Source organism: Bubalus kerabau, chromosome 12, assembly GCF_029407905.1.
Source record: "Bubalus kerabau isolate K-KA32 ecotype Philippines breed swamp buffalo chromosome 12, PCC_UOA_SB_1v2, whole genome shotgun sequence".
In the NCBI taxonomy this organism is placed as follows: domain Eukaryota; kingdom Metazoa; phylum Chordata; class Mammalia; order Artiodactyla; family Bovidae; genus Bubalus; species Bubalus kerabau.
Window position 1 is genome coordinate 36,586,206 of NC_073635.1, and position 121,896 is coordinate 36,708,101.

Here is a 121,896-nt window from a genome sequence, read left to right on the forward strand (position 1 = left end):
GGGGAACAATGAACCCTGTAATCCGAGATCAGGCTTCCGGGAGAGGAGCCGGCTCCCCAGGATCGTCTCCTGAAACCCCAGCCGCGCTCCCCTTCCCGGCGAGTGTGCAGGGCAGGGGTTTGGGGACTTCATTCGTGGCGGCCCCCCAACCCCGAGTTGGGTAACGTCCTCGCGATTTCTCGGCCGTGGGAGGCGGAGAACACCGGCAGGGCCCCGAGCACCCTCGCTGGGGCGTAGGCCTGGATGCGCCCGCAGGGTCTCCCCACCACCGCCAGCCCCGGCCTTCGGCGCATAGTTGAGGGATCGAGTCACACAGGAAACTCAAGGAGACGTTTGTTAAGTCTGCCTGTGAGGTTTGGGGGAGAAACAAGCAGGCACTCGGCCAAGCGCAGCGCTGCCCCTCCTCGCCCACCGCGAACCCACATTCCCAGGAGGGAAGCGGCCCGGGCGCCCGCGCGCCGGCAGAGCCTCGGAGGTAACGGCCCTCCGCGCCTGAACTCTCTCTTCAACTATTTTGCAGTAATTAATTAATTAAATCCGAGTTTTGACCACCACAGCACTCTAGGACCCGTCCAGGCAGAAACCACAGTAACAGCAACGGCACCAAACCTTCACACACACTTCACTTCACACACACACACCCCCAACCCCGCGCCCGAGACGCTGGGAACCCCAGCCTCACGGCGCTCGGGCGGGGGAAAGCGCCGCGGACCCCCGGCGGCGCGCCCCGCCCCTCGGCGCTGGGGGCGGCCGGACGCCGAGGAGCCGCCCCCTCCGGACTTTCTCAACACCTCTCGGGAGGAGGCGGGGTGCGGGGCGCGGTTAAAAGGCGCCGCCGGTCCAACAGGTGTCGAAGGCCCGAGCGCCCCGCGCGCCGCGCTCTCAGGACTCAGGCACCCCCGCGATCCCCGCAACTCCCTCGCAGCCGCCGCGCGTTCCGCCCGTGCGCCCCGCTCCCACTGGTAAGGCCGGCGCCCACTCTCGGCTGCCCCCAAAGGCAGGGGGCTGTGGGACCCCTCGGGGAGAGGGACCTCGGAGAGGGAGCCTGGGACCACCAGGGACTGTGGAGCCCCTCGGAGAGGGACCCCGGGACCGCCAGGGGCTCTGGAACCCTGCGAGGAGGGACTCGGGTCCCCAGGCTGCACCCGGCGCGCACCGAGGCCCCGCGCCCGGGCCAGTGGCCACAGCGGCTCTGGGCTCCGGGCGGGAGGCGATCGCGAACCTGTGGCCGGAGCTCCTCGGGCCGAGTCTGGTGCGCAGCGCGCGGTCGAGCGGGAGCAGGGCCGGGAGCGGACAGGTGCGCGGACTCGCCCGGGGTGTTCGCTGCTCCTCCGGCAAGGCTGGCGCGGCCGCCGGGCTCTTCACCCGGAGCCTCCGGTCGCCGGAGGTTTCGCTCAGAAAGAAAACGCGGTCTCGGGCTTGAAGCGGAAGCTCAACCTGCAGGAAGCTGACCTTCCGCGGCCGAGCGGGAGCCCAGCGGCCGGCGTGGCCTCTTTCCCTCGCCGAGCTCGAGTTCCGAGCTGGGCTTCCAAGCGCAGTCGTGGGGGCGGCTTTCGGGGCGCCGGTTACACACGGGGAGCCTGCTTCGGGGCTCCCCCGCCTGCCGGGGCCCAGGCCTCACCGTCCTCCCACATCCTGAGAGCTGACCCCACGCCCCCCGTCTCTAGATGCGGTGACAGCCGCGTCCCCATCCCCTCTTTGAGTCGGGGGCGGGGTCTGTGGAGACAAGGGCCACCACCCAAAAAGTGAGGGTTGAGGAATTAACGGGTGAAGGACTCCTGGTGACCTTTCTACAACCTGTGCCTCACCCAGCAGCGCCCCCCACCCCCTCACAAGGTCGCCCCTCCGCCCACCGGGCAGGTGGTGTGGACAGGTCAGGAAGGGCAGGGGTCAGTGCCGGGATGAATGTTGAGTATGCTTTTGTCCAGCCTGGTCACCAGGCCAGCCCTCCTCTCCTGTCACCCTGTCCCATGGGGTCAAACTTTAATTAGCTCCTCTGCCTCAGGGATTTTTGGACAGGAAGCTGCCGCCCAACCAAGAGCTTTTACAAAAGGACAAGGATGGAGAGTTTACTTTCCACTTTATTTTCTGAACATCAGCCGCTGGTTGACTGGTTAGAGGAATGCGGGTCCTGGGCTGGCACCCACCCCACACCGAATCTTTAGCCAGATGCACTGATACAAGTCACACGGGCTGTTTCAGAGAGTGTCCTGTTGGCCCTTAGTAAATGAGGCCGAGAAGTGGAGGGTCTGATTTCACAGGGACAGTGGTCACGCTGCCAGCCAGGACGGGCCAGCTCAGAGGAACCCAAGGCCTCCAGGCCATCTGTGTTCAGGGTCAGGGCTGAGCCTTTTCCAGGTGACATTTCCCTCTTTCAAGCCAAGCTGCCCAAGTGTCTCAGTGCTCATAGCTCTCCTGTCCTGACTTTCTCGAGTCTGGGCTGCCTCCTCTGAAGGAGTGACCATGGATGGTTTCAGCCAGGCCTGGGTGCCCCAAGCAGTGCCCCATAGGCGGCTGGGTGATCAGACTGCCCCCCCCCAACCCTGGCTACTCGGGAAGTCCAGCGGGAAACAGGACCCGACTTGCTCAGAATAAGGAGAACACTAAGCTTTTAAGCAAGAAGAAGCACTGAGAACCAGTTCGGAAGGTGTAGACACAGATTACTCATCAGATTGTGGAGGGTGGAGCCTTGTTATAAGAGGCTTGATTGAGACAGACGGGTGTGACTGCACGTAAATGAAGACAGTTCATACCCTGCGATGAGAAGGCCACCAGCTCCTGGAGGCGAATGCCCGGGCTCCCCAGGTCCTCTCCAGCGAGCAGCATGTCACCTGGCAGCGTCCACATTGACCCTCAATACCGTGAGGGTGCCCGCGACGGCCAGTCCCTGGGGACTCACTGAGTTAAGCTTTCATTTATTTTCTTATGATGCATCTCTTTAGAAGCACGTCTAAATTAAAACCATAGCCACAATAAAAACGCACCATCTGAACAGTTTTCAAACCTGAGTACTGGCTGACTGGTCAGTCCCAGCAGGACAACGAGAACCCCAGCCCTCACACAGAGCGCACACAGAAACCCAGGCACACACTGGCTCTTCCCTAAGGAAGGACCGTTTCTAACTGGCTCCCTTTTGTACAGGGAAAGGACGTGAAACCCATTGGGAAATGTTAAACATGAATTTTACCCTTGGGGACAGTCATTTCGCCACTGCATCCCATGTCCAGAAAACTGAAATAACTTAAGGAAGGAGGTGCTATGGGGAGACATGGCCTCTTGGCCTTGAAGGTGACGTCGGCCCCAGCAGGCACGAGCCCAGAGTACCATCCAGAGCTGGAGGCCAGCAAACACTTGGGGGTGCTGAATGCCGCTGGAGGGTCAGGGAGACCCGAACAGGGGGTGTCTGCTGAGGGTTTGGTCAGCACACCCAGGGCCCTGGGTCAGTGGGCACATTTGCTGGGGTGCTCCCTCCCCACCCCATGAGTTGATTGTGCTGAAGACTGGGTGCGTTACTGGGGTGAGTACACCCCTCTTTACTAGAGAACAGAGAATGCATCCACGGTCGACTGCCTGCTGCACAGCAAACCCCATGGCAAGCCTGGTTGCTCTTGTTTCCCCTTGTTGAGGGAGGCTATGTAAGAACTGGCCCTTTGAGATGGCTGGAGCTCATGGGCCAGCCCCCCTGAGCCTCCCCAAGCCGGTCCCACATGCTTACCCCATGTTGCTCTGTGTCACTCTCTTTTCCAGCACAAGCCGCCCAAACGAGACGATGGACTGGGGCGCACTGCACACGATCCTGGGGGGTGTGAACAAGCACTCCACCAGCATCGGCAAGATCTGGCTGACCGTCCTCTTCGTCTTCCGAGTCATGATCTTGGTGGTGGCCGCCAAGGAGGTGTGGGGGGATGAGCAGGCCGACTTCGTGTGCAACACCCTGCAGCCCGGGTGCAAGAACGTGTGCTATGACCACTACTTCCCCATCTCGCACATCCGGCTCTGGGCGCTGCAGCTCATCTTTGTGTCCACGCCCGCCCTGCTGGTGGCCATGCATGTGGCCTACTACAGGCACGAGAAGAAGCGCAAGTTCATCAGGGGAGAGATAAAGACCGAGTTCAAGGACATTGAAGAGATCAAGAAGCAAAAGGTCCGGATCGAGGGTTCTCTGTGGTGGACCTACACGGGCAGCATCTTCTTCCGCGTCATCTTCGAGGCTGCCTTCATGTATGTCTTCTACGTGATGTATGATGGCTTCGCCATGCAGCGCCTGGTGAAGTGCAATGCCTGGCCCTGCCCCAACACGGTGGACTGCTTCGTGTCCAGGCCCACAGAGAAGACCGTCTTCACGGTCTTCATGATTGCAGTGTCTGGAATTTGCATCCTGCTCAATGTCACTGAGCTGTGTTACTTGCTGATTCGATTTTGTTCCGGAAAGTCCAAAAAACCAGTGTAACCATAGTGGTCACCATGTTTAGATAAAAGAGGAGTGCGATCTGTGCTTGGCCGTGGGGCACAGTCAGCCGGCAGTACCCCCCCCCACCCCGCCCCGGGTACAGCTCGGCTTCAGGGCCACCTTTGACCCCCTCCCCAGTAGATCGCACATGCAACCCCAAATGCCTCCAGAGTCTGTGCCCCCCACCCCACCCCTGAAAGTGTCACATTGAAGGCAGACTCAGAGCCTCTGCCGCTTTTCTCTAAAACCAGTCCTCTTGGGGCAAAGCTGGCCCGGGTGGCCATGCCTATTTAGGCAAAGGACATGGCGTTTGTCTCCGTTTCTTTGAGGAAAGGAGAGAAACGCCAGGGCCTGAAGAGCACAGGGTCTGGTTGATCCACTTAGGGCTCTCTTTGCCATTTCCCCTGCATTAAAGGTGAACACAGAGAATCTTGGTTCTTTTATTTGCTTTGACGTTTCAGTCCTCCCATTAGGGAGTGGACGCTCTCCCTAATGCTTCAAACTCTGTTACACGTTTTTTAAGTGAAAATTTAAAATATGACGTGTTCTTTTGATCTGCAAGGAACCATTCATTATAGGTTCCTCTTATTTCAAAGGCTCAGATTATGATATGTAAACGGGGTATAATTAGATGCTCTTGTTGAATTTAACTATGGCCTTTCAGGTGTGAGTGGTTTGCACTGCCCCCAAGAGGCTGTCCATTGTGTGACGTGTGGTGTGTGCTACAGGAACGCATTTCAGCTTCCCTCATTGAAACAGACTAGGGCTTCTAATAGTTGGCGATGGCTTCTGATAGCAAACAGCCTCGTTTCAAAAGCTTAGATGTGATTTTGCATGAGGAATGAAGACTTTATATACCACGAGTTACTACCAACGGTGGGGTGGTTCAAGACACCCTGAGCTTCCTTACGATGGTGCTTTTCCACTCCCACGGGTAGAACGCTGATTACAGAGATTGCTTGGGACTATTTTATTGCCACAGTATGATTTAATGGTGCAGAAAAAAATGGAAAATTGAGGGGGAAGGGGCAGTAACTGTTTCTAAAAAAGAGGTGTAAAAACTAGACTCTAAATTCTGATAATTAAAAATGAGTTTCATCTACTTCAAAGGTTTGTTCACTTCCCTTTTCAGCATCCAGGCTTTTAAAGTGAAAATAGATTTAATAGACATTTTTTTAAAGGTAGAAACTAGGGTTTAGATAACTATTTAGCAGTTCTATAAGACAGACAGAATCCTAATATTTTCATGATGCTTGACATGGTTTCAAAAAAATGGTACTCAGTATACTTCAATGAGAGTAAATACTTTCCTGTTGCCAAGAATAGTTTATAAAAACATTTTGTAATAATACATAATAGTTTAAATTACATACTTGTAATTAAAATAATTTTGTAACATCTCATATATCATTTAAATATTAAAATATAATTGATTCATATAATGGTTATTTAAAATCTATTACAGAATGTGTGCTAAGTAGCTTCAGTCACGTCCAACTCTTTGCAACCCCATGGACTGTAGCCCTCCAAGATCCTCTGTCCATGGGATTCTCTAGGCAAGAACAGTGGAGGGTTGCCACTCCTCCAGGGATCTTTCCAACCCAGGGATGTGCTGCTTGAATCTCATGTCTCCTGTATTTGCCAGCAGGTTCTTTACCACTAGCACCACCTGGGAAGCCCTTTGAATAGAATAGAATAGTAGCTTCTAATTTCATCTATAGCTGGTTTTGTAAAAGTATATGAAAAATTTCATAACACTAAATGGGTAAGTTACCACTGTGTCTATCTGAGACTCTGGGATCCTTCCTCCCCAGTTACGGAAAAGCCTGTGTCACCAGAAAGACAGTTGGAGAAGGAGAAAAAAGGATTATTCCTGCCCCATGCTCACCACTAGCGGGTTCCTGAGAAACACGCACAGTGTGGGTGTGGACAGGCTTTGCTGCTTGGAGGACGCTGAGCTGGGGTCACGTGACCAGGCTGGCTCCTAGAAGAATCATTTAAAGATGTTAAAATGTTATTCACAGTCAAGGTTGGCTGAGGCATGAGAAAAATTCCATCAGGTGTCTTTTCTATGGGGTTTTCTATGGGGTTTCATGTCCATTTGTGTGCAACCAAATTGGTCTTATCACCTGCCTTCTGTTCCGTGTGTGTGGCCTGCTGCCCAGCGCATTCCTGGGATGCCAGAAACACCCAAGGTGGTCGGAGACCTCATCCAGGGACCTGAAAGCACTTTACACATTGGTAATTACAAGTGTGTTTATGAGGAACCATACGCTCCTTTGTTGTTGTTTAGCCTCTGAGTCATGTCCAGCTCTTTGTGACCCCCTGGAATGTAGCCTGCCAGGCTCCTCTGTCCGTGAGGTTCTCCAGGCAAAAATACTGGAGCAGGTGGCCATTTCCTTCTCCTGGGGATCTTCCCGACCCAGGGATTGAACCCACATCTCCTGCCCGTTAGCAGGCAGATTCTTTACCACTGAGCCACCTGGGAAGCCCATATCGTTTGTAGATGGGTTTAGAAGGACAGAAAGCAGTCACTTTTCCTCCAGATGATAGAGAAGGGATAAGAAATGGTCCCCGGCCACCTTCCAGGCTGCCCTCCACACAGCCTGTTATAGGAACACGTGACTTTTTAAATAGATGCACTCACAAGCTATGAAGATTATGACTCTTGGGTATTAAAAGACTGGGTCAAAATAATTACAGACGACTACTGACCGCTTTTAAGAATTTATAGACAGGTTTGGCCTCATGCCTGAAAATTAGAGCTTGAACTCTAAAAACGATCATCCTAATATATATCTCAAGCCACTCATTTCTAATTTGTTGTAGGTGAAAAAAAGCTCTACTTTTGTGTTATTTGTGAAGAGTCCACCCAAGTTCCCTGTGTCAGGTTGGCCACAGCAAGCCCGTAAGAGGCAGTGGGAACAGCCCAGCTGCTAAGGCTTTCTTGTTCAGGGTTTATTAGGACACCTCAACCCGTCCATGCATGGGCAGCTGTGGGCAGGTAAATCTGGGTTGAATCAGGAAGACGAAGGTGGGAATCTGGGGGTGGCCAGGGCCTGAGCAGTCCCTCATGCTGTCCCTGACCTCAGGGAAGAGCCTGAGGAGAGGCAGGGTGCTGAGGGGGAGCTCACTCACTTGTCAGACCTGGTTCCTCATCTTAAAGCACCAGCTGAACAGTACCTGAGGGTCACAGAAACCCAATAAGATAATTACATCAAAGTGTCCATGCAGCAAAGTACTAAGTGATTACACTTGTCTCTGTTTTCCACCAGGTGGATCCCAGGCTGGGGGGTGGATGGATGGGGTTCTAGAAGGAATGACCCTCCCAAAGCTTGGGGAAATCGTCCATTTACTCAAAGCCTGAAATAAGTACAATTTGGGGGGGCAGGGGGTGGAGTGGCTGAGACCACCAAGAAGGGGAGGAGAGGCTCTGTTACCCTGCACCTGGAGAAAGATCTCGAAAGAAAAAAGCTTTGATTCACATTGTTAGGGTCACTTCACACCTCCTTCTGAGTTACCAAGTGCTCCTGAGCTGGGGTGGCCACGCCTCCTCCGTGTGGGGGGCGCAGCTCAGGGCAGGAGCACAGCGGGGGCGGTGGAGGGGGCGCAATTCTGGAGCTGGGGAGTTACTTCCAGAAGCTGGCAGCCCTTTCACCCCGCACCGGCAGGGCTGAGGGGCCCGCTCTGGTGACACTGCCTTCCATTCCTGCCTGTCGCTAATTATTTATCTACTCAGCCAAGATTTACAGAGCGCCCACTGAGCACCAGGAACTGTTGGGCAACAGAACCGGGAGCAAACAAAATACCAACAAATACCTGAAGATGAGTGCAGTGGAGAGAAATAAGCGGGAAAGAAGTGGTGCCAGGGGCCAGGCGGTACAGCGTGGCCAAGGGGAGGCCTCTGGGCTGGGGTGACGCCTCCTCCAGGACACCTGCTTCCAGCATCTATCCTGCCCTCTGCTGGACCCAGAGGAGTCTGTCTGCCTCTCAGGAACCTCCCATCACCAAGAACATGTCCAAATTCAACCCTAACTTCATTCTCCAGCCACATGGGGCTGCGTTCCCGTTAGCAGACTCTGACTCATTTATTCATCACGATGCAGGAGCTCCCGTGTCCGGATCCACCAGGTCCAGGAAGAGAAGGAACAAGACAGGCCTCGCCCTGACCTCTGCCGTGGAGCCCCGGTTAGTCCCCGCCCAGATTCAGCAGCAGGGGCTCTTCCAGTCCTCTGAGCACAGATAGCCCGGCCACAGATGGACGCAGCCTGTGGCTAAAGCAGTGGGATCTTGAGTTTGCTTTTTAACAGCCGCCCCATCTTTCCTCATGATCAATCAAAAAGGCCAGTGATGTGATGTATGAGATTGTGGAATTAATATAGAAGTACATTGACTTTGAGATTAAATACGGAAGCAAGTCCAGGTGCAGGTCTCCTCTGCAGCCTTACTCGATGTCCGTATTAACCCGTGGATGCAAACCTGCCCCAAAGGTCCTGCACTGCAGATATTCACACACAAACCCGCACAGACGCACACGGCCATGTCGGTCTGCTTTTCTTAGGTCATTTTTTCTATGATGGTGTCTCACTCAGTAATACGCCCCGGAACTCTCTCCAGGTCTGTGTGTAGCTCTAACGTGGTCTTTTTCCATCACCTCCACTAGCTTTGTTCATAGTGATGCTTTCTAAGGCCCACTTGACTTCACATTCCAGGATGTCTGGCTCTAGGTCAGTGATCACACCATCGTGATTATCTGGGTCGTGAAGATCTTTTTTGTACAGTTCTTCTGTGTATTCTTGCCACCTCTTCTTAATATCTTCCGCTTCTGTTAGGTCCATACCATTTCTGTCCTTTATCGAGCCCATCTTTGCATGAAATGTTCCCTTGGTGTCTCTAATTTTCTTGAAGAGATCTCTAGTCTTTCCCATTCTGTTGTTTTCCTTTATTTCTTTGCATTGATTGCTGAGGAAGGCTTTCTTATCTCTTCTTGCTATTCTTTGGAACTCTGCATTCAGATGCTTATATCTTTCCTTTTCTCCTTTGCTTTTTGCTTCTCTTCTTTTCACAGCTATTTGCAAGGCCTCCCCAGACAGCCATTTTGCTTTTTTGCATTTCTTTTCCATGGGGATGGTCTTGATCCCTGTCTCCTGTACAATGTCACGAACCTCCGTCCATAGTTCATCAGGCACTCTATCTGTCAGATCTAGTCCCTTAAATCTATTTCTCACTTCCACTGTATAATCATAAGGGATTTGATTTAGGTCATACCTGAATGGTCTAGTGGTTTTCCCTACTTTCTTCAATTTAAGCCTGAATTTGGCAATAAGGAGTTCATGGTCTGAGTCACAGTCAGCTCCTGGTCTTGTTTTTGTTGACTATATAGAGCTTCTCCATCTTTGGCTGCAAAGAACATAATCAATCTGATTTCAGTGTTGACCATCTGGTGATGTCCATGTATAGAGTCTTCTCTTGTGTTGTTGGAAGAGGGTGTTTGCTATGACCAGTGCATTTTCTTGGCAAAACTCTATTAGTTTTTGCCCTGCTTCATTCCGTATTCCAAGGCCAAATTTGCCTGTTACTCTAGGTGTTTCTTGACTTCCTACTTTTGCATTTCAGTCCCCTATAATGAAAAGGACATCTTTTTTGGGTGTTAGTTCTAAGAGGTCTTGTAGGTCTTCATAGAACCATTCAACTTCAGCTTCTTCAGCATTACTGATTGGGGCATAGACTTGGATGACTATGATATTGAATGGTTTGCCTTGAAAACGAACAGAGATCATTCTGTCATTTTTAAGATTGCATCCAAGTACTGCATTTTGGACTCTTTTGTTGACCATGATGGCTACTCCATTTCTTCTGAGGGATTCCTGCCTGCAGTAGTAGATATAATGGTCATCTGAGTTAAATAGAAAGCATCACTACGAACAAAGCTAGTGGAGGTGATGGAATTCCAGTTGAGCTATTTCAAATCCTGGAAGATGATGCTGTAAAAGTGCTGCACTCAGTATGCCAGCAAATTTGGAAAACTCAGCAGTGGCCACAGAACTGGAAAAGGTCAGTTTTCATTCCAATCCCAAAGAAAGGCAATGCCAAAGAATGCTCAAACTACCGCACAATTGCACTCATCTCACACGTTAGTAAAGTAATGCTCAAAATTCTCCAAGCCAGGCTTCAGCAATATGTGAACCATGAATTTCCTGATGTTCAAGCTGGTTTTAGAAAAGGCAGAGGAACCAGAGATCAAATTGCCAACATCTGCTGGATTATGGAAAAAGCAAGAGAGTTCCAGAAAAACATCTATTTCTGCTTTATTGACTATGCCAAAGCCTTTGACTGTGTGGATCACAATAAACTGTGGAAAATTCTTCAAGATATGGGAATACCAGACCACCTTACCGGCCTCTTGAGAAATCTGTATGCAGGTCAGGAAGCAACAGTTAGAACTGGACATGGAACAACAGACTGGTTCCAAATAGGAAAAGGAGTACGTCAAGGCTGTATATTGTCACCCTGCTTATTTAACTTTTATGCAGAGTACATCATGAGAAACGCTGGGCTGGAAGAAACACAAGCTGGAATCAAGATTGCGGGGAGAAATATCAATAACCTCAGATATGCAGATGACACCACCCTTATGGCAGAAAGTGAAGAGGAACTAAAAAGCCTCTTGATGAAAGTGAAAGTGGAGAGTGAAAAAGGTGGCTTAAAGCTCAACATTCAGAAAACAAACATCATGGCATCCGGTCCCATCTCTTCATGGGAAATAGATGGGGAAACAGTGGAAACAGTGTCAGACTTTATTTTGGGGGGCTCCAAAATCACTGCAGATGGTGACTGCAGCCATGAAATTAAAAGACACTTACTCCTTGGAAGAAAAGTTATGACCAACCTAGATAGCATATTGAAAAGCAGAGACATTACTTTGCCAACAAAGGTTCGTCTAGTCAAGGCTATGGTTTTTCCAGTGGTCATGTATGGATGCGAGAGTTGGACTGTGAAGAAGGCTGAGCGCCGAAGAATTGATGCTTTTGAACTGTGGTGTTGGAGAAGACTCTTGAGAGTCCCTTGGACTGCAAGGAGATCCAACCAGTCCATTCTAAAGGAGATCAGCCCTGGGTGTGCTTTGGAAGAAATGATGCTGAAGCTGAAACTCCAGTACTTTGGCCACCTCATGCGAAGAGTTGACTCATTGGAAAAGACTCTGATGCTGGGAGGGATTGGGGGCAGGAGGAGAAGAGAGGATGAGATGGCTGGCTGGCATCACTGACTCGATGGACGTGAGTCTGGGTGAACTCCGGGAGTTGGTGATGGACAGGGAGGCCTGGCGTGCTGCGATTCATGGGGTCGTAAAGAGTTGGACATGACTGAGCGACTGAACTGAACTGAACTGAATGTTCAGAGTGGCAATTATGCCTTGTTAGTGCCTAGCTGTCACACTGTTAACAGTTTTTCACAAACAGCAACCCCCTTTCCCTGCTCCCTGGCACCTCCATCTCCTTGAAAACTACACTTCCCTTTGTAGCAAGGGCCGTGTGGATTTTCAAGCCTAACTCAGGGCTTTGCGTTTTCCCAAGTGGATTCCAACCTGCTGACCTTGGCCTATCCCTCGGCTCCATTAGACCCTCCATGGAGAAGGCAATGGCACCCCACTCCAGTACTCTTGCCTGGAAAATCCCATGGACGGAGGAGCCTGGAAGGCTGCAGTCCATGGGGTTGCTAAGAGTCGGGCACGACAGAGCCACTTCACTTTCACTTTTCACTTTCATGCATTGGAGAAAGAAATGGCAACCCACTCCAGTGTTCTTGCCTAGAGAATCCCAGGGACGGGGGAGCCTCGTGGGCTGCCGTCTATGGGGTCGCACAGAGTCGGACACAACTGAAGCAACTTAGCAGCAGCAGGCCACATATTCAGTTTATATGAATATGTTGGAAGCAATTCCTTCCAACTTCATGTCACCTGTCAGTTTAACTCGCCTAAGGCCATTTCAGCCAGTAAAAGTGTTGACCGTGGAATGCCTCCAGACTCTTCCTTTGTGCTCCACACAGTTCATTTACCAGCAGGATTTGAGTTTGGAGTTTTCCAGGTAAATGTATTTAGCTGTCTCTGGTTCTCACGTTTTCTTCTTAAGAGTAAGGATATTATGACAGACTGGGCGAACAGCCTGAGTACGTTTACAAATCTGGTATCCTCTCCAAGGACACACTCACCGAGGTCCCCACTGGTGGGGGGTACTGATAAGCACAGATGATTCCAGAAGCAGTCATGGTGTGGAGGGCAGGTGTGTCCAAACAGAACAGAAACATGCTGGGGGTGATGGGCACGCCAAGCACCACAGGAGAGAACTGGGCCAGAAATGGTTTCTTTGGGGCCGAAAGGAGCACAGAGTAAACCGAGGAAGATGCAGCCTTTGGCCAGGAAGGGAGACAGTGTTCAGCCTGGCATTCTTCCTTTTCTTTGAGATGCTGCATGACTTATCAAGGCCTCTTTCTACCACTTGGTGATACGACTGGCTGGCCAGTTTCTGGGGAGCCCAGTATTTTGAAATCTTACCATCCAGGGCCGTAAATGCTCTGCTGAGATTATTTCTTATTCAGGACTCATCTATGGGGCAGGGAAGTCTCGTATTTAAAATGTTTTTTAAACCATCATCTAATATTAACACAGCAGCTCTAAATATTCAGTGTTATTTGGTCTTAATTCTGTTATAGATGGGAAAATCACCTAATAACATTCCACTCAAAATTTTCAGGCACTTTATTAATTGTGATATTTACACAATTAATATTTACAAGACATTAAAAATGGTTTTGGGCAATTGTGACTCACAAGAACTCAATAAAGCATAAATTTTTCTCATTTGCCCTACCTTTTCCAAAAGAAACAGATCTCAGTGTTAACAGATATGTGTTTGCCTGTGTTCATAGCAGCTTTATTCACATTTGCCAAAAACTAGAAGCACTACAGGTGTCCATCGACAGATGAACAGATTTTTTTTAATGTGGCTCGCATACACAACAAAATATTATTCAGCCTGAAAAAAAAAAAGGAAATTATGACACAGGCTACCATATGGGTGAAACCTGACATTATGCTCAGTGAAATAAATCAAACACAAAAGGACAAAGACTGTAAGATTCCACTTCCTTAGGGTCCCCAGATTAGTCACATTCATGGAGATAGAAGGATGGCTTCCACGGTCTCGGGCCGGGGGACGGGGCATAACTAATGGTCTCAGCTTGGGAGGATGAGAAGCTTCTGGAGCTGGTGCTGGGGATGGTCTCACAGTGATGTGAGTGTGCTTCAAAGTGCACACACAAAATAGCTAATACGGTGAATTTTATGTCATGTATATTTTACTGTAATTTTTTAAGATGTCTTTTCTCAACACAAGAGACAATGGATTGTCTTCACACAAGACACTGCTGGTGACCATAAGCACTAAGAAGAGTTCTGGGCTCAGACATACCTCAAACACTACGAATGTCTCCAAACCAGTTTATTAGTGCTATAACGCCCCCAATAACTCCCTAAGCCCGTAGATTAACTGTAAACATGACGCAAACACAAGTCTGAGCATGGAGCCTTCCTGCCCCACAGAGAACACTCCTTTTCAAGTGCGGTCAGGTCATCCAGAGAAGAAGCCCATGTTCAGACACAGGAGGGACTTTTCCTCACCTCGGAAGTGCTCACCGTGGTCTCCGCCGCCTGTGTCAGGAGAACATTGCAAACAGAGCTACTCTCAGGATAGAGATGAAAGGCAGAGGAAGTGCCCGTGGCCAGGTCGTGAGAGCTCACGCACATCCCGGGCCCCGGGAGGTGGAGCACTGCAGCGCTGCGTCCCTGCCGTGACGGCCTGGGCTTCACCTCTGCCCCAGGCAGACGCAGCAGCGCCTGTGACACCCACACAAGTCCAGAAACTTGTAGGGGAAGAGTTTGCTCCTGACGGTCAGCACAGCTTTTACTCACAAAAAGCATTTTGATGGGCTTTTTGTTCTCAAGCATCATGACTACCTTTGCATTTCTGAAAACGTACACAAAGCTCCCAGAACAACAGAGCCATCGTCTTTACAAGAAGCAGAAAATGGACACCTCTGTGGTTGTCATCCTTTTTTGAAAAGTGATTTATCTCTGTTTTGTCAGGACAGGAAAGTCCTTCTGTTTATTGCCTAGGAGGTGGTGAGGCAGAGCTGAGCTGCTGTGTGTTTGCTGCCTCAGCGCCATTCTGAGCGGTCAGGAGACTGGGGGCGTGGGAGGTGGTGGCGTAGGGGGACCCTAGCCCCTCATGCACCCAGACCCTGGACAGCAGGGGCAGAGCCCCCGTGATCTTTCTGTCCTGACCCGCCTGAGCCTCCCGTGTGCCCTGAGATGAGACCCTAAGGAACTGAACAAAATCCCAGTCTTTTGTTTGAATTGACCAGCCCCGCCTTACCCCCAGACCCTAATAAAGGGCACCCAGGTCCTGCCTCCCCTCCCCACTCTTCTATCTGCACCTACGTCAACCCATCCTCCCAGTTTGTCCTCCAGGACCCTCAAGTCCTCAGCTTCTCTGTCCCAACTCCCGGGTCACTGTTCAGACTGCGTGCACTGCTCCACCGGGGCTCAGAGCAGAGGGTGGACACGTGGTCCCGTTGGAAGGAGAAGAGACCTGAACTGGCGGATGTTCAGCACTTGGACTTTCATGCGCAGGAAAGCCCAGAGGCCGGCGAGGAAACACAGCTGACCCCAGGGATGAAGAGGGAACAGTTCTAGACTTGTCCAGGCTGGCCCCACACGGCTCTCCTTGCAGGAGAGAGGACTGCTCACCTCCTCACAGCCAGGGACAGCGCCGGAGGGAGCAGGTAAGCAGTGCCCCCAGGACAGAGGCAGCAGTGGGCTGGCCAGGCCTCGGAGCCCTTCAGTCAGAGAGGACGGTGCTGGAGAGGGAATGGCGCTCACTTGCAGATTCTAAGACAAACAGTTTCTTGGTTCTTTCGCATTTGACCATCCCTGAAGCAGAGAGCTGTGTCCTACCACTGACGACATCTCAGCATCATGACCGAGCCTTTATTCTAGTGGAACAAAGCAGAGGGATCCCGGCCTCTCAAAACTTCACTTTACGTGGCTTTGCTTTTACCAAAGACCTGCCTTCGTGCCCATTTACCATTGGCTGTGCTTTGGAGTCGACGGAGGTCAGCGTGTGTGCTGGGGAGGTGACTGTTCGGTGGCCATCGCGTTGGACCGCGAGTTTCCAGGACGCAGTGACCGGCTCAGCCCGCGGCCGCACCCCCGGCCTGGTGGATGCCTTGCCGGGCCCCTGGCAGATGGGTGGTGGATCCTTCACACGGAGCAGACAGTCCTTGCCGCTTCCAGCAGAGCTCAGATTCCCTGCGACGGCGTTGCCTGCACTAGGCACTTGCCGAGTTAACGGCGTTCAAGCTGGATGGAGAGCGTCTACCCCCGACAGGTCTGTGCTCATTGAGACAAAGGAAAGGATTAAACATGCCTCATTCTTCTCGAGGGACAAGTGCTGGCAAGAGTGCACACGGCCTGTGTGTTCTCTTCTTTGGCCAAAGGCCAGCCCAGCCTCTGGAAAGAGAGTGCTGCTTCCTGAAACCTGCACACATGATCTTTCCTATCATCCTTGTGGCAACACTCTCTGCCTCGGGGACATTACACGGGAATCACTTGAAAGCAGTGTCAGTTTTTTTTTTCTTCTCTAGAGGGTCGGCGATGTGAAGACAATGACACATCTGTATACTCCCAGCAGCGGCAAGCCATGTATGAACACGTTCCCATGCATCAAGTGAAATGAATCTGGAACACGCAGAAAAGTAAGTCTGTCCCCGTGTGTGGGGACACGGGGCTCCTGGTCTGGGCGCCTCGGTGTGCATGCACAGGGCAGGGGCTCAGGCCAGGTGCCCAGCATCCCTTCTGCCTCTGCCCTGCTGGCCCCCAGGGGGCCGTGGAGGAACAGAAAGGAGAAAGAGGATGTAATAGGGTGTCCTGTGTCTGCCTGTTCACTCAGAACTAACCTGTGACACTTAGTTCCCAGTTGCTTCTTTCAGCAATTTTCTGAGGACTTCACTAATTATAGATGCACCTCTGGCCACTCTAAAGAACTTTCTCCGAGAACAGGAATCATGACATGCAGACCAGTGTTTCTCAGACTGTCTGCAGTGAAAGATTGTTTTTCCCCCTCATCTCTTGGGGACCGATACTCTTTTAAGTTACAATATAAATGTCACAGCATTGATGATAAATTGCTGGAAAAGTTTCCAAGTACCAGTAATAAGAGCCATTTGGGGGCGGCAGCTGTGTACTGTATTAGACTATTTCATACCCGGGCCACCTGGATTCATCTTCAAAACCATCCCACGGGGATTTCCCTGGTGACACAGAGAATCCGCCTACCAGTGCAGGGGACACGGGTTCAATCCCTTGTCTGGGAAGGCTCCACATGCCATGGGACAACAAGCCTGTGCACCACGACTACTGAGCCCATGCTGCAACTAAGATGCAAGGCAGCCAAATAAATACATTAATTAAGGGAAAAAAATCTGACCTCTTAAAGAAAACTACAGTCTACGTAGATGCTCTCTATTTCGTGCTGTTTTGGGCAAGCGAACCTTAACGAATGGGGAGACAATGAGGGTCAGGTCTACGATTTGAGCTTAGACATCCTCTCAGTTATCTGAAGAACATACTTAGCTCTTGTCTGATCATCGCTGCTGAGGGCAGGGACTCTGTCAGCAGGAGTTATCGGGGGGAGGGGGGCTTGCCCACCCACCTCTGCTCATTCCCATCACAGGTGTAGGTGTGGGGTGCAGAGGGGGAGCCGTCCACCCCGAGGAGTCAGGGGAGGAAAACAAGAATGACACATTAGGCAAAAGTAAAATTAAAATGAGAAGGTGATGAAGAAGAAAATGTATCCAGTAGAAGTCAAGAAGGAAACAAGCAGAAAGCAGTTGAAACAGGTGATCAGTGAAAAAAGTCCGGTTAATCAAAAGCCAGGCTGCGGTGGAGCCGAGCCTCAGATGCGGCTGTCCCCTCTATGCACCCCAGGGCAGAGGCTGCATCAGGAGCCATCTCAGGGGGCCCAGGGCGGCCAGTGCTCTTCTGGCCCCTCTCGCTCTGTGCCCTGGACGCTTGGTCTCAGAGGACCCCAGGCTCCCAGCGGATGAGGAAGCCCCCCACCTCCTGCCCTTACACAAGATGGCCCAGATGTCCTTCTGACAAATGTCCAAAGTCAGCCAGGGCACCTAGTAGGTTTTATTTAACGCACTGACACACCGAGCTGGTATCCAGCCTTGATGGGATCTGAACTCATTCCTCCCTTGTGGAAGGCTATCCTCCTCACCTCTCCACAGGTGCAGTCCCGGCACCTTTCACTGCGTCCTTCCTGCCCCCCAACCTGACCCTGTAGGGCTTCCAGCAGCGGGAACCACCCCCTTCTAGAGGACTCCAGGCACTTGTGATGGATTGAAGCAAAAGCCATTCTCTTTCCTTGGTGGCTCAGACGGTAAAGAATCTGCCTGCAATGCAGAAGACATAGGAGACCAGGTTCAATCCCTGGGTTAGGAAGATCCCCTGGAGGATGGCATGGCAACCCACTCCAGTAGTCTTTTTTTTTTTTTTTAAATTGAAGAATAATTGCTTTACAGAATTTTGTCAAACCTCAACATGAATCAGCCATAGGTATATATATACCTGCTCCTTTTTGAACCCCCCCATCTCCCTTCCCATCCCACCTCTCTAGGTTGATACAGAGTCCCTGTTTGAGTTTCCTGAGTCATAACAGCAAATTCCTGTTGGCTATCTATTTTACGATTCCAAGTAGAAAAAGGAGTATGTCAAGGCTGTATATTGTCACCCTGCTTATACAACTTATATGCAGAGTACATCTTGAGAAACGCTGGGCTGGAAGAAGCACAAGCTAGAACCAAGATTGCTGGGAGAAATATCAATAACCTCAGATATGCCAATGACACCACTCTTATGGCAGAAAGTGAAGAAGAACTAAAGAGCCTCTTGATTAAGGTGAAAAAGGAAAGTGAAAAAGTTAGCTTAAAGCTCAACATTCAGAAAACTAAGATCATGGCATCTGGTCCCATCACTTCATGGCAAATAGATGGGGAAACATGGGAAACAGTGGCTGACTTTATTTTTCTGGGCTCCAAAATCACTGCAGATGGTGATTGCAGCCATGAAATTAAAAGATGCTTACTCCTTGGAAGGAAAGTTATGGCTAACCTAGACAGCATATTAAAAAGCAGAGACATTACTTTGTCAACAAAGGTCCGTCTAGTCAAGGCTATGGTTTTTCCAGTGGTCATGTATGGATGTGAGAGTTGGACTATAAAGAAAGCTGAGCACTGAAGAATTGATGCTTTTGAACTGTGGTGTTGGAGAAGACTCTTGAGGGTCCTTTGGACTGCAAGGAGATCCAACCAGTCCATTCTGAAGGAGATCAGCCCTGGGATTTCTTTAGAAGGAATGATGCTGAAGCTGAAACTCCAGTACTTTGGCCACCTCATGCGAAGAGCTGACTCATTGGAAAAGACTCTGATGCTGGGAGGGATTGGGGGCAGGAGGAGAAGAGAGGATGAGATGGCTGGATGGCATTACTGACTCGATGGACGTGAGTCTGGGTGAACTCCAGGAGTTGGTGATGGACAGGGAGGCCTGGCGTGCTATGGTTCATGGGGTCACAAAGAGTTGGACACGACTGAGCTACTGAACTGAACTGAACTGAATGTAAGTTTCCATGTTACTCTTTCCATACATCTCACACTCTCCTCCCCTCTCCCCGTGTCTGTAAGTCTATTCTCTGTGCCTGTTTCTCCATAGCTGCCCTATAAATAAATTCTTCAAAACCATTTTTCTAGATTCCATATACGTGCATTAGAATACCATATTTATCTTTCTCATTCTGACTCACTTCACTCTGTATAATAGGTTCTAGGTTCATCCACATCATCAGAACTGACTCAAATACGTTTCTTTTTATGGCTGAGTAATATTCCATTGTGTATATGTACCACAACTTCTTTATCTGTTCATCTGTCGATGGGTATCTAGGTTGATTCCATGTTCTAGCTATTGTGAATAATGCTGCAATGAACAATGAGATACATGTGTCTTTTTCAACCCTGGTTTCCTCGGGATATATGCCTAGGAGTGGGATTGCTGAGTCATATGGTGGTTTTATTCCTAGTTTTTAAAGGAATCTCCATACCATCTTCTGTAGTGGCTGTATCAGTTTACACTCCCACCAACAGTGCAAGAGCATTTCCATTTCTCCACACCCTCTCCAGCATTTATTGTTTTTATACTTTTTGATGATGGGCATTCTGACTGATGTGAGGTGATATCTCATTGTGATTTTGATTTGCATTTCTTGAGCGACAGAGAAGGCAATGGCACCCCACTCCAGTACTCTTGCCTGGAAAATCCCATGGACGGAGGAGCCTGGTGGGCTGCAGTCCATGGGGTCGCGAAGAGTTGGACACAACTGAGTGACTTCACTTTCACTTTTCACTTTCAAGCATTGGAGAAGGAAATGGCAACCAAATTCAGTGTTCTTGCCTGGAGAATCCCAGGGACAGGGGAGCCTGGTGGGCTGCCATCTGTGGGGTTGCACAGAGTCGGACACAACTGAAGCGACTTAGCAGCAGCAGCAGCAGCAATAATGAGTGATGTTGAGCATCTTTTCATGTGTTTGTTAGCCATCTGTATGTCTTCTTTGGAGAGATGTCTGTTTAGGTCTTTTTCCCCGCTTTTTGATTAGGTTGTTTGTTTTTCTGGTATTGAGTTGTATGAGCTGCTTGTATATTTTAGAAATTAATCCTTTGTCAGTTGTTTCATTTGCTATTAGTTTCTCCCATTCCGAGGGTTGTCTTTTCACCTTGCTTAAAGTTTCCTTCGGAGAAGGCAATGGCAACCCACTCCAGAACTCTTGCTTGGAAAATCCCATGGACGGAGGAGCCTGGTAGGCTGCAGTCCATGGGGTCGCTAAGAGTCGGACACAACTGAGCGACTTCACTTTCACTTTTCACTTTCATGCATTGGAGAAGGAAATGGCAACCCACTCCAGTGTTCTTGCCTGGAGAATCCCAGGGATGGGGGAGCCTGGTGGGCCGCCGTCTCTGGGGTTGCACAGAGTTGGACACGACTGAAGCGACTTAGCAGCAGCAGAGTTTCCTTTGCTGTGCAAAAGCTTTTAAGTTTAATCAGGTCTCACTTTACTTTTGTTTTTATTTCTATTACTTTAGGAGGTAGGTCATGGAGGATCTTGCTTTGATTTATGTCATCAAGTGTTCTGCCTATGTTTTCCTCTAAGAGTTTTATAGTTTCTGGTCTTACATTTAGGTCTTTAATCCATTTTGAGTTTATCTTTGTGTATGGTGTTAGAGGTATTCTCATTTCATTCTTTTACATGTAGCTGTCCAGTTTTCCCAGCACCATTTACTGAAGAGGCTGTCTTTGCCCCTTTGTATGTTCTCTCCTCCTTTGTCAAAAATAAGGTACCCAGAGGTGCATGGGTTTATCTCTGGACTCTCTATCTTGTTCCATTGGTGTATATTTCTGTTTTTGTGCCGGTACCATACTGTCTTGGTGACTGTAGCGTTGTAGTATAATCTGAAGTCAGGAAGCTTGATTCCTCCAGCTCCACTCTTCTTTCTCAAGACTGCTTTGGCTATTCAGGGCTTTTTGTGCTTTCATATGAATTGTGAAATTTTTTGTTGTAGTTCTGTGAAAAATGCCATTGGTAATTTGATAGGGATCACATTGAATCTGTAGATTGCATTTGGAAGTATAGTCGTTTTACTCCTTGGAAGAAAAGTTATGACTAACCTAGATAGCATATTCAAAAGCAGAGACATTACTTTGCCAACAAAGGTCCGTCTAGCCAAGGCTATGGTTTTTCCAGTGGTCATGTATGGATGTGAGAGTTGGACTGTGAAAAAGGCTGAGCGCCGAAGAATTGATGCTTTTGAACTGTGATGTTGGAGAAGACTCTTGAGAGTCCCTTGGACTGCAAGGAGACCCAACCAGTCCATTCTGAAGGAGATCAGCCCTGGGATTTCTTTGGAAGGAATGATGCTGAAGCTGAATGCTATGCTATGCTAAGTCACTTCAGTCGTGTCGGACTCTGTGCAACCCCATAGACAGCAGCCCACCAGGCTCCCCCATCCCTGGGATTCTCCAGGCAAGAACACTGGAGTGGGTTGCCATTTCCTTCTCCAATGCATGAAATTGAAAAGTGAAAGTGAAGTCGCTCAGTCGTGTCCGACTCTTAGCAACCCCATGGATTGCAGCCTAGTAGGCTCCTCCGTCCATGGGATTTTCCAAGCAAGAGTTCTGGAGTGGGGTGCCATTGCCTTCTCTGGCTGAAGCTGAAACTCCAGTACTTTGGCCACCTCATGCGAAGAGTTGACTCATTGGAAAAGACTCTGATGCTGGGAGGGATTGAGGGCAGGAGGAGAAGGGGACGACAGAGGATGAGATGGCTGGATGGCATCACTGACTCAATGGACGTGAGTCTGAGTGAACTCTGGGAGTTGGTGATGGACAGGGAGGCCTGGCGTGCTGCGATTCATGGGGTCACAAAAAGTCGGACACGACTGAGTGACTGAACTGAACTGAACTCACAATATTGATTCTTCCTACCCAGAAACATGGAATATCTCTCCATCTGTTTATGTCATCTTTGATTTCTGTCATCAGTGTCTCATAATTTTCTGTGTACAGTTCTTTTGTCTCCTTAGATAAGTTTATTCCTAGATATTTAATTCTTTTTGTTGCAATGGTAAATGGGATTGATTCCTTAATTTTTCTTTCTGATTTTTCATTGTTAGTATATAGAAATGCAAGTGATTTTTGTGTATTGACTTTGTATCCTGCAACTTTGCAAAATTCACTGGTTAGCTCTAGTAATTTTCTGATACTATCTTTGGGGTTTTCTATGTACAATATCATATCATCTGCAAACAGTGAAAGTTTTACTTCTTTTCTGATCTGAATTCCTTTTATTTCTTTTTCTTCTCTGATTGCTGTAGCTAGGACTTCCAGAACTATGTTGAATAATAGTGGTAAGAGTGGACACCCTTGTCTTGCTCCTAGAGAGAATGCTTTTAGTTTCTCATCATTGAGAATAATGTTTGCTATAGGTTTATCATATATGGCCTTTACTATGTTGAGGTAGGTTCCTTCTATGCCCATTTTTAGAAAAGTTTTAATCATAGATGGGTGCTGAAAAAGTCAAAGGCTTTTTCTGCATCTATTGAGATTATCATATGGCTTTTATCTTTCAATTTGTTAATATGGTATATCACATTGATTGATTTGCATATATTGAAGAATCCTTGCATTCGTGGAATAAACCCAACTTGATCATGGTATATGAGCTTTTTGATGTGTTGCTGAATTCTGTTTGCTAAAATTTTGTTGAGGATTTTGCATCTATGTTCATTGGCCTGTAGTTTTCCTTTTTTGTGTTGTCTTTGTCTGGTTTTGATATCAGGGTGATGGTGGCCTCATAGAATGAGTTTGGAAGTGTTCCTTCCTCTGCAATTTTTTGACAGAGTTTTAGAAGGATAGGTATTAGCTCTTCTCTAAATGTTTGATAGAATTCTCCTGTGAAGCCATCTGGTCCTGGGCTTTTGTTTTTTGGGAGATTTTTGATCATAGCTTTGATTTCAGTGCTTGTAATTGGGTTGTTCATAATTTCTATTTCTTCCTGGTTCCATCTTGGAAGATTGAACCTTTCTAAGAATCTGTCTGTTTCTTCCAGGTTATCCATTTTATTGCCATTTAGTTGTTCATAATAGTCTCTTACAGTCCTTTGTATTTCTGCATTGTCTGTTGTAACCTCTCCTTTTTCATTTCTAGTTTTGTTGATTAGAAAAAAAAATTAGTAGAAGGAAAGAAATAATAAAGATCCGAGCAGAAATAAATGAAAGAGAAATGAAAGAAACAATAGTAAAGATCAATAAAAGCTGGTTCTTTGAGAAGATAAACAAAATTGACAAGCCTTTAGCCAGACTCATCAAGATAAAAATAGAGAAGAATCAAATCACTCAATATTCTTGCCTGGAGAACCCCATGGACAGAGGAGCCTGGCAGGCTACAGTGCTTAGGGTCTCAAAGAGTTGGACACAACTGAAGTGACTTAGTACACATGTACTGTCTTTGTTGTTCAGTTACTAAGTCATGTCCAACTCTTTGCTACCCCATGTACTGTAGCACACCAAGCTTGCCTGTCCTTCATTATCTCCCAGAGTTTGCTCAAACTCATGTCCATTGACTCCATGATGCCATCCAACCATCTCATCCTCTGTCATCCCCCTCTCCTCCTGCCCTCAATCTTTCCCAGCATCAGGGTCTTTTCCAATGAGTCAGCTCTTCCCATCACGTGGCCCAAGTATTGGAGTGTTTCAGCTTCAGCATCAGTTCTTCTAATGAATATTCAGGACTGATTTCCTTTAGGATAGACTGGTGTGATCTTCATGCAGTCCAAGTAACTCTCAAGAGTCTTCTCCAACACCACAGTTCAAAAGCATCAATTCTTCAGTGCTCAGCTTTCTGTATAGTCCAACTCTCATATCCATACACGACTACTGGAAAAACCATAGCTTTGACTAGATGGACCTTTGTTGGCAAAGTAATGTCTCTGCTTTTTAATATGCTGTCTAGGTTTGTCATAGCTTTCCTTCCAAGGAGCAAGCATCTTTTCATTTCACGGCACTGTCTTAGTTTCCCCAGTTCTCAAATAGACAAAATAACATAACATCTCCCCAGGCGATGACAGGGGATAAAGCTTCTGCAGACAGTGAGAGAAGGAAGTGCGTGAGGACCCCAGAAACACCAGCCCAGCATCACAACCCGCGGCCTGACCCTTCCCTGGTGTTACAGGACTTTCCTCATTCATAAACGACGAAGTTCTTCTCCTCATCGGCCTCACAAGTCTTGAGGTTTTACACAAAAAGTACTATGAATAGATTCATAGTCCAAAGTGTTAGCTGCTGAGCTGTTTACCAGCAGTGGTAAAAGTCGCTTCCCTGCAACTCGGCTTCTTTCTCCAGAACACGGGGAAGTGCCCCTGCCCTCACACCTGTGCTGTGAGGCTCAGGTCTGATCAAGCAGCTTGAAAACTAAAAGTTAAAAACCACCAATTAGCTGTGGGCAGCTGCATTGTTATTGTCGGAGGGAAGACCATTTTCAACCCAAACGGTCTTTATTTCTGAAAAGCATGAAACGCCAGGAAGAGGCCTGTGCTCTGGGGTGATAACCCAGCAAGCAGGGCCTCCCACACGCTTGTTTTATCAGCTGTGTTCTACTTGCTTTAGAAATCACACTCTTCAATTTGAGGAGATGGAATTCAGCCTCCGGGATCACCTCCCTGTTAACCTCTCTGTTCACGTTTCTTTTAGGGTCATACAGTAAGTGTGAGGGCTTTTTTCACTTTTTTATTGTGGTAAAATACACATAACATAAAATGTACCATTGTAAACATTTCTAAGAGTGCAGTTAAATGGTTTTAATACGTTCAAAATGTTATGCAATTACCGCCACCATCTGTCCCCAGAATTCTGTCCATCATGCAAAACTGAAGCTCTGCCCCCCATTTCAGCACCAGCTCCCCACCTCCCTCCCTGCCCCCACCCATCCTACCTTCTGTCTCCTTGAATCTGACTAATCTAGGGGCCTCCTTTATGAGGAATCACTCAGTATTTGTCTTTTTGTGACTGGCTTATTTCACTTAGGGTAATGTTCTCAAAATTCATCCACGTGCCGCCTGCATCAGAACTTCCTCCCTTTTGAATTCTGAGTTATGCTCCACTGTATGCATGGACCACATTTTGAATTCTGAATTATGTTCCACTGTATGCATGGACCGCATTTTGCTAATCCATTCATCTGTCTATGGACACTGGGTTCCCTCTGCCTTAAAGCCACTGTGACTAATACTGCTGTGAACACCAGAGACCTTGCTTTCAATTTTTTTGGTAATTCCCAAAAGTGGGATTGCTGAATCGTATGGTAAGTCTATTTTTTTTTAAATTTTTTAAGAACTTCCATACTGTTTTCCATGGCTTCCCTGGTTCTTTCAGTGGTAAAGAATCCACCTGCCAATGCAGGAGACACGGCTTCAATCCCTGCGTCGGGAAGATCCCCTGGAGGAGGACGTGGCCAACCGCTCCAGTATTCTTACCTGGAGAATCCCATGGACAGAGGAGCCTGGAGGGCTACAGTCCATGAGGTCACAGAGTCAGACACGACTTAGCGACAAAACAACAACAGCAAGTCAGAATAAGCTGCAAATTCCTCCAGTGGGCAGGATAGGGCCCAGAGCTCAGCACGAGAAATTCTTTGAGTGGAGAAAGTGGGGATCATCACACCTCTTCCAGCACTCATCCACGGCCTTGAATGAGCAGATGATTTATAAAATAGTAGTTGAATTAATTTTCAAAAGTACAATAGAAGATATGTATACCTCACGAGTAACTAAAATACCATGCATCATCTATTAGTATAAGTATGTAATGAATTTTAAACTAAAAGGAAAAAACCAAGTAACAACTTTTTATGAACCTTAAATCTGGCTATTTAAAGAAAAGTGAAAGTGAAGTAAGTCGCTCAGTCGTGTCCGACTCTTTGCGACCCCATGGACTGACTGTAGCCTATCAGGCTCCTCCATCCATGGGATTTTCCAGGCAAGAGTGCTGGAGTGGATTGCCATTTCCTTCTCCAGGTGATTTTCCCGACCCAGGAATTGAACCCAGGTCTCCCGCATTGCGGGCAGACGCTTTATCGTCTGAGCCACACCATTAAATTCTACTGACCACAATTATGGCAGGGTCACTGTGTTTACTCTGGGCCATCATGTTCAGGAAGGGCATCTATATTGAACGAATATTTGAATATTTGTTGAACTTCTCTTTGTATACAAAGCGCAGATGCACCCAGATTCAACACAGGCCCTGAAGGTTAGTTCCGTCTTTGACCGCCAGAGGGCAGCAGAGGCGAGCGCATCTTCGCGGTCTCCGGGAAAGACCAGAGAGGGCGATGCCTTCGAGGGACCACGAGCTGGGGGGTCTCCGGGCTGTCTTCACTGCACGCTTTTTTCAGATACACATATTAATAGCATGTGGAAATGGGGGTCTATCGTTTGAGGATTCAGCTCTAATCAGGTTGGTATATGCGTATGTATTTGTATATATATGTATTTTCTCCTGAAACTATCCTAAACACAATCTCTCTTGAAACCAAATGGGCAGTCTTTACATCTAAAACCGAAACCATACGATTAACATCTTAGTTGTCTACCTAGAGAGTATACGTGCAAAGAAATCACTGTTTCCTGATTTTGGTAGTCTTTACACAATGTCCCTGAAATTTTTCATTGTAATAAGACCTACATAATATAAAATTTACCATTTTAGCCACTTTAATCGTTCAGTTCTCTGGGTTAGTACATTCAAACTGTTCTGCAACCACCATCGTAACTTCATCTTCTCAAACTGAAACTGTTCCCACTAAACACTAACTCCCATCCAGCCCTGCCACTGCACCCACCACCCTACTTTCTGACAACTTTAGATACTTCATAAGTGGAATTATACAGTATTTTGTGACTGTTGACTTCACTTAACATCATGTCCTCAAGAGTCATCTGTGTGGCAGCTTGTGTCAGAATCTCCTCCCCTTTTTAGGGTGGATATTTCATTCTACATAGAAGCACATTTTTTAAGCCATTCATGGAGTTGTCCCTACCTTTTGGCGATTGTGAATCAGGTTGCTATGACATGGTGTGCAAGTATTTGAGTGACACGACATCATTTTAAATCTGCATTTTTAATGAAAAGTTTTTAAATCATTGCAATGTTGTATGTACACGTTTTAGCCTTGGAATACCAATAAGTGTCCCGCAAAGAGACTATAAATATTAAGAAATTTTAGTTTTCTATGATCAAGAAAAAATAAAACTATTCTTGTTACTTCTCAGAGAGAATTAAAAAGTGAGAAAATACCTTAAGACCTATTATGTGTGTGTGTGTTGGTCACTCAATCGTGTCTGACTGTTTGTGACCCCATGGATTGTTGCCTGCCAGGCTCCTCTGTCCTTGGGATTCTCCAGGCAAGAATACTGGAGTGGGTTGCCATGCCCTCCTGCAGGGGATCTTTCTGGCCCAGAGATGGAACTCTGGTATTATGCATTGCAGGCAGATTCTTTACTGTATGAGCCACCAGGTAAGATTTCTATAGTAATATTTCTCAATTTAAAAACAAAACTTAAAAACCAAAAAAAAATAAACCCTAACAACCAAAAAAACCTAGGTCCAGGTAACCACCACCTACTAAACACACACACACACACACACACACACACACACGTCCGAGTTCTACAAGGGAAGGTGTTTTAGACGAGCCTTTAGCAGCTTAGCTTTCTTTCCCCTGGGTTGCCCTCAAGTTCAGATCCCACCTGAACAGGTAAACTCTGCGGGGTGCGCAGCTTGCTCGTCAGATCTGAGCGCTAATCAAGCAACCCTGGAAGCAACCAGAGACTCGGTTGTTCTTAAAAAAAAACCAACAGGAATCCCAGTGCCCTGGACTGAATTAAGTGTGTCTGACGCGAGCCAGGCTCGCTGCGCTATTTATAGACCCCGGCCAGGGCACCACTACCGCCCCCGTGACAGCGTGGGCCGCTGCGACCAGGCAACACGCACCCGGCGTGGAACCTGCACCCCGCATTCACGTCCCACACCCGCACCCCTACTGCCCTAAGCGAGCGGGCGGGAGGTGCGGGGTGGGGGGTGCGGGACGTGGAGCCACAGCTTGGCCGGGGAGAAGTGGGCGGATGCGGGTGTGGAATGCGGGAGTTCGGCGTGTGAACTAGTGGCGGGAAGCGGGATGCGGGTGTAGGATGCGGGGTGCCAGAGTGGGATGTGTGATGTGTAATGTGGGCGGGGCCGGGCGGGGCGGGGCGCGGGGCCCTGGCGCTGGGTGTAGGGTGGGGGGTGCGAGTGTGGGATGTGGGGTGTGGGCGGGGGATGGGGAGGGGCGCGGGGCGGGGCGCGGGGCCCGGGCGCGGGGCGCAGCTCGGGGCGCGGGGATGGCGCCGGGGCGGGGAGCCCGGGTGGCCGGGCGCACGCGTCGAGCCGAGCGCACGGAGACCTGGTGTCCAGCAGAGCGGCCCGAGCCCTGCCCGCGGGAGAAGCGACCGGGTCGGCGCGGCGGGTAAGCGCGGGCTGCGGGCTATCCCTCAGGGTCCGGGCAAGTTTGGGAGCAGCGGGCCGGTCGGCGCGACTTGGGCACTCCCTGGGGAACTCTGGAGCTTGGCGCGGCGATGGCTTTTTCGGGGTGTGGGGGGTGGCCGGCGATGGCTTCAGACCTTTCCCTGGGCTGCGCCCCTGTGGCGCCGGCACTCCCGCGGGGCGCGAGCCGCTCTTCCCCAAGGTCTTGGCTCGCCTGCGCTCCTTTAAGAAACTCTCTCAAAGTTTTTTAAAAGACAGACTGGCTCTGAGCGCCTCGGCCTCGTTTGTTGCCGCGTGTACACCTGGCGGCGGGTTTCAGTAGAATTTGCGGAGAGTGGGCTGGTCCCGCGTCTGCGCTCTTCGGGCCGCGCTCTGGGGCTGCGGACGCGGGCACGTGCTCGCTGTCGGGCCGGGTGAGACCCTTCCATCCCGGTGGGCAGACCTCTCGGTCCAGAGCAGCTGTGACATGGACTTCAGCGACCAGGGCAGTCCGCCAGGGTTTGCTTAATCAAGGTTTCGCCCAAATGTGCCATTTAAAAATGTTCATATGCCAACAGCAGGGGAGTGGATGGTGCTTTGGTTTTTAATCACCCAAGAATTCAAAATGATGGTTTATGACATGTGCTTCACTTCGCTGGCAGGCCCTCCGTGTGCTGGGAAATGTATTGCAAATCAGACATTAAAAGATTAGAGTGGAAAACGGACTTATTTCCCGAAGGTCAGTGTATTCAAAGTAAACCTCAGCTAATCTGGCGCCGATTCCACTGGTTCAGCAGTTTGGTTCTTGCCGAGATAAGCATCTGTTGAGGGCAGTGCACGTGTTTTGTAGTGAAAAGTAATTCACAGAAACTTTACAACTGTAACAGATTAGACAATGCTGTTCGTGTCAACCAGCAAATGCTAACTGGCTTAAAGCTGCCTTATAATAATGGCGTGTAACAGGATTTCATTGTTGGCCAACGATAAAGAGAATTTTGACATAATTTCTTTGAACGTTCTTACATTTTGTGTTCATTTTCTTAACTAAGGTAACTTTTACCCTGCACATTTGAAACTTTAAAATACTTATAGTCACAGCCATTTTACACAGTCTCACACGAGTCAAGAATTTAAATCTAATTTGCCCCTCACTTGTTACCATTACTTGAACACACATCTAACACAGAATAAATAGGACATACATGGCTTTAGGATTTTACCTCAGTACAGCACATAAATATATCAATAAGCACATAGTCTTTGTAATGTACTAAAATATTCCCAGAACATTCTAGACAGTGTGAAGGCCTTTGAGGTTGCCCAGGGTCTGTATGGGAAAAAATTCAGCCAAACTCAGTTGCCATCTTAATGTACCCCCTCTTCCTCCCTGTACTGTGTCAGGTCTCTCCACCCTCCAAGGCCATGCCCAGCGCTGTGTAACGCGTGTGGTGCTACCTTTTGAGCAGTGTGACAAGCCTGCCTCTCCTGCTGGATAAGAGGGTGGACTGGGTCTGGATTATTTTGGTCACTCCATGTGTAGCACAGTCCCACACACGTAATAAGCACTTGATAAATATTTACCAACTTAAAGAGGGCAAAAAATCCAATACCTGCGGCCCTAAATAGCATACCTACTATTACCTACTAAGTCGCTTCAGTCGTGTCTAACTCTGTGTGACCCCATAGACAGCAGCCCACCAGGCTCCCCCCGTCCCTGGGATTCTCCAGGCAAGAACACTGGAGTGGGTTGCCATTTCCTTCTCCATAAATAGCATACACATGTCTCTAAAAACACTATGTTTTTGCAATTTCAATGTAATTCTTAAAAGCAATAAAATAGCAATAGATTTTCATGTTACTTTTGATTCCTACACTGGTGGAAAATTTATCTTGAGGACTAGATTAGTACTATGATGCTTGCTTTTTCGAAGAAGGCAATGGCACCCCACTCCAGCACTCTTGCCTGGAAAATCCCATGGACAGAGGAGCCTGGTGGGCCACAGTCCATGGGGTTGCTAAGAGTCCGACATGGAGCGACTTCACTTTCACTTTTCACTTTCACGCATTGGAGAAGGAAATGGCAACCCACTCCAGTGGGCTGCCGTCTATGGGGTCGCACAGAGTCGGACACGACTGAATCGACTTAGCAGCAGCAGCAGCAGCAGCAGCTTGCTTTTTGGGATCTCTGTGTCTTCAAAAGTGTGACACTAATGGTTCATGTAAGGTTTCTGCATTCTTACCTTTTCTTTAATTTGAAGTTTGTGGCTTGCTTTAAGTTTCCTGTTAACAGACTATTGATAAATGATGCTTAATGTAAAAATCACTTAATTTTTTTCATTCAGATCACATGATTAGCTCCTGAATGTTCATCTGTTCATGAAACTCCATTTCCTCTTAGCTTTATAATGAATCTTTTATTCTAGAACAGAGAAGAGAGTTCTGCTTTGTACTAATAGAAATAGATTCGAATAAGAAAATTTAGATTCTATTTATACTATATAAATTATTATTTCTGCAGAACATAGAAAACATTTTGACAGATGTAATTTGTGTCTGTAATATAAATGGAACAATAAAATGCCATAATTATAAGGCTGTGCGGTTTTGTTCACTAAGCAAGAATAAAGATAATACCTGAATTTGCTTTAAAATGACAATTCCAATTTATATGATGAGGTAGCTGGCTGTTGTTAGCAATAAAAAATATTTGACAATTTTAGACATTCTGGACTGGAAGAAAAGAGCAAAGCCTAAAACATACTCTAACCCGTGTTTCTACACGTTTCTTTTAAAGTGTGGTAGAAACAGCTCAAAACGCACCTGTTGTCATCTGGACCATGTGCGTGGTGCTTAATCCCATGAGGTGACGTGGACGGGGACCCAGAGCAGAAAGTCAGGAGTTCTTATGCCAACTTCAGCCCTGCGTGCTGTGCAACCTCAGGGAAATCACAGAACCTCTCTGGGCATCCATTTTCTGATCTGTAAAGTGAGGATGACAGTAGGGCCACTTCTAAGGTCCTTCCAGCTCTAAGATGCTGCGATTCCATGTTCCTTTCATGGATTATGAATAAGATTCCTGAAAGGTGTCACTGGGATTTACATAGGGAAATTACCTTTTAACTGCATTCATGAGGTCACTGTCTGGTGTACTACTGAGACATCCTGACCTTGTGTTTCAGGCATGATGAGCTGCTCAGAACACAGGAAGCTGTCACACCCTATAGTTTCCTTGATTGTTATTTACTCTTGGCCCAAACCAGCCTTCAGAAGGTTGTGCACTGCCATGAGGGAGACAACTTTTTTTTCCCACTATTCAGTTATTAAAACCTTGAGGGCTAATGTTGAAGTACATTAAAAGTAACACATCATTGCTGCTGCTGCTGCTGCTGCTGCTAAGTCGCTTCAGTCATGTCCGACTCTGTGGGACCCCATAGACGGCAGCCCACTGGAGTGGGTTGCCATTTCCTTCTCCAATGCATGAAAGTGAAAAGTGAAAATGAAGTCGCTCAGTCATGTCCAACTCTTAGTGACCTCATGGACTGCAGCCTACCAGGCTCCTCCGTCCATGGGATTTTCTAGGCAAGAGTACTGGAGTGGGGTGCCATTGCCTCCTCCGAACACATCACTATAATGTCTAAATAAAATGTTTGAGTGAGTGAAAATTACTAATGGTGTTCTTAGGTCTTTCGCAGAATTCATTCTAGAAATGTGCAACATGGTTTAATAAAGGGCGGGAGGACCTGATGAGGCAGTGGGCAGGGAACTGTTTGAAGGGCTTGGAGAGGGTGCCCAGCGTGGCATGAATAGCCTTGGAAGACAGTCATGTTTCTAATTTCACTGCAGACTATCTACGTTTTCTGTCAACTGAACTGAAGCACGACCAGCTGGTAACTTTCTAGCTTAATATTAGAATTCTAATTGTGGAACTGTGATGTGATACTCCTATCTGGAGGGAATATTTACTTTATTCAAGTATTTTAAGAAAAAATACTGTGGCTAAAATCTTAAGTGTACTTTTAATTTTGCCATTCCTGAATATACAAGCTTGAAGACATTTGTTCTCTAACATAGTTGTTTAAATTGCTTTTGACTTAAAATTAGCTCTCACTAAGTTTGTATGTTACAGAAGGTCAAAAACAAAGACTAGTGAGTCCTTCCCTTTGACTAAAAATCAAAGTGTCACCCATATTTACCTTCACCAAATAAAGATTTAGGAGCATGATTTTTTGCATATTCATAAGTAATTAAATTCTGTGAAAGAGAAGATGTGAGAATAATAATAATACATGGATGGCAGGAACTATTATAAATGTTTTCATATATTCTTAATGAATAAATAAGATAATGAAATTAAAATATGAATTTAAAACAGTTTCATGTTTCTGGGATTTTTTCTTTGACAGTAAAATATACAATCCTAGAAATGCTTTAGAATTACTAATAAAGAAGCTGGAAAGTTAGTGTTTTATAATTCCACTAAATCAGTCAGTTCTGGATGAGAGTGATATTTCCTGCCAGAGCTTCAGATTATTGAAAAGTTAAATTTCCATTTAAAATTAGGAAGGGAAACCCCTGGATATAATAAGAAATAATTTTACACTAAGGTCAAGGATACTCTTAAATTGCATATGTGTCATTTACAAAGCCATCAGTAAACACTAAAATCTTCATTATCTATTTAAAAGATCCTTAGGAGTTTTTGGTAGATGTATTCTGTGTATTGTGAATACGGTATACATGATAAGACACTGGAAAAAATAACAAACTCTCACTCTTTTTCAAGCATATCAAAATTGATTCTTTATTAAAAGAAACACTTCTAGCAAGACTAATACTTTAACAGCCTCAAACAATATTTGGAACCAAACAAAGGAATCTAACTACAGATATCATGGAGTCTTTGCATCATAAGAAAATACCATGAATAATTTTATGCCAATAAATTTGAAACTTGGATGAAATGGAAAATTCTCTAAAAAATATAAATGATCAAAAATGACTTTAGCAAACCTACTTCTGTTAATAACAGATAATGAGATTGAATTTGTGATCTAGTCCTCCCAACCACTCAAAATAAACAAAAAGACTTTAAGCCCAAGAGCTTTCATGGGACATTCTTTTTTTTTTTTTTTTTTTTTAGATAAGAAGTAGATTTATTCAGATTCAGAGAGAAGCACACTCCAGAGACAGAGTGTGGGCCATCACAGAGGGTGAGTGCAGCCTATTGGACATTTTTATACAAGCTTTTTACACAAAGAATTTTAAAATAACTTTCTTTTCAAAATCCAAGACAGTACAAAAAACAATAAGATCAATCTCAAGTATGAACAAACACATAATCTAAAATAAAGTTGTAGCCAGTTTAATTTGATCATATATTAAAGTCATGACCCAAAAGATGCTTCACCATCTAAAAGTCACCATAGATGCAGAGAAAAAAGCATTCCACCAAATCCAATATTCATTCATGATTTAGAAAACAAATCAAAGACTGAACGAAAATTTCTCCACCTGATACAAGTTGAAACATCACACTCAATGATAAAACTTCAGAAGCATCATTTTCAGATTGAAACCAGGGAAAATGTCACCATTCAACATTTTACCAGAAGTCCAAGCCAATGCAAGAAGACAAGAAAAAGAAAAAACAGGGATTCAAATTAGAAGAGGAAGAGACACATCTCTCCTTAAGAGGATAGGATTCTGCATCTTTCACAGAAAATCCAAAGGACTCTCCCGACTGGTCCATCTAGGAGGGGTTTTCTGCCGGGTTGCTGAATACAAGATCAATATACAGAAATAAGGTTCCTGCTGCTGCTGCTGCTGCTGCTAAGTCGCTTCAGTCGTGTCTGACTCTGTGCAACCCCATAGATGGCAGCCCTCCAGGCTCCTCCGTCCCTGGGATTTTCCAAGCAAGAGTACTGGAGTGGGTTACCATTGCCTTCTCGGAATAAGGTTCCTAGGTACCGATAACAACTACTCAGAAATTATAATGAAAACAACTATTTAGAATGAAGAATTAGAACAACTACAAAGTTATCTCGGAATAAGTCTAACAAAAGGTGTGTAAGACCTTTTGGGACAGCATCCTAATGGCATAAAGATGCCCTTCATCTATGGAGCAGTAGTGCTCAGCAGTGGGAGCACTAGATTGTAGAGAGGTAAATTTGACTCATCTGTGAATTCCAGGCAATTCCAATCAAACCTGTGTCTCAGATTTTTGTGGAACTTGACAAGTTCTGCCTAAACTTCATATGCAAGAAATAAAAATAAATTGTTGTGACAAATATGAAGAATGAAGCTGGAGGACTTGTCCTTTGAAGCGTGAAGTGTGTCTGCAGCCACTGCCACTGGGTGTCCTGCCTCTTGCTGTGGTCAGTCCCTTTCTTCTGGAGAACAAGTGTCCCGTTAGTCAGTGTGAAACTTTGGAGGTTCGGCTTTTTCCTCTTTCATGCTTGTCTCTGTGGTTGATCTTTTCTATGCAGGCTCTTACAGGCCTGGCTTCCATCTTGCTCTTGGGATTCCAAAGCTATGTGTTGGGGTCATCTCCAAAGAGCAGAAGAAGAATGAATCTTTTGTTATTTTAAGAAACTTATTTTCAGTTCTATTTCCTCTTTAAAGAGTCAGACTAGAATTATAAAAAGGTGTGATAAGTATGATAAAGGTGGTGCTAGGAGGACCTAAAAAGCCTCTTGATGAAAGTGAAAGAGGAGAGTAAAAAAGTTGGCTTAAAGTTCAACATTCAGAAAACTAAGATCATGGCATCTGGTCCCATCACTTCATGGGAAATAGATGGGGAAACAGTGGAAATAGCGTCAGACTTTATTTTTAGGGGCTCCAAAATCACTGCAGATGGTGATTGCAGCCATGAAATTAAAAGACACTTACTCCTTGGAAGAAAAGTTATGACCAACCTAGATAGCATATTGAAAAGCAGAGACATTACTTTGCCAACAAAGGTCCGTCTAGTCAAGGCTATGGTTTTTCCAGTGGTCATGTATGGATGTGAGAGTTGGACTGTGAAGAAAGCTGAGCACCGAAGAATTGATGCTTTTGAACTGTGGTGTTGGAGAAGACTCTTGAGAGTCCCTTGGACTGCAAGGAGATCCAACCAGTCCATTCTGAAGGAGATCAGCCCTGGGATTTCTTGGGAAGAAATGATGCTGAAGCTGAAACTCCAGTACTTTGGCCACCTCATGCGAAGAGTTGACTCATTGGAAAAGACTCTGATGCTGGGAGGGATTGAGGGCAGGAGGAGAAGGGGACGACAGAGGATGAGATGGCTGGATGGCATCACTGACTGGATGGACATGAGTCTGAGTGAACTCTGTGACTTGGTGATGCACAGGGAGGCCTGGCGTGCTGCGATTCATGGGGTTGCAAAGAGTCCTACACGACTGAGCGACTGCACTGAACTGAACTGAGAGGTAAAGAACCCGCCTGCCAATGCAGGAGACATAAGAGGCGCAAGCTCAGTCCTGGGTTGGGAAGATCCCCTGGAGGAGGGCATGGCAACCCACTCTAGTGTTCTTGCCTGGAGAATCCCATGGACACAGGAGCCCGGCAGGCGATGGTCCATAGGGTCACAAACAGTTGGACACGACTGAAGCGACATAGCATGCATTGTTGTTCAGCTGCTCAGTCATGTCTGACTCTTTGTGACCCCATGGACTGCAGCCCCCCAAGCTTCCGTGTCCTTCACCATCTCCCAGAGTTTGCTTAAACTCAAGTCCATTGAGTCGGTGATGCCCATTGAGTCAGTATACATGTAGGTACGTAATACCATAGTCTAGGTCTCTTGGCATCTAGAAATTACTGTCTTAAGTGTGAGAGCTGGAAATAGGCATGTAAAATATGAAAAAAAAAAGCGAAAGAAACAGTCTTTCCAATGGCTAAAAAGATAACCAGATAAGCCCACTTTTCACTATACCAAACCCACTTTTCACAGCCTACCAAGTCCTTTTAGCTTTGTACCAAGTCAGGGATTGCAAAAAAATAGCATTAGGGCCACCACTGCCCATGCCAAACCCTGGCAAACCCTGGCAAACATTACTAGTTAAACATAGAACTCTCTGGTTTAGCCTGCACGTCAGTATCCAGATCCTACTTGTGGTGTTCCAGGAAATCACACAAGAAAACACAGAATGAATATGCCTGGTCATTCTATTGCCTCCAATTTATAAACCAAATAGGAGTGTTTCTAGTGTCAGTCTGTTACAAAAGGGAATCTAGTGCAATGCAAATTGTACATTTTGCTCTTGTTCGTTCTAGAGTCTCAACTAAAACTGGCATTTTCAGATGGGCAGCTTATGGTCCTCTGGATGCTGGAGCACCTGGCTTGATCTCCAGCCCCTCTGCGCTGCCCTCCCCACCCCCACCTCCGCCCCCGTCCCCATCCCAGTCCTTAGAAGACCTCCTCAGTGCTGTCTCAGGGCACTGAGGAGGTCCATGATGACTTGACCTCTAATGCGTGCCTAATAGACATTTCAGGCTGAACGTTCCTAAACAAAACTGTTCGTCCTCTGCGCCCCTCCCCCCCTCCCCCCCCCCAACGCACCCTCCACCCTCTGACCCTCCGCTTTCACCCTTGCCCTGGAGATAGTTCTCAGCACCAGTACCACTGGTCCCATAAAGACGTAGGATTGTATCACAGCTGTTCAACCCCCTCCCCCCACCCAGTATCTTCCCAACTCACCTGGAGTCAGAGCCCAGGTTCTGGTCACTGACCATTGTGGTCCACCTGCCTCCCGTTAACCAGATCTCTGACCTGCTCCACCCAGTCTCACCCCCACCCTCCACCCCCTCCCCCCTCCCGACCCCCACTCCCCTCCCCACCTCTACCTCCCACCCCCCCCACCCCCTCCCCACTGGGGTCTCCTCTGCTCAGTCCTCACTTGCCCAGCCCAGCAGGCTTGCTGCCTTCTGAGAGCCTTGTTATGCCCGGGTTCTCCTCAAGCCCCGCCTCCTCCACCCCCAGCTCCCAGCTCCCGGCTTCTCCAGGGCACCCCGGCTCGACTGCTCTGTTCCCACATTCCAAACTCTTCTTCTGCAGCTCAGGGCCTGTCCTAGCCTGAAAGACGCCCTCTTAACTCGGGAGAGGAGTCTCATCTCCCTGCAGCTGCCCCGCCCCTCCCCCATCGCCCCCGCCCCCTCCCTCCTCTGGGCGACAGGAGCCCCCACCGCCCATCCTCCTCCGGGGCCCAGGTTGACAGGTCCCCCTCACCCTCGGGTCTCCAACCCGCCCCACGTGCTCCCCGGGCCTGGCCCGCGGCCGGGTCACTGGAAGGGCGTCCGTGGCCTCCTTGTCGTGAGATCAAAGGGCCTCTTCTCTGCTTCTTCTCCCGGAGTGGACGAGTGGACGCCTTAGTCACCGGCTCCCCCGAAGCCCGCCGGCGTCCCCAACTCCGCGGGTCCAGCCCCTCGGGCCATTCTCTGGCCTCTGGGGGGGCCCTCACAGGTGCACCGCCCTCCCCCCGCCCGCCCCCCCGCACCTGCTGCCCTACGGGGTCTGGTCTGGGGAAGCTGGGGTTGCTGTTTGACTCTCTACCCCTAAGGTTAGAATTTCCTAGAAGTCACTTTTCCCAGGAGACTCAGGGGAAAACAGTAATACAGATAACAGATAAAACAAGATTTCAGAGCATACGCTCCCCGGAGCACGCGCGGCCCCAACCCAGGGCCCTGCCTCCGTCCAGGCTCAGCCCTGGCCCTCCCCCCGTAGTTGGACCCTCCACTACCCTCCCGGCTGGGAGACCTCTCCAACTGGTCTCCCTACAGCGGCTGGGAGACCTCTCCAGCTGGTCTCCCTCCAGCCCGTCCTTCCGCAGGACACTGGGCCATGCGGCTGCCCTGCCCCAGCACTGCAGCCCACAGTCCGGCCCCACGGGCGCGGGACACAGGCCCCTTCCTTCGGGAAGGACAGACTAGGGCCCCGCGCCCAGGGTCCGTCCTCCCTGCGTCTGCACGCACACCAGTCCTGCTCTGTTTAATTTTCACAACGTGTTCCTTTCTGTCCTCCCCCCAACCCATCGACCCTCCTATCACCCGCCGGCCTTCGGGCCTTCGGCAGTCACCCGAGACCTCACGAGGCCCTTCTTTCTGAACGACACCAGCTGTCAGGTTAGGAATCGGCCCAGCTGTGTGCAGAGCGACGAGGACGGGAGGGGGCGGGGGCTTCCCTCAGGCAGCCCTCCTCGTGGCCTGCGGTTGCCTCCCTCCTGCTGGCACCTGTGCAGCATGACCTCTGCTCAGGGCCACAGGTGCTGGGGACAGTTACCAAACCCTGCTCAGGAAAAGACACAGGCATGCTCACAACTGTGCCTGCATCTGTGCACACACACACACACACCTGTACTTGCACCCATACATATACATAGACACACCTGGACATATACATACAAACACACCTGTGCCTGCACACATACACATACACCTATACATGTACACACACACCTGTGCCTGCACATGTGCACACACACCCCTATAATGTACACACAGACCTATACATGTGCACACACACATGTATATGCACATACATACACCTGTGACTTCACATGTACATACACACACCTGTACATGTATACACACACCTGTGTCTGCACACATACACACATGCACACCTGTACATGTACAAACACCTTGCATGAACATACACCTGTGCATGTGCACACACTTGGACATGCACATACAAACACACCTGTGCTGCACACATACACACATCTGTACCTGCACATGTGCATATACACACCTGTACATGTACACACACACACCTGTACATGTACACACACAGCTGTACATGCACACACACCTGTGCATGTACACACAGCTGTACATGCACTTACAGACCTGCTCTTGCAAGTATGCATGCACACACACAGCTGTACATGCACACATGTATATGTATACACACACCTGTGCCTGCACACACACGTGTTCATGTACATGCACAGCTGGGCATGTACACACACCTGTGCATGTACATACACACCTGCTCCTGCATACCCGCATGGACACTCACAACTTTCCCTGGAGGGTTCCGGCTGGGGAGGGTGAGCACAGCTCCCCATGACAGCATATCCCACGCACATCGTGGCCCAGGGCTGCCCGGGGGCCGTGCCCTCGGCTCGCCTAGCCGGCCTAGGCCTAGTAACGAGCCTGTTCTCCTGCAGGTTAGCAGTCTGAAGCGATGGGCGACTGGAGCTTCCTGGGGAGACTCCTAGAGAACGCCCAGGAGCACTCCACTGTCATCGGCAAGGTCTGGCTGACGGTGCTGTTCATCTTCAGGATTCTGGTGCTGGGGGCCGCGGCCGAAGAGGTGTGGGGGGACGAGCAGTCGGACTTCACCTGCAACACGCAGCAGCCCGGCTGCGAGAACGTGTGCTACGACCGCGCCTTCCCCATCTCGCATGTGCGATTCTGGGTGCTGCAGATCATTTTCGTGTCCACGCCCACGCTCATCTACCTGGGCCACGTGCTGCACCTGTTGCGCATGGAAGAGAAGCGGAAGGAGCGTGAGGAGGAGCCGCCGAAGGCCGCCGGCCCGGAGGGGCACCAGGACCCGGCCCCGGTGCGCGACGACCGCGGCAAGGTGCGCATCGCCGGCGCCCTGCTCCGCACCTACGTCTTCAACATCATCTTCAAGACGCTGTTCGAGGTGGGCTTCATCGCCGGGCAGTACTTCCTGTACGGCTTCCAGTTGAAGCCGCTATACCGCTGCGACCGCTGGCCCTGTCCCAACACGGTGGACTGCTTCATCTCACGGCCCACGGAGAAGACCATCTTCATCCTCTTCATGCTGGCCGTGGCCTGCGTGTCCCTGCTCCTCAACGTGCTGGAGATCTACCACCTGGGCTGGAAGAAGCTGAAACAGGGGATGACCAGCCCCTTCCGCCCGGACACCCCTGTTTCCAGGGCGGGGTCCGTAAAGCCGGTGGGGGGGAGCCCCCTCCTCCTGCCCCCCAACTCCGCCCCGCCCGCCGTCACCATCGGGTTCCCGCCCTACTACGCGCCCTCTGCCTCCTCCCTGGGGCAGGCATCTGCCCCAGGCTACCCCGAGCCGCCCCCTCCCGCGGCCCTGCCCGGGACCCCCGGCACCCCCGGTGGCGGCGGCAACCAGGGCCTGCGCGCCCCGGCGCAGAACTGGGCCAACCGTGAGGCCGAGCCGCAGACTTCGGCTAGGAAGCCCTCTCCTCCCGCGCCGACGCCGCCTGCAGCCGAGAGCCCCGGCGGTGGCCCCCAGCAGTCCCTTCCGGAGGGCGCGGCGGGGAGCTCGGGCGACAGCGACGGGGAGGGGGCGGTGACGGCCGTGGAGCTGCACGCGCCCCCAGAGCCCCCCGCAGACCCCGGCCGGTCCAGCAAGGCCAGTAAGTCCAGCGGCGGCCGGGCCAGGGCCGGCGACTTGGCCATCTAGCGGCGGCCCAGCGTCCAGGCCCAGGGCGCTCACCGGCGGGGAGCGGCCTGGAGGCGGGAGGGGCTGGAGCGGGTGGAGGGGGCGAGCGAGGGTCGGGTCCGTGTGTCAGTGCTTGCTGTTCCTAGCGCTGTGAGGTAGTGAGGGGCGCATCCGAGACGGGAGGGGGCACAGGGGCCGGGGGCCTCCAAAGATTCTCCCAGCAGCCTGCGCGCCCAGAGCCCAGCGGCCTTCCCGGAGATGCTGCGGCCTGGTGTGGGCTGTGGTGTCTGCTGTGGGAAGGCAGAGGGTCTGTGTCACTTCAGGTTGGGGTCAACGGTTTTCCAGCCCTATGCCCCCCGAGGCTTTGGACCGCCCAGCAAGTCTAGAAGCTCTTAGTCTTATCTCTGTTTGAGACTTTAACTTAGAGTTGAATTTCATTTGGGATATTTGCCAAACAGTACTAAAAAAAGATTCCATACAGTCACTGAGTTTCTGACAGGTCTCTGAAGCCCAGGACATCAAACCACACCCTTCATGACAACTGAGGAGCAGCCACCCTCCAGGGGCAGAGATGTGGCAGGCAGGCAGGAGAGCCTGAAAGAGGCGGACCCTTGAGAAAAGTTTGAATGGCCAAGGAAACTGAGTAAAAGTGTGACAAGTATGCCTTAGGTATTTATTTTTTAAATGGCATTTTGTGCTTTGATATGAATTGTACAGATATGCCTATTTTTCCCCATTTACTATCTTTCAGGAAAAATGAAGCAAATAGTCCTATTAAAGTGGATACTGATCAAAAGAGTGCAAATTTGTCCTTTACATACTAGTAAAGATTTGAACTTTAAAAGAAATTCTTCGACTTTATGAGTCAGTTAATTACTGTGAAAATGTACCATATACAACTGAAGCCAGCGTTGGAAAATCTCTAAGTGCAGTTCAAATGCTTGAAGTTGTGAAGTTTTTGAATGGGAGGTTAAAAGTTAACTACTGTTGCCAGAAAACTTATTTATACAGATGAATCCATGACCTACATTTTTTTAACAGTACAAAATAAAACTCCTCAAGTCTCCTAACCATTCTTTGTGGGTAGCCTGTTTGCTTTTGGAGGTGTGAGTGACAGTGTCGTGGTTGCACACATGGGTACTGGTTGGGACAGGGCCTTAAGATGTCCACACTGTTCCTACACTGACTGCAGAGGCGGGTTCTGTGCAGCCGTGGCTGGACGACAGCACAGGGTCCCAGTGGCTCCTTATTTACAAGCTAGTGAACAGTGGTGATGCTGAGCCTGGTGCTTATCACACATCACCTCGAACCTCCCCTGCATCTCATCAGTCCTTGTCCCAAAAACTGTACCTTGTCCCACCTGGTTCATCTTTTACGAATAACTTTACCTTCCTGATGATGTATGTGGGGCCACACTCCATGGCAGACTGTGTTTTATATCATAAACAGCGACCCACTGACATGATGAAAGGATGACTGTGTGGAGCTGGCTGGTAGTGCCTGCTTGGAAGGCACATCCCTTCTCAGCCTCGCTGAAGGCATGGTTAGGAAACTAGCTCTTTAACCATTAACACAACAGGAGAATCTCCATCTGGCATGTCTGCACAGCCAGGTCTCCGAGACCGCCTCCATACTCAGATGATTTAGTCTGGATGAGACACAAAACAGCCACCAGGAACCCTCACATTTTGGAGTTGACCCATTTGGCAAACCTAGCTGAAGCTGGAACAGTCCTTCCCTGTTCCCCTGTGTTCCAGGACTCAAGATTTTCTCCACTCACCATATAAGCTTTGCCTTGAGACACTATCCCTGATGAGAAGTGATCCGTGGCCTCTGTATGGAGGGGAGTGGGACCGCAGGAGGCCCGAGGGCCAGGAATGGACACCCTGAGACTGTCCCGCCCAGCCTCTGTCTTGCCAGGTCCCCCATGGATTGAGGGATGGGCAGGACAGGCAGGGCCACCTGGAAGGGGCACCCCCTCATCCCCGCCCCTGCACTTCAAATGGGCTGGGTCCAGCTTGGGTTCTGCTCGAACCGTCTAAACTTCCTCTGACACAGGTTGGAGCAGTGGATGGTATGGTTTCAGAGACACTCTCTCCTGGCCAGGCTAGGGGATTCCTTTTGTAAAACCAGCTCTACTGAGACAGACTTCGAGTTTCCCCTGAGTGGGTCAAAGTGCCACCAGCTCTGGGGCTAAACTCCTCATCCATGGGCTCCTGTGCCCCTCTGGTCACCTCTCCTTCAGGTCCTCACCCCAGGGCTCCACACTTCCACAGCAGGGGACGCAGGTTCAATCCCTGGTCAGGGAACTAAGATCCCACAAGCTGCGTGGCAAAAAAATAAATAAATAAAAGTTTAAAAAAGAAATGAAATGAGGCTCCATGAGTGAGGTTAAACAGAAACAACAGAAAGCAGAAATAGACTTACAAGGAATTCAGATTCTAGACTTATCAGAGTATAATTGAATTATGCCTACTATGCCTAAAGAATTAAAAGGCAAGGTTAATAGTCAGTGCAGAGAACAAGAAATTATAAAACTAAAGGCCAAATAGGAGATCTAGAAATTTTAAAAAATAATAGTTGAAATTTAAGACAATGAATAGATTTAACACACAGCTGAAGAAATACTAAAGGTACAGTTGAAGGGATGACTAGAATGCTGCTCAGAGAGTCACAGAAATGGGAAGCATGAAAAAGAGGTTCCATGTCATGAGGACAGAGACGGAGGGTCCCAGGTAGGCCTAATCAGTAACCAGGAGGACAGGGAACAGAGAGGAGCAGAGACAATATTTGAAAAGACACAGCTGAGAATTTGCCAGGATTAATCAAAGATCCAACCCATAGCTTCAAAAGCCCAATAAAGCTCAAGTCAAAGGAAAAAAATCTATACCAAGACACGTGATACTGAAAGTACAAAGACCAAAGCAGGAAGAAAAATGTACAGGACATTTAAAATCCCACCCAGAGATAAATCTTTGCTAACATTTTTATTTTTATAGATATTTTCTAAGTGATCATATTTATTCTGATATTTTTTCCTACTATATTATGAACATTTCTTCAGGTTAATACATTTTCTTCAAATTCATAATTTTAAAGGCTTCTTGACTTTCTACCATATAAATATATGATAATTTGTTTAAGCAGAATCTATATGTTGGACATGTAAATTATTTCCAGTTTTTGACTATTTTAAATAGTGTATGTTGTTCATAAATCTCTTCCACATCCCTGTTTCATTAGGACACATTTGTAGAAGTGGAATTACTGATCAAAAGACACAAACTGCACTGAGACTTGTGATGTATCTGTCCCTCTGCTTCCCAAAGAGACCAGCACTCCCACGGGAGGACACCTCCCCACCCAAGGTCACTCCAGCGAATTCCAGATAGCTTGGTGGACACACTTCCCAAATGAACCAACTCTCACTTACACATGGATTCAAAGCCAAACAACCCAATGCTTCTAAACTAGTAAAAGGGCATCAGTTCCTATACTTCGTGGGGACTAAAGTGACCCAGAAAGAAAGAAAAGAAAGTGAAGTCACTCAGTCGTGTCCGACTCTTTGCGACCCCGTGGACTATAGCCCACCAGGCTCCTCTGTCCATGGGATTCTCTAGGCAAGTGACCCAAGTCCCTCAGGAATGTTAAAAATAACAAGCATTTGAAAACCTTTTCAGCTCTTTCAAAATTTTGCCTCCCTGTTTTCCAAAATGACTGTGCTTCATTCATTTGAACAAAACAGTTTAAAATGCAGTCGTCATCTATTCTATGCCTCCAAGAGCCAGGCGGCTGTTTATAATAAAGGTGGTCTTAGTTCACGCCGCGTGACCAAGGGCATTCAGCCTCTAATCACAGCCATAATCTCGCTTTCACATTCTCTCTGGTCCATCCTACTTGACCCTGCTTATTGAAGCACTTTCATTGTGCTGGCTCAAAGCACAAGAGATGAGCATGGACAAAAGTGAGGTCTGAGGGTTGTGTTTATGCTTGTCCTCTATCCAACTCCTCTGTCGATGAATAAATTCCCTGGAATCTGGCCAAGTCACATGATGGAAAACTCTGATTCCCAAAAAGCATTCCTGGTGCTTTTTTTAAAGCATCGCAATCTGCCCAGGTCGAAAGAGAAAGTTCTGACTGTTCACAATAGGAGCACAGCTAGCTAGGTAGCCAGCTGTATCTGCCAGGGTTCCTCCAATCTCCTGTGAAGGGATGGATAGTTAATATTTTAGATGTTTCAAGCCAGACAGTCTCTGGTGGCACTGCTCAGTTCTTTCGCCAGTGCTGGAAGGCAGGCAGACTCTGAGCCCCTGTGGCCTGAGCGCCAGAAACCATCCCAGTTCCCCAGAGATCCAGGGAATGACCTGGCTGGCAGGCAGCAGCTTCCCCTGGTCCTCATCTGACTGTCACCTCCAGGGTCCCCTCCAGCCCTGAGATTCTTTGAATCTGTCACTAGGCTTGGCATTCGACATTTGGAGTTAGGCTGTCCCATGTCACCTGGTGTAGGGATTTGAGGGTGGAGGCAAAGGAAATCCCGCTGATAGGCAGAGATGGACCCCTGCAGCCCCGCGGTCTAGCTCCTAGACATGCCCTGTTGGTCCCTCTCTCTCTTCCCATTACATGTGGCCATTCCCAGAGTCCCTGTCCTTTTCTCTCCTCCCTTTAGAGTTTTCTGATAGCCTGTCCACACCTAGTCTGATCTGTGATCAAGGACATGCCCCTGGTCTTCAGGGCCCCACCTGGATCCCAGACAGAGCACAGCCAAAGCTGACAGAGGGTTGGCCAGGGCTGGATGCTGCTCCTGATGGGCCTCCTTCAAAACCTCAGAACGACCACCACCCCTTCCCCTCTATCCCAAATCATGTCCCCTCTTCAGCCCATTTCTCTGCTGGCAAGTCTCACATTTGTTTCTGCCACCTGCTCGCTGGCCATTTGACTGTGTTCTCTGCCTGCAGGCTGGGCCCTGTTCAGCCCATCTGGAACAAAACCACTCAGATTTATATTTTAAAGCTCCATTTTGAAGTCACACACCTACTTACAAACCATCTGTGAGTCCCATTTAAATAAAGCTTCGAAAAAAAAATAAATAAAGCTTCGAGGCTGCATGATCCAGCTCCAGCTGCTACTGGCTTTTTGGGGCACGATTCCCTGCGTGGACTCTGCACCTGCACTGAGGGAGACCACCCACAGTACCCACTGTTCTCCCAGTGCAGGTCTTTCCTCAGGAACTGCTCCTCTTAGTCTCTGAGAGTTGAATGTCTTCTGTCTTTCCCAAACCATTCTCCACCCCAATTTCAAGTCCAACCCCTCCAGACATCTCCCCACACCACCGAGGTGGATGGCAGCTCCTTCAGCCTCCTTGCACCACAGCCCTGAGTTTGCAGCCCTCTCATCCCCTGGGTCACGTGTCACCCAAAGGTGCAGGTGCGCCTGCCGGTATCCAGGCTCCCTGACTGCTCTGTGACCATGTGTCCCCTGAGTTGTCTTGTCCACTGCTGATGCCAATCAATACTGACCATGTGAAGAAGCGTGGGTGAGGGAATAGTGCTGTTTCTACAATTCCTGTGGAGAAGATCCTTTGTGTTTGGGGGCTGGGGTTTTGTTTTGTTCTCTTTTAAGACTGGCACAGACACGTATTTTACAGGCGAGTCTTAATCTTAAAATAATCAGCAGCAATGAGTAAAGTACAAGGGAGGCCTTTTCCCAATGACCTTATGCTTAAAAAAATTTAAGAAGTCATAGTAAACTACAGAAATAGTTTATGTAATCAACAATACTCAGGGGAACTATGTAAAAAATACTTATGCTCTATCAGTGCAAAAGTGGAATATGAATGTAATTGTATTTATATACCAGTTATGTGCGCATACAGGTAAGGACCAGGTGGGCAGAATGTGAATACTCCAAGAGGATGAACTTTCAGATATATTTGTTGTATTAAGATGTTTCCCCCTTATGGGGAAAATTTAGTATTCTTTATTCTTTTCACAAAATAATCTGGCCCAAAATATTTTTTCAAGTCTAAAGCAGAAAGATATTTAAACCAAAAAGAATGAGAATTGTCCAGAAAGCCATTACTTACACATCCTAATTCCAAAATGTAGTCACTTTCTATCACCTCTAAAAAGCTCTCTAGAATCTTCTTTGCCTCCTCCCCTGTTTCCTGCGTGTTACCGTGTGCATCCATCAGCCTCTCCCCACAGGGTCACTGAGTGGCTGTGGCCTTCGGTTGCATGCTGACTGAAAGTTTGACCACATGATTATTTCAGAGATTCAGTTCAACGAAGTGGAGTTCTGGGCCACATCACTAGGCTAGGGGAGAAGGAGAAAGACAAAAGGGCATTTAAATAAACACCTCTTATTTCAGAAGGTTTGCTTTTTCACAAATATCTAGATTTGAGAGCTTCTATAATCTGTCCTGGTGATGCTAGTAGTAAAGAATCCAGTTGCCAATGCAGAAGACTCAGGTTCTATCCCTGGGTCAGGAAGACCCCTGGAGAAGGAAATGGCAACACACTCCAGTATTCTTGCCTGGGAAATGTCATGGAGAGAGCCTACTGGGCTACAGTCCGTGGGGTCGCAAAGAGTTGGACACGACTTAGCAGGGACCCACATAATCTACCACAAAGCTGACTTCAGTTACAAAGGCGACCTGCTTCTTTCCTGACTCATACTCCCCCGTGTCACTGGAAATGTCCCCCATGTTGCCAGCGGGTAAACCTGGTCCCTTCTGGCACACCAGGTCGTGTGTTTGTGCGCACTTGTGTGAATGTGCCCAACCAACAAACACAAGACTTCCAAACTGTGGGGCCTGGAGCTGCTTCACCAGCTACCAGGTTGTCAGAACACAGTTTTTTCACCCAAAGGAGTGAGCTTAAGTGTACCCAGACAGGTCCCCAGACAACAGCTAGTACTTTAATACAGATTTTTTTTTTTTTTCTTTCAAGTTCTGGGGAAAGGGCATGATTTTCCTTCTGCAGCTTGTCAACTGAAATTTTGTAAGAAGGGCCGCCCTTCAGCACCCACTGTGCCCAAGCGTGGCTGCAAGGCTAGCCCCTCCTCTGTACTGGGGTGGGAGGTGGGGGCCGGCCCGCCTGTGATGGGGACGGGGGCGCAGTCTACAGGCACAAAACACGACCAGAACGGAACCAGGCGGAGAAAGATGGACTTTGCAGAAGGGGCAGCAGGTGCGGCTGACCTGAGCCATCTGGTGGGAAGCCCCTGGGAGAAGCGACACGGCACGGATGCCCTGTGGCCTCTAGAGGATCCTCTGTCTGCTGACTGGGTACAAACCAAGGCCTCCCCGGCGGACCTCAGAGTGGCTGGTACTCCATCCAGGCCTCTCGAGTCGCTGCCACTTCTGGGTCAGCAACCCCGTTAAAAAACGAGCAATCAGATGTTTTTAAAAGATTGTGTGGAAACCGTGCCAGCAGCGCGCTCAGCCCGCCCCTCGCGGCCTGCTCTGAGGAACCAGTGAGCTCTGTGGCCAATCCGGGCCACACCAGAGCAAGGTGCTCCGCGTACCCAGGACCCCGGGCATCCGGGACCCCCAGCGTTTGAGATCCCCAGCATTCGTTGTATCCAGGACCCTCGCGCATCTGGGACCCCAGCATCCAGGGACCTGCGGATCCGGGCACCCCGCGCATCCAGGACCCCCAGCATCCGAGGACCTCACGCCGGCTCTTTGGCGCAAAAGCAGCCCCACCCCCGGCGCAAACCACCCCCTCGCCGGCCGCCTAGCGCCTCCCAGATGGTGACTCTACGCGGGATCACGCCTGTTGGAGCCTCGGCCCCAGGGGCCCCGAACACAGCGCTTTGTCCACCGCTTAGCCACACTCGGGCTCGGGGGTCTGCGGAACCGCGGGAGAAAGGCGTACCCCCTCCCCCCGCCCACTGAGCACGAGACAGGAGTCCCTGACTGCAGACTCGCCCCGCGCCCCCGTCCCTCTCCTTCCCCATCCGTCTCTCTGCAGTCCATGCTGTGTGACGGCGGGGACTCCGCGAGGACTGCTGTCCACCCCCGCCCCCCGCAGCCCCAGGTGCGCCCTGGTTGGGGGACGGGCGGCTGGGACCCACGAGCAACCCCGGACACACCTGGTTCCTCTCTGGGGCGAAATCACGACCCAGGTGAGGAAGGGGCGCACCTTGACTTGGCACAAAAAACAGCGAATTAATATTCACGCTCCAGCTGAGGCTCAAGTGCATGTGTGCTGAGTCGCTCACTCCTGTCCTACTCTTTTGAGACCCCACAAACTAGCCCGCCGGGCTCCTCTGTCCATGGGCTTCTCCAGGCAGGAATACTGGAGTAGGATGCCATAAAAGATGACTCTTAAGTATGCAACCATGCTGGGGAGTGGGGGTGGTGGGGACCAGCTGCTGTCGCCAGGATGGAGGGAGACTGCCCATCCCACCCGGGTGGACCTGGTGCGCCCGTGGCCTGCTGGGGGCAGAGGTGGGTGAGGGGCCAACACTGAGGTTTCCTAGAACCCTGGCGGCCTGAAGCCTGAAATTTAAGAGGCGCCAGCCCCTTCCCTCCTCTCCCTCCGCCAGGCCCCACACCGATATCGCAAAGGGAAGGGTGCGGGTCCGAGTTTTCCCGGCAGAGACCACCCGGTCCTGATCCTCCACCTCCATTCAATGCTCCCTCCCGTCCTGTCCCTGGACTGACAGGTGACTGAAGGACACCTCACTTTGGGAAGAGTCACTCCTTGACAAATGCACCTAAGAGGTAAACTTTCTGAGAACTTTTATATCTGAACACATCCTGGTAGTTTGAGATAACGAATTCCAAACTGGAATAATCATTTTTTTGTTGGAATCTTAAAGGCACTGGGGCATCGTTTTCTAACTCACAGCACTGCTGTTAAAAACCCTGATGACACTTGCACTCCCTAGCTTGTTTGGGTTGTGTGTTTTTGTTTTTTGTTTTTTGTTTTTTTTTTAAATTCTGCCTCTGGCGAACCCTTTAGAATCTTTTCTTCACATGCAGATTTTTTCCCCAGCATTGTGTCTTGGTCTGAGTCCCTGAAGTAATCACTCTGTGGGCTGGGGGCCCTTTCACCCGGGGTGGCCTGCTCCTTCTTCCTCCCCTGCATTTTATTCTTTCTGGAAGTCTGCCTGTTTCACGTTGCACCTCCTGAACCTTGAGTTTTCTTCTCTTACTTTGCCTTTCTTCATCTTCTTACAGGACTTTATGAAGATCTTCTCAAACTTGTTATTTACTTGATATTTCCAATATTTTTCTTTTGTCTTACATTCCTTTTCCATAGCCTCTGTTTACTGTATGTTTATCTTTCCTTGAATATCACTTCCAGTTTTCTTCATCTTCCACTGCAGTTTCTCCTTCCACCTTCCTTTTATTCTGATGTCCATCTTCCCTGTTGAAAGCTTCCATCCTTGCTCTAGAATGAAAAGACACCTGACAGCAGGCTGCAGACACAAGTGGAGGCTCCTGCCAGGTTCAGGGACAGCTCACGGTGCACACTGGGATATCTCTGCCTCCCATCCTGGGCTAGCCTGCCCTCCAGCCTTCTGGGCACCAGACCAGGTCTCCCTCCAGCCTCCACCTGTCACACATGGTGTCTGAGGCCTTGGGTCTCACCCTCCCCTAAACCTCCAGACCCCATGGGTGTGGGGAAAGTGCACTGCAGGGGAATGGCTTCTTTTACAGACTCTTAAACCACATACCGGGGCATCCCTGGTGGCTCAGATGGTAAAGGATCTGTCCACAGTGCTGGTGACCTGGGTTCGATCCCCAGGTCAGGAAGATCCCTTGGAGAAGGGAATGGCAACCCACTGCAGTATCCCTGCCTGGGATATTCCATGGACAGAGGAGCCTGGAGGGCTGTAAGTCTGTGGGGTCACTCCTACACCCTATCTTCAGGCTATCTTGCTCCTCCAACTCTGAGATGCTGGGGCGTAAATCACTAGCTCTGTTGGATAGGTTCAGCGTCTGGACACCACAGTGCAGTGACGTGGTATCTGGAGCTGCCCATGGGAACCCTGGTTCTGTCACCTCCTGGGTGCTGAGCTCGCTAAGTTATTTGGCCTTTGTTCATCAGCTTCTCCATCTGAAAAGTGAAGTAATAATACAGCTACCCTACAGTGGCTGAGAGAGAGGGCCATAAAGCAACCCACAGCCTGGATCTGGTCCATAGCCTGTGTCTATATACCCTGTGGGCTAAGAATGGCTTTACGTTTTTAAAAGGTTGAAAAAAAGAACATGCACCAAAACTATTAAGAGGCTCACAAAGCCTAGGGGACTTTTCTGGAAGTCCAGTGGCTGTGACTCCACATTTCCAATGTCGGGGGCCCAGGTTCAACTCCTGGTTGGGGAACTGAATCCCACATGCTACAACTATGACCCAGCACAGCCAGATTTTTTTTAAAGAGCACTTACCCCCAAAATAAAATACATGAAACCTAACAGATGAATTTTGCAATCAACTTTGATGATAGTGAACCACTGACTTTGAAACCCAACTAAGCAAGGTGGGCACTCCCCCAAAACCTTCCATCCCCCTCACTGTAGCTGTTAGGAAACCTTGTTCTCAATTATATTTTGAATTTTGTCAGTAAAAAATGTGTGGAAAATTTTCTTGTAAGTACCTACACACTATGCTCCACATTGCCTGAGATATTGACCCTCTGGTCCTATTTACATGGGTTTGCTGACCTCTGAGTTTAAGAATGGGGGAAAGTATTAGAGATGTGAGAGGAAAAGGTCTGGAAATGGAAACAGTGAGTGGATAGAGCAGGGGGGGGAGGGGCAGGCACCTGCTCTGGGGGGGTGTGGGGCTGTTCGTGGCCCCATCTGTCTCCCTACCTTCCAGAATGTCCCGCAGCTGTCTTTACTCCTGCCCAGGTATCTGCTCACAAAATACTTGTTCTATCAACAGCAGCAGCTCCCAGATGACTGGGGTAGACCAGAAGTGACCAGCAGGGGTGAAGGTGCACACTGCCCACAAGACCTAAATGGGCCCAGTTGCACCCCTTACTGAGCTGGTGTGAACACCATTCTGTGGGCTTTCCCACAGAAAGGAGGCCAGTGACTATTCAGCTCATCCCCGTGGCCACTCTTGAGAAACAATATCCTCAAAGTTATGGAAACATGCAGAGAAAAGGCCCATCTCAAATGAGCCACATGCCCCTTGGTTACGGCAATAGGTAAAAGCTGTGTCTGCAATAGTTCACAGTTCTCTGGAGCTCGACTAAGTGAACTGGAGACTCCAGTTAACGAGTCCTTCCACAAACATAGGCTTCCTCTTGGTTTCCCAAAGGCAGGCTTTCAAACTTTGAAAAGCATATGTTCCAATACACAAGTACAAAACAATTTTCATAAGAAAAATGCCTGTATTGGCTTCTCTTTCATCTCTTCTAAAGGAAATGTTAGTGAGGTCTTCTGACTGTAGGTCTTGGGTTTTGAACCCAGGTGTAAAAAATGCAGCTCTCTGGGACCCACTCTGAATCTACTAAATCAACCTCCCGGAGACAGATCAGAAATCTGCCTTTTAAGCTTCACTAGTGACGTCTAAGTATTTCTATTTTGAACATAACTATGAACCACCAAGACCTACATCTCAACTCCCTCAGCCCTCATAGACAGAAGGTCACGGGCAACCAGCAGCTCCAGAGAATGAACACAGGGCCAATCAGACTGACTCCTGGAGATGCAGACCAGTGTTCAGAGGTGAACCCAAAGCAGGTGCTACTTACCCAAAGCAGGTGCTATTTCATGGATGGTGGGTCATGCTTCCCACAGGTCACATTCTAGGTGCTTGACTTTAAAAGTGCTTACAATCAGTAATTCACTCAACAAATGTTTATGAACACCTTCCCTGTGCAGGGTTTTTCTAGGTGCTGGGGGTGGAGCCGGGATGCACACTCACCCCTGCCTGTGACCTTATCTCTGGTGAGACACCTGCTCCTGCCCCGCGGCTCCCTCGGGAACCTGGGGGGCCACGACCGTGGCAGGCAGCTGGGAAGCCAATAGCACAGTAGAGACCTGGCCTGGCCTACAGTCAGGGTCGGAAAGCTGAGCTAAGAGCAGTCTGTATAAATTACTTGACCTGTCTATTAAATTTTATTGTTTAATACAGGTGGTTGTGTTCAGTAAGGCCCATGGCTCCATCTTATTCTGGTATTCCATCATACTTTCCCTTCTCCCCAGGTAGACATCTTTTGAGGAGAGGTACTGTGTTCCCAGCACCTTGCTTAGGGCACCTGAGAGAATAATAGTCACTTGAGTGTGTGTGCTGGATGAATAAACAGCTCTGGGACATAACATGAGCCTTTCAAAAAAGGCTTCTGAGCAGAACAGTCATGCTACAATTTCTGAGGAAAAAGGAAAATAAAAGCAGTTGTTCTTAAGCTTCAGAATTCAATGATGGTTCTACAACTCCCACTGTATTTATGCCTGTTCCCTGCCATTTTCAATAGGCAAATTTTATAGAAAGCTTTCCGTTACCTCTATCCAACTGAGCAACACAAGAGAAAAAAAATACTAGATGTTTCATTGAATGAAAACAGTAGATCTGCCATTACTTTTATTACAGACCTGCAATCCCTCATCAGCAACTCTGAGACCCCAAAAGTCTTTTGTACTTTCGGCCCTGCATGCAGGATCTTTGTTCCCTGAGCAGCGATCAAACCTGTGCCCTCTGCACTGGAAGTGTTGAGTCCTAACCACTGGACTTCCTGGCAAGTCCCATGGCACATTTTTTAAAGAAAATTCTGGATCCTAAATCCCCAAGAATTTCCGATAAAGAGGTACAGTATATTTACAGTTGTATAAACAAAAAAGAGCAATTGAAGCCTGGGGCTGCACACTACTGCCACCTGCTGACAGCAGCTTAGAAGCACAGACATAATCAAAATGGAAAACTTGAATCTCTCACACAGGGCTATGACCAGCACACTGGTGACCAACTGCTATGAAATAAATGCTCAGTGGTTGAAGCAATATATTGGATCTTATGTGTTCCATGCACATCACACAACCTAGAAGCGGTTACCTTAGTTGCATGTGGTTCCATGGTCTGGTATCGCCTCTGACTCACCAGCGCTAGCTGCCCCTCTAAGCACTGTTACAAGTTGGTCTGGAACCCACAGGTGAGCAGGGATGCCACCAAAATGGAACCATTAAACTAACCTGTAATGGCTCCTGACCACTTGCTACAGAGTCATGAGCAATGTCAAGACTACAGGAATCTAAATAAACTACAGGTGGTGGCTGAAGTCTATGACGTCTATGAAGACTACACTAGATCTTAACAGACTATCAGACGATTTCCAAGTATCCACCATCTCTGCTTTAAACTATCATGGATACGTTCCCTAGTGCTCCTCAGGAATTCAATATCCTTACAAGTATATCTTGTTCACCCTCATAATTGTAACCTTTGGAACCCTAACTTCATCTTTTACTTTCTCTTCCTAACTACCATAGTTCGCAGTAGCTCTCTGGCACAGAGAAAATATGAAATGAAGATCTGTGGTTTAGGTTTTGTGATAACGAATTTCCATGTGCTAAGTGTACCTGTGAGGGATTATCTAACAGTAATAGGATTCACAAAACTAGGTCTAATGCCCTTTGTGTTCAGGCTATTTTAGGAGAGATCGCTCCACTCTCCAAAAAAACATGTTGCTAAATAAATCATATGGATGCAAACATAAATCTGCAAAAATTTAATACAAAGTCTCAAGTATAATATTAACCATACTTAATTTGAAATTCCACAATCAGAAACCCAAGGCAAAGCCGTCACTTTACAAATAAACTGAGACCCAGACAGAATAAAGGGCCTGGTCCTTTATTTATTCCCGGAGCCGACTGCTCTTCCCCTGGACCCCGGCAGGATCTACATCTGCTTCATTCAACAAAAACAGGGACATCCAATGGTATACCCATAGGGTCTGTGGGCCCCTCTGGTTCTATTCCTAATATACACTTTATTCACAGATTAAATCTTGGTTTCTCTTTCGTTCTTTTTTTCTCAAAAGGCCTAAATTCACGGACTGTTTAACTCAGTAATGAATTAGGACATTATGTGTCCAGATATTAAGAACTTTCTCTTGTCCAGTATCATTTTCAGGTAGTAACAGCAATTTACTTGCAGTACCTCTCTAAGATCTAGCTTCTAAGTAACGAGGTGGGGGGAAGTACAAACTGAGACACCATTTTAAGTGTTTCTACTCAGACTGACACAGTTAACCTGTTCTGGACATCAAATTCTAATCTGTAAGATTTTGTTATAGTGGTATCATTTTCAAATAAGTTATTCTCAGGAATGGCAAAAAAAAAAAAAAAAAGTATTTACTATTGGGGGAAAAAACTATTAACAACTGTCTATTTCTAAGAACATAGCAGAATGGAATAACTGAAATCCAAAGAACTGCTCTAAAAATGAGTATGGGGCTTACTGAGGGGGAAAATCCAACTGTATTATAATTTAATTAAAAAAACTTACTCTCTAAAAAACATTTTCACACGCACTTTCATGACCATATTGCTTGAGGGAAACAAGATGACTGTGCAGGCAGTGTTTACGTGGGAACATAAGTGATATGTGTGTAATAGTACATTCTGGAAATAACTGGAAAAATAAAAGTGTAAATTTTTATAGTGATTTAAGACTGCAAGACATTTAAGATCTCAGGTTAAATGGACCGGTATTAAGAGTAGTACAAACCAAAACTGTACAATGTTATCACGTCTCCATCACTGTGACCCTTAACATGGTGCACATACAACCACCTAACCGCAAGCCACAGTTGCCCAGGACAGAACGAGACCCCATTTAGGAGGCACTAACAGACGTGTGACGCACAACACAATTCACAGCCTCCTCTCCCTGTCTCAGTGTGTGTAATCTGCTGGTAACAGCTCCACACAGCAGAGAAACATTAGGTACTATTTAAAATAATGTACTGTTATGGCCAAAAGAAGAGTTGAGTTTCTTGCCTAGCAAAGTTCTTTAATATCTTACATTACCCAATACAGTTAGAAGTCTAAATAAAAAGAAAAGCGTTAATGAAGATTCAATTTTGCATGGGAAATTCACTTTTCTCAATATGAATAAAATTTTTTTCATTAATTCATTTTAAATGGCAAAATCTTCTTCAGAACAGAAAAACAGAGCATCTCCAACAGCAATCTGAAGGCAACCACGTTGTAGTTATAGGGCACTGTCATCAGAACCACTGAGGAGCAAAATGAACTATCATTTCATTGCCCCTTTATCACGGTCATGTAGGACCACAAACCAAGGAGGTCCAGGAAGCAACAAAACGTGCTCCAGATGAAGTGGTTTCACAGAACAAACAGCCCTCACAAAATAGGATTATTTTATTCTTTTGCTCCTGGGAGTCAAGTTAACCAGTCCTTGGACTGCAGTCAAGACAAAGACAGAAGTTCTAAATCCTCAATCGTATCCACATCAGAACTATGCAGACATTTCTGTTGAGAAAAGGGGGAAGCCTTTTTCACAATAAAGAGAAAGAAAATAGCAAGACAAGGTACTATGAATAGTGGGGCCATAGCAGGATGTATGGCGTTTGGTAAAACACACATGAGGTGACATTTAGGGAAAACATTATTGCTCTGGGTAGAATACAGCACCAGCTCAAAGAACAAAAGATGGTTAGGATTAATCACCTTTAATCAACATGTGTTTATAGGAAAAGTGCTTAAAGCTGTAGTTCTTAAAAAGGTGAGGATGAGAAAATTTTTGTGTTATTGTAAATGTTACCTACTTCATTAAACAATGAGCAATCTATATCTATTTAAGTAATATCAGATTTGCTGTCAATCTATCAAATCCACAAATATAAAACCAGTTAAGGGACAGAAATGTTATTCCAACTTATAAAACAAGTTAGAACCTTATAGAGTAATTTCTATGTCAAAAATATTTGTTAATTATTGCTTAAATATACAGCTGAATACACTCATGAAATTTCCCAAATCATGACTGAGGAGACTTTTTTCTGAATGCTAACATTTATCCCAAGGAAGAGAGAAATGTTTAAGGGATGTGTAGACACTGCTTAACCACTGTGGAAAGTAGCCCAATTTCCCCCAAACAGTTTTAATAATGAACATCACTGAAGTGACTCAGGAACTGGAAACAAGACCATCTGATCATACTCAAGCTCTATGAAGTCAGCCAAAGGATTTCTTCAAGATAATCACAGTTGGCACTTCCTCAGTATAGACAGTACGATTTTATGTAAACTTTCTTGTTCTAAAAGAAACGGTCTGAATGGATAAATCAACATGCGGCAGTATAAAGTTTTTTAATGCAATCTTCTATAAGAAGTAATTAAGATGTAAAAGCCAAACAGTCTAACATGGAACGTGATTTCCTTCGAGATACACTTGATCCAGTCTCCTTCTCTGCCCTCCAATCACCTGAACTGGCAGAGTCATTGTACTGCTAATCCTCAGAGTGAAACGGCTCCTATCTTATTTCAACTCACTCTCTTCCATAATGACGGTCTCAGGAGTGGCATTTCTGAACATAATTTTACCTAGCATGAGGGCAGGTACAAGAATCCTCATAAAGTTTTAAAGCTACAGAGTCCTATCCAGGGACCCAAACGTGATCTGTGTCCTCAAGGACAGAGGAAAACCAATGCCTATATAGTGAAGGGGTACTTAGGGTTGACATAAAAAACAGAATTTTATATTTTCATCAGATGTTTTTACAAAGAAAATGTCTCTAGGACATATTAACATCATCTTTTATATGTGTGTGTGTGTGTGTACATGAATGTACACACATACACCCACACACATATATATACAAGTGTGTATATGTATATGTATGTGTGTGTGTATATATAATTATTATTGCTTGGGATGCTACAGAAAGCCACCAGTGAGGAAAGGACACCAAGGTTTTAATACGGGGAACAGAGAGGTCAGCCTGCAGTATGGACTCATGTAACAGTTCACCAGCATCCACACCAGGATCAACAGCATTCCCTCATCTGTTTTTGGTACAAAAGATGGTATCTCTCTACATAAGCTTGTAAGGCTTTAGGAACTAAAGCATAAATCAAACAAACAAAACCCCCAGAAAAACAAAACAAAAACCCCAGCCCATTAGTTTACAGTTTATTTTAAAAATTCTGAAAGACACTGCAAGTTCTAAACTTTTAGTAGGTGCTCCCCACACACAACCATCTGGTCAGAAACCCAGCAGAAGAGCCCCCTTTCCAGGAAGCTTTGCAACAGCAGAGTGGTGCAATATGGATGTTTCTTACTACAAGAAAAAATTATACATGGCACATTCTCATTCATATTTTGTAATGTAAAAAGTTACAAACATACCTAATCAAATAAATAATAATAAAAAAAAAAGAATTTGAATGTATTTGTAAGTATCCTAAAACCACTACATAGAATAATGGCAACTTCACTCACAGATTATTTACATGGTAGTACCCGGTGTGGGTGCACTGCTACAAAACCCAGAACAGGAGGAGTAAACCTGAAATGTTTCCATAATGAAGATCTAGCAGCATGACTGCCTAATGCTGTTATCCTGACTGCTTCTGAATCCTTCCTTTTTTTAGTCTGTGTCTTCATCCAGTTCGTAATTGTCTTTATCATAAATATCTTTTACTAAAAGAACCCGTACAAGCATGTTTTCCAAGGTGTTTCGGTCCAGTGAGGCGGATGTGTACCAGACAGAGCTGTCTGCAGAGCTAGAGCATTCTGGTTGCAAATAAAAAACATCCATTCTCTGATTAAGATTCTGCGGACTTTGGAAGAAAGAAGAAAGTCAATTTCACAGTATGTATACAAAATTCCTCACAACTTATTTTTTTATTTTAAGAATAATTCTGCTACCATTACCACATTATATGGGCAGACCACATGCATGATTAACTACATTAAATATTCTATCACTTGAGACATTCTGAAAGTTAATTTCTATAATAAGAGTATTTTCCCACCATAATTTAAATTCTGTATTTCACTGAAACCAAGACACCATCGATAGAAACATTATTTTTAATCATTATTTTAATACTGCCATTAAACAAGTAAAGCACCGCCAATTATAATACTTCAAGATTCATCCCAGTTCCAGAGACAGAATAAAATATGATTGGAAGATCCAAATACTGGTGTAGCCACAGAGGGCTACCCAAAACCACCTGAAATACTAATTATTAAAAATAATCATCCTAGAGGTGACATTACTGTTTTTATGGTTCTTGACAGCTAACCTGGGGACAGTTTATAAAACTGATTACCTAAGAAAATACATTCTGAGTTCATGTTTACCTTTTAAAAATTAGAGGGTACATATATAAAATAATGAACAAGCATAAAATAATTTGTGATCTCTAAAAATTTCACTGGCTGCAAGAGAGACTCACAGCCCCCAAACTTTACACTGTTTACTGTCTCACCCTCTACAACAGCAATAACTTCCTTAGTAGAGAGCAATTTCTTAACATATGCTTAGGAGATACAAGCTGGGTGCTTTATAATAACAGGACTAAAAACACAATTGAAATAAGAAAAGAGAAAAATTTTAAAAAGGATCAATGAAAAAAAGTCACCTCTTGGTAATGATAAATTCACAGCACCTAACTGTTGCTACCATTTAAAAAAATCAAGTATCATAAATACTCACCTCTTAGACAAGTAGCATTCAAACATTTTCACAGGACATCTAGAAGGATTGGCTGTATTTTCAATTTGTTCAAATACTGGCTCATCATCTTCATGTTTTCTTTTTCCAGTAGTAATTTTATCTTAAGAAATAAAAATCACATAAACTCTCTACGACCAGCCTTCAAGAAAGGTGACCCGACTCACTGTGTTCATTCCCACTGCTCTTACACCAAAGGATGGGACCGGGTGTGCTCAGAGTCAGAAGCTGTGGCTTCTGGTAATTCCTAATTTTAACATGACATGGGCTGTCTTATCTTATGGAAGCGACAGTCCTTGAGTTCTTAACAAGGGACCTATGTGGCCTCTAGTCAGGCAAGAAGCAGCTATCCCTGCCACAGCCAATCCCAAACGAGACTGGTTACACTACCTTCACTATCTGTTCCGCACAAGGAAGACACTTGGTACCGAAGACAGGCTTTATTTTCCATGGTTAAAGGGTTTTTTTTCCAGTGCCTAAACACAGTGCCAAAGGAAAGCCGTAAGTGCTGTTCCACTGTTTTCAGGCCAAAATACTTAGTGTTAAAGTAGAACAGGGTGTTCAGAAGAGCTACTGGAGAGTGTGATCCTAGCTGTTTTATCCTCCAGAGATAATCTTCTTCAACTCGAGAAAATATTGACCCTTAAATAGAGAGAAATATTTTTAAAGAATTACAATAAACAGTTTTCCTGTAACCGTCTAGGAACAGATAGTTAATTCAAGAACAGACCTAATCCAATCCTCCATTCACTCCAGGGCAACTAGAATGAATTTCAGCATCCCCTACACGGCTCTGAAACAACACAGAGCCAGAACCATAACACACTACACAACTAGACCCTGGGGCCAGGCCTGGGGTCTGCTCCTGGTCTTCCAGGTGACGAGCAGACTGTGGTCAGAAGGGGATTTAAATCTGTAGAAATCCTGAAAAAAAATAGGTCATTTCCATGCAAACAAGTTTTCTTTATACGTCTAAAACAGGTTTCTAAGAGAAATTTATATCAGAATCTCTACTAAAGGGCTTAAGAAACAAACATCCAGTTTATTTCTTATTCTAGAGAAATTGAGTCACATTTATTACAAAGTTCTTCATAAACACTAGATATCAATCACATTCAGTTCTAATTCAACAAAGGATGATCTGATACATTCATAAATAAGTACTCTCTAATTTAAATTATTTCTTAATTTTAGCCACACTTTCTATAAAAACAAGGAGATCCCAGCAGAAAGTCACTGCTACTGTATTTAAAGGAGCATTACCGTCTGGAAGTATGCTTGGTTGCCAACTTCGGAGTATCTTATTCAATTCTTGCTCAAATGTCTGGTATCCTGGATCAATAAATATGTTGTCTTTTCGATTACTACCACACAAGTACTGAAAAGGAAAAAAAAAAAAAAAAACACACCTTGAAGGAGAATCAACTAATTGTATATCACTTATACTCTTTATTTCCTAAGAAAAAAATAAACGCCTTATATGTCTATTAGCACACTTATAAAATCAGAAATTATCTTTATCTATATACTTAGAAAATGAAAGAAACGTTAAGTTACCAATTAATCTGTTCCTGAAAACACTCCAAGCTGAGGTATACACCTAAGAACTCAGGATGTAAAAGGATGAGAGCTGTCAGTCTGTCAGGTAAGAACACAGCAGGTGGCTCCACTACTACATACAGGGTCCAGGGGATGCAGGTTGGGGCTTGGGGCGGGGGCTGGCTTCCCACACCTGTGATGGCCTCGCTGAGCGGCCCGAGAGGCTCTCTATGCTCCACTCTCCTCAAGTCACTGCAAACTTATGAATCTTATCGCTTCCTATGACAATCCTTAACAGTGAGAGTTGTTAAAGAATGATGTAAACACCAAAGTCCATCTCCAATGAGTAAAAATAAAGTATAAGGGAAACATGGGACGAGCACAAAGCCTGGGAGGTGGGAACCAGGACCATACACAGCATGAGAGTGTCATGTGTGTAATGGGGCATGAAGATATGAAGGGCGATAATAAGTCACTGAAGATGCATGTTGAAAATCCATTAGTAATCACCTAAGATGCATAAAAAATAAACCAATGGTGGAGGTAAATTATACAAAACTATACACAGAGCAGCTAAGAAAATCCTTTACAATTCCCTAGTATTTTCAAAAAGGTCAGTTTTCATTCCAATCCCAAAGAAGGGCAATGCCAAAGAATGTTCAAACTACCATACAATTGCTCTCATTTCACATGCTAGCAAGGTTATGCTCAAAATCCTTCAAGCTAAGCTTCAATAGAATGTGAAACAAGAACTTTCAGATGTACAAGGTGGGTTTCGAAGAGGCAGAGTAACCAGAGAGCAAATTGCCAACATTCATTAGATCACAGAAAAAGCAAGGGAATTCCAGAAAAACATCTACTTCTGCTTCATTGACTACACCAAAGCCTTTGATTATGTGGATCACAACAAACTGGAAAATTCTGAAAGAGACGGGAATACCAGACTACCTTACTTGTCTCCTAAGAAATCTGTATGGGGGTCAAGAAGCAACAATTAGAACTGGACATGGAACAATTGACTGGTTCAAAATTGGGGAAGGAGTACGTCAAGGCTATATATATTGTCACCTTGCTTATTTAAATCATATGCAGAGTACATCATACGAAATGCCAGGCTGGATAAATCACAAGCTGGAATTAAAGATTGCCAGGAGAAATATCAACAACCTCAGACAGGCAGATGATACCACTATAATGGCAGAAAGTGAAGAGGAACTAAAGAGCCTCTTAATGAGGGTGAAAAAGGAGAGTGAAAAAGCGGTCTCGAAACTCATCATACAAAAAAACTAAGATGATGGCATCTGGTCCCATCACCTCATGGCAAAACAGAAAAGGAAAAAGTGAAAGCAGTGACAAGATTTTATTTTCCTGGGCTCCAAAATTACTATGGACAGTGACTGCATCCATGAAATTAAAAGACACTTGCTTCTTAGAAGGAAAGCTACAACAAACCTAGACAGCCTATTAAAATGCAGAGACATCACTTTGCCAAAAAAGCTATGGTTTTTCTAGTAGTCATGTACGGATATGCGAGTCGGACCATAAAGAAGGCTGAATGCTGAAGAACTGATGCTTTGGAATTGTGCTGGAGAAGACTCTTGAGAGTCCCATGGACTGCAAGGAGATCAAACCAGTCAATCCTAAAGGAAATCAACCCTGAATATTCACTGGAAGGGCTGATGCTGAAGCTCCAATACTTTGGTCACCTGATGCAAGAGCTAACTCACTGGAAAAGACCCTGATGTTGGCAGACACTGAAGGCAAAAGGAGAAGAGGATGGCAGAGGATGAGATGGTTAGATAGCAACACTGACTCAATGGACATAAATTTGAGAAAACTCCTAGAGATCCTGAAGGACAAGGGACCCTGGTGTGCTGTAGTCCACAGGGTTGAAAAGAGTATAACACAACTTAGCAACTGAACAACAAAAACCCTATTTTAAGTAAATTATCTTTGCCTTGCTTGGTAAGCCAATAAATCCTTACGTTACATAATATCTTAGAAGAAAACATTTTTCTCTAGAAGCACTGCCATAACAACCTTCCTTAACAACATTGTATTTCAGAGCTGTGGAATTACTGACCTCCTGAATTCCAAGGCAGAGATAGTAGATGCTATCGGGTGCGTAGCTCTCCCCATTGGGCCTTCGGATCTCATTGACAAAGTGGGCCAGGCCGTAGTCCAGCTCAGCCGTGGTGTGAGAGAGCAGATCCTCTTTCAACTTCACTGACTTAGCTAAGAAAAGAAATTTTACTGTCTGAAGATTAAGAAACCTCCTGAAATCTTTATTCTATAAGAATTCAAATGTATTTTAAGTTCCAGTCATCCTATTCAAAGGTGGTGGATAACAAAAAGCTTGATCTTAAACAGGAACCAGTGAAGACAGAACCAGAGTACTTACGAGGTGTCAGCCCGTCTAACACCAGAAGGTCTTCCTCGAGCCGCCTCGTCCGGACCCAGTGTCTCCAAGCATTGACCCCATACGCGTACTTGAAAGGGAAGCTGCACTCGGAATTGTCAGAGCTGTCATCGTGAGACTGGTACCCTGACACCGCCTTCCTCTTGGTGCCCTGGTCATGAAACACCATAGTCACATCTTCTCTTCCTTAAGCCTATTTATCTCACGACTTTAAGTAAACCATCTCTCAACAAATGCATATTACAGAGAGCTGACTGGAACTTCTGATTTGAGAACAGCTACCTACAATATGAAATCTCTCTCCAAGAATGCTGTATTTCTGCATAAATTACTTTGTATAACAAAATCATATTAACTTTTGCTGTGAGAGTGACTGATGATGAGATAATAAAGACACAAATAATAAACTAAAGATCTGAAGTAAGAGGATTCCAAATATTTATGTAAGAGAGAACTAAAGAACTTCTCCCAGGCTCCACCTTAGGGAATAACTCAGTTCCTCCTGCTTCCCTGATGTACTGTTTGCCACACAAAAACTTGAAATTTGGATATAATCCAATTCTCCTATTTTCCCTCTTGTTCCTGAGCTTTTGGTGTCAGATCTAAGAAACTATGCCTGACACAGTTAAACAAGATTTAGGCCTCTGTTTCTTCCCAGAGTTCTAGTTCTTACATCCAGGTCTCTGACTCACTCTGAGTTCATTTCTGTGTGTGGTGTCAAGTAAAAGTCCCATTTCATTCTACCACAAGTCTCATTCCTCTTTCAATTTTTCCTTTCTTTATGTAAAGATAAATTTTTGAAAGTCATCTTTTTCTTTTATTTAGATCTTGCTTTATGCTGGAAACCAGAAATACAGCAAGTTGTTAATAAAACTTTCAGAACAATGATACCTGTTCGTTTGTTTAGGTCTGAGAGCCCTGAATGACTGAATTCTCCAGCACATCTTCCTATGTGCTAGACGGCTTCACAGAGACCAAACATAACCAACTGTGAACTTCAACCTCACCAAAAGTCACAGGGGGGAAAAACAGTATCAACTGCTGTAAAAGTAGTGAATTTACTTTTGTATAAAGTATGTCAGCCTTTAATCAAGATAAAAATTAAAAATAAAAGCTCAGTTGCAATGATACTCACTCTTCTTTGAAGGTACAACTCGAACAGAAGATCCCTTACTTAGAAATGAAGTAATAATAATTTTACCTTTAAGCCATTTTAATCCTGGAAAAGGAAGTATCTTCCCATATTCTGGTGTACAACTGAAACTCACTACTCACACAGATGTGATGTGAGTACAAGAACACCATCACGATTCATACCTTTTTTTTAGATCGAGGTCTAGGCTGTTCCTCATATTCTTCTCCAAAAACGGGTGGTAATAAAAACTCATTTTCCATGTCAAGCTCCTCAGCAGCTGACAATCAAATCAGAAGAACTTTCACTCCAAACATAATAGCACAGGCTTGCATCACATAAACTCAACCAACAAAAGGACCAATCCCTGACTCTGCACAATACCACGCACAGGGCAGCCTGTGCTGGCTGAAGAACCATTTCTCTACCTAACCTGATCTATGAGATCTGATAACATCTGTTTAGACTCTTAAAACACACGTATAATGCACATCAACATGGAATTTCACAGAATGTGTGATAGAAAAATTACTAAAACCTGAAATTCAATTACAATATCTACATGATCTCAGCACAAATCTATTTCAAGCTATTACATCTTTTCCAAAGTTAAACGCTTTACATCCTATTCAGTACACTCACTGGCCTTAAGTAGATTAAGAAAATAATGAAAAACAGAACACACTTCTTTTACAACAAAAGACCTAAAAACATCTTTATTCCCTGTGAAGGTTAACTCAATTTTCAAAAAGGTTTTAAGAAAAATACTATCAATATTTTATTTAAATTTTTAAAAAGACGCCAAACACTTCTTTATTCTTTATCTCTAAAAGTTCCTATAATGAAATAGTTTTAAGGTTTTTAAGGCTCTGGGAAATCCTGTTAATTACGCTCCTACAATTCAACATGTGCTTCCTTTTGGAAGAAAACTGTTGAGTTTTATTTGCATGAAAAAGACAAATAACAGTACAGGCAATGACACGAACACGAGATTGTTTCATAACCACAATGATGACACCATAGCTAAAGTCTAGAAACACACTTCATACTCCAAGAGCAAAACTGCATGCTCAGTACCTCTGGGAAAGTCTATTTCAATATCCAAGTCTGGCTCATATGGCACATCGGGCATGCTGGACTGGGTCTCCGGCTCAGCACTCTTCAAGAGGTCAGAACCAATTATGTCCGTTTCAATAATGACATCTGTAATCAAGCCGTAGTATCATCAGAAAACAAAACAGAAAACTGCAACAATACTGATATTTAATCTGGGAAAAGCTACTTAATTATAAATGCAAAATAAGAATCTTTAATTTATCACAAAAGGAAAGAGCATGCATCTACCTTCAAATGTAAGCTACTATAAGCTTTAAATTAGATAATCATGAATACACAAAAACTTTCAATCCTGTAAGTTTTCACTGTGCCTCTACAAAGAGAAAAAGCATGTTTTAAGAGTAAACAACTCTATAGAGTATTTCTAAGAGCAATCTCTGGTCAAAAATAAACTTATGAGCACAGACAACTGGAATTTTCAACATTCTTTCTGAATTGTGACCTAGGTTTTCTACATCATTCAATACATGCTTATTTACAATTGCCTTCTAATGTTTTGAATAGTTGTTTTAAACACTTTTGTACTGAAACCCACTGAGAACGGCATCTTACTGAATTCAGGGTGCGGTGGGAAACAGACATGGCGCACACTGGAAACAAAAGTTGTACAAAATAACAGCCTTTCTAGGAGGGATTCATGCTGACACAGCGCGGCACTCTGGGTGAGGGGAACGGGAGGACGAACATGGAGAAACGTGCTCAGACACAGAAGCATCCAGCACACACGTATCCAGCTACCCCATCTGGCCAGCACTGCCCTAACACAAGCCCTGGTTTAAATAATCCAACTTACTTTCTTAGTATAAATGAATAAAACAAAACTGGGGATAACCATCATAAAATAACAGTTTGGATATTTATAAAACCTACTATAAAGTCAGTTTTGTGTCTGAGCTCACCCACTGAAACAAGCATTAATTTAGATTTGATTTTAAAAACCAAATCTTGTCAACCATTAAAAGAGACTGTTTGAAATAGGTTATAAATTGCTGGGCTTGAACGTGGGCTTGGCATCACAGAGCAACTGCAGATCTGACGTGGGTCTCAACCTGCAATCACCTCTGCAGCAGTGCATCCCCCACACCCCCCCAGGCTGAAGTTCAGTGAGGGGCCAGCCCAGACCCCCACCCGCTCTGCCCACCCTGGGCAGTGGGGAGCTCACTGTGGAGGTCGGCGCCTTCCGCCTTCCCCTCGTCCTCAGTCATGTCCGTCATGGTCAGCAGCTCTGTGCCCAGGGCATCTGAAGAACCTGTGCTTTTCAGCTCTTCGGGCACAGCAGTCTTCTCACCACTGTCCAGGGGGGCAGGGAGAAACACAGGGACTGGCACCTAAGGGAACAGAGGACCTACTATCAGGCTCACTCACTTATAAGGTATTTTTCTAAATTAAAAATTACTCTGACATGTGATCTACTTCATAATACTGGATTTCTTAGAAGCTTTGGAAAGTCACAAGGAAAGCCCCAAATACAGGCAGCTACTTTTTGAAGTAAAAATTAATTTCTGAGGTTACTGCCATCACCAGAGGCCTCCAGCAGCCACACCCTGCACAGGGACCCAGCAGTGCACGTGACAACATCTTTATGTGGCTCCATACCATGTGTGAACCTTCTGGCTCACAAATCTTACTTTCTTCTAAAACAAACACGAATACAAAACATAGTATATGCAAAGCAGACATCAGTTGGAACTATTTACCTAATACCTAATTAAACACAGAGTAACCCTTGGCAAGGAGAAGGCGATGGCACCCCACTCCAGTACTCTTGCCTGGAAAATCCCATGGATGGTGGAGCCTGTAGGCTGCAGTCCATGGGGTCACGAAGAGTCGGACATGACTGAGCGACTTCAGTTTCACTTTTCACTTTCATGCATTGGAGAAGGAAATGGCAACCCACTCCAGTGTTCTTGCCTGGAGAATCCCAGGGATGGGGGAGCCGGTTGGGCTGCCGTCTATGGGGTCGCACAGAGTCGGATATGACTGAAGTGACTTAGCAGCAGCAGCAACCCTTGGCAGAGCCTCCACCAGATCCAAGTGAAGGTCAGAAGCAGCCACGCCTCATGCTTGCCCACTGAGCCCACACGTTTGGTGGGGGGGAGCCCATGCAGTGTGACTTACGGGCACAGGCACGGTGGTGGGCACAGGGATGCTCTGGCTGTACATGTGCATGGGCACTGGGACGTACACGGGCACAGGGATGGGCACAGGCACGTACTCCGTCCTCCAGTCGCCATCTGGGGACACAGAAGGCAGTCAGGGAGCAACCAGCCTCAACCGCCACCCACCCAGCTGCTCAGGGTGCCCTGAGTACCCATTTAAAAAAATGCCCAGTTTTCACAAAATTAGTTAAGTTAAAAACAACAAAACTGAATGCAGTAGCCATTCTAACTTATAGAAAGCACTGCATGTGGGAATCTTAGCTTCTGCAGTGGAAGTGGGGAGTCCTAACCCCTGGACCACAGGGAAGTCCCTAGACTTGTTTTTTAACAAGAAAGAAAACATTTTTTGAAATATAATATGGTTCCAGACACCCCGGCACACTCCCCTCACACTCCCCTCAAAAAGGTTTACTTAAACAACAGAATACAGCTAACATTTAAATTTGGTGAAAATACAGGTTTGAATGATTTCAACTCACTCTGACAAGGAAACAGAATAGTTATGGTTACAGATCACACTCAAAGAGATGGTATTCTCAGAGGAGCTCACTTAACTTCAGTGAGCCCTGGCCCCCAAGGAAACCAGATCACTGGTGACATAACTTGCACGCCTTTGTAGAGACTGATCTTTATTAATGACTGTAAATGATATGCTGTATTCTGAAGGCATGTCTAGAACCAGAGAAGCAAAATCAACAGAAAGTGACAAAACAACCCAACACGTCTACTCTGAAGCCACTGCTGAAAAGATTATGGATGTCACTCAAGGGCAGGGCCTGGGTCACCTGTCTGACAGGACTTGCTCTGCATGTGGGGTTTGCAGTAGGTCGCCTTGGTCATAGTCAAAGGTTTGCACAGAACTGCCTTGTTCTTCATCTCCTTGTTGGGGGTTGGAGAAGGGGGTGGTGCTGAACCCTACAGAGAAACAAAGAGAGACATTTTATTTCTGCCTCGAATTTTTACTGCTTTTGCTATTAAAAAATATCTAATGTGTTCCAGTGGAGGGAACACACATGGAACCAATGTGAACCTACCCCAACTATCGGCAAAGAGCGGTAATTACCCCTCTACAGATCTGCTCGTCAAGACACCACAGCACACTGTCTGGTCCTGCAGCATGTGGGGTCTTAGCTCTCCACCAGGGTGTGAACCTGCACCCACCCCATTGGGAAGTGTGGGGTCTTAACCAGTGGACTGCCAGTAAGTCCCCACAGCAAAATTTTTAAAAATATAAGAGACAAGTCTCACTCCTGAGTGAAAAAGCAAGGTTGTTAACCCAGTATTTTAAAATAATTAGGCTCTTTTTGAGAAAGAAAAAAATTATTGAAATTATTATGGCTTTCTGATACTCTGGCTTTTTCTACTGCATAAACGGTTAATGTGGTACTAACTCTGAAAAGAAAATTGATGAAAAGAATTACCATAAATGCTATTAAACCTTAAGCTGTGTGTTTCAGGGTAATTTTAGAAACATATATCAATAGTCTATCAGATGCTTCAGCCTGTTCACATTACACACACATGCACACACATGCGCACACACGCACACACTCTGTAAAGGAAGCTGAAGCCCTGTCCCTAAAGGCAGAAACAAAGGTGCTATGGGGAGAGCGACAGAAAAAATGTGGGCACCAAACCCAGGCAAGTTGGGTCTGAACAGAGAAATGCTCTCAAAGCCCCTTATGAACCAGGGGTCCAAGTCAAGACGTCCTGGTCACCCGTGCTCCACTCCTGTCACTCTACAAACAGGGCACCATGTCAACTAAACTTGGTCACCTGGTAAAAGTTCCTTCCTTTCCTGCTAGTCAACAGGCAAGGTCTATACCTATTGAAAACGAATGCTGAAGGACCCCCAATAATGAAGACTACAATGACGACAGCCACCACACCTCCTGAGTGTCTGCTACAGGGCTGGGTGTCTGTGTCCCCTAAACTTCACACTGAGATGGAACCCCAAATGGATGGCACCTGAAGGCATGGCCTTTGGAAGGCGGTAAGGTCATGAATGGGCTTGGGGCCCTCACAGAAGGGCCCCCACAGCCCCTCCCCTCCCATAAGGACACATGGCAAGACGGGAAGAGGAAGCAGGAAGAGGCCCTCGCTAGGCCCTGGGTCTGCTGGAAGCCCCAGAACTCTGAGAAAACACGTGCTGTTGTTGGCAGGCACAGCTTCTGGCTGCAGCTTCTGTTATATACAACAGCTCCCATGGGCGGGACTCCATGCACAGCACCCTTGCAGCACCTTATGACATGAGCCCTCTAACCCTCTCAGCACCACATGGGCAGCAGGTGTTTTCTCCTCCCGTTTTACAGATGAGGGAACTGAGGCTCAGACGATGCACGGCTGGGAGAGGTGACAGAGTGAAGAGTTCTGAAGTCAGGGCCCCAGCAGTTCCCTGATGCAGGCCTCTGTCTCAGCGCTCTTTGTAATGATCCTGAGGAGGTTCCACCACAAGGAACAAAGCCCCACTTACAAACGAGGGTAAAGTCACACAGAGAACCAAGAAGTGACTTGCCCCCAACTATACAGCTGACTCTCATCCTCTGACACTCCTCAGCAGGGAACTAAGGCTCCCAGAACTCACAGGACTAAGTGGGGAGGACTCCGGACGGCAGAGCGTGACGCTGCAAGGCTCAGCTCCCCCCAGGTCACACCCCCTCTGTCCTCCCATCTTCCCGTGAGAAGGTCTCGGGGCTGTTGGAAGAGACAAGTATTCATTCGCCTCGGTGCAGGTGAAGGGGTGTCTTGAAACCTTGGTCAAAAGCTTGGAAACAAGCTTGGGAGTTGCCTTATGGCTGCACGAAGAGGACCAACAGGAAGCAACCATCTTTACACTCCTCAGCGTGGACCAAGTGGCTGGTGAGCATGGGACGATTCCACTGACTATGCTGTCCTGGCCCCCAGCACAGACCCCATCCTGTCTGAGGGGCGCTGGCTGGCCCACCCTGCCCCGGCTCCCCAGAACTCCACCTCAGGCCCCTCCGAGCTCAGCCTCAGGGAGCGGTCTGGACAAACGTGCACACCTCTGCACACCACATTCCTCCGGCTCATCGTCGTCCACTGGCAACCTTCTGCTTGGCTGTTCAGAAGCTCTGTCACAGCCGTCGGACCACACACGCTCGCCCACTGCAAACGCTCCACTACTCTTGCCCAGGGACACGAGTATTCATGTGTCATCTCGCCCGACGTGGGTGAGGGCCACAACTAATCCACCTTTGTGTCCCTCAGCAGGCAGAAAAAGACCTGTTTTTATTTTGGGTAATTCAACAGAATATGAATACTTCAACCATCTCAACAGGTAAGTAAAAAAAAAAAAATCTTTTATTATTATAATCAGATTAAAATGGACTAATTACTTTTTATGCCCACACTATAAAAGTCAGTATTTAGCACTTTACTTAAGCAATACTTACTGTCATTTTGGTTCGGGACGTCTGACAACCCTGATCTAAAAACAAACAAATTTAAAATAAGACAAATATCACTTTCTTCAGGATTTTCTAAATCCATATTTCTCATTAATTTTTATGGATTTTTTTGAAATAGTCACTGATGGAAATATTTCATATTCTTCTGAGAGCTGAAATACAGAGCTAAGTTGTGGAATTAACTCTTTCCCCCTTTTGTTCCATTAGAAAGTATATACTGCTTTGGGAGCAATACTATTTTCTTAGATTTAACTCTTAAATAAATCACATCATCTAAAGGGTTTTGCTGTTTGTCCTATCGACCCTGGAGCACATACAATTTGCTGAAAAATGTTTTCATTTAAATTGCAAGTGAATAGGCAAATTTTTTTTAATTGGAGGATAACTGCTTTACAATGTTGTGTTGGTTTCTACCATACATCAGCAATACATGCCCTCTCTCCTGAACCTCTAGGTTGTTACAGAGAAGCTGGGTGAACTCCTTGTGCTAGACAGCAACTTCTACTAGCTGTCTATCTTACACATGGTCACGTTTTCGATGCTATTCTTGCAATTTGTCGCACCCTCTCCCTCCTACGCTGTGTGCAGAGTCTGTTCTCTGTGTCTACATCTCTATTCCTGCCCTGCAAACAGGTTCACCAGTACCTTATTTTTTGATCCCATATATATGTATTATTATACGATATTTGTTTTTCTCTTTCTGACTTACTTGACTCTGTATAACAGGCTCTAGGTTCATCCACTTCTCTAGAACTGACTCAAATGCATTCCTTTTTATGGATGAGTAATATTCTATTGCACATATGTACCAAAACTTCTTTATCTATTCAAGGCAGATGAAAATTTTTTAAAACAATTTTTGTTATAATTCTGTTTAGATTCTCTCTACCCCAACTAGACTCTATTTTTATCAACTACCATTAAATTTTTAAGAGAGTAAAAAAACAAATTGCAAAACGTCACTGCAGGCACTTCCACCTGGAGAAACCACAGAAGCTGATGTTAAACTAACCCTGAAATCAACTGTTCATTACCACCACCCTGAATCCAGGTCTGCTCAGTGGGCTTTTCAGGTCACTACCTGAAGGGACCCTTACCGTAGTGTAAGTTCTCAGGTCCCCTCTGGGTCGTCATGTTGGGCTCGCTCTGCTGGCAGTAGAAGCGTAACAGGCAGTGCTGGTCACAGAAGTGCTTCATCTCGCCACGCCACTGCACCCTCTCCCGAAGGGCTCCTTGAGACTTACAGCAGTCACACCTGGCAGCCTTAATGAAGCAAGGAAGGGGTCAGCATCTCCCAGGAGAAGGTTTACAAAGCCAGACATGTTTTACAAGACATGAGTTTTATAAGAGTTCTAGCATTTCAGTGATTAAAGCCAAATGTGATAAAACAATGTCTGACAAAGAAAAAATAAAACTGTACTATAAATTGCAAGAGTAAAATCCACAAAAATTTTAAAAGTAGTAGTTTAGCTAATTGTCAAAATCCCTTTCTATACTTACCTGAAGTCAAAGACCAGCATTACAAAGATAGGATAACCAAAACAAGTGCAAAATGGTAGACCAGGCTGGTTCACTGAGATTTAACATTACGAGATAACTGAGAGCCACACTGATACACACAGGTCCAAGTCTCCCAGTCACACTACACTGGAAATCTCTGATTGCTGAATAGACTCCCCAGGATCAACTAACTTATAATAGACCAATTTATACAACTGTACAGGCCAGAATAATTTTGAAGCCAGCACTTATGCTAAGAAAAATAATAGATGTTATTTTGAAGTGTTTTGTTTCAATAGTTTAATAAATTTGAAGGGCTTTCATAAATATACTGTTTTAACAGCTAGAACTTCAACTTTTTGTTTTAAAACACTCGTTTAATTAATTAAAAACCAATTAAATTTTCAGACCACAAATTTGAACTACATCCAGGAAAACAATCAGTCCTAACTAGTCTATAACTTAATATGTAAAATAAAACTAGAATTCATACATAAACAAGTTGTCCTTTTTGATGGTCAATCAATTAACCTAGGGACAGAATTTTTGGAGAGTCCATTCTGCCTAGATTTTGCCCATTTTCACTGTTTCTTAATACCCTAATCAATGAGTAGACCAAAAGGTATAAATAATTAATTTTAAAGATAATAGTTTTCATAATTTAGTTCTTATCTAATTACAGGAGAAATAAGTTACTGTAATCACCCTTTAGTTTAGCCATCAACTTATAAGTTTTGACAAAGCAATAAATGCCAAGTACTTGGTGGTGGGTAACGGGCCCAAGGAAGCTTCCCTCACTACTCTGAGTCAGCCTTTCCCTGCCTCCATGGGAGTCCCACACATAAACACGACAAATTCTAGCTGGCACATGAACAAAGCACTGTGTGGGTAAACAGGTCTTATATAACAAACATACCCCAAGTTAGAACATGGGTTCTTTATTTCTCCAGGTCTTTCTCCTACTGAATACATGTTAAATGAATGAAGATGTACAGTATAAGTTATGACTACTAAGTGATGCCAATATCACATCTCTCGTCCACAAACTTGTGAGCTTAAATGCTATACTCCTGGTAATATTACATGGTAACCTCAGTAACATTAGCACTATCAACCAGGTCTTGGTTTACTTGATAATAAAGTCCCTACATAAAACTCTCACCAGCAGAGATTGTTCTTTAACCACTGACATGCTCCAGGTTTCCGGGGTTTTTCCCTTTTATGCTTCATACTCAAAGAAAAGCCAAAGCACCAGCTATATGTCAAGAACACAGCAAAAGTGAAGATAAGGACCTGAAACAAGGGCCTGACTGCCCCCTCCACTCACAGCACAGTGAGTGACTTTCTAGGGCCCAATGTTGAAGTAAATGCAGGGTCCAAGCAGACACAAGTCCGAATGAAGGCTCTCTGTAGGGCATCCCATTACAAAGACAATGAAAAATCCAAGTGAGTTACTATGGTCAACCAGAAACACAAATCCTAACAGATGTGAAATGCTTGACAGTTCTCAGTAACACCTAAAACCCACATTAATTTGTACTTGCACACATAGTACTGACTTCTTGTACATGGTAATATTTCCAGTTATACAGTAATTCTGTAGGCCCAGCGCCAACAACCAAGCACATTCCACCCAAAGAATCTGAACAATAAACTCACTTCATTATTTTATAATTACAGACATTTGGAATTTTGTCCTAACATCACCTTAAGCTCCTTCTTCCCAGAAAATTAAAAACAAATTTAGAACATTTCTACCCCACTTCCCCCCAAAAAGGAGTAAGATTAATGCTAATTCTGAAAAGGAAACAAAATATTTATGTATTTTTTTCGGGATAAAGGGTAATAACAGAAGTCAATACTAATATGAAGTTAATATCAACATCACAATTTTAGAGGTTATGAGCCTCTTGCTTTGGGCTGTTTCTCCCTTACTCAGTCACTCAAACAAACTCCTGGTAAACTGTGTGGCTACTACTGCTAAGTCACTTCAGTCGTGTCTGACTCTGTGCGACCCCATTAGACGGCAGCCCACCAGGCTCCCCTGTCCCTGGGATTCTCCAGGCAAGAATATCGGAGTGGGTTGCCATTTCCTTCTCCAATGCATGAAGGTGAAAAGTGAAAGTGAAGTCGCTCAGTCGTGTCTGACTCTTCGTGACCCCATGGACTGCTGCCTACCAGGCTCCTCTGTCCATGGGATTTTCCAGGCAAGAGTACTGGAGTCGGGTGCCATTGCCTTCTCCGAACTGTGTGGAATCCGCATCAATAGAAAACCTTGTGAAAGACCATCATTCCTTACCAACACCAACACCACTGCCTCCCACTCATGAGATGGAACTCTTAGGAAAGCTTAACATGTCTACAGCATAAGAACTGAAGTATGACATGTTTCTGCTTTAACAAATATTGCATCATCATTCACTTCATGGCTTGCCCGTCACTGTAGAAAATCAAGGATTGTGTATTACTTTTAGGGGAAAAAAAAGTTACTGTTTCAAGCCATCTAAATAATAGGCAGAAACTAAATTATTAATTCAAAAATGTTAATCCACCCTCGAAACTAATCTAAGAGCCCCTCTTCAGTAAGCCAGGGAAGGCCACTGGACAGATACTACACTCACAAAGCCCGTGACCTGTCGTGGACAGTTTGGACTGATGCACCCACATCCTTGAAACCTTCCACCCTCTTGTTCCCTACTTCACCAACCACACCTGATTTTCTAAGGGGGAACCATGAATGGAACGGAAATAGAGGATTTTATAGTCATTTATTTTAAAAAAGAATGCAGAAATAAAAGACTGGGCACCGGGTACTATGCAAAGCATTAAAGTGTTAAGAATTCGTCAGTTATACCCAAAGGCACATTAAAAGCAAGAATATTAGGCACTTCCTTTCTAAATCTAATGTCAAAAAATGAGTAATTTTTAAAATCAATATTTTTAGCAGTTTATAGATAAAAAAGAAAAACACAGAAACCCGAAATATTCTTCATTCAGTCATCCTTTCGTAACTAAGGCTTATTAAAATCTAAGTATTAATCTGACTACAGCTCAAAGTTCCACTACTCAACCATTAGGGCATTTGCTAAAGAATTTAACACTGTCACCCTTCCCTACTGGTTTTTAAAACAAATCAAAACCTGTACTAAAAACCTGTAATTTGAAGAAAGTTTCAGAAAAGCTCCTTAGTTCTATTAAAGAGAGTACTAGGAAAGCATTCTTGGGAAACCATGGGCCTTTTGAGTTATCTTCGCTGTATATCAAACACCTACCTAGCTATCATTTTATTACAATACTAAATCCTTTTTCTCCAAAAAAATGTAAAACTTACAGGAATGAAAAGAACTATCCTCTCACCTGGTTTCACATTATGCCTGGAAACAATAACTTTGAGGAAAAGTAAAACCTACTTCCTTCTAAAGAGTTATCTGGGAGAAGAAGAAACATTAATTTTACTCTTACCATTTCCTGGCTGCATGATTTCAATGGTCTTTGTATTCTAATTTAGATGAGACAGTACTTAGACCTGCACAGATTATTCAAAATGTCTTGTCTAGCTAAACAAACATAGGCAGAAAAATTTTAAATATAGTATCAAATACTTAGACAAAAATGTAAAGCCATTTACATTCTAGGTCATCTCCCAAACCAAAGAAGGAAGATGAGAAAAGGTGGAAACTAGGTGTGTGCGCTCTGCCGGGCTACCTGCTCTCGTTAGTAAACACTCCCTAATGAGGCACTTTTTATGGATTATTGGTCACATTGTTTAATGAACTAAAATCTAAAATTTTGAGTTCTTAAATTTAAAAAGTGGAAAGGGAGAGAGGTTCAAGAAAATGTAATTTGGTTGGGACTCAATTTAACACATTTTCCAAGACCACATGACAGTAACAGTGAATAAAACGGACTCATGGTAAGTGCAGAAAACATAGATGGCTGAGGGAAAACTCACAGGCAGCGACTCTGAATCAGTACCGGCTGCCTCCACAGGGGCACAATGATTCATCAGGAGGGGCAACAGTCTCCTCATCTGGTAGGTTGTAATCCTACTGATTACATTAAAATCATCACTGCTGCATGCCTCACAAACTTTTATCAAGTACTTTTACTCCTCCAATTAGCACAGTTTATAATAATGCTATGTCATACATTATACAAAGATATGCTGGAAAAAAGCAAGAAATAATTAAAATGTTTAATGTATAGAATACTGACATTAAACATAATTGTCACTAATTAATTATTCAACTTTCTGAAATGTACTGCCTCACTGAAATTTCATTATTAAGCACATAAAAACATGAGCTACAATTATCCTTTAAATAGACGACATCTAGAATAACTTGGTCTTCTGTCAAAGAATACTTCTTTGCTTCCCAAAAAAGAAAAAAGGAAACCAAAGGATTTCTATATTTTAATTATAGATAATATAAAAGAGAACAGAAAGAATCAAATCAAAGAAAGAAGCCACAGAGAAATACAGTTCATGTGCTCTGAAGAGAAAGCAATATCCTCTAACATATTTTTTAAAATCGAAGTTTTGAATTCACAATTACACAATTCAGCAGAAATCTGTATAATAAAATAATGACAGGGAAATACTTAGTACCACATGGGAACTTCTGTCTCAAACAATAAAACAGATGATGAAAAAGGTGACAGTAAGAATAAAATGGAGTTTCCACATTTGTGCCATTAAACACCTTCACTGTTTTCAAATGATCAAAAACTGATTTTTAAAACCTCTACATGATGTAAGAAAAGGTGTACTTGTGTGTGCTAAACTGAAACTGAGCATTTAAAGTCACTGAAGTAACATCTTCTGAGTGACGTCTCATCCGTAACAAGGTGCTGCTTCAGACGGAAAGGCATGTGTGTTCAAGTGAGTTAGTACTTATCCTGTGTGTTTCTAAAATCTGAACCTTAATTCTAAGGCTTAAAAAATAGAAACAACAGTAAAATAGTGACTAACTTTAAAACTGCAACAAAATCTTCGCCTATGACAACTTGTAAAGTATAACTTTTCTCTTTCTATTTAACAGATGCTTGTTACTATGTCAAGCTATATATTCAAGACCTACATGGAGAATTCCTACAATTCTCTTAAGTACTGTCACTTTACCACTAGTAGCTTTCATTAAGAGACTAAATTACTGTACATGTTTCAACAATTTTATTGTTGGTTTCTTTAGCAGTATTTCACCAATCTGAGGTTACAATGACATCTGGCCTTAAGTGCTTTAGAACTGTATTCAAAGCAAAGCTTTAGCACTAACATGGTTTTCATTAGGTAATAAAAGTTTTTATTTGACTAAATAAAGCCCAAATTTATACTCATTTTCTTACTGAAAAAGAAATCAAAGCAATGGACCAAAAGGGGCTTCTCTTCTACTTTTTTAAAAGTAGATATTTCTAAGACATTTACATATGTATTCACAATTTCAAGATAAATGTTTCTAGTCTCTATTCATCCATAGCGTCCTTTCCACTTGAAATTCTTCAAAGATTCATAATTAAAGGGGAAGGGAGGAGGGGGAGAGTAATATTTTAAAACACATCCTGAGTATCTAAAACAATAACCTGCCAATATTCATAATTGATAAAGAACCCATCAAAAATATTTCTATTTAGTGAACTAATGACACACAAACTTTAGATAAATACTCCATGTTGTTAAACGACCCTACTGCAAAGACACCCTGCTGAGGGAGTGATGCCTCAAGGCCTGGAGTGAGGCCGGCAGGGGTACTTGCCTTGTAGTACCAGTCCTGGAAGCGGCGGCAGCACTCCTCGCTGCAGAAGTCCCTCACCACACCATCCAGCTCCCTTGTCGCCCCCTTCTTACACAGCTGAGAGCAGTAATTGCAAGTCACGCACCTCAGTCCTAAACGCCTTGCAAAGTCCTGTTTGTACAACAGTTTGCAGCCTGAAAAATATAAGGTTTTAGTATTAAAACAAAAACTGATTTTTAAGGTAAGAAAGAGTTGACATGTCAAATAGATCACTGGCTTTAGAAAAGTGTTTATAAATTCACACATAAAGTCCTCTTTTTCTCCTGATCAGAACTGCGAAATCTAGTGTGATCAACACCAGCCTGTGAACAGTGGAACAGAGCATGGAATATTAGATTTAGAATATCATGCAGGTTCAAATAATTAATGTAGTAAGGCTTTCAAATCTGGTAATGACTCAGAACTGTTATACCTGCTCTGTGCAAATATAATCCTGCTTGAGTGTTATCAACACAGCACAAATGGGCATTTAGAGAACTGAAACATGGAGACTGTTGAGAGGCACTGAGCAGACATTCAACTCAATAGGCATTTTAGCTCAAGTCTCTAACCTTAGAAGTGTCTGTCACCCTAAAGGACCTTCAGGGAAGTAAAACTGGTTTAATGACTTGCCCAAAAGAGCAGTGTTACTGTATTCTTTTATTAAAACACTTCCTTTACCTACTATATAAATGCATTATTTTAACTTATATTTAAATCTTATTTACTCCCTGTATCTTTATAAGGATTAAATAACCTTCACACTTCTACTCATGATGTGCACCTAAGAATGAAAACTTCTGCTGTTGTATTTATGAAATCCTACCCACTCTTTAATAAGAATGGCAGCTGTTTACTATGTAATTTACTAGGCCATTACTTATGAACCATCCTTAAGACTTCTTTTCTATTACTGTGAACAATATTTTAAAACATGTTTAATATTTTACCTTTATTAGCTTTATCTTTCTAACTAGCTTTTGATGGTAGTACCAGGTATTACATGTTTTGTTATTTCTGACAGGTTCCAGCAGAGAACTAGGTGTAGTTAAGAGAAAGCACAAAATATATTATTAAACAGAAAAAAATACACATCCCCTTTAACCTTTTATTGCCCAAAGCTATAAGTTCCTCTAACTGAAAATTATGTTCTTCAATGTCAGTTATCTATTTGTTGCTAATTGTCCGTCATTTCCATAAAATCTACATAATCCAAATGGTACAAGACCATTAATGTGTGTGCAAGCCCTTGACAAGGACATGTTCCAACTTGTGAATCACTGAGACTGCCACTGCACAAAAATTCAGGTAGAAGAGCTAAATTAATTTAGTCATTCTTTTCAATGAAGCATATGTTACTTTTCATTAAGCTACAATCTTCACAGTAATCGTGACTGCTCTTCTCCAGGGGGCTGGACCCAAATGTGCAGGAATGCCTGCTGTAGGCAGCGCCGCCTGGAGTCATGGCCTCCTGTGTTGAAGATGCCTGATGATGGACTAAGAGTCTTCTGATACTGCTGTCACTCTACTGCATTTAGGATCTCCCAACCTTGCTCTCGCCTCTAACCAGCAGAAGATATCGATAGAAAAAGAGGATCCAGGAAGAAGGGGAAAAAAAAAACTGGGAAATAACAGATGAGGACAGCAGGTAGAAAAGCAGAGTCCAGTGCCTGGGGCCAAAGAATTGAAGGGAGAGCCACATATAATAAATAAAGAGTCCAAAGCCCATAGCTACAATCCTGATTCCTATCTCTGGAGAATCAGAATGAGAAACGGAGTTCATCTCTATAACCTGCCGCCTGGCACCAGAGCAGCAAAAACTATACATTGAAAGAGGATTTCCGGATGTACTGTAACCAGGGCCAGCATCTCCCTGGCCTCCCAGACTGAAAACCTGGAGGTCTTTTCCAGCTATGGTGATGCCCGCACTGATACAGGGAGTACCTCTGCAAACCAGCAGTCAACTGGGCAGGGAATGGAGCCAGTGGACAGTAACTAATCCACCTGGAAAATCAACTTTCAGATCACTATTTGCCTGTTTAGAAATGACCTGGTGTGGCAATGCTTTTCTTTTCTTTCACCCTCAAAGCTTCCTTGTAATGGAAAAACATGTTATCAAATTCTTAGAGATCAAATACTGTGAGGCCCAGAGATCGAGCAATCTATCTATCTATAGTATTAGTAACAGTAGAAAAGCAAACAATTTTTTTGTTCAGCTATACTAAAATTATACCGCTACTCTGAACATATTTAGTGATAAAGTTCAAAAATATTTTGGCAAAAAATTAACATTAAATATTAATGAAAGTTATGAACAACACTGTATATACACTTGCCTTCACTACAGAAAGGTCTCTTAACGCCAGAGAAATTTACTGTTTCATGAAGAGTCTTCTCCTCTTGACAGTATTCGCAATATGTAACTATGCAATGCAGCTTCTTATAGTCATCTGAACAAGTTTTGCTGCAGAATTGATGAACTTTGTTCTAAATGCACAATGGGAACCTTGGTAAGTATATGACAACCACCTCAAGAACAAGTTTAAGAAATAAACAAGCCACTTTTACAGAAACAAAGTTAAATCATTACCTACTTAATGTTACAATCCTTAGTGATACATTTCCTATAATAGGCCACAGACACCTACTTTAACTAATTCACTGCTGTATTTAGACATAGCTCCACAAAATTCAATACCATTAACTACCCTAAAATTACTCAAAGAATAAAAGTGCAAGTATCACTAAGAAAAGGTGGCAGTCCAGTGTTGCTAACAGAGCTGGAGAAATGGGAAAACAAAGGAAGGTACAACATGGGTAAGCTACAAAAACATAAGAACTAGGACAATAATATGATTTTCACTCAAAAAGAAGTACTCTTTGTGGAGTACAGTCAAGTAGGCTCAGTCACATTCCTGCCACAGCATTAACAGTAACAGCCCTAGTAGGGGCCACTGCACGGTATGTGCCCAGTCTAAGCTGGTTCCCTTGAGTGGAGCAGGTTAATAATCACAGAGTTGTGTCTCCTGTCCCCAAACCCACCAGAGCCAGAGTGACTTCACAAGTAGCCAGCTGAGCAGGGGTAAGGTAACATGTCCAGGGCGGCAGCCTTCCCTCTCTTACTACAGAGCACAGAGACGAGGTCCAAACCATCTGCCTGACACTCACAGCACTATATGAAGACCAAGGGGACAAAGGCCAAGGTTTTAGAAACACCCCAGGAGTGAGACGAGCTGCCCCACAGGGGATAAGCCCTCCCAGAAGCCTCACTGTCAACCGTGGGACAAGAAGCAAGAGGCCTGTAGGACAGGCTCACTCAGCCTTGTATAAAGACCCACAGCTGGGAACACAGAGTGGGCAGCACTAGCCTGGGGCTGCTGTGGGGACCCTGCTCACCCAGGTCGCCAGGCCCCGTGTGTGCAGGGCCCTTGGCTCCTGTGTGTGCTATGCTATGCACCCTCCCCTCCTTCTTCAGCACCCCTTCACTCCCTCCTACAGGCCTAATATCCTTCCTGCTGTGATTTAAAGAGGGGAACAGTCACTGAAAACCATCACTGGTGCCAATAACAGTCTCAAAGAATGACCAATTTAAATGCCCTTAAGACAGCATCAAACAAAATAGCAAAACAAAAAAAATTTTAGGGGCTAAATAATGCAACCTCGGATTTCCAAAGTACTTCAGAAATCACGTGGTCCCATTCTGGGGACCACCTTCTGCCTGAGACTAAGACACCGGGGACAAGCCAAGAGCCACTAGTAAGGTCTGGCTCAAGGTCAGTGGCTCTTAGCACTACATCTTGTGACCATCTTATCACACACTCCATGCCCTCGAAAACATGAAAGAATGACCGCAGGTGAACACAGCTCAAGAAGCTGCGTCTAGCCCGGGCCACCCTGTCCCTCCCACTCTGCCTCCCTCCATCCACTCCTTACTGCCCCTTTCCAAAACAAACATTAATGCTCAGAGTTTCTGCTTTGGCGAAAAGATATGGCAAAGTAAATTAATACACCGGTGAAGACAAGGGTGGTTAAGAAAGGGAAAAAAAATTCATATTTGGATTCTTTGATAAAACACAACTATAAAATGTTACATGACAACATAAACCTAAGGCAGTATAAGATCCTACAGTTCACAGACAATGCTTATAAACACAGGGTGGGGAGAAAGGTGGGAAAAGGAACACTCCACACAGAAGACGCTGTAGGTATGTGGCCAAGCAAAGACTCCTACACTACCATGAACACAATGTGGAGTATGACTTCAGTGTGCTCTTTGACTTAAAAAGAAACAGGTCCTTTCCTGGTGCTATTTCCACATTAAAAAAAAAAAAAGGCAAATAATCCAATCTTCGCTAAATCTGAAAATGAATCTTTATTCACTAGGAAATAGTTGCTCAAATGAAAATGCCATGATTACTATACTAGACTTTTACTGTAGCAGAAGACAGCATGCATAATAAAACATGACTTGCCTCCCATTCCAAGATTTCTGGCTTTGAACAGAAAGAGTTTTTGCAATAGTTGCACTTCAATTGAATATCACTTGGTGCTACAAACTGGCCGTTGGGAGACGACTGCATGCTGAGAGCCTAAAACAGAGCACAAGAGACACCAAGTCTGAGGTGGTTTTACAAGTTTTATTTATGACAACCATCGAGTACCAACTACATCCAGAAAATAATGCACATCTTTAAGTTCTTATCTCAACATATAAAATGACATTTTTGAATTTTGTCTTTAAAAATACTAGTATACTAAGTTTAGTTTGATGAAACTGAATTTCATTTTTTACCACACAATTTCTATTATAGATGAAAAAAGAAAAAAATATAAAGTTCAACTGTGATTTTTTCTTTAAGAAAATATAAACAAATAATAAATAGTGAGGTCGCTCCAAGTCCTGAACCAGTAACAAAATACAGAAGAACGTAATTCCCAACTCTGCCTGTAACAGCTGATACTGCAATCATTTTCATTCCAAGTGCATCCGTGAAAATAGTCTTTTCATAATTTTTCTCGATGTTTTTTACATGCAATGTTGGGGAGGAAAAGATTTGTAGAAGGGGACAACAGAGGACAGGATGGTTCGCTGGCATCACTGACTCAATGGACATGAGTTTCAGCAAACTGTGAGATGGTGAAGGACAGGGAAGCCTAGCGTGCTGCAGTCCATGGGGTCACAAAGAGTCGGACATGACTGAGTGACTGAACAACAATGAATGGATAACCAGGAATTTCAGTTTCATTACACTTTAAAAAGTTAAAAGGATTTACAGGTTGAAGTGAGATAAGCAAATATGAGTGTCCCATGTCTTTAAGAATTTTCTACAGTTTGTTGTGATCCACACAGTCAAAGGCTTTAACATAGTCAATGAAGCAGAAGTAAGTTTTTCTTTTAACTCCCTTCTTTTTCTATGATCTAGTGGATGTTGGCAATTTGATCCCTGGTTCCTCTGCCTTTTCTAAATCCAGCTTGAACATCTGGAAGTTCACGGTTCACGTACTGTTGAAACCTGGCTTAGAGAATTTTGAGCATTACTTTGGTAGCATGTGAGATGAGCACAACTGTATGGTAGTTTGAATATCCTTTGGCATTGCCTTTCTTTGAGACTGACATGAAAATTTACCCCTTCCAGTCCTGTGGTCACTGCTGAGTTTTCCAGATTTGCTGGCATACTGAGTGCAGCACTTGAACAGCATCATATTTTAGGATTTGAAATAGCTCACCTGGAATTCCATCACCTCCACTAGCTTTGTTCGCAGTGACGCTTCCTAAGGCCCACTTGACTTCAAACTCCAGGATGTCTGACTCAAGGTGAGTTACACATCATGGTTATCCAGGTCATTAAGACCTTTTTTGTATAGTTCTGTGTATCCTTGCCAACTCTTCTTAATCTCTTTTGCTTCTGTTAGGTCTTTACTCTTCCTGTCATTTATCATGCCCATCTTTGCATGGAACATTCCCTTGATGTCACCAATTTTCTTGGAGAGATTTTAGTCTTTCCCATTCTATTGTTTTCCTCTATTTCTTTGCATGTTCACTTAAGAAGGCCTTCTAATTTCTCCTCGCTATTCTTTGGAACTCGAGTTCAGAAAGATATACCTTTCTCTTCTCTTCTTTCATCAGCTATTTGTATAAGGCTTCCTCAGACAACTTTACCTTCTTACATTTATTTTTCTTTTGAATGTACAGTGCCTGACTGTACAATGTTACAAACCTCCATCCATAGTTCTTCAGGCACTCCATCAGATCTAATCCCTTCAGTCTATTTGTCACTTAAACTGTATAATCATAAGGGATTTAATTTAGGCCATGCCTGAATGGTCTAGTGGTTTTCCCTACTTTCTTCAATCTGAGCCTGAATTTTGCAATAAGGAGCTCATGATCTGAGCTCCAGTCAGCTCCAGATCTTGTTTTTGCTGACTGTATAGAGCTTCTCTATCTTAAGCTGCAATGAATATAATCAATCTAATTTCAGTACTGACCATCTGGTGATGTCCATGTGTACAGGCAACTCTTGGGTTTTTGGAAAAGGGGTGTTTGCTATGATCAGCATATTCTCTAGATAAAACTCTATTAGTCTTTGTTTTGTACTCCAAGGCCAAACTTGAGTGTTATTCCAGGTACCTCTTCACATCCTACTTTTCCATCCACTTAGAACAAAATAGAACCTTCCCCTTAAGAGTCAGATGTTACTCAAACCATCCTATTAAGAACACACTGCACAGCAGGCACTGAGCACAATGAAACTGTGTGAAAGTGAATCAAGAAAAATCTCACTGAAAAACAGAGCCAAGAAGCCTGGTCAGCTCACCCCACAGACCCCAACAGGAGGGAGACTGTCTCCATGGCCAGCAACAACTCAGATTCTCACCAGCCTCCAGGTATGGCTAAGTCACTTCAGTCGTGTCCGACTCTGTGTGACCCCATAGACGGCAGCCCACCAGGCTCCCCCGTCCCTGGGATTCTCCAGGCAAGAACACTGGAGTGGGTTGCCATTTCCTTCTCCAATGCATGAAAGTGAAAAGTGAAAGTGAAGTCGCTCAGTCGTGTCCGACTCTTAGCGACCCCATGGACTACAGCCTACCAGGCTCTTCCGCCCATGGGATTTTCCAAGCAAGAGTACTGGAGTGGGGGTGCCATTGCCTTCTCCAGCCTCTAGGTAACTTGGGCTCAAAACCACCCCCAAGGCAACCCTAACCCTCCTTTGTTCTCCAGACTTGTCTGTGGTGCCTCCTGATTGGCTATTCCCAAATGAACTCGATTTTGCTGGCTAGACCACCTACCCTTTTGTTTTAAAGGTTGATAACTAAAATATATTTTCCTTCAAGATCAGTATGACAAATAACAGTTAAGAAGCCAATTTGAGTACCCACACTAAGTAGATCACTGGTAAAGTCACACCTGCTCTAGCCCAGAATCTCCACCCTCCAATCTGACCGTCAACAATATCATGTAAAACTTAGCATGTTAAATACAGATGAAGTCATGTCACAGTGTTCATTTTCTACCTATATTTTATCAGAAGCATTAAGCAAAATAAAAAACAAACCTGGAATTTAGCCACACAACTGGAATTGCAAAAGTTATACAACTTTCCATCAGGCATTGTGGCTTGATACTGAGGTAAAGAGTTCCGCTTACAAAAATGGCAAATAATTCCCAAACCTAAGAGAGAAAAAGTATATATCAGATTTTTTATGAAATAGCCAAGGTTTTTCCTAAAAATCTTAACTGACCTCTCAGACTAGTCTACTAATGAAACTTTCTATATATTATTATTTTATTAATTAGAGATTAATTGAACCTTAAAAAAATACTGTCATAAAAGAGTCTGATACCATGTCTCCAAAACAAACACAGATACATGAAACAATCTCAGTTTTAGATAATGTTTAAATGGAAAAACAATTTTAACTAAGAACACAGGCATGGACAAACTCCACCAATAATTTAAAAACTAAATTATCAAAACCATTAAAAATTTTTTACATTAACAAAGTTTAGTGTGATGATAAAAATAAACCATTTATGTGGTTTAAAATGAGCATAAAAAGAGAAGAAATAGTTAAGAAATTATTAATGTTATTAAAGTTCTTAAACTTTCCAAATACCTGAAACTTACTTTGTGATTTTGCATATTTTGTCTTGTGACTGTTCATGCAAGCAGTTGAACAATATGGCTCCATATACCCATTAGGACCTATACACTGAGTCATATCAAAAAACCTGCACTGTGTTCGGCAACCAGTACAAGTGGTCAGTTTTCCATATTTCTAAAATTTGAAACAAAAAGAAAATTAAGAATTTAACTAGAAAAGTATTTTTCATTATACTTTTTCTCTCTGTAAAACAATTTTGTTCATCTCTAATCAGGCTTAGTGGGTCAAAAGTCTTCATCTGAGGCTGAGTTTACTGCAATGCAGCTATATTAGGGTCAAACAAAAGTATGATCTAAGCTAAGTCTCCTTCAAAAATAGTGGTTTTCCCTATTAAGTTAAACCAAATCATTACACGTAAGTAAACAGAAACTGAAAATCTAAGGCAAAAAATCTAAGGTTTATCTGTTCACCATGACGACATACTTCCTCGTCTTATGGTAGAAGAAATTAATGAATCCTAATAATCAAACAACTACAGTCCTTCAAAGGAATAATTTGAAGATGTTAAATACTTTTTCCATTGAGCTGCTGCTATTTCAAGCACTCTGATACTTCCCTTAAAACTGATTTACCACGCTTCTACTACATTTAAAACCTCATTCAACCAACATAAAACACAGAACATTTACATTTTTTAATTAAAAACTTCATTCAAAATTATTTTTGGTTATTAAAGTTAATAATTAAGTCGATAGGTAATAATAAAGTCAATTGTGCCAAACATAAATACTGCCAACCCTGTATAGCTGAGAGAACAAGGAGACAGTGAAGTTCAAGGGAAGGCACAGGAGGCCCACTCTGGAATCTACTGGACAAAAGCAGCATCACTGCACAGTCTCCAACAACACACCCAGAGGCTGGTGTGTCTGTATACAAGAATCACCCTGAAGTCAAACAAAACTAAAGGCAAACCTTTAAGTGCAACTTTTATTTGATGTTTTTTTTCTGAGTGGTAACAGAATTATCATAATCAGTTCCATCAAACGTCACATTTCACAACGCAAAGTAATCATCTTTTCAGTCCTCTGCATTTGCAGACACAAGCTCATCGCATGGAAGGGACTTGAGCATCCGTCCTTCCACATGATGTTTAGATTGTTTCCCTTATCTTCGCACCCAACACCACACAGTACAATATGATGATGTAAGAAGGCCTCAGGACATTGCATGGACAAATGAATAAGAGATGTCAGGGGAAAACGACAATCAGGCCAAAAGTAACAAAAAATGAGCAAACTGCATGGATAAATTTCACAAATGCCACAGGATTTGAGAAAACAAAATAATAAACTGAAGGTAAAAACATTAGGCAAAAACAACCACACTGATAAAAAAAGAAAAACTTCCTCAGCATACAACAAATGGAAAAGTTATGAGAAAACAGCTATTTACATTCCAGGAATGCATGTCATATTCATATTGGTTCCTTATTTACTCAAACAACACCTAAAGGAAGCCATAAACGTTACTTCTCAAAGTGGAAACCAACTCATCTCCTTATTCAATCTCTGAAAGGCTCAAAAAAAAAAAAAAAACAAAAAAACAAAAAACCGAAAAACTTATCAACAGCAAAAGAATGCTAACATGGAAAAAAAGTAAGAATAACTGCTAAGTCTGTTAATAACTGCTTAATAACTGTTAAGTCTAATTATGATTCTCCCAAGGTTACAGGACAACAAAGGAAAAGGCTGGTTTTTTGTTTGGAACGAAATATGTTTTCCTGGAGCCTAATAATTTATATTTTATATAGGAAGAAAAAAAAATCAGTAAGACAAAGAAAAAAGAAAAGAATGTTTAAAATGTGGCACCACAGCACATATAGGGAATACTAAAAATATCAGACACCTGCCATTGTGTCACAGATCTACACAGAGAAAAGCAAAGTGGCTCTCAGCAGTGGACATGAGACCTCCACAAGGCAGCTCCTAGGAAGAACTGTCTTACCAACATAACCAAGGCTCAATCATCCACTCTAACCTACATTACATGTTTTAACTTATCAGAAATATCCTTCAAGTTGACAATGAGTTCACTGTCAGAATGGCTAAATATCAATCATTAGTAACTTTTAAGACATACCAAAAAAAAGTAGATCAATTAACTTGGGTCAAGTAAACAAGAAGCTAAGCAACTGGTCCCCACTAAGAAACAGTTTTATGTGAAGACACTGAGAAAGACAGAATCATCAATACTGAGAACACTCTAACAGCCACCTTTACATTTGCCACTATTTCAACCCTGAAAGGGCCCACCTAATGGGAGAGTGGAGAAGGTAATGGCACCCCACTCCAGTACTCTTGCCTGGAAAATTCCATGGATGGAGGAGCCTGGTAGGCTGCAGTCCATGGGGTCGCAAAGAGTCGGACACGACTGAGCGACTTCACTTTCACTTTTCACTTGCATGCATTGGAGAAGGAAATGGCAACCCACTCCAGTGTTCTTGCCTGGAGAGTCCCAGGGACGGGGGAGCCTGGTGGGCTGCCGTCTATGGGGTCGCACACAGTAGGACATGACTGAAGCAACTTAGCAGCAGCAGCAACGGGAGAGTATTATCAAAAAAGACATACACTGCCATGCCGCGTTTTCTCTGCTTCCTATGTAAACAAGCAACATAATCATATTTAAACTTCATGCTTCTATAAATATGCACTGAGTGGTTTAAGGAACAAAATTAAGTGAAACAAATTCACAATTATTACACTCCCCATTCAGGCATGGGGGAAACCTACTTATAAATTCAGTAAAAATAAAAAAAAAAAAGTATGAAGAAGATCTGATTGAAACAGCACTGGTGTAAAAGATAAAAACAATGGGCTATTTGTGGCAAATGGACTCATTTCCAGTCTACTCACTGAAAAAAAGTGCCTTATTAACCAACTCCACATGAATATAAAAATCCATCACATGATTCCAAAACTTTCCCCTATTTTTTCCTTTACTATGTAAGCAAAATATCTCATTTATTACTTTTTTAACCAAGCGAGTGGACAGCAGTGGTAGGTGCTCAAGCAATAAAGGTTGGATGGACTTGTAACTGCGAATCTAACCCAGGAAATGGGCATGTGTGTGGCTGCACAAAACCAACTCCTGGCCACGTCCAGAAACAACTGAAAGCTAACTTCTGTCCACAACACCACATGGAAAAACATACCCCTTCAAATTCATTAACATCCAACTGACCGACATGCAGCTCTGTTTTTTATTTCCATTAGAGGCAATAAACCACACTAGTTAGCAGAACATGTGACTTTGTCAAAAATAAAAATTCCCAACTTTTTATCTATATTGGCAGGTGTATCAATGTATCACAGATGTCAACCTCAAAAAACATTATAGTTATTAAACACTACACCTTACTACTTAATGCATTAATACCACGTGCATAAATCACATTTCATTTAATACTTTTAAAACTATATTTTGAATAACTGGTCCTATTTGTAATCATAGATATTTTATGCATCTAACAGCATTCTGAGAATCCATCTAACCGTGTTACCAAAGGAGTCCAAAGCATAAGAATAGTGAAGAACTAAATCTGTGGAGGAGAGGCAGTGGTAAACTGTCAACAATGACATGATATTATACTAATTTCTATATTAAGTGAAGATTAAGAGATAAATTCAAACAAACCTTGTACTTCATTCATTCAAAAAAAACCCTGAAATTCTTCCTTCATGTTGAAAGATGTTTGTGCAGAAAAATAAAGATCTAAAAAATTTACACACCATCATGCTTGACTTTTCTTCACTATTGTATAGCTTACAATTTTTCTTTCAATACATATATACTAGTTTTGCAATTTTTAGAATTTTTCTAATTGACAACAGATGCTAAAAATAGTGAGAAGTTTGCTGAGCAACATGGTATTTCCATAGTATAAAATACATCCCCTCAAAATAACTTATATATGGAGGGAAAAACAGCAACTGCCCTGGAGAAATGGGACAGCACCCCCTTGACCGAGTGAGCCAAGCCAATGCACAACAGCGGACAGCAGACATCACGTGCCTGCTGGTTTGACGCTGCACAAGGATGTGTACTGCTGCCTAGGTATTCGTGCCCACCATGCACCACCTCAGTGTGATCCTGAGAAAACAGCAGACAAACCTAACTCAAGGGCACTTCACCACCTGTCGTGCAGCACTCAGAAATATCAAGGTCACAAAAGACCTTGGGACCAGACAGACCAGGGACCAGTTCAGAAGTCCCTTATATAAAATGGTATAGTATGCACATCTCCCTCAATTACGTATAATAACTAAAACAATGTAAATGCTATGTAAACAGCTTACAGTGTGCAGCAAATTTAACTTGTGATTTTCGGAAGTTCCTGGAATTTTTTGCCACACCCCTACCCCCAACACATTTTCAGTCAATTGAATCCATTAGATGCAGAACCTGTGGATATAAAGGGCCAACTGTATAACTCTGTAAAACATAGAAATTTTATATAAAAAGGACATATGAAATAAGTAGCCAAAGCTATTACAAGAGCCACTATGATAAATATGCTGATATACTCAAGAAACCCATGGAGGAACATGAACATAATGAGGTCAGAAATAGAGGACATAAAAAAGACCCAGACAGAACCTCTAGAGATGACACAAAGGCCAAGCCAAAATCTACACCACACGGAACTAACAGTTGGTTAGAAACAACTGAGTAAAACCAGTAAAACCAAAGATACAGTAGAAAGTCTCTAGTAGGAAGCAAGAAGGAAAACAAGACTTAAAAAACCTCAATAAATAATGAATGAGCCATTGCGACCAGGGGCAGGAGCAGGAAGTCTAGCACACCTGGAACTAGGGTCTCAGGAGGAGAGAGGGAGAAACTGAAAAAAAGGTTTCTTTAAATAATGGCTTATGACTCTGGATTAGATGTTATATAAATCTTTTTTCCAATTTGTTATAACAGACATTAATGAACAAATTTTGAATAAAGTCTATAGATGAACCAAACAGCAGTATTAAAAATGTCTTATTTTGATCGCTGTACTACAATCTTAATTACTGTTAATTGTATACATTTATTATTCAAATACTAATTTACTCATGCAGTTTAACAAATATAGATTTGGAAACAGTTTTTGAAAGAAAGGGGTTTTTCCCCCTCTTTCAGGTAGGTCCAAGAGAAGGACTTTTATATTCTACATTTAAATGCTCACTGTGGTCAAGGACTATGAGTTAAAAATCTGTATCTTAAACTAATTTTTAATAACATAAATACCTAAAATCAATAGAATACATCACAAGAAAACACACATAATATTTAGTGAAATCAAAGTTTGTTTGTCTGAAGAGATAAAATGATCATCATCATAACAGATTTTAAGTTCAGAAATGTTAATATGCTTCCAAATGGACATGATTCTCAGACACACAATAAGGCAGTAGCAGCATGTGTCATGTGGAGGCCATGGCCAGGCCACACTCCCACTTACCTCAGGCTGCGTGAGGAAAGAGTCTGGTGTGTGATCTCGAACCTCCTTCAGGAAGCCTGGATGGCTACCTACCTAAAAGAAGATTTTAAAAGGCTTTATTTTTTTTTTTTGAAGGATAATTGCTTTACAGAATTTTGTTGTTTTCTGTCAAACCTCAACATGAATCAACCATAGGTATATATACATCCCCTCCCTTTTGAACCTCCCTCCCATTTCCCTCCCCATCCCACCCCTCTAGGTTGATACAGAGCCCCTGTTTGAGTTTCCTGAGCCATACAGCAAATTCCCATTGGCCATCTATTTTCCATATGGTAATGTAAGCTTCCATGTTACTCTTTCCACACATCTCACCATCTCCTTCCTTCTCCCCATGTCCGTAAGTCTATTCTCTATGTCTGTTTCTCCAAGGCTGCCCTGCAAATAAATTCTTCAGAACCATTTTTCTAGATTCCATATATGTGCATTAGAATACAATATTTATCTTTCTTTCTGACTCACTTCACTCTGTCTAATAGATTCTAGGTCCATATAAAAAGATATAAAGAAAGGCTCCCAGACTGAAAGGTCAACAAGCAACCTGAAAAAGCTGATTCTTAATTACCTATTTCGTGACTTAAAACAACCTCATCCAACTTTACAAATGCCTGTCTGCTCTGTCCTAGTGCCAACGCCCAGCTTACAGAATAATTATTACATAACTTTAATGATCCTATAGAAAAATAAGGCTCAGATGATGGTCAGTATTTTTAACTAAGGTATGTATATTATTTTAGACATTGATGCTATTTGCACACTTAGTAGTCTAAGCCTCACTTTAATATTCGTTCTGCTGCCTGCCACATGGGAGATCTGGGTTCGATCCCTGGGTTGGGAAAACCCCTGGAGAAGGGAGAAGCTACCCACTCCAGTATTGTGGCCTGAAGAATTCTATGAACTATACAGTCCCTGGGTTCACAAAGAATCGGACACTACTGAGCAACTTTCAGTCAGTCAATCAATCTACTGCAGTGGTCTGGAACTGAACCCAAACATCTCTGAGCTGTGCCTGTGCCAGGTTATTCACCATTGGTTATCTGTAGCAGCAAAACAATGGAGATAACGCAATACCATCCACAGCAAAGTAATTGTCTTGTATACTAGTGACCACTGGCTCTTGGGAGGTGAGAGGAAACACCATAATCCACACAGCACCAGCATAAAATGAACATGAAGTCAGCAAGGGAGACATGGATGCACTCCATTAAGTAAGATATTGCCACCACACAAATACAGTCATGGAAATAACTTCAAGAGCACAGATAACATTAAAATATAATAAAATAATTAGGAATTTCTAAGTTTTAAGTATTTATTTTCTTTGTTTTCAATACTCTGTGTCTCCCTCCACCCCAAATACATTATCTTTAAGCCCTTACTCCCAATGAGACTGTATCTGGAGCAGGGGCTTTAGGGAGGCAGTCAAGACTAAACCAAGTCCTACAGGACACTCTTTCTCCTGAGCACAGAGGAAAGACCACATGAGGACACAGAGAGAAGGCTCCCTACAAGTCTGGCAGAGTGGCCTCACCAAAGTCACCCTGGAAGGGCACCTTGATCTTTAAGCCTCCAGAACTGTGAGAAAGAAAATTCTTGGCTGTCTGAACCCCTCAGTATTTTGTTATGGCAGTCCTAGCAGATTAATACAAATGGAATTTATAAGTTTCCCAAACTTAATTTTTAACAATGGGTTAACAACCAGCTCACAAAATACCTAAAAACTAAGCCATGAAAAAAAGAAGAATAAGGAATATATTGACAGGGGATGCGTCCAAGATACAAATGTACTAGTAAAAGCACATAACCGTATGCTCCCTTTTGTACAGGGAAAAAAGAGAAACTAAGAACAAATTATTTCCTTAATTTTTCAGAAACAACAGAAAAGAAAATACTATTAAAAATTTATATGTATAAAGAATAAGTAGGAACCAACAGAAGAAAGAAATGGGGCCAACTTCTGACTTTTGAAATCATTAAAAAATAAACTAGATCAAAAACATCTTAAATTTCAAATTAATATTACAAATAAGATAATCATTCCTAAGCATTAACAATCTGAAAAATCGTATTTGTGACCCCTCTCCACCCAAAAAAAAATTCAAAACAAGAATCACTGTGGTAAGCATTTACCTATGGTAAAATCACAACCTTATTTCCAACCATCTACATATATTTCCACATTTATCTGAGATAAGGTTATCTCTAAGATGTTAAGACAATAATGGAACTAAATGAGATCCCAAGATAAATCTGGCTACTAAATGCTGTTAAGAGTAAAACTATTACAGCAATTTGAAAACACACTCAAACCAGTGGTGTTACCTGCTTGTATTCACTGACACAACTCTGACAGCAAAACCTCTTCTGCTGACCATCAACGACCAGGACATTGTTCCCAGCTCCTTTGCTGGGCAGGTACTCGCCGCACTGCTCACAGCAGTTCATTATAAGGCCATTAGCCATCCTGTATCTGTTAAAGCAATGGTCACTGCACAGCTTATGAGTCATGTTTTTAAAGCTAACTTCATGGCGAATCTAAAAGAAAAACAACAAGCAAAATTTTAAAACACAAATTAATACACAACATGTAGCTTAAGTCACAAGGTGCTCCAACAAAAAGAAAATGCCTCTATTTTTCTATGTAAGGCTTGTTTAAGAAAAGGGCAAAACAAAGTGCATTTCATTTTTAAACTTTTTTTTAATAAACACACGGAATACACATATGGCAGGAAGCAGGGAGGACCACCAGGATCATAATACAAGCTTCTCTAGAGGTCTCTATAAGTGATAGGAAGCAACCCAGTCTAGGTAATATAAAACTTCTAAAACAGATTGGAAATCTTTAGCTAAATCCAAACAGAAATATAAATAAAGTACATTGCTATACAAAATAGGGAGAACTATTATAAATAATCCAAATAAGGATGGATACACAGATTTCTTTTTATTTCATAAAATGCCAAAACCATAATATATTTTTAATGAAATCCTCCAAAATATCCCCACCACTTATTTCACTGCTTAGACAAGATTGTTGCCTCTTGTTTGAAGCTTAGCACCATTTAAACACTATGGTTTTGTCTGTGAGTGCTCCCAACATCAAGGAAAAAGTCAACTGATGCTATATTTCAATTTTTTTATAACTGCATAAAGGGATAGTTATAAGACAGATTTCATATACCCTCACTTTTAAGGAAACACACACTGATGATGTATCATTAACAGTTAAAGTCATAAATATTCCTATTAATCAGAACTAAGTGATAAAGCACAGAAATACAAACCTCTGTTAGTTTACCACAAATTGTACATCTTGATTTATTCAGAGCTCCTTTAGTAGGATTCTGTTTGTCTTCATAGAGAGACAGACAAGATGTGCTACAGAACTCCTGGAAGGATTCACTTGAGTCCACTTGAGCAACAATGGTTCCTTTCATTGTAGTTATATCTCTGAAAAGCAGCAAAGTCAAGCTCCACTTAAAAATAAATCAAATACAAAAAAAGTAAGTGACATTTTTAACTTCCATAAATTGGAACCATTTTTAGATTCATTACATCACCTTTACTATGTAAAAACTCTTGGTTCATAAAAATATGAACACAGAAGCTTGAGAAGTAGTACTATTAAACCCCAGCCACCACTCAATTCATCTTCAAGCTCCTTAACAAGGCTTTCAGACACTGGAAACACTTTAAAAAAAAAGTTTTTTTATAAATGTGGAGTTTAATGTCAAGGCCTAATTTACTGAGGTATAAATTATGATACCTATGCAATTTTCCTCTCCAGGTAAGCAGAAAGCATGAGATATCTAGGTCACAGGAATACAACATCCTTTTAGAGAGCAAAAGTGAATTTAAATACATCCCATAACCCAGAACAACCCAACTGACCATTCATTCTGTACAGCTCTCAACTACAACTAAAAATGTTAAGAAACAACCACATTGATGACTTTCGAAATTTTCCTTTAATTCTGAATTTTCAGGTCTTACACTACTGCATGCAAGCCTATTACTGTAAAGCAACCAAAAAATGTATAACAATTGCACCAATATTTGAATTTACTAAACTTACACAGAGCACTCAGCCCTTTTCAAATTTCTAAGATCTAAAACATCTTCACAAACATGGGCTGCTCAAGAGATGGTACAGAAAATCCACCTGCTTGACCTTGTACAGAATATGCCATATTCATCTCATTTTTAACTAGTGAGGCCAGACGTAGAAACAGCAGGAGAGGATTCACTACAAGGCTGTCAAAAAATTGGTACCTGAGTCATCAAAAGGTAAGTATTAAAAAATGACCTAACATTTAAGACAAACATAAATAAATGCATACAATAACCAAAGTTCTGCCAATTTTAAACGATCTTAACATGAAAGTACTCTAAATTTTGACCTATTTTAATACAAAACTAGTCACACATAAATTGCTTAAGAATTTTTTCGGGCTAGAACTAAATTCTTATAATTAGTAATGTAAATAAGCATGTATGTATTTTTTACAAACTCAAGAAGTCCAATGGAGATCACAGATAAAATTAATTACAGGGATCGAGGATGTAAATCAACCCCAAAGCCCATCCAAGTAGGAGGCTCTTATTCCTAAACCACCTCAGCTTGACAGAGAACACTCTAATGCTCTACAAATTTTAGTCTGGCTTAGCTTATGCATTTTCAAAACACGGTGATTCACCTCTAAAACAATTTTTCTCAAATTTTATATCACGAATATTCAACCACATGGAAATATGCTGAAAGGTAAACCTTACTTTTTACACATAACACAAAGTTTCTTTGGAGCAGGCTTGTGAGAGAAGGAAGAAAGGCAGGTGGTAGAACAGAAGAGGTGAGCTGATCCTTTTCGCTGATAAGCTGTCTGTCCCTTCTGCAGAGGTTTTTTGCAGTTTGCACAAGTGACTTTAACTGGTTTAGTGGGTTGCTGTTGGGCAGAAGGCTGGAAAATCTGTTTAGGAAGCGAGGCCACTGGTGATAAAGAATCCACCCCTGGCTGTTTCTGATTACGGGGAAAGGATGCTGACTGGGAGATCCAAGAATCTAAAAAAAAACACACACACATACATTGAAATTTGTATCAGAGAAACATTCTGTACACGTTTCAGACATCAGGAAGGCACAGTACAGTGGACGGTCAAAGGCACAGACTTTGGAGTCAGCATGGCTGACATGCAGGCTTCATTACCTACCAGCCCGGGAAGTTACTCATGTGGCGCCTAACTCGTCTCTCAACTGCAAACAGAAACTTTAAACGAGATAATACATGGTTTAAAAACCAGTGACTGACATATAGGAAGCACTAAAAAGTATTAGCCATTAGTTATTAAACAGGAAGAACTTACAGAATATGACTTTAAGCAAGGAACACATATATCAACATAAAAGTATAATAAAATCTCGACCAACCAGAACCTTTGACAAATATAACATAGGTTGGATAAAGTTTACAAATGATTATACTCAAAACATCTTTCTAGGAACTTCTCTTGCAGTCCAGTGCTAAGACTCCATGCTTCCAGTGCAAGGGGGCATGGGTTTGATCCTTGGTCAGAGAACTAAGATGCCACATGCTGCATGGCACAGCCAAAAAATTTTTTAAATAATAAAAAGTTTAAAATAAATCTTTCTGAGAACAGCTTTTCCATATATATGTTTCATTCCATGGCCTCCAAGTACATCACATACTATCAAAGAAACCAGAGTGTTAAACAGACGTGGGGACCAACGCACCATCACCCAGGGGTGCTGCCCCTGCCAGCAGCACAGCCTACCAGGCATGGCACTGACAGCTGGGAGCCCAATGCTGGGGAGCAGAGGTCCACCCCTCTCTCCTTCACAGACCGCTTCAGTGGGATGAGCAGTGAGTTTCCAGCCCACCACTGGTCACCGCTCCACAGCCTCCCGATGCAACACCAATGTGTGCGCGCGTGCTCCATTGCTCAGTTGTGTCCAGCTCTTTTGCAACCCCATAGACTGTAGCAATACCAATACTGCTAATGTTTTACATTTTGAAACTTTTCATGCTATTGCTTCTAACTTCTACTACTTTGTCCTCTTGTAATATTTTTCCTTTCAAGCTCCTTGTGAAATTTGAACTTCCATACAAAAAAGATGTCCTTTTATAAGAAAAACAAAGTACAAAAATATCTAGAGTATGAGGACATTTCTTTACTATCAAAACCTTAAAGAGGGCAAGTTCCTGGTTCTGACCAGTCCATTCATTGACCTAATGGTTTCCAGGTGCTACATATACTGCTAGTCAAATTTTACCTAATCCACAAACCCTTCCAAATAAACCCATACTTTATACAGAGAGTAAACAAAGTGCATTCTGGAATCCTGTCATCCTGATACCATGAGGGCCGGTTTTAATGAAGAGGTAAAAATACTAAAGAACACGAAAAATGCAAATCACTGAAATGGCAGTTCCATCTCATGAAGGGCCGTCCAACAAAAATTTTATTTGAATATATGTTGGAATAGCTTTTACAACATAAAGTGGATCCTTAGAATTTTCAACTCTGTAGGCTTCTCATTTGAATATATACTTAAAGGAACCTATTTAAACCTAAAATCATCTATTAACTTGACTTGGAAAAATGGCAATTTTTTTTTCAGTTTAGTTTTAGGCCCTGTAAACTAAATACACAGTAGCTCCTTTTATCTATACTTTACCTCTTACATTTCCCCTACTTTTAAATTTTCACCTCCTTCAACATCAACACACTTTTAGGAATGGAAGGAACTTAAGCATTCTGTCTGAGACCTCTGTTTTACACAAGGGACATCAAGGAATACAGGTTAATTTGCCAAAGTCATCATTAGTCTAAGAGCCAGCATAAACAGCTAGGATGTTGTAATTCTCCATTACAAACAAAGACCGCAGGTACACACAAGAGCTAATCCGTAAACTCAGGAGCAAGAGGTGTATCTGTCTGGCTTTCTGCTGCACACTTGACATTCCCTGACTCAGCAACAATCCTCAAGTACTAGGGGTCCCAAGACACATGGATAAGAATATTCTTAAGAGTTATTTAAATACTAAAAACTGGAATTGAACTAAATAGAGAATTATCAAATTCAAACATATACTCTTGATATGGTCAAAAGTTAAAGATCTACTGTTTATTTAAAGGGGCAGGAGGAAGGGAAAGTGTGCAAAGCTAGACCTATCCTGCAATCTCAGGTTACAATTAAATGTACCATCCTCAATAGTAAAGACTGCACACTATGTTCTTTTTCATACATTTTTAATATATTTAAAATTATGAGACAAAACAGCTGTTTTGAAACTAATTTGACTATTATCATGTCTTAAACTTTTATAAAAAGTGAGCCAGAAGGAAAGATATTCTAATATACAGCTGATAGCAGTTTAAATTGTAAAACCTTTCCAGAAGGCAGCATGATAAACTATTTCCACAACTTAAAAATGCTCTCACAAATTCACATACACATATGCACATCAATGACCTACCAACAAATATATGTAAATACATACAAGGGGAAATGGTCTTGGGTGACATTAGAATTTTTCAAAACTGAGTATTAAGAAACATACTTTTTTCAAAATCATTATAAACCAGAACATTTTTATAACCAATGATCTTTGGACAGATAGAAGCAGTGACACACTCTGACCCAGTAACTTTATTTCTAGGAGTAAATGCTAAGAAATCATCAGAAATTTGAGGGGAAAAAAGTTCATCATATACCAACAACAGCAAAAAAGGAAAATGGTGTAAAAGCCAAATATGGCAACTGGTATAATGAAACCCACTGTGCAGTCATTACAACTTCCATGTATAAACAATTTTAGTGGTATGAAAAAATACAGAGCCACATTAAGTGGAGGGAAAACAAGAAGGAACATTATGAAGAACTTCACTCAAGCAAGTTAAGAAATACAAAGGAGAAAGAATGACAACCAGCCACTCAAACCATTATCAACAGTGGTAGGTAACCTTCAGTTAATCACCTATAAGGGTTTCTCCCCCCCATTTTTTAATTATGGATTTTCCAAATATTCTTCAGTAATTAGACATCACTATCATAACCGAAAAGAATAAGTAAGAAAAACAACTAGCATTTCACAAAACATTCTACACAGCTTCGGTTTCAGTCATTTCTTATTATTCCCCACAATCCTAGGCTGATAAAGTTGCTAACAAGCTTAAAATGATGAAGCCTAAGAAGAGAAGGTACACGAGAGACAGGCAGGCCGCACGTGGTCGGGAAAAGCCACAGAACTCTTCTCACAGTTTCCACAGAATAAAGCTGCCTGCAGAAAGCATTTTCAAATAGTCAAGAAATTTACCAATCTTTACATATTAAAAAAAAATTACTGCTAATAAGTACAAATTAAAATCAGACAGGCAATCAAAATTAAAACACAAATCTAAATGCAATTACACAACATTATATTGCTCCTCACATGTACTAAATATCTTTTCGTTCTCTATTTGCACATTAAAACCATACCATTAAAAACACACGAGCATAAAATGAGTACATGACAAACAGGATGCCAAATTATTAGAGTATGGTGACTATAAAGAGTATTTTGTTCTGATTAATTTTCCAATACTCTACAGAGAAATATTACATACATAGTTTACATCTCTTATTAGTTAAAATTTGAAACTTGAAAGTCAATAGAATTAACATATCTTACATGAGTAAACTAACCAAAGTAGCACCAATTAGGACAATGAAAGAAGAATCTGCCTGTGAACAACCCCTAAAGGGGGAGCGGGAGAGGACCCTCACTGCTTACCAGGGTTGTGATGAGCTGCAGACTCTCCGTTCTGAAATGCGTCTCCTGCCACATTCATTCTACCAGGATTGAAAGGTCCTACTGCAGTCTTGGTCTGTGAAGTTAAAGACGGGGTGTATGTTTGCATATTAACACCAAAATTACTTGACTGCAGTCCATTAGAGACATCTCCCAAGCTGGCATTCTGCAGGGATGTTACGTGTGTGATCATCAGGTTCATGTCTCTCCCGTCAGTGTGTTCTAACTGGCCATCACTCACAGAGCCGACGCCTGTTTCTAAGGTCGTAACGTTAGCGATCTGAATCTCAGAGTCTGGTTCTGTGGTGATACCACTATTACCCATTCCTGCATTTACCTTACTTCTTGAAAAACTGGAAGGAGAGAAATCCACATCATTGGTTCTGTTTTTAGACTCAGATGGTCTCCGTTCAATAAAATTGGAGGAATTTTTCTCTTGCCCTTGATTTGTTTCCATATCCTCCTCATCATCAATGACAATCGTCTCACTTACACTCCCCTTCTGAGAAGCCAATTCTTTTGAGGAAGGAAGAATTTTGGAATCATTTCCTGGCAGCTCTTCATTTTTTGATGATGTAAATGTTATGGTTCTTTGATCAGCCACCACTGGTGCACAAGGAGGAGGTGGTTGTACTGGTTCAATAAACACAACATCATCATCGTCTTCCACTGATGAGCTCTGAAATTTATTAGATCTATTCACTAAAGGATTAGGTGGCCCACTAAACGAATTTCCTACATCCGTGAGACTAGCTGCCATGGCCGTCCTCCCCAACAGAACAGGAGTCTGATCAGTCACTTCCAATCCTCCTGCTGAACCTGTGTCCATGCCAAAGACCCTGTTAAGGAGACAGAAAAAAGACACACGTTACAATTGTCAGTATATGGCTTTTGATGCGACTCAAATTCAAAGAATTTTTTGAAGGTACTTTTATTTTCTTTCTTACTCTAAGTGACAACGATTCTTATCGATGATCCAGGAAAAACTTGATATCCATTTTGTGATCTTCCCTCATTCACTAATCATTTCATATAGTTTATGTGATATAAAAATAACATGCGATATAAAAATACAGGTAATTATACAATTTTCAATAAGAATATGCAGTATATTTGCAACCTTCTCTTCTCTACCACTGCCTACCCTATAAATTCTAACACTGAAAACATACATAAATCGTTCCACACACATGTGAACAAAAAAATAACTAAAATCTGATCACGACAATCTCTTGATATTTATCCTACTTATTCACTGTATTGAATAAAATGACATAATTTAATCTCCAACTTTGCTTACCTTTTTTTTTTTAAATCCACTGTTCTCACATTCCCTGGCTCCCATGTAGCTGCGTGATTAAATCCTTCTGAGAATCTGAAATCTTTGCCAATCACATCCACAAAGCATAAATGCCCACTGCCCTGCCCTTCATGTCCATCTATCGGGCTGCATAACAGTCCTGACGACATCAGATACTAAGCCCTGGAACCTGTAACTGTTACCTCACAAGGAAAGGGGGTCTGTGCAGAGATGATGATGAGAAAAGACTTCAAAATGGGCTTGGCTGGGTGGGCCCTGCACACACCTCTTGTACCCCATCAAGAGGTGGAAGAGACGACAGGCACTGAGACCAGAGGCGGCTGCGGAGAGGGAACGACACAGCCCAGCATGTCACAGCACCAAAACCTACAGTAGGTGAGGAGCGAGCCCTCCCCAGAGCCTCCGGGCAAGCTTAGCTCTGGTGACACCTTGGCTTGAGCCCCAGGCCACCAATTTCTGACTTGTGACTTCCAGTTTTAAACTGCTAAGTTTGTGGTAATTTGTTACAATAGTCCTAGGAAAATATTATCTGCCCCTTGGTTACATCTTTAAAATAACCCTGATACAGCTGTAATATTTGTCCATGTTCATGACTTAGAAATTGTGGCTTAGAGACGCTAACTAACTAAGTCACACAGCTAGAATGCATCCCCAGGTTTTCACCGCAACAGTCCAAACTCCTCATGACTCTGCCACAGTCGACTCGTATTCCTGAGCACTTACTACACAGGCAGAGCTGTGCCGAAGCCAAAGAGATAGCAGCAAGTTAACAGTAAAACAGTCAGAAAGGAGAAAAATAAATTACTGAGCAGATAGACGATGAGGTGATGGGCACGGATAGTAGCAGACCCAGTCCTGAACATGGATCACCTTCATCTCAGAGGCTAAACTGGAAAAAAACAAGAAGGGAAAATGCAGGGTGAGTACAGACTGCAGGTCAATTTGCAGAAAGACAGGACCGTGAAGTGGTTTGTACCCTACACCTTTACAGGAGACAAGACTGCAGCTGTGCAGGTGTGGAAACCTGGTCTAAGGGCCCAGTGCCAACTGTGAACTGCCTGGTAACCCTTCTTCTCTCATAAGGCCACTCAACCCAGTCTGATAACACAGAAGCTTACAAACAAACACTGCTTCATCTATACAGCCATTTGCTTACACTGCGACAAAAGCCTCTGGACGGAAGACGATCACCCTAAAATAAATAATTATCATACTGACAGACGGCTGACAGGCATGAAGAAACTATTCAGTGTGTGTTTTGGTGCATTTTCTGAATTTGTGAGCATGACTTCTCACTTATTAAGTTAAAATTTAAATTTTAGAAAAAACAATGGGTAACAGGATGAAGAAAAAAGACCAAAGACCTCTGTGAGCAGGTGACACTTCACTGAGACCTGGAATGATGAGCAAGAGCTAACTGGGAAACTGGAGTGAGGGCAGCTCCCAAAGAAGCCCAACGGGAACAAGGCTGACACTTCCAGCACTAGGGTGAAGGCCAAACATGGCTGGAACAAGGTCCAGGTCCATGGAAGGCAACAGGATGAGAGGAGATACAAAACAAGCAAAGAACTCACCAAAGTCAGCAAGTCAGGTTAACAGTTGCATTCAACAAAGATTTATGGAGCACCCAGTATATACAAGACACAGTCTGAGGCATTGAGAAAAATCAATAAACCAAACAGGTCAACACCCCTTCCATGAGAAATCATGAACCTGGGAGTCACTTGATGGTCTAGTGGTTAGGACCCCAGGCTTTCACTGCCGAGGCCTGGACTCAAACAACCACTCGGAACTATTCTAAAATTCCACAGGCCAGAAAAAAAAAAACAAAAACCTGTGAATCACTATGTTGTACACTTCAAACTTTCAGAATATCATAAATCAATACTTCAATTAAGAAAAAGCAGTAGCTCAGATATATAAATCAAAAGTGCCCAAGGTTCCAAGACAACGTCAGGACTTCACACACTGCACAAAGCTTGGCTCCAAGGCTTCCCTGGTGCTCTAGTGGCTAGGATCCACCGGCCAATGCAGGGGACACAGGTTCGGCCCCTGGTCCGGGAAGATCCCATGTTCAGTGGAGATTCTGCACCCATGCTCCGCAACTACTGAGCCAGCACCACAGAGCCCACAAGCCACAACGACTGAAGTCCACACTATAGAGCATGTGCTCCACTATAAGAGAAGCCACCACCATGAGAAGCCCACACACCACAAACAGAGAAAGCCCACACAGCAATGAAGACCCAGCACAGCCAAAAATAAATAAATCTTTTATTTTTTTAAAAAAGCTTGATCCTACAACTCTCTTCATTCTTCTTGTTAAGCTGTTTGTTTCAGGATGGAAGATATAATATTGGAAAATGAGAAAAGACACATTTATATCTGCTTTAAGGAAAATAGATAATTTCATTTAAAAATTTAAGGGGTGACTATTTTGCCTTACTCAAAGACCTAAAAATTATCATTCTAAGCTCTAAGACACTTTAAGTGTTATTATTTTTTTTTTTAGCTGCACCATGCAGCATTCAGGATCTTAGTTCCCTAACCAGTGACTGAACCCAGGCCCTTGGCAGTGAGAGTGCAGAATCCTAACCACTGGACCACCAGGGAATTTCCCTAAGACACTTTAAATACACTTTCAAATATTAAAATATATACTATATTAACCTAATAAGGAAGACTTGTTTATGGTAAAACAACAGCATGTGCTGGGAGAAACCTTCATACAAGGCCTTCACTTAACTTTAAGTAAACATAAAAAATTTTAACCTCACTACAGGAAGTCTTAAATGCTGAAATAAGTTGAATAACATTTGATTCAAAAATTTAATAACTGATTCAATTAGGTTCTCTTAAAATACAAGTACATTCATCCAGTAATAGTTAACATGTATTTAATACTTATTATGTGCCAAATATTCATGACGATTAAACATTTAAGCAACCCAATGAAAAGTAAAATCATTATCTCCCTTATACAGATTTTTTTTAAAATGCAATCATCTAAAGTAAACTGCCCAGGACTTCCCTGGTGGTCAAGTGGTTAAGAGACACCACTGAAGGAGGCAAGGGTTTGACCCTGGTCAGGGAACTAAGATCCCACATACCACAGACAAAAACAATTTAAAGTAAGCTGCCAAGACCACGGTGAGAAAATGGGAGAGGTCAGGATCTGAATATTCGTAATTACTATATAATACGTTATTAAGTATTAAACAATAAAATAATATAGCACAACTCTTATTAATTAAAAAAAAAAAAGACCACACCATTCAATAAAAAAGTAACCAAATCAGTATGTGAAAAATACAAGTATCAAAAGGAAGAAATATCAAGCCCAAAGTGCCAGGGCAAGATGAGATGTAACACAAATGGAACTGACTTGTAGTTAACATCTATCTATCAGAAGGAAGGAAGGATCTTCATCAACATAACAATTTTCAGAAGAATGTGGTGTAAATCCACTGAACTTAAGAAATGCAAAGGCTTTTAAAGTATGAGTTTTTTGGATCTTTTCTATATTTCAGCATACCTAAAACAAGATGACAATTTCTGGGGCTTAAGACAGTGCCCTCTGGTGGCCGTGAGGTATCCCCTCATGTCTCCTCCCAGTGTAACCGTGGGGAGAGGAGACTTCCCTTGCTGCACAGTTCTCTGCAGTAATCCACGCTTCAAAACAGAGTAATTACTCACACATAACAGTTCTTTCCAAATCCTAGACTATAAATGTGGTCACTTCTATACGCCACAGAGAATATGCTTCAACTACCACTCACTGAGCCCTATAAAGAAAAGACAATCTAATTCAAGTTGGTCACTTCTACCTTCTCCAAATAAAATCTATTCCCTTCAGCCACTTTTCTATACTAAATCAATTCTAATTATCTATTTAACACCAAGTAAATAACTTCAGTTTTCTGGGCTTCAATTTTCCCTAAAATAAATGGCATTTATTTTACGGTTTTTCTTAGAATTTAAAAAGATAACTGAATGTGAAAATCAATTAACACATTGTTAACTCCTAACAATCACCAGGCAGTTTTGTCTGTACCTCAAGATTTTGGTTAAGTTTCTAATTCATTTTTAGGCTTCCTTGTGATACTGCTTCACTGTTATGGACCACATGCTTGTGTTCCCCCTTCAAATTCATGAGATGGTATAAGGAGGCGAGGCCTCTACAAGGAGATTAAGTCAGGAAGGTGGGGGGGCCCTCCTGAGTGAGATGAGTGACTGTTTTATAAAAGACACCAGAAAGCTCCCTCTCCCACCACATGAGGACACAGCACAAAGAGGGAAGCCTGTCTGTGAACAGGAAGCAAGCCCTCACCAGCACCTGGTCTGCAGAAGCCCCAACCATGGACTTTCCAGCCTCCAGAACTTTGAGACATGAAGGTCTATTGTCTCTGGTACTTCTGTTATACCAGCCCAAGTAGACTGAGACAATCGTCATAAATTATAAATGCTTTCACAGCTTTACTTGGTCTTTGATTCCATGAGAATCAATTAACCCCAATACTTGATGTTCTCGTGAAAAAAAGAAAAGGTAGTTAAAAAATAAAATGTTTGGGATTTCCCTGATGGTCCAGTTGGTTAAGATTCTGTGTTTCCAATTCAGGGGGCATTAGTTCTATCCCTGGTCAGGGAACTAAGATCCCACATGCCACATGGCATGGCCAATAAATAAAATGTTGACACTCATTACAATAAAGTATTAGTAGTAGCTAAGAAAATCTGGTTAACTTTCAATGAAAATCACAAAGAAAGCATTTCAAATGATTCAAGAAAAATATTCATTCATCATTTTCTCACTGATGAGCCCAAGCTTTCTAGGTACCAAAGGAGGTGCAAAGAAAGCTAAGGCAAATTTGTCTCTACAGTAAAGGCTATTATTCAACATGTGTTTATGGCACCTATAATAGTTCTGAGGCAGTATGACAAATTAAACTTTTTTAAAATAAAAATCCCTGGGAATTCCCTGGTGGTCCAGTGGTTAGGACTTTACACCTAACCACTGCCACTATCTAACCCTGTGCTTCCAATGCAGGGGGCATGAGTTTAATCTCTGGTTAGGGAACTGAGATCCTGCAGGCCCTGTGGTGCAACCCCCAAAAAAGTAAACAAACAACTGGAGAGGGTGTGGACAAAAGGGAACCCGCCTACACTGTTGGTGGGAATACAGATTAGTGCTGCCACTATAGAAAACAGTATAGAGGTTCCTTAAAAAAAAACTAAAAATAGAGCTATCATATGATCCAGCAATCCTACTTCTGAGCACACATCTGGAAAAGATGAAAACTCAAACTAGAGAAGACATGTATGCACCTCAATGCTCATAGTAGCACTATTCACAAGAGCCAAGATATGGAAGCAATCTAAGTGTCTACTGACAGGGAAATGAATACAGATATGGTGGATATATACACAGTAAAATATTACTCAGTCAGAAGAAAGAATTCACATCAACACAGACGGACCTAGAGATTATCATACTAAATGAGGGAAGTCAGATAAAGACAAATATCATATGACATCACTTGTAGAATCTAAAAAATGATACAAATTTAGACTCATAGACACAAGATAAACTTATGGTTACCAAAAGGGAAAGGGGGATGGAGGTGGATAAGTTAGTTTGGAATTAACAAATACACAGTATTGGGACTTCTCTGGCAGTCCAGTGGTTTAAGACTTCAACTTCCAATGCAGTGGGTTCAATCCTGATAAGGAATCTAAGCAGCTAAGATCTCATACCGTCTCCTGGCCAAAAAACCAAAATATTAAAACAGAAGCAACACTGTAACAAATCTAGTAAAGACTTTAAAAATGGTACACGGGGGGGAAAAAAAAGTCTTTAAAAAAAAAACCACATAGATACACACTATATATAAAATAAACAAGGACCCACTGTAAAGCACAGGGAACTACAGTCAATATCTTACAATAACTTATAATAGAAAAGAATACAAATAAGAATATATATATAAAACTAAAATCACTTCACTGTATACCTGAAACTAACACAACACTGTAAATCAATTTTACTTCAATTAAAAAAAAAAAAAAAAAATCCTGGAGATGAAAACTTTAATAGCAGAAATGAAAAAAGTCACTAGAGGGGATTAACAGCAGATCTAAGCAAGCAGAAGAATCAGTAAAATGAAAGGCAGAATAATTAAAATTATCCAGTCTGAAGAGCAAGAAAACAAGAATGAAGAAAAATGAATAGAGCCTAAGAATCTGTGAAACACCACTATGTGCACCAATATATGTAACAAAAAGAGACAGAAAAGAACAAAAAACATATTTGAAGAAATAATGGCTATAAACTACCCAAATATGATGAATATAACGAGGATAAACACATACACCCAAGAAGCTCAATTCCAAGATGGTCATACCAAGACCAGTAATAATCAAACTGTGGACCCAACAGTAAAAGAGAATTTTGAAGTAAGAGAGAAGTGACTCATCATATGCAATGGATCCTCATCACCAGATTTCTCATCCAAAATCATGGATGTGAAAAGCTATGGCATGATATTTAAAATGGTGGGGAAAAAATCTGTCAACCAAAAATTCTATATCCAACAAAATATTCCTCCAACAAACATGAGAAATTAAGACATTCCCCAGAAAAACAAAGGTGAATTTATTACCTGCAGACCTACCCAATATGAAATGCTAAAGGGAATTCTTCAAGCAAAAATACAAACTACAGAGTAAGTTGAAGCTCTAAGAAATACAGAACACAAATGAATACATTTAAAAAAAGCAACAGGAAGCCAGTATTAATGTACCTTTGGTTTATAACTACTTATCGCCCTATGATTTAAAAGGCAAAAGCATACAACAATAATTATCAACGTTAATGAACACACACATATAAAGATGTTATTGGCAACAAACCTAATTTAAAGGGAAGGACAGAGATGTGTAACAGGCAGAGCATTCACAGATTGTTCAAATGAAGAGTATCATTCCTAGTAAGCTGTTGTAATACTAAGATTCTTGTTTTAATCCTCAAAGTAACCATTATAAAAATAATTATAAACTAATCAGGAAAGAAAGGAATCAAAATGGTACACTAGAAAAAATTAAACACAAGAGAAGGTGATAATAAAAGAAATGGGGGGGTTGCGGATTTAAGACAAACAGAAAACAAGTCACAAAATGGTGGAGGTAAACTTCTCCTTACTCCTTTCGAACAATTACTTTAAATGTAAATAGACTAAATTACTGAAAGAGTTTAGGCTGGATAAAAAGACACACATGATCCATCTATATTCTATCTAGAAGAGACTCATCTTAGATAAAAAAAAATACAAGGAGATTGAAAGTAGGATAGAAAAGATACCCCATGCATATAATACCCAAAACAGAAATGCAGTTAGTGGATGTGTAGATATTGGACAAAATAAACTTTAAGTCAAAAAAGCTAACAAGAGGGCTTCCCCAGTGGCCCAATGGTAAAGAATCCATCTGTAAATACAGGGGACACAGGTTCAATCCCTGATCCAAGAAGATCCCACATGACACAAAGCAACTAAGCACTTGAGCTACAACTACTGAGCCTAGCTCTAGAGCCTGGGAACTGCAACTACCGAGGCCCGCACACCCTAAAGCCTGTGCTTCACAACAAGAGAAGGCCCGAGCACCACATCTAGAGAGTAGCCCACAGAGCAACAAAGAGCCAGCACAGGCAAAAATAAATAAATAATTTTTAAAGCCCTGATTAAAAAGAGAAACTTGGGAAATGAGAAAATACTCATGAGACAAAAGAAGACAAAAACACAACAAATTGAAACTTAAGGGATGCAGTGAAAGTTTTATTCAGCAGAAAACTTACTGCTATTAACACCTACATTAAAAATCTCAAACCAATAAACTTTACACCTTAAGAAATCAGAAAAAGAGCTAAATAAACTAAAACTAGCAGAAAGAATGCAGTAATAAAGATCAGTGCACAGATACACAAAACAAAGAACAGAAAAATAAAGGAAGGGCTTCCCAGGTGGCGCTAGAAGCAAAGAATCTGCCTGCCAATGCAGGAGACATAAGAGACATGGGTTTGATTGCTGGGTCCGGTAGATGCCCTGAAGGAGGGCATGGCAACCCACACCAATATTCTTGCCTGGAGAATCCCATGGACAGAGCCTGTACAGTCCATAGGGTCACAAAGAGTTGGACACGACTGAGGCAACTTCACACACACACACACACACACACAATCCAGTACAAAATAAAAAGGGGGGAAAAAAAGAGTGAAAAAAAATGTTTTAATAAAAGAAAAAATAGAGGAAACACAAAATTACAAACATGTGGCTCCTTGAAAAAATTAACAAACCTTTAGCTAGACTGACAAGGAAAAAATTCTCTAAAGTTATTAAAATCAGAAACAAAGAGAATTCTCTGGTGGTCCGGTGGTTAGGACTTGACCCTTTCACTGCCAGGGCCCACGTTAGATCCCTGGTCCAAGAACTAAGATCGCACAAACCAAGCAGTGCAACCAAAAGAGAAAGAAATTGACATGTGACTAGCATAACAAATATAATTTTTTTTTTAAAAAATCAGAAATATTAATAAGGTATCACTACTGACTTTATAGAAATGACTGAATATAATTTCGCAATTATATGCCAAAAAACTGGACAACCCAAAATAAAAAAATTTTAAAAACGGGTAAATTTTTAACACAAACTACAAAAACTGACTCAAGAAGAAACACAAAATCTGAATTATAACATGCAAAGAGACTGAATAAGTAATCAAAAAACTCCCAATAAAGAAATTCACCAGGTGAAGTCTACCAGACATTTAAAGAAGAATTAACACTGTTCTTTCTCAAATTCTTTCTAATGATGTTCAACATAATCAGTCATTAGGGATATGCAAATCAAACCAGGAAAGCTATCACATCCATCAGGATGGCTACTATCAAAATAAACAAAAAGTAACAATATTAGTGAAGGGAAATTGGTTAGCTGATTGAAGAAAGGGTGATTCCTTGTGCACTGCTATTGGGAATGTAAAAAGGTGCCACCACTATTCACAACAGAATGGAGGTTATTCAAAAAATTGAAAAATGGAATTACCATAAAATTCAGCAGTCCCACTCTAGGTATACTATATCCAAATATTTTCTCTATAGTTAATCATCGTTGTATGTACCATATGTATCTATAAATATTAAGGGATTTAGTCAGCATTTCATTGAATTTAGACATATTTGAAGACAAAAAAATTAATCTTTTACATTATTCAAGTCTTCCCATTCAGATATATGTAAATCTGTCCATTCTGGTTTTCTTGCATGTCTTACTGTATTATTTTACAATTCCCTTCATAAAATTCTTGTATATTTGTTATAGTTGTTCCCATTGCTTGCAATAGTGAAATGGATTTTTCCCATTACATCATAAAATGTTTACATAGCAAAGAAACACTATAAATAAGGTGCAAAAATATGAAAAAGATACATGCTATATAATGTATATATACTTGTAATTGAAATAACAAGAACTGATTTCCATACTTTAGAAAGAAGACAAATTAAACTGACAAAACTTTAACTATTTGATAACATTCAGTGTTGGCAAGAACATGGAAAAACTAGTAGAAAGGGCAGTGAGTTTTGTGGTCCAGTGGAAAGCAATCTGGCAGTGTCTATAAAAACAGGTAATATACACATGTGCATGCTCAGTCGCTAGGTTATGTCCAAGTCTTTGGGACCACATGGACTATCGCCAATCAGGCTCAACTGTCCTGGGATTTTCCAGGCAAGAGTACTGGAGTGGGTTGCTATTTCCTCCTCCGGGAGATCTTGCTGACCCAGGGATAGAACCCCTGTCTCCTGTATTAGCAGGCAGGTTCTTTACCATGGAGCCACATGCTGACTGGTTCTCCAGAATCTCCCCCAGAGAAAACACACATGAACCCAAAGAAACTACTTCACATATATTTCATGCAGCACTGTAAATAACAAAAAAACCCAAATAGATTAAATGTCCACCAATAGAATATCTGAACTGCTAAAAAATTGCATGTCATGAAGTGCCACACAGCATTTTAAAAAGAAATCCTTACATACTAACTCAGAAAAATGTTTAAGACATACTACAAAGTGAAAAAACCAAGATGCAGGAAGATGTATATAGTTGTTTATTGTTGTTCACTCACTAAGTCATGTCTGTGTCTGAACCTTTGAGGCACCATTGACAGTACCTGTGGTATACCGGGCTCCTCTGTCCTCCAGTATCTCCAGACTTTGCTCAGATTCATGTCCATTGAAGTTGGTGATGCTATCTAACCATCTCATCCTCTGCTGTTCCTTTCTCCTTTTGCCCTCAATCTTTCCCAGCATCAGGGTCTTTCCCCATGAGTTGGCTCTTTGCATCAGGTGGCCAAAATATGGCATATAGCACACATGTTTTCAACATGCACATATAAGTTTAATTTATTATTACAGGTACATGTTAATATATGCCCAGGAAGGATTTAGAGTAATACACACTAAATTGGTACTACTACTAATCTCTGGGCAAGTGAGGAAAGGAGCCAGGAGATCGATGATAGATGAACACAGATTATGACTTCATGTTGCTTACCATCTAGCCACAAAATCCCTTTTAAGAAAATCTCTTTTAATATCTTTATCAGATATGGGACAATGCTACTCTGGTTTTAGAAGCTGATAGGAATTATTTAATTAACATACTAAAAATCCATTCAAGGGCTATGCCAGCATCTAAAAACTAATCTCTTTTGATTTAGTAAATAAATGAATAAATCAATTAATTGATTCAAGTTACCTCTAGAGTGTAGAATTTCCAAGTTAAAGAATAATCTCTTCTTTTCCATAGGGTCAAACTTTAACTGCAAGATAATTTCAAATAATTTTAACTTTCTCTGGGGATCTCATCCACTCCCGATTTTAAATAAAACCTCAATGCCCAGACTGATTAACTCGTCTCAGTCGAGGTGTCTCAAAGCCCCAAATCACCTACTCCCAACTCCAAGTCATCTGAATTTCCTTTCACCGTTTATCTACCCCTCCTCCAATCTTTGCCATTTGGGGGAAGTTAATGTATCTAGCTTCCCAGGTGGCTCAGTGGAAAAGAACCCGACTGTCAAGCAGGAGACTTGGGTTCAGTCCCTGGGCTGGGAAGATCTCTTGGAGAAGGGCGTGGCAACCCACTCTAGTATCTTGCCTGGAGAATCCCTATCCATGGACAGAGGAGACTGGCGGGTACAGTCCACGAAGGTGGCAGAGAGTCAGACAGGACTGAGGACGGAGCACACATGGTTGTCTGCGTATGTGCCCTGGACCTGACACTCTAAGGCTCCTCCTGACCTCACCCTGCTGACAACAGGCTCCTCATACTTCTGCTGAACTTGCGCTACCACCACCACACAGAACTGAGGCTTGTGGACCAGCCTAACACACTGGTCAGTACAATTCACACATTAATCTGCTGAAGACCTTGGCAACATAAGGAAAGGGATTATCAAAAATGTCAATTGCTTATTTATGTTATTTATTTGGCTGCATTGGGTCTTAGTTGCAGCATGTGGAATCTAGTTCCCTGACCAGGGATCAAACTGAGCCCCTGCATTAGGAGCTTGGAGTCTTAGCCATTGGACCACAAAAGAAGTTCCCAAAATGTCAGCTGTTGATAATAGTATATATGCAAAATGACTAGTATGCTGAGAATGAAAAAAATCATAATGTTATTTTAAAAATCCAAATCTTGAGGGACCTCATAAACTTTTTTCTGTCTGAAACCTCTAGCTGTGCATCACAATCTTACTTAAAATACTTAACTTAAAAACCTCAACACCTGCTTCACTGACTATGCCAAAGCTTTGACTGTGTGGATCACAGTGTGAAAAAGTTCTTAAAGAGATGGGAGTATCAGACCACCCTACCTGTCTCCTAAGAAACCTGTATGCAGGTCAAGAAGCAACAATTAGAACCGGACATGAAACAATTGATCAGTTCCAAATTGGGAAAGGAGTATGACAAGGCTGTATTCTGTTGCCTTGTTTATTTAACTTACATGCAGAGTATATCGTGTGAAATGCTAGGCTGGATGAATCACATGCTGGAATCAAGACTGCTGGGAGAAATATCAACAACCTCAGATATTCAGATGATACCATTCTAATAGCAGAAAGTGAAGAGGAACTAGAGAGCCGCTTGATGAAAGTGAAAGAGGAGAGTGAAAAAGCTGCCTAAAAATTCAACATTCAAAAAACTAAGGTCATGCATGGCATCTGGTCCCATCACTTCATGGCAAAATAGAAGGAAAAAGTGGAAGCAGAGACAGATTTTACTTTCTTGGGCTCCAAAATCACCGTGGACAGTGACTACAGCCATGAAATTAAGATGCTTGCTCCTTGGAAGAAAAGCTATGACAAACCTAGACAGCATATTTAAAAGTGGAGGCTTCGCTTTGCCAACAAAGGTCCATACAGTCAAAGCTATGGTTTTTCTAATAGTCATGTATGGATGTGAGAGCTGAACCACAAAGAAAGCTGAATGCCAAAGAACTAATGCTTTCGAACTATGGTGCTGGAGAAGACTCCTGAGAGTCAAACCAGTCAACCCTAAATAAAATCAACCCTGAGTATTCATTGGAAGGACTGATGCTGAACCTCCAATACTTTGGATACCTGATGTGAAGACCTGACTTACTGAAAAAGACACTAACACTGTGAAAGACTGAAGCCAAAAGGAGAAGGGGGTGGCAGAGGACGAGATGGTTAGATAGTGTTACCCACTCAATGCATATGAATTTGAGCAAAATCTGGGTGATGCTGGAGGACAGAGGAGCCTAGTGTGCTGCCATCCACAGGCTTGCAAAGAGTCGGACATGACTTAAGAGACTGAACAACAACTGCTACACATTACAACTCTAGACTTCAATAAAGAAAGTGAAGTCGCTCGGTCGTGTCTGACTCTTTGTGACCCCATGGACTGTAACCTACCAGCTTCTCCGTCCATGGGATTTTCCAGGCAAGGGTACTAGAGTGCGGAGAAGCCAATGGCAACCCACTCCAGTATTCTTGCCTGGAAAATCCATAGACAGAGGAGCCTGGTAGGCTGCAGTCCATGGGGTCGCTAAGAGTCGGACATGACTGAGCAACTTCACTTTCACTTTTCCCTTTCATGCACTGGAGAATGAAATGGCAACCCACTCCAGTGTTCTTGCCTGGAGAATCCCAAGGACAGGGGAGCCTGGTGGGCTGCTGTCTATGGGTTCACACAGAGTCGGACACTACTGAAGCGACTAAGCAGCAGCAGCAGCAGCAGTACTGAAGTGGGTTGCCATTTCCTTCTCCAGGGGATCTTCCCAAGCCAGGAATCAAACCCAGGTCTCCTGCATTGCAGGCAGACACTTTACCCTCTGAGCCACTAGGGAAGCCCCTAGACTTCAATAGTACACAAAAATTTATTTTGCAGTTACAAAGTCCTTCAAGTGTTGTATAAAACTTGATCCAAAAAATACATCTTAAAATATGCAATAAAACAAGAGATATGCTCAAATGTGTTGTAATCCAACTTTTAACACACTTTTTAAGATCACCAACTTATCTTGTTACCCCAAGTTAAGTGTTTGGTGCTGGCCTTCAAAATTCTCTTCTCAATACTATTTTAGTAACAGAAACCTAAGATTATAAACGGACTTGTTTAAAAAATAAGCTGAACATATGAAAATTTGCAATTCTGATTATGTAAAACAATTTTTTTTGCAGGTAAACAATCAAAATAAAAAATTAAAAATTACAATTGTTACCCAGAGCCTCATAGTTGAAAATTATTTACACGACAGTAACTTCGGAGAAGGCAATGGCACCCCACTCCAGTACTCGTGCCTGGAAAATCCCATGGATGGAGGAGCCTGGTGGGCTGCAGTCCACAGGGTCGCTAAGAGTCGGACACGACTGAGCGACTTCACTTTCACTTTTCACTTGCATGCATTGGAGAAGGAAATGGCAACCCACTCCAGTGTTCTTGCCTGGAGAATCCCAGGGATGGGGGAGCCTAGTGGGCTGCCGTCTATGGGGTCGTGCAGAGTCGGACACGACTGAAGTGACTTATCAGCAACAGTAACTTTCTCAATGAAAATTTATAGTTTTCACATATTGGAGCTGTCCATAAGAACTTTGAGATTTGAATATCTTAAAGTGAAAGTCAAAGTGGCTTGGTCCCGTCTGACTCTTTGTGACCCCATGGACTGTATGTAGCCTGCCAGGCTCCTCTGTCCATGGAATTCTCTGGGATAGACTACTGGAGTGGGTAGCCGTTCTCTTCTCCAGGGCATATTCCCAAGCCAGGGATCAAACCCAGGTCCCCAGAATTTCAGGCAGATTATTTACCATCTCAGCCACCAGAGAATATCTTAAAAGTTCTGTTCAATTCTAAAATCCCAATTTGTGCTCTGACAGGAATAGAAAAAAATTAACCAACTGAAATCAAAAACGGAAAATACATGGAATCAACACACTGTCTCAGCATACTTGCTTCCTAACTTAAAATGCCCTACATAAAATACTGTTAATCCAACGGGAAAAAGCACTTGGGTTTAGGCTCATCTTGCATTGCTTAAATAAAACATGCAAGGTGAATATGTCAACGTCCCCTTATAGTAAGTGTTATTCAACATAATATATGTATGAATATTACCAGTAGACAGATATGAATGCCTAGAAAAAGATACAAAATTTCTAATTATACCACACCTTTTGACAACAATAGAGTTCTAGCATGCATACATATTCTTTACATAACAGTTACAACACAGCATCTGACTAAAGGTAAGGATTCACTTTGCCTCAAATGCATTAGTAAGGCACTATGCACCTCAAACAAGGGCAACATACAATAAAACTTCTAAAAATAGGAACAGTGTTGTACGAAGATGGTATATCAAGCTCCATACCCACAGAAAGCTCTAAAATGTTCACTGTCAGCATCGGTGTGACATCTGAGTACTCAGAGTTGTCCCCCCACATGGGGTACAAGAGTCCAGCGCAAGAGAACCTAGAGGAGAATTCAGAAAAGCAGGGCCACTCTCCCTTTCCCTCAACTGTGTGACAAAGGACAGAAGGAGGAACACATACTATTAAGGATGCACTAAAGAAGGTACCATAAACATGTGAAGTATTTTTAAATATCAAAATACTTCATAAGTACAACTAAAGGTACCTAACTCACATTAAGTGTACGATAAATTTACATTAATAAAGAACTCTGATTTAATCAAAGTGAATTTAAAATTGTCAGGTTATCTTTTTGCCTGGTGCATTAAAGCACCATTAGTTGATGCTTTTAAGTAAAAGAATTTTTAATTCTGAGCTAAATCGTTAAGGAAAACAAGAACCACATCCCTTCAAAAACTGAGACTTCCCTGATGTGAGTGGTTAGGACTCCGAGCTTCCACTACAAGGGTCACAAGTTCAATACCTGGTTTGGGAACTAAGATCACACATGCTGCACAGTGCAGTCAGAAAAAAGTACATCCGTGTACAAATTATAGTTGGGCCTCCCTTTTACTGAGTTTCTTCATATCAGCAGATCCAACTGCCTGCAGCACTATTAAAAAAAAAATCCAGGCATAAGTGGACCCACAATTCAAATCCATGTAGTTCAAGGGTCAACTGTATTTGAAAGAATCTTAGCTTTCATTAGTATACATATGTTGACATTACAGGAAAGGCCAGATTATACATTTTGTATGCCCTCATCTTCAAATGTGTACTTAACATAACCAATTAACCTTCCTCCACCGACATCACAAATAAATACAAAGAAAAATTTTAGAATGGTAAATCTTCTGGGAAAATATGTGGTGATAATATAAGCTTTACCCATCTATTGATAGTTGAAAGATTTAATCCCTGATCCACTATATCTGAATGATTTAATGCCTGAAAAGACCTTTAAACTTATTAAAGAAGTTATATTCATTTTAAGTTACAGTATTTAAGAAGTAGATACTAAATTGCACACATACACACTGAAAGAAGAATATATTATTTCTGATTCAAATAGACCCTATTAGTTTAAAACCAGTCAAATAATTATCTAATAGTTATCTAATTGATAACTGTGGTACTACTATTTTTTCTTAAAGATACTCAGTAAGATTTAACATTCCATATTTGTTTACCCACTCTTCAGGAAAAGAATACAGGCTGAAAAGACTGTAACTTCCAGTTTTTTCAATTTCAATTTCTAAATCTGTGAAACAAGCATATTATATACTTTAAAACAGGACAACACAAAGGACTTCCCTAGAAATCCAGTGGCTAGAACTCCACACTGCCAATGCAGAGGGCACAGGTTTGATCCCTGATCACAGAACTAAGATCCTACAGGCCTTAGTGTGGCCCAAAGATTTAAAAATAAATAAATTTAAAAAATGAAAATTTACAAATAAAACAGGACACCACAGCTGCTGAACTCAGGCCTGTAACCAAAACTGGTTAAGTTCAAATCCTGTTTAAACAAATACTACTACCTGGGTTATCTGCTTATGCCTGTTTCCTCCTCTAAGAATTAGGAATAAAAACACTAAGTTTTTATAAAGATTAAACTATTTAATATGTTAAAAATTAGTCTGGACATGTGTTGATAATTGTAGAATGTAAATGATAGGTACACAGAGGTTCAATATACTATTCTCCCTCATAAAGTTGATAGTTGTCATAGTAACTTTAAAGAAAAAAAACTTATGCTAGCATACAATACAGGCTCAATACATGCTATTTTTATGACCCTGCAGGCCATTTGCCAAGATTTCCTTAAAGGAAATAATACATGAAAGCACCGGGGACCTGCCTAAAGTGGTATTTGCTTAATACAAGTTGCCATCCTCACATCATCCTTCACAATCAGTATTCAGTTTGTGTTCATTGTCTATTATTTTTTGACCCATTTGAGACTTAATATTTAAGCATAAGCGACCATACTCATGACTCACCTTTGACAGAGATCTGCAAGTTAACTATCGGTGGGCTCCAGAGATATAATGTGTCCTTAACAGTAACTTCACTGATATTTTGTAACTCATTACAACGGATGGAAAATGACCCGTTATGTTTATCTTACTGTCTAGCACATTACGAGGCTACTTTAAAACCGATAAATGGCAAGCATTAAACGATAACTCTCAGGTAACACGTCAGGAATAACTCAAGGGAACACTAAGCATCACAAAAGATTTGGGGCTAAGAGTAACCAGAGCAGGGAACTAGGTGATAAAGTACGACAACAGGAGGAGGGGGCCTCATGCCTTTCCTAAGCAAACACTTCAAAGACATCCACCAACTCATGAACCCTAAGAGTCAAAATTTGTGTTTTACATCACACACTCAGAGCTAAATCCGTCTTTTTGCTTCTCCAACCCCTTCAATCAATTCTCCATTGAAAAGGAAGAGAAAGTGTTAAAAGATGGTTGCAGACCAGGCGTCAAACGAAACGACTTCAATTCCCACCCTGGAACTCTAGAGGGCGCCAGCAATATGCCCTCCTTCCTCCACCCCTCCTCCCGGGTAACGTGAGCAGCTGCAGGAGCCCGTCGTCTGGTTGCTGAGGTTGGTATTGCAGCAGGAGCGCTCTCTGCAGCGGTGCAAACAGCAGCGCCCACTCCCAGCTGCCTCACCAGCCATTATCCAGGCTGCGCCCCGGGGGCAGTGCCACCCAGGGGGAAGCTCCTCCCCCTCAAAACAACGGGGACGCACCGGTCCCCAGGCCGAGGCCCTACATTAACCTGCCAACGTCTTCTAGGAGCATCAAATTAGGGGCAAAAGACTCACAATCGGGGTGTTGTCCTCCTCACGCTCAGCCAAAGATGCACCAGGTAAGGATGAATTCAACTCCTGGTCCTGGGATAAGAGAAAAAATGAAAAAATGGATCAACAACATCTAACCAGGTGGGAGAACCAAACCTTTTCCACCAGAAGGAGGCAGAGAACGGAATAAGAGGTCAAGGAGGTTCGGACCTTCGATTATTGCTCCCTAGCCAGGCACCAACAATCCCCTCCAACGTAAAGTAGAGCAAAACGGCATAAAATTTTTATTTGGGACCAAAACCCACGTGAAAGGCAAACCCTGGGGGGAGGAGGCGGAGGGCTTCAGGCCTGCTCCGGTGGGGGGGGGGAGGGGGGAGGGGTAAGGGAAGGGCGAGCGCAGCCTCGACGCCAGCAGCGACTCCGATCCCCCGGATCGGCCCGCCCAGCGCCGTCTCCGCCGCGCCCGCACCCACGCCGGGCTGGGGAGAGCCCGCGTCTCCGCGGGGCGGAAACCCCCCGCCTGTGCCCCCGGCTCTTGCCCGGGGCTCGAGACTTGCCCCCCCGCAGTCGGCGACCGGCAGCGCTGCCTCCCCGTCCGCCATTAGAGACCCAGCCAAACAATACGTGCGGAGCCGAGCCGCGCGCGCGCCGGGGCCGGGGCGGCCGAGGAGGGGACCGGCGCGGGGGGCCCGCTCCCTCGCCCCCAAACTCGGGGACCTCGCGCCGTCGCTGGGAGAGCGCTATCGGGACCCCGAGCCCCCACGGAGGCGCCCCTCCCCCACCCACCCCACCCCCACACCGCGCGACCCCCACAGCCGGCCCCCGCCCCGGGCGGCCCCGGGCGACCCCCGCCACCGGCGGCTGCCTCACTCCGCCCTCGCAGCCGCGCCCGCACTCCCGCAGCCCGCGGGCCGCCCGCCAACGCGCCTGGGACATCAGCGGAGCCGCCGGCAGCCAGAGGCCCCGAAGCGGCAGCGGCGACGGCGGCCGCGCCGCGGGGCGCTCGTCCCGGGTCGGTGGGAGGCTTCGGAGGCCGCCCTCACCCATCTCCGCCTCCCGGCGCCTCCGCCTCCGGAGGCTGCGCCGCTCCCGGCCACCCCCACTGTCGGCGGCCCTGGACTGGAGACACGGCGGGGACAAGCCTCACCCGGTTCTGGCTGCGGCTCCGCGGAACGAACCTCCCCGCCCCCGGCCCACCCCCCTTCGGCAACACGCGCAACTCCGCTCGGTCCAGTCCCGGCTTTAGCGCTGGTGAGGAGGCGGAGGCGGTGGCCGCGGCGGCGCGGCCCGACCCGGCAGGCCCCGCCCCCTGCGCCCTCACTGGCGGCCGGGGAGGGCGGGCTGGGCGCCTCGGGGACGCCCATTGGCTGCGTCCGCCTTCCTTCAGGACCCCCCGTTGAGGGGGTGGTCCGATGTTCTGTCCGTCAGCCGCAGGCCACACCCCCGCGCCTCCATTCCATTCCCCCCCCTTCCCCGCCCCCACCGTGGCCCGGCCCGTCAGGGTCGGGCCGCCGACTCCGGTTCCCGCAGCA

At 43.7% G+C, this 121,896-nt stretch overlaps 3 protein-coding genes and 1 long non-coding RNA gene across 7 annotated transcripts in view; 2 read left to right on the top strand and 2 right to left on the bottom strand.

The window, feature by feature from the left end:
• LOC129624540 (uncharacterized) overlaps nt 1-1,498 on the bottom strand; it is a 10,945-nt gene extending 9,447 nt beyond the window's left edge. For both annotated transcript variants that reach the window (XR_008701003.1, XR_008701004.1), the window contains exon 1: nt 1,223-1,498. This is a non-coding gene — a long non-coding RNA (uncharacterized LOC129624540). The remainder of the gene's footprint in view (nt 1-1,222) is intronic.
• On the top strand, nt 867-4,616 carry GJB2 (gap junction protein beta 2). Its single transcript, XM_055542586.1, has 2 exons — nt 867-962; nt 3,748-4,616. The coding sequence occupies exon 2, from the start codon at nt 3,770-3,772 to the stop codon at nt 4,448-4,450; it is 681 nt and encodes a 226-aa protein (XP_055398561.1). The 5' UTR covers nt 867-962; nt 3,748-3,769; the 3' UTR covers nt 4,451-4,616.
• Nucleotides 4,617-39,494: 34,878 nt separating this feature from the next.
• GJA3 (gap junction protein alpha 3) lies at nt 39,495-41,072 on the top strand. The gene has a single exon (XM_055541857.1). It carries the CDS (start codon nt 39,849-39,851, stop codon nt 41,070-41,072), a length of 1,224 nt encoding a protein of 407 aa, XP_055397832.1. The 5' UTR covers nt 39,495-39,848.
• Nucleotides 41,073-57,331: 16,259 nt separating this feature from the next.
• ZMYM2 (zinc finger MYM-type containing 2) lies at nt 57,332-121,641 on the bottom strand. 3 transcript variants are annotated; one of them, XM_055542589.1, is made up of 26 exons: nt 121,512-121,616; nt 120,389-120,457; nt 101,582-102,083; nt 101,227-101,320; nt 97,205-97,490; nt 95,716-95,881; nt 94,754-94,966; nt 92,396-92,467; nt 86,913-87,063; nt 86,340-86,455; nt 83,259-83,375; nt 81,123-81,273; nt 78,769-78,941; nt 72,613-72,778; nt 71,501-71,535; nt 68,873-69,002; nt 68,047-68,162; nt 67,091-67,256; nt 65,890-66,015; nt 64,998-65,092; nt 63,663-63,831; nt 63,345-63,496; nt 60,986-61,100; nt 60,113-60,364; nt 59,705-59,825; nt 57,332-58,820 (listed from the first exon to the last, which is right to left on the bottom strand). In XM_055542589.1, exons 3-26 carry the CDS (start codon nt 102,071-102,073, stop codon nt 58,628-58,630), a joined length of 3,867 nt encoding a protein of 1,288 aa, XP_055398564.1. In that variant the 5' UTR covers nt 102,074-102,083; nt 120,389-120,457; nt 121,512-121,616; the 3' UTR covers nt 57,332-58,627. The 3 variants fall into 3 exon arrangements, with proteins under 3 accessions (XP_055398564.1, XP_055398562.1, XP_055398565.1); XM_055542587.1 differs by having other exon boundaries at nt 101,227-102,083; nt 121,512-121,617; XM_055542590.1 differs by lacking the exons at nt 57,332-58,820; nt 59,705-59,825; nt 60,113-60,364; ... (17 more) ...; nt 95,716-95,881; nt 97,205-97,490 and adding an exon at nt 99,727-100,731 and having other exon boundaries at nt 121,512-121,641.
• Between the last annotated feature and the right edge of the window lie 255 nt (nt 121,642-121,896).

Excerpts from the sequence above, each read along its gene's own strand:
- ZMYM2 (XM_055542587.1), bottom strand. The coding sequence starts at position 102,073 with ATGGACACAGGTTCAGCAGGAGGATTGGAAGTGACTGATCAGACTCCT. Across the intron at positions 63,832-64,997 it reads GACCTCGATCTAAAAAAAAG|GGCACCAAGAGGAAGGCGGT; the intron begins GTATGAATCGTG and ends TTTCATGACCAG. Across the intron at positions 61,101-63,344 it reads TCTGCCTTGGAATTCAGGAG|TACTTGTGTGGTAGTAATCG; the intron begins GTCAGTAATTCC and ends TTTCCTTTTCAG.
- GJA3 (XM_055541857.1), top strand. The coding sequence starts at position 39,849 with ATGGGCGACTGGAGCTTCCTGGGGAGACTCCTAGAGAACGCCCAGGAG.
- GJB2 (XM_055542586.1), top strand. The coding sequence starts at position 3,770 with ATGGACTGGGGCGCACTGCACACGATCCTGGGGGGTGTGAACAAGCAC.